The sequence below is a fragment of the Salmo trutta genome, chromosome 13 (assembly GCF_901001165.1).
Source record: "Salmo trutta chromosome 13, fSalTru1.1, whole genome shotgun sequence".
In the NCBI taxonomy this organism is placed as follows: Eukaryota; Metazoa; Chordata; class Actinopteri; order Salmoniformes; family Salmonidae; genus Salmo; species Salmo trutta.
In genome coordinates, this window is record NC_042969.1 from 8,758,482 (window position 1) to 8,902,660 (window position 144,179).

General features: G+C 42.2%; 2 protein-coding genes across 2 annotated transcripts in view; both read right to left on the minus strand.

Annotated features, from left to right (window-relative positions):
- Window positions 1–33,105: 33,105 nt before the first annotated feature.
- Window positions 33,106–93,531, minus strand: LOC115205137 (gamma-aminobutyric acid receptor subunit alpha-2). The gene is made up of 10 exons (XM_029770821.1): window positions 93,235–93,531; window positions 92,643–92,732; window positions 89,694–89,809; window positions 78,686–78,753; window positions 75,460–75,680; window positions 74,490–74,572; window positions 67,526–67,669; window positions 58,853–59,005; window positions 50,227–50,429; window positions 33,106–33,969 (listed from the first exon to the last, which is right to left on the minus strand). Exons 2-10 carry the CDS (start codon window positions 92,711–92,713, stop codon window positions 33,661–33,663), a joined length of 1,368 nt encoding a protein of 455 aa, XP_029626681.1. The 5' UTR covers window positions 92,714–92,732; window positions 93,235–93,531; the 3' UTR covers window positions 33,106–33,660.
- Window positions 93,532–107,000: 13,469 nt separating this feature from the next.
- LOC115205138 (gamma-aminobutyric acid receptor subunit alpha-6-like) overlaps window positions 107,001–144,179 on the minus strand; it is a 39,212-nt gene continuing 2,033 nt past the window's right edge. Inside the window, exons 3-9 of the mRNA XM_029770822.1 lie at window positions 143,228–143,295; window positions 142,873–143,093; window positions 140,686–140,768; window positions 136,782–136,925; window positions 136,247–136,399; window positions 111,837–112,093; window positions 107,001–109,874 (exon numbers count right to left, since the gene is read on the minus strand). Of these exons, the coding sequence (XP_029626682.1) occupies window positions 109,326–109,874; window positions 111,837–112,093; window positions 136,247–136,399; window positions 136,782–136,925; window positions 140,686–140,768; window positions 142,873–143,093; window positions 143,228–143,295 (1,475 nt within the window). The 3' untranslated portion in view covers window positions 107,001–109,325. The remainder of the gene's footprint in view (window positions 109,875–111,836; window positions 112,094–136,246; window positions 136,400–136,781; window positions 136,926–140,685; window positions 140,769–142,872; window positions 143,094–143,227; window positions 143,296–144,179) is intronic.

Below are 144,179 nucleotides of genomic sequence, written 5' to 3' on the forward strand. Positions count from 1 at the left end.
ATTTACCATTAATTCCCTTAATTTGTAATCTACAATGTTTGTTTGGTTACGGTAATTTGTGTTATTGCATTCAATATAGTATTATTACAGTATTTTACTGTTCTCATTGTTGGAGTGGACACGTTGTTTGCAGACTGCACAATCTACGCTACACTTGTGAGGAACCAGTTTTAGTTTATTTCATTCCATTTAGGAGTTGTCAATTTATTCATTGATCAATTAATCAATGAAATGTATTTATAAAAGCCTTTTTACATCAGCAGATGTCACAAAGTGCTATACAGAAACCCAGCCTAAAACCACAAACAGCAAGCAATGCAGATGTCGAAGCACAGTGGCTAGGAAAAACTCCCTAGAAAGGCAGGAACCTAGGAAGAAACCTAGAGAGGAACCAGGCTCTGAGGGGTGGCCAGTCCTCTTCTGGTTGTGCCGAGTGGAGATTATAAGAGTACATGGCCATTTAAGGCCAGATTGTTCTTCAAGATGTTCAAACGTTCATAGATGACCAGCAGGGTCAAATAATAATCACAGTGGTTGTAGAGGGTGCAAAAAGTCAGTACCTCAGGAGTAAATGTCAATTGGCTTTTCACAGCCGAGCATTCAGAGGTTGCGACAACAGGTGCGGTAGAGAGAGAGTCGAAAACAGCAGGTCTGGGACAAGGTAGCATGCCCGGTGAACAGGTCCGGGTTCCCTTGCCGAAGGCAGAACAGTTGAAACTGTCACACCCTGATCTGTTTCACCTGTCCTTGTGCTTGCCTCCACCCCCTCCTGGTGTCACCCATCTTCCCTATTATCTCCTGGGTATTTAAACCTGTGTTTTCTGTCTGTCTGTGCCAGTTCATCTTGTATGTTCCAAGTCAACCAGCGTGTTTTTTCCCGTGCTCCTGCCTTTTCTATTCTCTTCTGCTAGTCCTCCCGGTTTTGACCCTTGCCTGTTTTCTGGACTCTGTACCCGCCTGCCTGACCATTCTGCCTGCCCTGACCTCGAGCCTGCCTGCCACACTGTACTTCCTGGACTCTGAACTGGTTTTGACCTTTTGCCTGTCCACGACCATTACACCAGATATAACCCTTTCCCCCCGACACTGTGGCCCCGTCCGACAATAGCCCCAGACAGGGCCAACCCAGGCAGGATATAACACCACCCACTTTGTCAAAGCACAGCCCCCACACCACTAGAGGGATATCAACAGACCACCATCTTTCTACCCTGAGACAAGGCTGAGTATAGCCCACAAAGATCTCCTCCACCGTACAAGCCTGAGGGGGCGCAAAACCGGACAGGAAGATCATGTCTGTGACTCAACCCACTCAAGTGACGCACCACTCCTAGGGATGGCATGGAAGAGCACTAATAAGCCAGTGACTCAGCCACCGTATTAGGGTCAGAGTCAGAGAATCGCAGTGGAGAGAGGGGAGCTGGCCAGGCAGAGACAGCAAGGGAAGTGCCTTGCCGTTCACCTTCACACCCCTGGGCCAGACTACACTAAATCATAGGACCTGATGAAGAGATGAGTCTTCAGTAAAGACTTAAATGTTGAGACACAGTCTGCATATCTCACATGGATAAGCAGATCATTCCATAAAAATGTAGCTCTATAGGAGAAAGCCCTGCCTCCAGCTGTTTGCTTAGAAATTCTAGTGACAATAAGGAGGGCTGCATCTTGTGACCATAGCGTACGTGTAGGTATGTATGGCAGGACCAAATCAAATAGATAGGTAGGAGCAAGCCGATGTAATGCTTTGTAGGTTGGCAGTAAAACCTTGAAATCAGCCCTACCCTTAACAGGAAGCCAGAGGCTAGCACTGGAGTAATATGATCACATTTTTTGGTTCTAGTCAGTGCTAAACACGGCTGATAGAATCCTAACTGAAGTTTATTTAGTACTATATCCAGGTAGCCATAGAGTAGAGCATTGCAGTAGTCTAATCTAGAAGTGAAAAAAGCATGGATTAGGTTTTCTGCCCCATTTTTGGACAAAAAGTTTCAGATTTTTGGAATGTCCTTGAAATATTCTTGATATGCTCGTCAAAAGAGAGATCAGGGTCCAGAGTAACACAGAGGTCCTTCAGTTTTATTTGAGACGATTGTACAACCATCAAGATGAATTGTCAGATCCAACAGAAGATCTCTTTGTTTCTTGGGATCTAGAACTAGCATCTCTGTTTTGTCCAAGTTTAAAATAAAAAAATGTGCTGCCATGTCTGAAACACAGGCTTCCAGTGTAGGCAATTTTGGGGCCTCACCCTGTTTCATCGAAATGTACAGCTGTGTGTTGTCTGCATAGCAGTGAAAGTTGACATTGTGTTTCCGAATGACATCACCAAGAGGTAGAATATATAGTGAAAACAATAGTAGTCCTAAAACGGAACCTTGAGGAACGCCGAAACATACAATTGATTTGTCAGAGGACAAACCATCCACAGAGACAAACTGATATCTTTCCGACAGATGAGATCTAAACCAGGCAAGAACTTGTCCGTGTAGACCAATTAGGGTTTCTAATCACTCCAAAATAATGTGGTGATTGATGATGTCTAAAGCAGCACTAAGGTCTAGGAACACAAGGACAGATGCAGAGCCTTGGTGTGACGCCATTAAAAGGTCATTATACCGCCTTCCCGAGTGCAGTCTCAGTGCTATGATGGGGTCTAAAACCAGACTGAAGCATTTCATATACATTATTTGTCTCCAGGAAGGCAGTGAGTTGCAGTGCAACATCTTTTTCATTTTTTTGAGAAGAATGGGAGATTCGATATAGGCAATTGTTTTTTTTACATTTTTGAGTCAAGGTTTGTCTTTTTCAATATATGTTTTATTACGGCCACTTTTAGTGAGTTTGGTACACATCCTGTTGATAGGAAGCCATTTATTATGTTCAACATAGGAGGGCCAAGCACAGGAAGTACCACTTTCAGTAGTTTAGTTGGAATAGGGTCCCGTATGAAGCTTGACGGTTTAGAGGCCATGACTATTTTCATGAATGTGTCAAGAGATACAGGATTATAAAACTTGAGTGTCTCCATTGATCCTAGGTCCTGGCAGTTCAGTTCAGTTCAGACTCAGGACAGCTGAGCTTTGGAGAAATTCACAGATTCAATGTGTAGACAAAAATTTGCTTTCTAATGATCATGATCTTTTCCTCAAAGAAGTTCATGAATTTATCACTGCTGAAGTGAAAGCTATCCTCTCTTATTGAAGGCTGCTAGCTTTGCAACAGTATCAAAAATAAATGTTGGCTTGTTATTATTCTCCTCAATTAGGTTGGAAAAATAGGATGACCGAGCAGCAGTGAGGGCTCTTCGAAATTGCACTGTACTGTCTTTCTAAGCTAGTCGGAAGACTTCCAGTTGGTTGGAGCGCCATTTCCGTTCCAATTTTCTGGAAGCTTGCTTCAGGGCTCGGGTATTTTCTGTATACCAGGGAACAAATTTCTTGTGACAAATGTTTTTTTGTTTCCTACACTTATCCTTTCCTACACTTAAATTACTGTTGCCTAACTATTGCATCTGCAGCTGTGCTTGCAACACGGCTATCCTCACCATTCGGTGATAGGTTTCCTGTATATTATGAGTACAGCGATTAGATGGCATAGTGTTAATGATACTACTTAGGTTTTTCGGCTGGTTAGGTCGTGTTGAACCATTAAAAAGTTAAATGAAAACAGTTGAGCGAGGAAAAAACTAAGCCATTGGTAAATGTATTAAAAGTAAAAACCAAAAGGTTTGTCAGATAGCCATTATCTTTCGATAACCACTCCATGTGAAAGTGGGGAAAAATGTCATGCTCTGATCTGGTGGAATCATAAAATAGGCCTACCTGATTACTTCTTATCCCTTGCGCAAATAGCCTACAGCTATGTCTGTCAGGAGCTCACTGGAGCAGGAAAATCTGAGGCCCCAGAATATTTTATAAGTTTGCTAGAGCAAGCTTCAGGCCAGACCCAAGTTAGGAACCAAGTTAATAGTTGATACAATGTTTCAAGTTCCTTGCAGGCAGGCCATGCATAGCCAACGTGATATATAGGATATTTATTTTAAGTCAGAATATTTTCTACCTGCAGGCTGCAATGTTTTTATTTGTTGGCTTTATGTAGGCTATTTTTACATAGTTGGCAATGGAAGTTACTTTTAGAATTGTGATTAACCACATGATTGTGAGATATTAAATGACTATAAATGAAAAGAAACTGTTACACGGAAATGTGCATATAAAAATCATAACTGGCATGCAGATCGGTAGAAATGGTAAGATAAATTGGCACTCCAAATGGAAAAGGTTGCCGACCCCTGGTGTAGCCTATTAGGAGCGTAACAGCAGGAGCATAACAGCAGAATCTGCGAATGCCAGCAGAAGCAGGAGGAAGAGGGTCGGGAATGTTTTTTTTTTTCTGCTTAGGCTCTCTCGATCTCTTTCTCCCTCAGTCGTTTGTGTGTCTTTATTTAATCAGTGTGCTTAAAGCATCAGACAAACTCCGTAGCCTACATATAGTTCATTTTATTCAAACACAGGTTGTGTCTATATAGGGAAAAATACAAGTTAAAAAAAATTAAACCAATCGATTGGTCGAACGAACAGACGACTCTAGGTCGACCAAGATTTTTAGTCGGGGACAGCCCTAAAAAGGTTGTACCCTACCTGGAGGCCATTTGACTGTATATTCTGTGTTTCTATTTCCAATTACTTTAATATGATTCTCTCCAATACTCTGGTATCTGGATGCAAAGTGGCCCATCTGCCATGTTACTGCTCTGATAAGTTGTATGTGATTTCAGCATATGGCTCACATATAAATCTCAAAATCTATGAACCCAAAGTCATATTTTGCATATGTTGCACTACAAACCAACACAACCATGAAGTTGTGTTCTTATATTCGCCTTGGAACAATCTGTTCCTTTTAGCAAAGGCTCCAGTATTGTACAGACTGTGCTAAAAGCCTACTTGTTTATCAGGCAGTTGTACCATCTTTCAAGGCTACATACAGTACATACCTTATTAAATTCAAACATTTCATTCAACAGCATTTCACTACTCGCATTAACATCTGCTAACCATGTGTATGTGACCAATACAATTTGATTTGACATAGGGACAGCCTTTCAGTCGATAAGTAGAGATGAGGGGTGGAACTTTGATTGAAAACGAAACAAGCAAACACTACATCAGACTTCAAAATGTAGTCTGTTGAATGAACAATGCTCGCCCTTTTTTTTATTACGCTGAATGCACTAGACTAGCAGGTTGTGAAGCTTGCTCTTTTAGAACCCTCTCGTATCCTGCAAAACTACTGCTATATTTAAGCAATAAGGCCCGAGGGATGTGGTATATGGCCAATATACCACAGCTAAGGGCTGTTCTTACGCACGACACAACGCCCTTAGACGTGTCACGAACCGGCTTGAAGTCCGTAACAAAAAGGGAGACAACGTGGAGATTAGGAATAACAAAATATATTCATTAACTGAAATAACCTAAATACAATTAACAATGGTGTGTGTGTGTAGTCAGTAATCAGTAGTGTAAGTGAGTGGTTGCGTGCATAGATGTGATAATGAGGGGTGTTGAAAGGTGACCAAAGCAAACAAACAAAACTGCCACAACCAAAATCTAACAGTGTGTCTGCATGGAGAGAGTCTCCTCAATGAATGGAGAAGAGGTGTATTTATCCCGGGACACACCCGGGCCCAGGTGTGTCCCATGTCGCTGACGACCCTCCCAGCTCCGCCCGCCGACATCCTAATAAGGAAAACAAGAGCAAAGAGAAAGAATACGGCAGACAGAGTGGGAGGGTCATCACCACCCCCCATAAAACCGGGGACCAACAAGGACCGCGGAACATCATACCAGTCACACAAACAAATTCGACCCAGCCTGTGTCCCAAATTCGACCCAGTCTGCGTCCCAAATTCATGAGGGGGAACGTGTTCACACTTCCACTTGCCCCAGCCAACCTCGTCCTCCCCAGACCTCAGCAACCTTTGCGCACAGGAAGAGGAAAGAAGAAAATGAGAACAGAAGGGAACAGACAGGAGCGATAGAACAATACCAAACAAAATAAACTATGGTCAGTCATGTAGACATTCAGGAACAGGGAGTCAATTGTCATCATGTCCTGTTTGCGTCAGGGGCGTAGACATGGATGGGCCTGGGTGGACACAGACCCACCCACTGGGGAGCCAGGCCCTGACAGGCCTACCCAATAAGATTGATGTGGTTTATGCATTGTTGTGGACTTAGACCATCACATTTTTTTTTCTGTTTAAAAAAAGTATGCTTCTTGAGTGAAAATCAGAAAAATCTATAGGAAAACTCATTAAAAAAACAGGATTTTTTTCGCACAAGGTGCCTTTCCTTCGCTGGCTGGGCCGTTTGGGAACTTTTTTGGCAAAATTTGAGTATACCTTCTCCAGTCACCACTACACCACTGCATAGGGCCGATGGAAAGACAGCAGTCATGCACAGCATGATGTTAAAGGATAAGCAGTCCATAAACGCAGACATAATAAGCCAGTAGAATAAGTAGAATAAAAAAACACAACCATTAAGCATTTCTCAATCGAAATGTTACTTCCCATTGCAACAAAAGAAAAACACGTTGTTTTTGCTCTGGTCTTGTGGTCTTTAATTTGCTCCAGGAGGCACATACTACTATAGTTGAACATGAAAAACAACTAATTTCACTGCATCTATCCGGTGTATTTGACAATGAAGCATACAGTACCAGTCAAAAGTTTGGACACACCTACCCATAACATGGTTTTCTTTCATTTTACTATTTTTTACATTGTAGAATAATACGTTACATCAAAACTATGAAATAACACATATGGAATCATGTAGTAACCAACAAATCGAAATTTTACTTTTTGAGATTCTTCAATGTAGCCACCCTTTGCCTTTACAGCTTTGCACACTCTTGTCATTCTCTCAACCAGCTTCATGAGGTAGTCACCTGGAATACATTTCAATTAACAGGTGTGCTGTGTTAAAAGTTAATTTGTGGAATTTCTTTCCTTCTTAATGTGTTTGAGCCAATCAGTTGTGTTTTGACAAGATAGGTGTGTGTCGTGTCTCTAGTATGACTAAATGAGATGACATGCTATTTTCAAATTGATTACCTAACGTTTAATTATTTGATTCAATTAATCAGGCACTAACTAACTCATTAGGAATCCAGGGCACCACGGAAGCATTAGCTTATATAGAGCGGTTATCTCCCGAATCCACTCTTAAAGACCTGAAGATCTTTTATATCAAAAGCAGTCAATCATAAAGTATTCTTTACCTTCTATCAGTCTCATCTGAATGTCCTAAAATTCTGCACGAACCCTAGCATAAATTAGAAATCAGTGATATACAAACTGGCTTAATTATTTGTTTACGAACTAATCAAATCACAGAAATACATAGCAAACAAACAGTAGATATTATTCATTGGGTTGCTAACAATGATACAAAGAAAAAGTCCCTAGCGGGCAAAATTGATATGACGGCTTGGTAGACAAAAGAAAAGGGATGTGCAGTTCAATAGCGGGAAACTCATAGAGGATTACTACACTCATAGAAATTGCTAATACTTTACATTCGAAAAGAAATTGCAATTTATATTTATGCCCGAATGTAGTTGTCTTCTCTGTTGGAATCCGGTTCGTCTGCTGGAGAGAGTCGACAGAGTCTCTCTGGTTGCGTTTCCCCGAAAATCAAAGTATTTTGTGGTTGTTAGAATGAATACCTTAGAGTACCATTCAGAAATGTTTCTATAGAATAGTTGCTTCGGCGGTTGTCTGTATTCTCGTCCCAGGTTTACGTAATTTCTAGCTGCAGACTAGTAATTATATGTCTAAGATTTGCTCTCATTCTGTAGGGATCGATAGTCTCAGAGTTGAACCATTTCCAGCCGTGTAGCCAATGCTCCACGTGGTATAGTCTTGTCCTTTGCTGGAGTTGTAGTTTAAACGTCACCCGGCATGTTTTGGTCTTAGAAATTCAACCATTTGCAACCTTAGCTTACACCGGGGTTTGCATGGTCTAGTGTGAATTACATCAGGAGATGGGTTTTATGCGTTTCAGTAGAAAAGGGCGGTCCATGACGCCGATGTAATGTCTATGCTCATGTGGGCGTGACCCTATGTACGAGTTGTCAGCGACCGTGTTGTTATGAGAATGGCTGTAACCTTTCAACCAAATCTCCTGGTGTTTGTGCTTCAGAACGCTCAGTGGCTGTCGAGGCCTGTCAGTCACCACAGATTCTGCGTGTGGAAACGTCTTCACTACCTGCGAACTGTGACGAGGACATCTGTCTGTGATATCGCAAAGTGTTTCACCAGTGGGAGTCGTCGGGTCAGTTGTGGGACTGACGCCATTAGTGTCATTGTAAGGGGTGACAGTCCCCCACAAAGCGGAAGATGTACAGTTGAAGTCGGAAGTTTACGTACACTTAGGTTGGAGTCATTAACCTCTACGGGCTAGGGGGCAGTATTGAGAATTTTGGAAAAAATATGTGCCCATTTTTAACTGCCTCCTACACCAACTCAGAAGCTAGAATATGCATATTATTGTTCAGGTTTGGATAGAAAACACCCTAAAGTTTCTAAAACTGTTTGAATGGTGTCTGTGAGTATAACAGAACTCCTATGGCAGGCAAAAACCTGAGAAGGTTTCATGCAGGAAGTACCCTGTCTGACAAGGTGTTGTTGTTCTTGCTTCTGTTTATTGAAGAGTCAGGATCTTAGCTGTAACGTGACAATTCCTAGGGCTCCAATAGGCTCTCAGAACCCGGGAAAAACCTGAACGATGACGAGGCAGCCTCAGGCTGAAACACAGAATCCCCTTTTCCAAGTGTCCCATCAGAGGACAATAGAATTAGGCGCGTGCGCGATTCTCCCCCGTGCAGTATTTTCCTTCGGCTGTTTAGCTAATTGCAGATTCCCGGTCGGAATATTATCGCTTTTCTACGAGATAAATTGCATAAAAATTGATTTTAAACAGCGGTTGACATGCTTCGAAGTACGGTAATGGAATATTTAGAATTTTTTTGTCACGTTCTGCGCCATGCGCACGACCGTGATTTACAATTCTGATAGTGTCTAGAACGCACGAACAAAACGCCGCTGTTTGGATATAACAATGGATTATTTGGGACCAAACCTACATTTGTTATTGAAGTAGAAGTCCTGGGAGTGGATTCTGACGAAGAACAGGAAAGGTAAGACCATTTTTCTTATAGGAAATGTGATTTTGGTGAAGGCTAAACTGGGTGGGTGTCTAAATAGCTAGCCCGTGATGGCTGGGCTATGTACTTAGAATATTGCAAAATGTGCTTCATCCGAAAAGCTATTTTAAAATCGGACATATCGAGTGCATAGAGGAGTAATGTATCTATAATTCTTAAAATAATTGTTATGCTTTTTGTGAACGTTTATCGTGAGTAATTTAGCAAATTGTTCGTAAATTCCCCGGAAGTTTGCGGGGGGTATGCTTTTTCTGAACGTCACATGCTAATGTAAAAAGCTGGTTTTTGATATAAATATGAACTTGATTGAACAGACATGCATGTATTGTATAACATAATGTCCTAGGTGTGTCATCTGATGAAGATCATAAAAGGTTAGTGCTGCATTTAGCTGTGGTTTGGGTTTTTGTGACATTATATGCTAGCTTGAAAAATGGGTGTCTGATTATTTCTGGCTGGGCACTCTCCTGACATAATCTAATGTTTTGCTTTCGTTGTAAAGCCTTTTTGAAATCGGACAGTGTGGTTAGATTAACGAGAGTCTTGTCTTTAAATAGCTGTAAAATAGTCATATGTTTGAGAAATTGAAGTAATAGTATTTCAAACGTTTTAAAAATCGCGCCACAGGATTCAACTGGCTGTTACGTATGTGGGACGAATTCGTCCCGCCGGTCCCATAGAGGTTAAAACTAGTTTTTCAACCACTCCACAAATTTCTTGTTAACAAATTATAGTTTTGGCAAGTCGGTTAGGACATCTACTTTGTGCATGACACAAGTCATTTTTCCAACAATTGATTACAGACAGATCTCAGATTTCACTTATAATTCACTGTATCACAATTCTAGTGGGTCAGAAGTTTACATACACTAACTTGACTGTGCCTTTAAAAAGCTTGGAAAATTCCAGAAAATGATGTCATGGTTTTAGAAGCTACTGATAGGCTAATTGACATCATTTGAGTCAATTGGAGGTGTACCCGTGGATGTATTTCAAGGCCTACCTTCAAACTCAATGCCTCTTTGGTTGACATCCTGAGAAAATCAAAAGAAATCAGCCAAGACCTGAGAAAACAAATTGTAGATCTCCACAAGTTTGGTTCATACGTGAGAGCAATTTCCAAACACCTGAAGGTACCACGTTCATCTGTACAAACAATAGTACGCAAGTATAAACACCATGGGACCACGCAGCCGTCATACCGCTCAGGAAGGAGATGTGTTTTGTCTCCTAGAGATTAATGTACTTTGGTGCGAAAAGTGCAAATCAATCCCAGAACAACAGCAAAGGACCTTGTGAAGATGCTGGAGGAAACAGGTACAAAAGTATCTATATCCACAGTAAAATGAGTCCTATGTCGACATAACCTAAAAGGCCGCTCAGCAAGGAAGAAGCCACTGCTCCAAAACCGCCATAAAAAAAGCCAGACTACGGTTTGCAACTGCACATGGGGACAAAGATCGTACTTTTTGGAGAAATGTCACTGGTCTGATGAAACAAAAATAGAACTGTTTGGCCATAATTACCATCATTATGTTTGGAGGAAAAAGGGGGACACTTGCAAGCCGAAGAACACCATCCCAACCGTGAAGCATGGGGGTGGCAGCATCATGCTGTGGGGGTGCTTTGCTGCAGGAGGGACTGGTGCACTTCACAAAATAGATGGCATCATGAGGTAGGAAAATGATGTGGATATATTGAAGCAACATCTCAAGACATCAGTCAGGAAGTTAAAGCTTGGTCACAAATGGGTCTTACAAATGGACAATGACCCCAAGCATACTTCCAAAATTGTGGCAAAATGGCTTAACTTTTTAGTGACGGGGCAGTATTCGGAAATTCGGATGAATGTTGTGCCCAAAGTAAACTGCCTGTTACTCAGGCCCAGAAGCTAGGATATGCATATACTTGGTAGCATTGGATAGAAAACACTCTGACGTTTCTATAAATGTTAAAATAATGTCTGTGAGTATAACAGAACTGATATGTCAGGTGAAAACCCGAGGAAAATCCATCCAGGAAGTGGGATTTTTTTGATGTGAGTGGTTTTCCATTGAATGCCTGTTGACTATGTAATGAGTTAGGGCCCAGATTGCAGTTCCTATGGCTTCCACTACATGTCACCAGTCTTTAGACATGGTTTCAGGCTTGTTTTCTGAAAAACGACGAAGAAAAATACCTTTTGGTCAGGGGACTGGGGAATCATGCAGTACTGGTTTGCGCACGTGACTGTGTGCACGCCCTAAGTTCTTTTTCCTTTCTATTGAATACGCTTTTGTCCGGTTGAAATATTATCGATTATTTAGATAATTGACACCCTGAGGATTAGTTATAAACATCGTTTGACATGTTTCGACGAACTTTACCAGTACTATTAGGATGTATTCGTCTGCATGTTTTGACCGCCTTTGAGCCAGTGGATTACTGAACAAAACGCGCCAACAAAACAGAGTTTTTGGGATATAATGAAGGACTTTATAGAACAAAAGGACCATTTGTTATGTAGCTGGGACCCTTGTGATTGCAACCAGATGAAGATCTTCAAAAGGTAAGTGATTTATTTTATTGCTAGTTCTGACTTTCGTGACTCCTCTGCTTAGTTGGAAAATGTTTGTATGCTTTTGTGTGCGGGGCGCTGTCCTCAGATAATCGCATGTTATGCTTTCGCCGTAAAGCCTTTTTGAAAGCTGGTTGAGAGAATGCCAAGAGTGTGCAAGCTGTCATCAAGGCAAAGGGTGGCTACTTTGAAGAATCTCAAATATAAAATAGATTTTAATTTGTTTAACACTTTTTTGGTTAAAACATGATTCCATATGTGTTATTTCATCGTTTTGATGTCTTCACTATTGTTTTACAATGTGGAAAATAGTAAAAATAAAGAAACCCTTGAATGAGTAGCTGTGTCCAAACTTTCGACTGGAACTGTGGATACAAAACAGGAACGTCCCTTTTTCAGGACCCTGTCTTTCAAAGATAATTCGTAAAAATCCAAATAACTTCAGAGGCCTGTACTCTGGAGCGGGATCGATTTGGAGGTGGAGGGTCCGTCATGGTCTGGGGCGGTGTGTCACAGCATCATTGGACTGAGGTTGTTGTCATTGCAGGCAATCTCAACGCTGTGCATTACAGGGAAGGCATCCTCCTCCCTCATGTGGTACCCTTCCTGCAGGCTCATCCATGACCCTCCAGCTTGACAATGCCACCAGCCATACTGCCGATCTCAATCTCATTGAGCACGTCTGGGACCTGTTGGATCGGAGGGTGAGAGCTAGGGCCATTCCCCCCAGAAATGTCCGGGACCTTGCAGGTGCCTTGGTGAAAGAGTGAGGTAACATCTCACAGCAAGAACTGGAATATCTGGTGCAGTCCATGAGGAGGAGATGCACTGCAGTACTTAATGCAGCTGGTGGCCACACCAGATACTGTTACTTTTGATTTTGACGTGCTCTTTGTTCATGGACACATTATTTAATTTGTTAGTCACATGTCTGTGCAACTTGTTCAGTTTATGTCTCAGTTGTTGAATCTTCTTATGTTCATACAAATATTTACACATGTTAAGTGTGCTGAAAATCAACACAGTTGACAGTGAGAGGACGTTTCTTTTTTTGTTGAGTTTATATACTTTTTATTTTTGTATGGCTAAAGTCAGCAACAACTATTTGTATTACCCAAACATTTTATATTTAAAGCCCTCTATGTTTTTGAGAGGTGAATGCTGGTTCAGAGAAGCCACTTTAAAAAAAAAGTAAGTATTCCAACCAGTACAATGCTTCTTTAGAGAGAGAGAGAGAGATGTTTCAGAGAAGTGATTGCAGGGTCCTGAAACTGCCTAATGTTTTGAATAAATACCATTAGTTTCCCAGCCAACAAGTGTTTTCTTCCTTATCCCCTGACATTTGAACCCGGCTGGCCAGTGCCTAAAATCTTAAATTCAATCCCTGGTTCCATCCCTATTTGAGACTTTGATGATTACCTTGTTGAACAGCAGTGTACTACTATTGATCATTTCCAGCAATCAATTGTCTTACATAACTAATATCAAGCCATACTGATATTACTCATACATAGTATTTTACAGTTATGTAACCTAAGCATTAGATCCCACTGTAGCACCTAGTTTCACACGATGTGATGATTCAGTCATCATCTGATCTCATCATATCAGTTTACCACAAGCAGATGTTGATAGTCATAGGTTCATTCTAATTATAGCCAGAAGACAATATTCTATCTAATCTGCATTGCTAGTTGAGCATTGCGTGAAGAATTCATGATGCATACTTCAGTTTTACAACGAGGGTTCTATTTTTAGCTCAGGAGATACAGTAGTTGCCTCATTTGGAAGGATAATCAAAGCCATGATGATATTGGCTAGAAAACATGACATTTTCTTGGATATAAAGTCTTTGCCTTTGAATGGGAGAACTGGAATGTTACAAAAAGATGCAAAATCAATGAAAGACTTGTGTAGTTGCCTGTCTGGCATGAAATGGTAGCAATTATGCCATAGCGGTGTGCTTCTTTCCAAATTTGAGCTTTTTACATCTAACAGAATTTGATGTGTGTCGTGTTGAGGCAAATGCATGTCATTAACACAATGCTGTGGATGGAAAGCTGCGTATCCACAGTAATCATACATTGGCATGGCGAGCTGTGACAGTGCTCTGTAATGACATTTTAATTAAAGCTGTAATGAATACTGATGGTCGCGGCTGACAGTGGATAACCGACACTGCTATCCAGAGACAGATCTTTGTCAAGATTACAGCCCCCCCATTCCATTATATCTCATTTTGAGCTATCCGCCATTTCTAATCCGGACTCTATCTAATAAACTGTGGATAAGAGATCTGCAGAGGAAAGAAAGTAATATAAGGGATGTGAATAGAAGTATAGAAGACAACTGGGAAGTGTTGTATTTCATCAGATGACAGAGTGTGTTTTATCTATCTATAGGTCGACTGTGGTATTCTGAGCACACATGGGATTTAGCCTACAGTTGGTAAAAACTTCAAACTCAGGCTAGAGATCAAGATGTTCATTTCCTCTTCAGCTTACATAAAAGGGCAATGCGCACACAGCTACTATTTGATTTCTGCCAAGTAGACCATGAAGTAATCTCTCTCCTCCAATGTCTGGAATGGATAGGCTCTGTATAATCACATTTATTGGAAGAAAAATAATAGTCTTGATTACAGGTTCCTGTTACCGGTGTCAACACAGCTGTGGATTAAATCTGGCTCTGTTGAGTGTGCAAACCGTCTGCTGTTCATCTCTCAGTAATTGCTCAAGGGGAAACGTGCAGCTACAGACTGTGGTGTGACTGACAAGTTAAGAGGCAGAATGCTTAGTGCTTCATGACCCGTGCTGCTAAACATCTGCCACCATTGCACTATTGAAATATACATTAAAGAGGTTTTTGTCAAATGCTCTAGTTATTCCACACAAGACTGACCCACATAGGGAATTTCAGCTCTTAATAATGGATGGTTTCTTCTAATTATAAACTAAATTCAAGAGATATTCTATATCTAGGTCTACATGTTCTCACTTATCATCCACTGGCAAAAAGAAATCGTGACCACGTAGCTCTGATTGGTGGGTTTCACCTCAGCTTCCTTCCTGAGAGAGTGACTGTAGGATCTTCTGAGTGACTGGAGCTCTTCCAAAGTGAAGTTGCACACTGTACTGTTGGCATGGCAACTGCCAGGCTTGTCAGTGACATGACTAGAATTACCCCTGTGGTTTACTAACATGAGTTTTGGTTTTCTGTTCTAAGGGTTACTAAAACCCAAATAGGATAGGACATAAGATGTTTTGTGTGAGGAACTTCTACAAATCAACATACAATCAACAAATACAGTTGAAGTCGGAAGTTTACATACACCTTAGCCAACTACATTTAAACTACATTTTTCACAATTCCTGACATTTAATCCCAGTAAAAATGCCCTGTCTTAGGTCAGTTAGGATCACCACTTAATTTTTTAGAATGTGAAATGTCAGAATAAAAGTAGAGAGAATCATTTATTTAAGCTTTTATTTCTTTCATTACATTCCCAGTGGGTCAGAAGTTTACATACACTCAATTAATATTTGGTAGCATTGCCTTTAAATTGTTGGGTCAAACGTTTCGGGTAGCCTTTCACAAGCTTCCCACAATAAGGTGGGTGAATTTTGGCCCATTCCTCCTGACAGAGCTGGTGTAACTGAGTCAGGTTTGTAGGCCTCCTTGCTCGCACATGCTTTTTTAGTTCTGCCCACACATTTTCTATAGGATTGAGGTCAGGGCTTTGTGATGGCCACTCTAATACCTTGACTTTGCCACAACTTTGGAAGTATGCTTGGGGTAATTGTCCATTTGGAAGACCCATTTGCGACCCGTTTTACTGTGGATATAGATACTTTTGTACTTGTTTCCTCCAGCATATTCACCAGGTCCTTTGCTGTTGTTCTTGGATTGATTTGCACTTTTCGCACCAAAGTACGTTCACCTCTAGGAGAAAAGAAAGCGTCTCCTTCCTGAGTGGTATGACGGCTGCGTGGTCCCATGGTGTTTATACTTGCGTACTATTGTTTCTACAGATGAACGTGGTACCTTCAGGCGTTTGGAAATTGCTCCCAATGTGATTTTCCCATGATTTCAAGCAAAGAGGCATTGAGTTTGAAGGTAGGCCTTGAAATACATCCACAGGTACACCTCCAATTGACTCAATTATGTCAATTAGCCTATCAGAAGCTTCTAAAGCCATGACATTATATTCTGGAATTTTCCAAGCTGTTTAAAGACTCAGTCAACTTAGTGTATGTAAACTTCTGACCCACTGGAATTGTGATACGATGAATTATAAGTGAAATAATCTGTCCAAACAATTGTTGGAAAAATTACTTGTGTCATGCACAAAGTAGATGTCCTAACCGACTTGCCAAAACTATAGTTCGTTAACAAGAAATTTGTGGAGTGGTTGAAAAACGTGTTTTAATGACTCCAACCTAAGTGTTTATTTAAACTTCCGACTTCAACTGTTCATACGCATATATCTATGTAGGCCTACTGATTATGGTTTAGGGAGAGGGAAAGTGGGATACTTAGTCAGTTTTCCAACTGAATGTATTCAACTGAAATATGTCTTCTGCATTTAACCAAACCCCTCTGAATCAGAGAGGTGCGGTGGGCTTTCTTAATCGACATCCACGTCTTCGGCGCCCGGGGAACAGTAGGTTAACTGAAAGAACTTAAGGTAAGTCTGATCATATTCACTAGAATATGAATTGTAAAGCACTGACCACTTTGAAGTCACCTGTCTCATCAGTCCCTAATCTCAAACTCCATTAAGAACCAGAGTATGATATGGAGTATGTTGGACACCTGGCATCGGCAGGGAAATGGCCTCTGCTAGGATCCTGTTTGGCTCTTGTCAGACAGCTGAGCATAGGCCATCTGGACTGGCGTGGGCTTCAGAGCTAGACCCATATGGACAGATCATGCCATCCATGCAAGATGCCAAGTCCAAAGGCATGTCAGTGATCATAGTCTCTTATGACCTTGGTCTTTCAAATTTGACGAAGATCGGGCCATATTTACTTTTCCCTTTGTGAATGAATAGTTACATTTAAAATTATCCATCATTTTCATACATTAACAGTCGCACTGTCCTGTAATATTGCATTATTGTGCTGGTTAAAAAAATGTCTTCCACTATTACCAAACAACAGCAATACAGTTAACTTTCAACAATAAGTGACTGAATGTGAATGAAATGATACCGTTTTGCACATGAAATGTGACCCATTTCAGTCTTGTCTTACAGCTATTTCAGACAATGAGGGATGCATACAGAGCTCAGAAAGTTTATTTGCCCTTACAGCGACCACTATCAATATCTACTTGCATGATGACAACCAACTGCTTTGGTGTAGCAGACCTCAGTGGTCCTCTGCTCAGAACAACTTATTATGGTCACTGGTCAGTGACACAGTACTAAACTTGGCAAGGTTGCTTTGTTCTGTAATTATAAACGCATCATCTAACATCCATAGTGTAACATCTTAAGTATGGGTCAGAGTATTCATTTTCTACACTCTGCTGCTCCTCAAGGGCACATTTTGTACATTGGAAAGATTGCAGGGTATCATGATGTCGATGTCTTAAAAATGTCAGATGAAATATGAGTGATAAGAGGGCATTCGTTTTTGGTGAGACATGGGGCCATGTTTATTATTTCGTGGCACGGATACTCTTTGTCCAGACAAGGTCTTCTTAATTGTTCATATTCTTAGCCTTTGTACCATCATGGAAAGCTTAGCTGTTAAAAAAGGGAAATCCCTTCTTTCTGTGGTTACCAAGGAAACTGTTTACAGAGGCTATTTTCTCCTCCAACATTTTTTCATAGAAAACACAGATTCAGAGTGCAGTGAATCAGCAAGCACAAACACACTGATTTGATTAATATTCTTACAAATCCATATAATGTTATTTTATAATAACAGTCAATTGAAACGTTGTATGATCTTATTTCCCCTCAACCATACATAGAGTTTACAAAACATTAGGAACTCCAGCTCTTTCCATGACATACCAGGTGAATCCAGGTGAAAGCCATTATCCCTTATTGATGTCACTTGTTAAATCCACTTCAATCAGTGTAGATGAAGGGGAGGATACAGGTTAATTAAGGATTTTTAAGCCTTGAGTCAATTGAGACATGGATTGTGTATGTGTGCCATTCAGAGGGTGAATGGGCATGACAAAAGAAAGTGCCTTTGAACGGGGTATGGTAGTAGGTGCTAGGCTCACCCGTTTGAGTGTGACAAGAACTGCAACGCTGCTGGGTTTTTCATGCTCATCAGTTTCCCCTGTGTATCAAGAATGGTCCACCACTCAAATGACAGTGTATAGTTCAATGAGGTTTATTTTTTGTGCCTTTTTATAATGTTTAGAAAAGGTGAAAATCAGTGATGGCAAGAAATACCTATCCATGTTTACCTTTTTATAGAGTTGGTTCCAGCTAGCATGTCACTGAAAAGTGTAGGTATAACTATGTGTTATTATTGTAAGTTAATTTCTATGGAAGTGCACCACCCAAGGAATGTCACACTGACAGTAAAGGGTCATATTTAAATGAGGAAGTGCCACAGCATGATATATGGGAAGTGTTTACATCATATTTGATCAGAGTCCATGTCCACATTGAGAGATTGAGGACCGCACTATTTTTAGGTATTTTTCAGCCGAGACCTTTGACGTCACCTTTTATGACATCTGTTTAGCCTAGCTAAAGGATTGTAATGGCTAATATGATGCTCCATTAGCCGTTACAGGATAGGTAGGCGAGGCGTTGTACCCATAGGGGGCATAGGTGCATGTGCCCCTCAGATTTTGTCCTGTAAAAAAAGTAACATATATATATATATACTGTATAACTTTTGACTGGTACTATATATATACAGTACGAGTCAAAATTTTGGACACACCTACTCATTCAAGTTTTTTAATTTTTTTTTACTATTTTCTATATTGGAATGCAGTCTTAAAGGAGTTCTCACATATGCTGAGCACTTGTTGGCTGCTTTTCCTTCACACTGCGGTCCAACTCATCCCAAACCATCTCAATTGGGTTGAGGTAGGGTGATTGTGGAGGCCAGTTCATCTGATGCAGCACTCCATCACTCTCCTTCTTGGTCAAATAGCCCTTACACAGCCTGGAGTTGTGTTGGGTCATTGTCCTGTTGAAAAAACAAATGATAGTCTGTAACGCCCTGGTCATAGAGAGGGTTTTTTGTTCTCTATTTTTGGTTAGGCCAGGGTGTGACATGGGTGGGCGTTCTATGTTCCGTTTTCTATGTTGGTGTATTACTTTGTTTCGGCTGTGTATGGCTCTCAATCAGGAACAGCTGTAGATCGTTGTTGCTGATTGAGAGTCATACATAGGCAGCCTGTTTTTCCTTTGGGGTTTGTGGGTGAATATGTTTTCTGTTTAGTTTTGTAACCTGACAGAACTGTTGCTGGTCGTTTTTTGGGTTATTTTGTAAGTGTTCATTCGGTCCATTAAATCTTTCAAGATGAACACATCCTCCGCTGCACCTTGGTCTCATTTTGACGACAGCCGTTACATAGTCCCACTAAGAGCAAACCAGATGGGATGGCGTATCGCTGCAGAATACATTTACATTTTAGTCATTTAGCAGACACTCTTATCCAGAGCGACTTACAGTAGTGAATGCATACATTTCATTTTCATTTCATACATTTTTTTTTTCTTCGTACTTGGCCCCCCGTGGGAATCGAACCCACAACCCTGGTGTTGCAAACACCATGCTCTACCAACTGAGCTACAGGGAAGGCGATAATACTGTGGTAGCCATGTTGGTTAAGTGTGCCTTGAGTTCTAAATAAATCACCAATAGTGTCACCAGCAAAGCACCATCACACCTCCCCCTCCATGCTTCACGGTGGGAACCACACATGCTGAGATCATCCGTTAACCTACTTTGCGTCTCACAAAGACACAGTGGTTGGAACAGATTTCCACTGGTCTAATGTCCATTGCTCGTGTTTCTTGGCCCAAGAAAATCTCTTCTTTTTATTGGTGTCCTTTAGTAGTGGTTTCTTTGCAGCAATTCGACCAGGAAGGCCTGATTCACGCAGTCTCATCTGAACAGTTGATGTTGAGATGTGTTTGTTACTTTAACTCTGTGAAGCATTTATTTGGGCTGCAATCTGAAGTGCCGTTAATTCTAACACAACTGATTGGCTGAACGCAATAAGAAGGAAAGAAATTCCACAAATTAACTTTTAAGAAGGCACACCTGTTAATTGAAATGCATTCTGGGTGACTACTTCATGAAGCTTCTTGAGAGAATGCCAGAAGTGTGCAAAGCTGTCATCAAGGCAAAGGGTGGCTACTTTGAAAAACCTCAAATATAAATTATCTTTTGATTTAACACTTTTTTTTAGTTACAACACGATTCCATATGTGTTTTTTCATAATTGTGATGTATTCACTATTATTCTACAATGTAGAAAATAGTAAAAATAAAGAAAAACCCTTGAATGAGTAGGTGTTCTAAAACTTTTGACCGGTAGTGTATATATATGCATGTCTACATGTGTATGTACTGTATTATTTAATGTTGTTTCGCTGTAATACTACTAGCAATTTTATGAAATTGCCTTTAGCTAGGCCATATAGGTTCCCAATCTCCCAACTTCATAACTAACTACAAAGAAGCCATTTCAGGCTATCAATGAAGTTAGAGTAGCTAGCTTGATTATTTTAGCTGACATGTCTTCTGGCATGTTTTGGTAGACTTTAGAAAAGCAAGTAATATCTAAATGTACTAAATAAGACTCACATTCCTTTAACTCTTAAGGATTAGCCCCCTTTTTTTCAATTTTCGCCTGAAATGACAAACATCTAACTGGCTTTAGCTCAGGCCATGAAGCAAGGATATGCATATTATTGGTACTATTTGAAAGGAAACACTTCAGTTTATGGAAATGTGAAAGGGATGTTGTAGAATATAACACAATAGATCTGGTAAAAGATAATACAAAGAAAAAAACAACCGTTCTTTTGTATTTGTTTTTGTACCATCATCTTTGAAATGCAAGAGAAAGGCCATAATGTATTATTCCAGCCCAGGTGCAATATAGATTTTGGCCACTATATGGCATCAGTGTATGTGCAAAGTTTTAGACTGATCCAATGAATCATTTCATTTCTGTAAAAATTTTATATCAAGACTGCCCAAATGTGCCTAATTTGTTTATTAATAACTTTTCATGTTCAAAATTGTGCACTCTCCTCAAACAATAGCATGGTATTCTTTCACTGTAAAAGCTACTGTAAATTGGACAGTGCAGGTAGATTAACAGGAATTTAAGCTTTCTGCCAATATCAGATATGTCTATGTCCTGGGAAATGTTCTTGTTACTTACAACCTCTTGCTAATTGCATTAGCCTACGTTAGCTCAACCGACCTGTGGAAGGGACACCGATCCCAAAGAAGAATATTTTACCCAGATTTTAACAGAGATGCAGAGAAACAAAATAAACACCATTCAGAAGGATACAGACAGCTCAGGGGGAATCCTTAGACATGCATAAAAATTTAAAATGTTTTATTTACGTAGAATTAAGCATATTGATTATGGCTCTAAATTGCAGGAAAAAGCTGTTTCATGTGTTTGAAAAATGCTAAATTCTCCAACCCCCCTATTCATCCTCATGTACTTTGTGCCTCTCAGATTTTTGGAATGCATGACACCCCTGATAGGTAAGCCTACTGTTTGTCGTAGCACAAATAATTTTAGATCAACCTTAATTTGGCGATGGATTTAATAAAAAAAAATGTATTTTAATAAGAGTCTTTTCTAAATTCAAATGGACCACCTGCAGCTGGACACTGACATTTTAGAAGATCCATCTATGGCCGAATCGAGAATGAAGATAGTATCGCCAAGTTAAGGTTGTGTGGAGCGCATTCTGCCTCAGAAATTCAATGTCTTTTCGGATAGTGATATAAAAATATATATATATTACTTAACTAGGCAAGTAAAGAACACATTTGTATTTTACAATGACGGCCTACCCTGGCAACGCTGGGCCAATTGTGCGCCACCCTATGGGACTCCCGATCACAGCAGGCTGGGATACAGCCCGGTATCGAACCAGGGTCTGTAATGATGTCCCTAGTACTGAGATGCAATGCCTTAGACCACTGCGCCACTCGGGAGCCCGAGATATGAAGTCAGGACTTTCTTTGTCATTTCAGTCAAAGATACTACTGCACCAAGAAATAGGTGAAAATGTCACCCTGAAGTTGCAATGTCATAGCTTTTTTCTCATTATCCAAACTTTGGTAAATCATTCCTTAACGATTTTAGAAATTAAATGTCAAATGTCAAAGAGCAATTCTAGAAATGACATCTATTTGTAATGAATTTCAGGAAAATAAAACATTTCATGAACATTTTTGTAAAACTTTCCCCTACATGGAGGACATCAAATGAACAAACCCAGCGGTGATTTGCATGATGGGAGAAACGGGTACTTCTAGAGAATCCCATCGAGCCACCAGGAGTCACTGAGGGCGGTAGCATGGGAGTATGACAATGAGAACCTGTCACTCATGATGAAGCTTGGGGGCTGTCACGTGCTAGGGGTCAGCTTTGTCTCACCAACGTCTCTAGCAAAGGGGAGACCCAGATGGGTAGGCAGCCACTGAGTGACAGTGTGCATCGGTAATCATATTCATGTCGACAAGAGCATCTTCTGAAAGATGAGGAATCCACCAGTATTCTCCATGGAACACACCTTAGTCACTGTGGTAAGCTTTATCTGGTGCAAAGGACAGCCTTTTCTGAAAGTCTTAAGGGTGCCACTATGCAGCATATAATTGACGAATTCAGGATTGCGCTGGATAAATTACTGGAATTAGTACACTTGATTGGGGAGAGAAGGTTCTTGTTGGGCTAAGTTTGAGTCCATGTGTTATTTCAAAGAGTCCCTCCCTTTTTAAGGTGGTTCAGGGGTGCTATTTAGGAACTTTTGTCTTTAGGCCAGATTGAGGTCGATAGTCAATCAATTTGTAACTCTTCTCCTGACATTGTAGATGTGGAAGTTCATTTTTAGCATATTCTCTTTTTCCTCATGTATACACAATGGTGAAACTGAACTCCCCGAACAGGTTTACACAGAGTGATGTTTATTCTAGATGGCCAACACTTGAAAGCTATCAGCTAAAAGACTTTCCAGTTCCAATCCAATCTCCAACTCTGCCGTCTGTCTCGCTATCACTTGCCATCACCAGTGTTGGGGGAGTAATGAACTACAGTGCATTTGGAAAGTATTTAGACCCCTTGACTTTTTCCACACTTTGTTACATTACAGTCTTATTCTAAAATGACAAAGAAAAAACATTTTTTACATTTTTGCAAATGTATAAAAAAATACTTTTTAAAACCCATTTACATAAGTATTCAGACCCTTTAGTTAGTACTTAGTTGAAGCCTTGAATCTATTCTTGAATCTATTCTTCCGTGCCCAGAAACCTGCTCCTTTTACTCTCTGTTCCGAACGCACTAGATGACCAGTTCTTATAACCTTTAGCCGTACCCTCATCCTACTCCTCCTCTGTTCCTCTGGTGATGTAGAGGTTAATCCAGGCCCTGCAGTGCCTAGCTCCACTCCTATTCCCCAGGCGTACTCATTTGTTGACATCTGTAAATGCAAAAGCCTTGGTTTCATGCATGTAAACATTAGAAGCCTCCTCTCTAAGTTTGTTTTATTCACTGCTTTAGCACACTCTGCCAACCCAGGTGTCCTAGCCGTGTCTGAATCCTGGCTTAGGAAGGCCACCAAAAACCCTTGAAATTTCCATCCCTAACTATAACATTTTCCGACAAGATAGAACTGCCTAAACTGGTACATGCTTAACACTCCGGCCATCCTACAATCTAAGCTAGATGTCCTCAATCTCACACAAATGATCAATGAACCTACCAGGTACAAACCCAAATCCGTAAACATGGGCACCCTCATAGATATCATCCTAACCAACCTGCCCTCCAAATACAACTTTGCTGTCTTCAATCAGGATCTCAGCGATCACTGCCTCATTGCCTGCGTCCGTAATGGGTCTGCGGTCCAACGACCACCCCTCATCACTGTCAAACGCTCCCTAAAACACTTCAGCGAGCAGACCTTTCTAATAGACCTGGCCCGGGTATCCTGGAAGGATATTGACCTCATTCCGTCAGTAGAGGATGCCTGGTTATTCTTTTAAAGTGCTTTCCTCACCATCTTAAATAAGCATGCCCCATTCAAAAAATGTAGAACCAGGAACAGATAAAGCCCTTGGTTCACTCCAGACCTGACTGCCCTTGACCAGCACAAAAACATCCTGTGGTGTACTGCATTAGCATCGAATAGCCCCCGCGATATACAACTTTACAGGGAAGTTAGGAACCAATATACACAGGCAGTTAGGAAAGCAAAGGCTAGCTTTTTCAAACAGAACTTTGCATCCTGTAGCACAAACTCCAAAAAGTTCTGGGACACTGTAAAGTCCATGGAGAATAAGAGCACCTCCTCCTAGCTGCCCACTTCACTGAGGCTAGGAAACACTGTCACCACCGATAAATCCACGATTAATTGAGAATTTCAAAAAGCATTTTTATACAGCCGGCCATGCTTTCCACCTGGCTACCCCTACCTCGGTCTACAGCCCTGCACCCCCCACAGCAACTTGCCCAAGCCTCCCCCATTTCTCCTTCACCGAAATCCAGATAGCCGATGTTCTGAAAGAGCTACAAAGGTCCTGGGCTCTCTAGAGCAGGTTTTCATCAAGGATCTCTCTGTACTTTGCTCCATTCATCTTTAACTCGATCCTAACTAGTCTCCCAGTCCCTGCCACTGAAAATCTTCCCCACAGCATGATGCTGCCACCACCATACTTCACCGTAGGGATGGTGCCAGGTTTTCACCAGACGTGGCGCTTGGCATTCAGGCCAAAGAGTTCAATCTTGGTTTCATCAGACCAGAGAATCTTGTTTTTCATTGTCTAAGAGTCATTAGGTGCCTTTTGGAAAACTCCAAGCGGGATGTCATGTGCCTTTTACTGAGGAGTGGCTCCCGTCTGGCCACTCTACCATAAAGGCCTGATTGGTGGAGTGCTTCAGCGATATTTGTCCTTCTGGAAGGTTCTCCAATCTCCACAGAGGAACTCTGGAGCTCTATCAGAGTGACCATCGGGTTCTTGGTCACCTTCCTGACCAAGGCCCTTCTCCCGTGATCACTCATTTTGGCCAGGTGGATAGCTCTAGGAAGGGTCCAAACTTCTTCCATTTAATAATGATGGAGGGCACTGTAATCTTGTGGACCTTCAATATTGCAGACATTTTTTGGTACCCTTTCCCAGATCTGTGCCTCTACACAATCCTGTCTCGGAGCTCTACAGACAATTATTTCGACCTCATGGCTTGGTTTTTTGCTCTGACATGCACTGTCAACTGTGGGGCCTTATATAGACAGGTGTGTGCCTTTCCAGATCATGTCCAATCAATGTAATTTACCACAGATGAACTCCAATCAAGTTGTAGAAACATCTCAAGGATGATCAATAGAAACAGGATGCATCTGAGCTCAATTTCGAGTCTCATAGCAAAGGGTCTGAATATGTATGTAAATAAGGTATTTCTGTTGTTTATTTGTAATACATTTTCAAAATTGTACAAAAACCTGTTTTCACTTTGTCATTATGGTGTATTGTGTGTAGATTGATGAGGACATTTTTTATTTAATCCATTTTAGAACAAGGCTGTAACAAAATGTGGAAAAAGTCCAGGGGTCTGAATACTTTCCGAATGTACTGTATTGTATGTCATGTGAACTTAAAATATGGTAGCCCTTGTTTGGTAACAGTGTTCACAAAGGTTATAACTCTCCTATTGTGTTGTAGGAGCATGGGAAGGAGAAGATCAGCATAGTGAACCCAGCCTAGTTCTCGGACAGGTCTGTAGTGACAGAGTACCTGGATCCCATGGTGATGGGACTTTCTTCTTACTTACGTAAATAAGGTATTTTATTTTTAGTTATTTATTTATAAATTTGCTACAATTTCTGATAACCTGTTTTTGCTTAGTCATTATGGGTTATTGTGTGTAGATTGATGAGGATCACACAAATGTTCCATTTGCAGAAAAAGCTAATTTTTCAAAAATGTTCTGCACAAATTTGTTTACATCCCTGTTAGTATGTATTTCTCCTTTGCCAAGAAAATCCATCCACCTGACAGGTGTGGTATATCGAGAAGCTGATTAAATGGCATGATCATTACACAGGTGCACCTTTTGCTGGGGAAAATAAAAGGCCACTCTAAAATGTGAAGTTTTGTCACACAACACAATTCCATAGATGTCTCAAGTTTTGAGGGATTATGCAATTGGTATGCTGACTGCAGGAATGTCCACCAGTGCTGTTGCCAGAGAATGTAATGTTCATTTCTCTACCATAAGCCGACGCCAATATTGTTTTCGAGAATTTGGTAGTACGTCCAACCGGCCTCACAACCGCAGACCACGTGTATGGCGTCGTGTGGGCGAGTGGTTTGCTGATGTCATCGTTGTGAACAATGTGCCCCATGGTGGCGGTGGGGTTATGGTATGAGCAGGCATAAGCTAAGGACAACCAACACAATTGCATTTTATTGATGGCAGTTTGAATGCTCAGAGATACCATGACGAGATCCTGAGGTCCATTTTGAGGCCCATTTCTTTTAAGGTATCGGTGACCAACAGATGCATATCTGTATTCCCAGTCATGTGAAATCCATAGATTAGGGCCTAAGGAATTTATTTGAATTGACTGATTTCCTCATATATGAACTGTAACTCAGTCAAATCTTAGAAATTGTTGCATGTTGCTTTTACATTTCTGTTCAGTATAATTCATCCATGACATCCCGATCAATGGAGAAGCAGTGGAGAGAAATCAAAAGACCCAAATGTATAATTCATTAATGGAATACTTTAATCAGATATTCTCTGTCTTTTTAGTTTGCCGCTATGGAAAGAATTACAATTGGAGTTTGTAGAAAATAGAAGCTGTTTGGGTAGGAATGTCAGGTGGATATCTATGGGTATGTATACCGTCCTATTCAAATACGTGAAAAAGATATTGGGGGTCAAAATGATTCCAAATTACCAGACCATTTGGAAAATGAGGGTAAAAAATGTATATATTTTTTTGTTGTTGATTCTACGTCAATGTATAACAATAGCTTATGGACAGTTAAGTACATTGAACACTGACGGCCCCATTGCATCTTTCACATCACTTTTCAAGTCAAACAATCCAGAGACTGTAGAATGGCAGTGTCATACAGACTATGGTGGTGAGACTACTCAAATAAATACATGACTATACAGTCTAAACTACTGTATAGTCACATATATGAATAAACGAATTAACGCTGGTGCTTCTCAGCAGAGTATATTGGCACCCCCCCTACAACACAACGTCAAACACTCGCATGCACCATCTTCCAAAGCACAAATACATTTCATATTTACACAATGTTGTGACAATTTCATCCGTCGTTTTTTTTTTTATTGCTTTGACATTTCATCAGATGAACCATGAGGCGTCCTTATAAAGGCTAATATAATCTGAACAGCATATTACTCATTCTACCCCCATATCCAATCTGATGAGTAAAACTGTTGGTAAACTGCAATGGTGCCAGGATCCCTTCTTTTGGCCATGAAGTCATGTTGCTGTAGCAAACACTGCGCATCGCATCCACACACTCATCCCAACATTTCTCAAGCAATTTGAACCGAGACTGAGGCTTCTTTTCACCTGTCTGCATGAATGACAATTCATTTGACAGATCACAACATGCAAACGAATCAAAAAATAATAACAGTAAACTTGGATTCCCATGAGATATCACAGTGGAACATCTGTAATTAGATCGATATGACTTTCAGACAAAGTTCTCAAATTATATGATATCAGCCTTTTAGATTTGATATTGGATTAGACTAGAGGTGATGACTGAGAGAGGAGTGCCGCATTGTATCACATAACACTCTTTCCCGAATGTGTGTTAAAGGAAGATTTTTATAACACAATTTAGTGGTAATTTGTCAGACAAACTAAATAGCAAAACAATTGAAATTGTTGTCTACGGCATCAATTTTGGCAATAGTAGAAGTATTCATGAAAATGCTCACTTCAATAGTTAATAATACATGCAAAAAATCTCTTGAGACACAGGCGATTTGTTAAGACTTCGTTTTACGTATAATGTCTATGCACAATATCTAACGTTTGAAAAAAATTGTAACTGCAAGGTGAATAACAAACATACAGTATGTTAACATGAAATGTTGCATGTCAACATCTGTAAAGATCTGATGAACGCATTCATAGCTAGTGCCCTAAGTTTTCCCTGACCATGTGACCGTGAAAGACTCCGGGCCCTATACAGTACATAACCATTGAAACAGTTGATGGTGAGCAAATTGGTAGAAGATGTACATTATTTAACACATAAACTTAGGAAAGATATACATGATATAACTTCATATAAATGTAAACAATTGTTTCTGTAGACACTGGTGCAATTTTGTTTTGAAGCATTTGTGGGTGTTTGGTCCATAGGGTCTTTGATCAACACCCAATTAATTACCTGTGAAATATGGCTAAATTGATCTGAGGATTTAGAACAGGCTAGCACCATTGTAGCAATCAAACAACGCATCCTATTGATGCCACTTCATACAAAGCCTGTTCATGACAAAATAAGTTGCATTCATTTCTGGGCGCTCAATAATCTTCATCAACAAGGTCAGTGTGACAGTGTACATAACTAACATAGATGTTGGGCGACATTTCTCTCTCTCGCAAACACGGCTGTATTTTTCTTCTGTTATTTAATTGACACAAGCTGTCTCCAATCAGTCAGTCAATGTCTGGTTGTGCGTGTGTGTTTGGTGGGGGGATCGCCTAAGCCAGGGGAGGCGTAGCTCTGCGAATCTTAATCTCACAAAGCCTATTATTTGCCAGCGAATACTATTTGTAGATCAGTGATTATACGTCTCACTTTGCTCAAGCTGATCCTCTCCAACGGACTCAGAAGTTGTAGCTAAACATTTGTAAATTAGGGACAGTTAAAGGGGAGAGTCAATGAAACCAGACATGGAAGTATACTGTAGCACCGACCGGGACTCAAACCTCAGTGAATGAAAAGCATGTAAATGTACAACACATTTTAATGCTCTGATACATAATATCCGCCTTCTGATATACATGTATATCGTAAAAGAATCTGCAGGAACACCCCCCCTCGAGCTTCCCAATGGTTCCGTCATGGACACCTCTTCATGCTTGTAACTTTTGAATGTGGGCCAAAGGGAAAATGAAAGTATTATCAGAGTTTTTTCGCCCCCGCCTACTGGAGTCCTCCTTGCTAGCAAGCAGGAGCGACACCGGTAGGCAGTGTCCTTCGCTCTCGCCTGCTGAACACCTGCCCTCACCGTTCTTAACAGAACTGCGGGAAAACAGTGCCATTTGGCACAGCAGCAGACGGGAGGCTAGGGCGACACTGTGTGCTAGCTAACCAGCTAGCTTGCTAGTTAGCGACACTATGTGCTAGCTACCACACTGTGTCGCTCGCGCCTGCTGTGTCCTGGAGAAAACCGTGCCCGACAGGCATGGGGTAGGACACTGTCTACTGGTCATCCCCGCCTCCCGCTAGCACAGCAGATGGGAGGCTAGGGTGACACTGTATACTAGCTAGCTTAATATTTAGCGACATCTTGTGCTAGCTAGCACACAGTGTCACCCCCACCTCCCACCTGCTGTGTCCCGGAGTCCTCCTTAGGACTAGCTGGCTAAGCTAGCACACAATGTCCTTCGCTCCGGCCTGCTGAACACCTGACCTCGCCGTCGTTAACAGAACTGCGGGAAAACAGTGCCCTTCTTCTGGGGTTTATCGGCGGCTGGCATCCAACATTATTGTGCATTAACGCCACCTACTGTACTGGAGCTCCTCCGCCTTCCGCCTGTCCTAACTTAAAAATTGATGAATAGAAGTATAAAGGGGAAAAATTGCACCCTTCTTTTTTTGCACAGTTCAGTGCTATTTTGCATGAGGATAACGGCACCTGCCGCCAATGTAGAATGCACAATCATCCAAATATAATTTTATCAACTTGAAACATCCTTACACAGTGATGAGCAGAACAGAGAGAGGACTGCGATGGCTTGTCGAAGTGAAACACCAACTACTTCATACAGAAGTGTGGTGAGCTTTCAGCGCCTTTGTTGAAGCACCTTAGGCCCTGACAACAGCCTTAAGTCTTCTTGGGACATCTGTATTTGGGGAGTTTCTCCCATTCTTCTCTGCAGATCCTCTCAAGCTGTCACGCCCTGACTTTAGAGCCTTTTTATTCTTTTTTTTTTGGTTAGGTCAGGGTGTGACTAGGGTGGGTACTCTAGCCGGGTATGGTTCCCAATCAGTTCCCAATCATATTTAGGCAGCCTTTCCCACCTGTTGTTTGTGGGATCTTGATTTTGTATTGTTGCTTTTTAGCCCTACAAGGCTGTACATTTTGTTGGTTTCTGTCAGGGTGTGACTAGGGTGGGTACTCTAGCCGGGTATGGTTCCCAATCAGTTCCCAATCATATTTAGGCATCCTTTCCCACCTGTTGTTTGTGGGATCTTGATTTTGTATTGTTGCTTTTTAGCCCTACAAGGCTGTACATTTCATTGGTTTCTGTTTTGTTGCTGGTTCACCTTAATAAAAGATGATGAACCCAAACCACGCTGCGCCTTGGTCCAACTATTCTTCTAATGACGTTCGTTACAGAAGATCCCACCACCCACGGACCAAGCAGCGTGCCCAGGAGGAGCAGGGATCCTGGGCCTGGGAGGTTAAGCCAGGAGTGGAGGACATCCTGGACATGTGACGAGATCATGGCAGGAGACAGAAGCCTGCCATGGCAGCAGGCGGAGGCAGCGAGGTACGCCTCCCCAGCCCTGCACGTCCTGTTCCAGATCTCCGCAGTCGCTTTGAGGAGAGTGTTATCGTTCCGGTACAATGTGTGCTGGTTCGACGCACCGTGTCTCCAGTGCGCCTCCACAGCCCGGTACGTCCTGTGCCAGCTCCCCGCACTTGCCGTGCGAAGGTTGTCATCTGTCCAGGACACGTTGTGCCAGCTCTACGCTCCAGACCTCAAGTCCAGACCTCAAGTCGCTGGAGGCCTGGTGCGCCTCCACAGCCCGGTACGTCCTGTGCCAGCTCCACGCACCAGGCCTCCTGTGCGTCTCCCCAGCCCAGTTCGTCCTGTGCCAGCTCCACGCACCAGGCCTCCAGCGACGGTCGGCAGTCCAGAGCCTCCGGCGACGGTCACGATCGGCAGTCCAGAGCCTCCGGCGACAGTTCCCAGTCCAGAGCCTCCGGCGACAGTTCCCAGTCCAGAGCTTCCGGCGACAGTTCCCAGTCCAGAGCTTCCGGCGACAGTTCACAGTCCGGAGCCTCCGGCGACGGTCCACAGTCCGGAGCCTCCGGCGACGGTCCACAGTCCGGAGCCTCCGGCGACGGTCCACAGTCCGGAGCCTCCGGAGACGGTCCACAGTCCGGAACCTCCGGAGACGGTCCAGAACCTCCAGCGGGGGTTCCCAGTCCGGAGCCTCCAGCGGGGGTTCCCAGTCCGGAGCCTCCAGCGGGGGTTCCCAGTCCGGAGCCTCCGGCAACGATCCACGGTCAGGGGTCCCCGGCGACGATCCACGGTCCGGAGACCCCGGCAACGATCTACGGTCCGGTTCCTCCGGCGACGATCCACGGTCTGGAGCCTCCGGCGATGATCCATGGTCCGGTTCCACGGAAGCGGAGTGATCCGCGAGCGGAGCGGGGTCTACGTCCCGAACCGGAGCTGACACCGAGGCTAGATGCCCACCCGGAACCTCCCCCATAGAGTCAGGTTTTGCGGCCGGAGTCCGCACCTTTGGGGGGGATACTGTCACACCCTGACCTTAGAGAGCCTTTTTATTCTCTTTTTTGGTTAGGTCAGTGTGTGACTAGGGTGGGTACTCTAGCCGGGTATGGTTCCCAATCAGAGGCAGCTGTCTATCGTTGTCTCTGATTGGGGATCATATTTAGGCAGCCTTTCCCACCTGTTGTTTGTGGGATCTTGACTTTGTATTGTTGCTTTTAAACCCTACAAGGCTGTACGTTTCGTTGGTTTCTGTTTTCTTGTTTAGTTGCTGGTTCACCTTAATAAAAGATGATGAACCCAAACCACGCTGCGCCTTGGTCCGACCATTCTTCCAACGACGTTCGTTACACAAGCTCTGTCAGGTTGGATGGGGAGCAGCTATTTTCTGGTCTCTCCAGAGATGTTCGATCTGTTTCAAGTCCGGGCTCTGGCTGGGCCACTCAAGGACATTCAGAGACTTGTCCCGAAGCCACTCCTGCTTGTCTTGCCTATGTGCTTAGGGTTGTTGTCCTGTTGGAAGGTGAAACTTCGCCCCAGTCTGAGGTCCTGGGTGCTCTGGAGCAGATTTTCATCAAGGATCTCTCTGTACTTTGCTCCGTTCATCTTTCCCTCGATCCTGACTAGTCTCCCAGTCCCTGCCGCTGAAAAACATCCCCACAGCATGGTGCTGTCACCACCATGGGTCACATGAAGGTTCTACAGTTGACATGTCAACTGTAGGACCTTTTATAGACAGGTGTGTGCCTTTCCAAATCATGTCCAATCAATTGAATTTATCCCAGGTAGACTCCAATCGAGTTGCATAAACATCTCTAGGATGATAAATGGAAACAGGAGGTACCTGAGCTCAATTTCGAATCTCATAGCAAAGGTTATGAATACTTATGTAAATAAGGTATTTTTGTTTTTTATTTTAATAAATGAGCAAAAATGTATAAAAATGTATTTTAGGGTATTGTGTGTAGATTGCTGAGGATGGGGTCTGAATACTTTTCGAAGGCACTGTACTCAGTCTGAGCCAAATGACTACACAGGACATCTGAGATGGTGAGATGTGTGGCTGAGGCTACGGACCTGTCCGTGTCTGACTGACTGTCAGACTTCCCTGTCTGCTACCATGATTCTCCCTCCACTGAGATCATTGACGCTCCCACCCTCCCTCAAACGCTTCAATCAACCCTTTCATCCATTCCATTTTAAGGCTACACAATGGAAATAAGTCAGACCTTTTTGTGTTATCCCTGTCATGTTTTTAAATGTATGTACTGTGGGTAAATGTTTTTTTTTCACTGGCAAATAAAATCAATTAATCAATCATTACACAGTATGGTAAATCAACACACAAAAAACATTGTTTGTTTTGCTTATGTTGATATTTTGTTTAACAAAATAATCTACTACATTGCAATAAAACATAAGCATTTAAATATTTTTCTTTTTTTGTATTGGCTTGTATAGAAAAAGATAACTTTATACATAATTGAGAAATACTGGTCGCTGAGAAATATTACATACTTAGCCCACAAAAAAATAAAAAAAATAAGATGAAATATAAAAAAAATAAGATTTTCTAAAACTTTGACTAAAATAAACATCTCGAGGTTCCTTTTATAAACTTTTCAATGGTCAATAAAACATAAGCACACAAAATAAATGTATTGTTCACTGATTATATCACGAAACACACAAAAGTCATGATTATACATTTATGCTGTATTTACAAAGGCCAGTTCTTTCCAAAAGCACTGCAGAAAGTGGTGTAGAAAAAACAGGAAAGAGAGGGACACAAAGCAATCCAGGGCTTGTCTGTCTTGTACCAACGAACCAAGAGTTAGCAGATACTAGTCGTATTTGCTAAGTCTTTTAGTCCCGTAATTCGGATATATTACAATGCAGGAGGGAGAGGCCTCTAGGTTGAGGGCACCATATCCTTTATATAAGGTTCTCTGTTTAAGTATGTGGCCCAATAGACTAAGTTGAAGCTGCTAAACAGGACCGGGAACATAATCCTCGAAATCCTATCGATTTTGCTCACACTGTTGAAAGTCTTCTTTGGGTCTGCTTTGCCACCCACCTTGCCAACCGCCATGTTGGGGTCAGCAGCGCCGCCCTTGGCGATGGTGGACAACCCAGAGTCTTTGGTGATGTTGGGTGCATAGTTGGCCACCGCCACGGCGTATGCGTTGTTCTTCTTCATGGCGGAGGCCTTCTCTTTTTTCTGTGGAAAGAGCCAAAGTTAGTAGCTAGCAGTCATCAGACGGACCTGTCACTTCCGGCTTGCATGTGTTCCAGACAGTCCTAGATGATGAATACACCCAGGGGAGGTTCTTAATAATAATTAATGGGATCTGGGATAGGGTAATGCATCAATCTAAATGCAGAGACGTGGCAGAATGAATGCCAGCCGGGTCTTGGATGTGCTGTTGAGCATCATACTGTCAACATTTTAGCAGGGAATTACTATGTGACTAGCCTGGTTGCCGTCTCTGTTCAGCTATTACATTCCACTCCTTGCCACTCCTGTCATTTGCCAATAAGACTGGCCTTTCTGCAATCGTCAAATATGAACATTCTATCATTAATGAGCTTGAGGAGATCAGAGGATTTGATCCTGATTCGATAACCCTCACAGCTGTCATCCAATCACAATGTTTATGCAAATTAGACTGATAGGCAAACGCTGTAACTTAATTCATACATTTGATTGGAAACCTTCTTACATTCTGATGTTATACATTTTATTGTAAACATAAACATTGGGCGCGGAGAGAATAGACGATTTGCGTTTGTTGCATTATTACCACCAGCCAATGTGATCACATCATACCAGAAAAGCTCTCGCCATTCAAACTTCTCTGCCAGTTCATTGTAAACACTGTAAAGGTTCTTCTTTCCTCTAATATATATATTATATATATATTTATTTGAATTGCTCAAAATAAGTGCCTGAAACTATATTGCTACTTCTGGGACACTCATTGGGCTAGGCTACTGGTTCAAGAGCTATAAGCTTATGGAAAAAGATGCCAGTGGAGATGCCAGTGGAGATGCCAGTGGAGATGCATAAACTGGCCAAGAAGAGAAGAGTGAAGACCGAGATGTGTAAATTAGAAGTTAATTCATAGGCTGGGCTATTAATCCACCATATGTATGTAAGCTTATATATTGGGTCTAGCCTAAACCTACTACATTGAATGTAGGTGACCACTACCTGTTCTATGCAAGTCAGAGACAAAACAATATTTTTGTCTGACGCACGTTTTGTGCCAATGAATTGAAGTTGAACATCGTCAAATGCGTCAGTTTAATGAAATGTGGAATAAAAAAGGATAGTGCCAAAGCCTATTTAATGAAACCCTGTCTGTTGACGTAGGCAACAGATTGCAAAGCAGGGAATCCCCGATTCCCCACTGAGTTCCTTTTTGGAAATGGCAAGTTCGCTTTCTCATCCATAAACGCATATGAAGTGCAAGTGCGCTGTCCAGCAGCACCACATCAGCAGGATGGAGGGCCTTTTCGTTAGGAGAGACGTCTAACGTGGAATCGCTAAAATAATGATTATGATCACATTTACTCAATTGAAATATGTGGCCTATAGGGACACACACTCGTCTGATGTAGCAGAGCTTGCAAACTTTCACGGATTACAAAGCGAAACCTATAGTTGTGAGCTGCCCAGAGCCTACCAGATGAGCTAAATTCCTGTGAGTAAGACCATTAAATAGGTTAACATTCACAAGGCTGTGGGGCCAGATGGATTACCAGGAAGCGTACTCCGAGTGTACTTTCAACCTCTCCCTGACCCAGTCTGTAATACCTACATGTTTGAAGCAACCACAATAGTCCCTGTGCCCAAGAATGCCAAGGTAACCTGTCTAAAGAACTATCGCCCCGTAGCAGTCATATATATGTAGCCATGAAATGCTTTGAAAGACTGGTCATGGCTCACATCAACACCATCAACACCATCATCCCAGACACCCTGGACCCACTCCAATGCGCATACCACCCCAGCAGATCCACAGATGACGCAATCTTTATTGCACTCCACAATGCCCTCTCCCACCTGGAAAAGAGGAGCACCTACGTGAGAATGCTGTTCATTGACTATAGCTTAGCATTCAACACCATAGTGCCCTCCAAGCTCATCACTAAGCTCAGGACACTGGAACTGAACACCTCCCTCTGCAACTGGATCCTGGACTTCCTGATGGGCCGCCCTCAGGTGGTGAGGGTAGGGAACAACACATCCACCATTCTGACCCACAACACGGGGGCCCTCAGGGGTGCGTGCTTAGTCCCCTACTGTACTCCCTGTTCACCCACGACTGGGTGTTGCGCATGACTCCAGCACCATCATTAAGTTTGCTGATGACACGATGGTGGTTGGCCTGATCACAGACGACGATGAGACAGCCTATAGGGAGGTGGTCAGTGACCTGGCAGTGTGGTGCCAGGACAACAATCTCCCCCTCAACATCAGCATAACAAAGGAGATGATTGCGGACGACAGGAAACAGAGGGCCGAGCCCGCCCCCATCCCCATCGACAGGGCTGTAGTGGAGCGGGTCGAGAACTTCAAGTTCCTCTGTGTCCACATCACTAAGGAATTATCATGGTCAACACATACCAACAGCACCCCACAAACAACACAAAAACAAAACACCCACTATACAACATTCCCTAATGTGATCAACATATGTTTTCCAAATTTTGGCAAACAATTCTGTTTTTTGTTTACATTTATAATATACAAAATCCAACAGTATGCAGCTAGTTAGTTCAGTCCTCCAGTTTGTTATTGAGGGTGAATGATGACTATACATTCTTTCTTACAGCAAAACATTATCGGATATTGATCACCAATATTTACATTTCCCAACAGACATAATCGTGGAAATGTATGGATATAAATTCCTAGACACAATGAAATGATAGCCCATATATCATCCCAAAATCGTGGCAGTTTATCACAGGACCACAGCATACAGAATGTAAAGGGTTCCTTTGTGCCTTATTTCATCTCTAACAGAGATGTGACATTTCTGGGTGCATTATATGCATTCTGGCAGGAGTGTAGTAAATCCTATGAATTATCTTAAATTGCATTAGTTTATGTCTTAGGTTATAGAGGCAGGTATGAACATTTTAACATATCTGTGACCAATGGTTCTCCTCAGTTTCTTCCTTTAGATCTGTTTCCCATTTATTTTCCTTATAGGTTCTGAACCATCAGGTAGAGTTTCAATCAACCCTTGATATAACTTGGCAATCAACTTCTCTGGCATAGCAGCTTCTTTCAGTATTTGTTTTAGGTTAATCCAGATTATGTTGAAGCACTTGAACAAGATTTCTGAGTTGTAAGAATTTAAAGAAATCGTCCGTGGATAATCCAAATCGGTAGAGATCCCTCATAATACACATGCTCAAAATGTATGATGCCACTTTGGAACCACGACTTAAAGGTCACATCTGGAGGTAAGGTGTGGTTATTCCAAATAGGGGTGCCTGGTGATATTTGTGCTTTCCACCTCATGAATTTGTGTACATTTTCCCAAAAATGAATGGGATTGAGAATCATTGGATTGTCTGTTTTTGTCTTCAATGCCTTGGACCTGAAGTAGTGAGTATACAAAAATATACTGCTCAAAAAAATAAAGGGAACACTTAAACAACACATCCTAGATCTGAATGAAAGAAATAATCTTATTAAATACTTTTTTCTTTACATAGTTGAATGTGCTGACAACAAAATCACACAAAAATAATCAATGGAAATCTAATTTATCAACCCATGGAGGTCTGGATTTGGAGTCACACACACATAGCATTTAAAAGTGACCAAAACATCAGCCAGGAAGCATAGGAACTGAGAAGTGGTCTGTGGTCCCCACCTGCAGAACCACTCTTTTTTTGGGGGTGTCTTGCTAATTGCCTATAAGTTGAACCTGTTGTCTATTCCATTTGCACAACAGCATGTGAAATGTATTGTCAATCAGTGTTGCTTCCTAAGTGGACAGTTTGATTTCACAGAAGTGTGATTGAATTGGAGTTACATTGTGTTGTTTAAGTGTTCCCTTTATTTTTTTGAGCAGTGTATAAAGGCAACATGCAACAATTTCAAAGATTTTACTGAGTTACTGTCACGGACTCCCCCGGTACTGCTGCTCATTCCGTGTACCAGCTCCGGAGGTCCAAGTCACCGGCCTCTAGGCGTCACTGAACTGTTTCATTATGCACACCTGGTTCTCATTCCCCCGGATTAGTAATTGTATATACTGTATGTGCCCTCTGTTCACCATTGTTTTGTCGGTTATTGATCCCATGTCCTTTAGTCTGTGAGTACCTGTGATTTGTTATTTCGTGTATTGTGCACTTGTTATTACGGGTCTCGTCCGTGTATGGTTGTGCATTTGTTATTATGGGTCTCACCCCATGCAGTGTATTGCGGGTCTCGTCCCGTGTATTTAATTGAGGTTTTATCTCGCTCTTTTGTTTGGGTTACATCCCTGTGTTTTTGTATACGTGTTTGTTTTGGGCTTCTTCTCTGTGCATTTTCATGGCATGTTGTATATTTTGGGTGGAGTATTTAAACCACCCTATTACGAATTCCTGCGCCTGTCTCCAATCATTTATACAACGTGACAGTTACAGTTCATTTAAGGGAATCAGTCAATTGAAATTAATTCATTAGGCCCTAATCTATGGAATTCACATGACTGGGAATACATATATGCATCTGTTGGTCACAGATACTTTAAAAAAAAGGTAGGGGAGTGAGTATCTGGTGTGACCACCATTTGACTCATGCAGCGCGACAAATCTCCTCTGCATAGAGTTGATCAGGCTGTTGATTGTGGCCTGTGGAATGTTGTCCCACTCTTCAATGGCTGTGCGAAGTTGCTGGAACACACTGTCATATACGTTGATCCAGAGTATTCCAAACATGCTCAATGGGTGACATGTCTGGTGAGTATGCAGGCCATGGAAGAACTGGGACATTTTCAGCTTCCAGGAATTGTGTACAGATCCTTGCGACATGGGGCTGTGCATTATCATGCTGAAACATGAGGTGATGGCGGCGGATGAATGGCATGACAATGGGCCTCAGGATCTCGTCACGGTATCTCTGTGCATTCAAACTGTTATCGCTAAAATGCAATTGTGTTCGTTGTCCGTAGCTTATGGCTGCCCATAGCTTAACTTCACTAGGGTAGGGGGCAGCATTCGGAATTCTGGATGAAAAGCTTGCCCAAATTAAACTGCCTGCTACTCAGGCCCAGACGCTAGGATATGCATATAATAGATTTGGATAGAAAACACTCTAAAGTTCAAAACTGTTAAAATAATGTCTGAGTATAACAGAACTGATATGGCAGGCGAAAACCTGAGGGAAATCCATCCACGAAGTACTATTATTTTGAAAGGCTGTTTTTCCATTGAAAGCCTGTCCACCATACAAAGACCTAGGACCCAGTTCACGATCTCTATGGCTTCTTCTACATGTGGCCAGTCTTTAGGCATTGTTTCAGGCTTTTACTCTGAAAAATGAGGGAGATACAGCACTTTCAATGAGTGGACAGTGGAAATTTCCAGACATGAGTCCAGCGCGTGATCGGGAGCGCGCCTTTCTTGTTTCTCCTTTTCTATTGACAAAGCTTTTGTCCGGTTGAAATATTATTGATTATTTATGACAAAAACAACCTGAGGATTGATTTTAAACATCGTTTGACATGTTTCTGCGAAACTGGATGTTGAGAGCGCGCTTTGTGCCTTTGGATTACTGAACTAAACACACCAACAAAACAGAGGTTTTTGGACATAATGAGGGATATTATCGTACAAAATGAACATTTATTATGTAACATGGAGTCCTGGGAGTGCCACCAGATGAAGATCATCAAAGGTAAGTGATTAATTTAATTGCTATTTCTGACTTTTGTGAGTCCTCTCCTTGGCTGGAAAATGTCTGTATGGTTTCTTGTGGCTAGGCGCTGTCCTAACATAATCGCATGGTGTGTTTTCGCCGTAAAGCCTTTTTGAAATCTGACACAGCGGCTGGATTAACAAGACGTTTATCTTTAATCCTATGTATAACACTTGTATCTTTCATCAATGTTTATGATGAGTGTTTCTGTAATTTGATTTGGCTCTGCAATTTCACCGGATGTTATTTGAGACAATGCATTACTGAACATAACGCAGCAATTTAAACTGAGTTTTTTGGACATAAAGAGGGACTTTATTGAACAAAACAAACATTTATTGTGTAACATGGAGTCCTGGGAGTGCCACCAGATGAAGATCATCAAAAGTTAGTGATTCATTTAATCTCTATTTCTGACTTTTGTGAGTCCTCTCCTTGGCTGGAAAATGTCTGTATGGTTTCTTGTGGCTAGGTGCTGTCCTAACATAATCACATGGTGTGCTTTCGCCGTAAAGCCTTTTTGAAATCGGACACTGTGGTTGGATTAACAAGAAGTTTATCTTTAAAATGGTGTATAATACTTGTAAGTTTGAGGAATTTTAATTATGGGATTTCTGTTGTTTGAATTTGGCGCCCTGCAATTTCACTGGCTGTTGTCGAGGTGGGACGCTAGTGTCCCAATGATACCAGAGAGGTTAACTCACCATTCATCCGTGAAGAGCACACTTCTCCAGAGTTCCAGTGGCCATCACAGGTGAGCATTTGCCCACTGAAGTCGGTTAAAACGCTGAACTGCTGTCAGGTCAAGACCCTGGTGAGCACGACGAGCACGCAGATGAGCGTTCCTGAGACGGTTTCTGACAGTTTGTCCAGACATTTTTCGGTTGGCAAACCCACAGTTTCATCAGCTGTCTGGGTGGCTGGTCTCAGACGATCCCGCAGGTGAAAAAGCCGGATGTGGTGGTCCTGGGCTGGTGTGGTTACACGGGGTCTGCAGTTGTGAGGCCGGTTGGACATACTGCCAAATTCTCTAAAACAACGTTGGAGGCAGCGTATGGTAGAGAAAGTAATATTCAATTCTCTGGCAACCGCACTGGTGGACATTCCTGCAGTCAGCATGCCAATTGCACACTCCCTCAAAACTTGAGACATCTGTGGCATTGTGTTGTGTGATAAAACTGCACATTTTAGAGTGGCCTTTTATTGTCCCCAGCACAAGGTGCACCTGTGCAATGATCATGCTGTTTAATCAGCTTCTTGATATGCCACACCTGTCAGGTGGATGGATTATCTTGGCAAAGGAGAAATGCTCACTAACAGGGCTGTCCCCAATAACAACAAAAATCTTGGTTGAAATGTTTAAACTTATCTTTCCATATATAGACAGACATACATGTGTTTGAATAAAACCTACTACATATGCATTGAGCTTGTTTGATGCTTGAAGCACACTGTTTGATTAAATAATTAAGACACAAATGACTCAAGAAAGAGCCCAATGTCGCAGCCGGCCGTGACCGGTAGACCCATGAGGCGGCGCACAATTGACTCAGCGTCGTCCGGGTTAGGGGAGGGTTTGGCCGGCCGGGATGTCCTTGTCCCATCGCGTTCTAGCAACTCCTGTGGTGCGACATTGTGTCAAGAAGCAATGTGGCTTGGCGTGGTCGTGTTTTGGAGGACGTACGGCTCTTGACTTTCGCCTCTCCCGAGTCCGTACGGGAGTTGCAGTGATGGGACAAGACTGTAACTACCAATTGGATATCCCGAAAATGGGGGAGAACAAGGGGTAAAAAAAGAAAGAGCCCAATGGTCACACTGTGTTAACAAAAATTACAACAAGTGCCTGTGTGGTATGTTGTCTCGATCTCCACCCTACTGCAGCGAAAAGGCACCACAGCACAGCAAGTGTTTTATTGCGCTGTCTGCGCTGAAGCTGCAACATAATTTCATCCATTTAGAATCTTACTTGTTCTGACTGAAAAGTTCTGTTACCAAAATCCCTAATATGTTTAGGAAAAACAGTCCCTATTCCCTTAACCCTTGCTCTCTCTACGTGAAACATGTAAGCATCGTATGCATGTGACCAATAGGGCCTGATCTATAGCGTATCATAATCACATCAATAAATTGGTTATGACAAACTCCGCACCCATTAATGTCGATAGCAAAATGGATGTGGAGGACTTGAAAAAGAAACTTGAAACGGGCGAATGTTACTGGTTGCTCAGGAGGGAAAGGGGAAGTCAGATCTGTGGAAGACATTGGAAACTACTGGAGATCAAGAAACAATAGGGTATTGGAGCAAGCATTGAGTGATTGAGTATTATGTGTGTCAAACAGTTGCTGTTAGATTACAATATTTTAAAAAAATCTGACCATTTGGAACAGCATAAACAACACTAAATAAATAAGTGTACCAGACAGTCTGTTCTATAGAAGAAGAAAAAAATATATAAAGCCTTTATTACAGCAGACTAAAAACAGTAGCATGCTTTCGTGATTTGCGTTTTATTGTTTAGGCTAATTATTCAAAGCTCCATTTGTTATTTCATTTTAAAACGAAAATGCTTGATTGCATTCCAATGCATCAATGTCTCCTATACTGTGTGATGGCATGAACGAATGAATGATTGATTGATACAGTAGCCTATATATTGAAATATAGGACAAAGTAAGGCGCTCTTAGGCCTACAGCTCAATGGTGGTTATACAAGATTACCATACAAAGCCTACTCATGATAACGACATGACTTATTGTTATAATGATGATCATAATAATAATTGTAATAATAACAAACTAAGGAGATCAAGAAAAAGGAGGGTATAGGAGTGAGCGTTGCGTGCATATGCATAATAAACAGGTGCTGTTAGATTACAATATTATTTTTTCTGCCTGTTTATAACAGTGTAAACAACACTAAATGCATTATAAATTATTCCAGTCTGTTCTAATGGAAAACTATTCTAAAGCCTTTATTACAGCATAGCAATGATTAAAAACAGCCAAATCTGTGAAATTACTTTATCTGATATTTTTCAGTTGCTTGAGGGTTGGTGCTCACGGAATCAGCAGGCTATTAAACACTCAAACAGGCAACATAAGCAAGATCTGTCTTATTTCTGTAGATATATATGGATGATTTATAAAGCCAGGCACATTTAACAGTTAGGCTATTGATTACAGACCTAATTAAGTTGGGGTTTGCTCTCTCCTCAATTTTCTTAGACAGTTAGGCTAAGCCCTATTCGCATGGGACTACTATTACTTGAGAACGTTGGTTATGTATTTATTACCCCAGACGTCCGTTATTCCAGAGGACGATTCGGACGGGATTCGTTTTTTTACAGCCTCGTATAATTCTTTCTTTTTTTCCAATAAATTGACAGTTATGACGGAAACCTGGAGGTTTTTTTCTAGCCGTGAAAATATTTTAACACGTCCAGGCGATAGCAGGGCTACACTGATAACTTGAACTTGGTTCCCAAATTTCTAAACCATACCATCCATCTTTGGTATAGTGTAGCCATAATATTTGAATTGAGGAAGTGTGATCATAATCATTAGGATATTTTAGCAATCCGTAGTATACGTCCCAAATGCCTCCCAACCTTCAGATGTGAGCTAAACAATGCACTTGCATTTGAGATGCGTTGTAAGGCTATTGATGCGCAAGTAAGTGTATACTGTTTGCAATCTATTAACAGCAAGGGGTTACATTAAATAGGCGCAAAAAAATGTACTGATGCGTTTGGCAATATTCAATTCACACCCACAAAATATATGAACAAAAACATTCACTGTGAAAGTTGATACATGTAGGCCCTTCATAGGCTATGCGCAGCACTTCGTTCAATTTATCGAATCAGTTATTGTTTTCTTGCTCAAACCATGAGCATCACCTGTCAAACTCCAATATTTCTCTCAAAACACAGGGATGTCGATTCGCACGGTACTAGTATTATCAGAGGACCTTGGAGTTCACCCCCAAAAAACTGTAGGTTATTCTGTCTGGAATTGTTACTCTCCTACCATCTCCTGACATGGCAGATTCGGACGTGACTAAAATGACAGATGTGGTGTTTTGCGCTTGTGCACATAATTGCATTACCTGACCACCCCCAGTAAATCGAATCCCGCCGAATAGGGGTTAAAGCAAGGGCTGTTCCCTCGTCTCTACTGCTGTTGCCTCTGCCGCATTGTTGCCTCAATCCCAATGTACTGGTTCATTTTGCTATTATGAACATAGCAACATAGGGAAAGGCGCCAATTCTACGGCGCACTGAAGATTATGTTTCAGAACCGCGGACAGCGACCATATCCAACGCCAGATAAAGCGCATTTGTTATAAAATAATATTACATTTATTAGTGTTGCACCATTATTTTGACATAATACAACCATATACAATTTCAGTATCACATGTTTTAGAGTGATGACAATGCCATCCCCGTGGCCTCCGCAATGGACTAGTCCACTGAGACGGGTGCGAATCAGACAGGTGTCTTGTGCACCATTAAAAAAATAATAATTGCGACTGCTCAACTAAAGAAATCTCGGTCGACCAACAGCCTATCGACCGGTGGACTAAATGGGGTCAACCCTAATTTGTTTACATCCCTGTTAGTGAGCAATGCTCCTTTGCCAAGATAACCCATCCATCTGAAAGGTGTGGCATATCAAGAATCTGATTAAACCGCATTATCATTACACAGGTGCACCTTGTGTTTGGGACAATAAAAGGCCAATCTAAAATGTGCAGTTTTGTCACACAACACAATGCCACATATGTCTCAAGTTTAGAGGAAGCGTCCAATTGGCATGCTGACTTGCAGGAATGTACACCAGAGCTGTTGCCAGAGAATTTAACATTCATTTTTCTACCATAAGTCCAACCCTGAGTGGCACAGCGGTCTAAGGCACTGCATCTCAGTACGAGAGGCATCCCTACAGACCATGGTTTGATTCCAGGCTGTATCTCAACCGGCCGTGATTGGGAGTCCCATAGGGCGGCGCACAATTGGCCCAGCATCGACCGGGTTAGGGTTTGGCCGGGGTAGGCAGTCATTGTCAATAACAATTTGTTCTTAACTGACTTGCCTAGTTAAATAAAGCTTAAATAAAAAAACTCACAACTACAGACCACATGTACAGTTGAAGTTGGAAGTTTACATACACCTTAGCCAAATACATTTAAACTCAGTTTTTGACAATCCCTGACATTTAATCACAGTAAAGATTCCCTGTTTTAGGTCAGTTAGAATCACCACTTTATTTTAAGAATGTGAAATGTCAGAATAATAGTGGAGAGAATGATTTATTTCAGCTTTTATTTCTTTCATCACATTCCCAGTGGGTTAGAAGTTTATATACACTCAATTAGTATTTCATAGCATTGCCTTTAAATTGTCTAATTTGGGTCAAATGTTTCGGGTAGCCTTCCACTACCTTCCCACAATAAGTTGGATGAATTTTGGCCCATTCTTCCTGACAGAGCTGGTGTAACTGAATCAGGGTTGTAGGCCTCCTTATTCGCACATGCTTCTTCAGTTCTGCCCACAAATTTTCTATGGGATTGAGGTCAGGGCTTTGTGATGGCCACTCCAATACCTTGACTTATTGTCCTTAAGCCATTTTTCCACAACTTTTGAAGTATGCTTCGGGTCATTGTCCATTTGGAAGACCCATTTGCGACCAAGCTTTAACTTCCTGACTGATGTCTTGAGATATTACGTAAATATATCCACATAATTTTCCTTGCTCATGATGCCATCTATTTTGTGAAGTGCACCAGTCCCTCCTGCAGCAAAGCACCCCCACAACATGATGCTGCCACCCCCGTGCTTCATGGTTAGGATGGTGTTCTTCAGCTTGCAAGCCCCCCCCATTTTTCCTCCAAACATAATGATGGTCTTTATGGTCAAACAGTTCTATTTTTGTTTCATCAGACCAGAGGACATTTCTCCAAAAAGTACAATCTTTGTCCCCATGTGCAGTTGCAAACCGTAGTCTGGCTTTTTTTATGGTGATTTTGGAGCAGTGGCTTCTTCCTTGCTGAGTGGCCTTTCAGGTTATGTCGACATAGGACTCGTTTTACTGTGGATATAGATACTTTTGTACCTGTTTCCTCCAGCATCTTCACAAGGTCCTTTGCTATTCTGGGATTGATTTGCACTTTTTCACAAAAGTACGTTCATCTCTAGGAGACAGAACCCATCTCCTTCCTGAGCAGTATGACGGCTGCATGTGTTTATACTTGCGTACTATTGTTTGTACAGATGAATGTGGTACCTTCAGGCGTTTGGAAATTGCTCCCAAGGATGAACCAGACGTGTGGAGGTCTACAATTTGTTTTCTGAGGTCTTGGCTGATTTCTTTTGATTTTCCCATAATGTCAAGCAAAGAGGCACTGAGTTTGAAGGTAGGCCTTGAAATACATCCACAGTGATACAGTGAATTATAAGTGAAATAATCTCTCCGTAAACAATTGTTGGAAAAATGACTTGTGTCATGCACAAAGTAGATGTCCTAACCGAATTGCCAAAACCATAGTTTGTTAACAAGAAATTTGTGGAGTGGTTGAAAAACAAGTTTTAATGTCTCCAACCTAAGTGTCTGTAAACTTCCAACTTTAACTGTATGGTGTTGTGTGGGCGAGCGGTTTGTTGATGTCAACGTTGTGAACAGAGTGCCCCATGGTGGCGTTGGGGTTATAGTATGGGCAGGCATAAGCTACGGAGAACAAACACAATTGCATTTTATCGATGGCAATTTGAATGTACAAAAATACCGTGATGAGATCCTGAGGCCCATTTTTTGTTGTTATCTGTGACCAACAGATGCATATCTGTATTCCCAATCGTGAAATCCATAGATTAGGGCCTAATGAATTCATTTCAATTGACTGATTTCCTCATATGAACTGTAACTCAGTAAAATCAATGAAATTGTTTAGTGCTGACCCCAATTAGTCGACTGGTCGATTGTTTGGTCATTAGGCTGTTGGTCGACAAAGATTGTTTTAGTCGAGCAGTAACAAATAAATATATATTTGCGCCCATCTCAGTAAACTAATTCATTGCTGAGGCGTAGACTAAAAGCCAATTTATGCCTGATTCTAAAATGTGGTCGCAGGCTCCATATGGAGTGTGTGGCGCAATTGCCAAATCAACCTCTGTACCTCATCGCCATGTGCCTCCCAAATGTTGTAACAATGCGGAGGGCTCTGTATAGCTCCGCATTGACATGATTGTTTGACGGTAGGTGGAGGCGGTACATCCTGTATAAACACAAACTCACTTCCTTGACAACAGCCCTGCACTGCTCCGCGAAGCCAAAGAAGTATGAACGCCCTGACCTCTGCTGAGGCCATATCACCATAAATGCTGCATGGCCAATGCAAATGTCGGATTGACCGTGCGCCCAGATGCACAATGCACTTCTCTCTCCAGAATGCACTGTCTCCTGCCAATTTGTGCACATTCACCGTTTCATAACTTAATTGTGTGAATTGTTTGTGTTTGATTGTTAGTGTATATCAATTTCCCATGACATGAGTAGTACATTTACCATTAATTCCTATAATTTCTAATGTACAATGTTTGTTACCTTGGTTACGGTTATTTATTTTAATACATTCAATATTATTATTCCAGTCTTCCTGTTCTTATTGTCTGAGTGCACACATTGTTTGCAGAGTGCACAACCTATACTACAGTTGTGAAAAACAAGTTTTGGTTTATTTAATTCCATTTACGAGTTCTGTCAATTTAGTCATTGTCTTTAGTTTGGAGTGCTCCTGTCAATGTTGAGTAAGGACGCGCATGCATAGAAGTAGACTTATAGGCTACCTGGCCTGCGCGCAAATGTAGGCATATAAATGTGTTCATTTGGGGATCTGATAGTGTGTCTGATTGGCTTAACGCACCACCACTCATGACCTGTGGAGCTTCTCAAAGTAATGTTTTCTTCACCTCAAACAGCAAGCAAACAACGTCTGTTTTTACATCCATTGAGAATTATAATAGTTCCTCAATGTATTTGAAAAATCGTTCCAGCTCTCTCCCTTTCGATAACCACAGCATGAAAGGGAAAAATGTCATGCTCTGATCCAGTGGACACGTCATAAAATAGGCTTCTTATCAGTGCAAGACTTAGATTGAAATAGGTTTCGGTACTCATTTTGGGTGCTAGTACTGTTTATATGTAGGTGCAGGAGCTCCACAATATTTTTGAACTAATATTCTATAAGAGGAACAGGAGCTCAAGCAGTAGAACATGAGGTGCCGGTACTCAGCTCTGGTGAGCTCCTGCCCAAGCCAAGCACTGCTTCTTATCCCTTGCGCAAATAGCCTACAGCTGTGTCTGTCCCGAGCTCACTGGTGCAGGAAACTCTGAAGGTCCAGAATATTTCAAACAATGTTGCATGTTTTGATTAACCACATGACAATGATTTTGAGATATGAAGAGTTATTATGAATTAAATTAAACTGTTTCACGAAAATGTGCATATGAAAACCATAACTGGCACGCAGATCGGTAGAAATGGTGAGATAATGGGCCTCCCGAGTGGCACAGTGGTGTTCTATCCCAGGCTGTGTCACAGCTGGCTGTGACCGGGTGACCCATGAGGCGGCGCACAATTGGCCCAGTGTCGTTCGGGTTAGGGGAGGGTTTGGCCGCCGTGATTTCCTTGTCCCATCGCGCTCTAGCGACTCCTTGTGGTGAGCCGGTCGCCTGCAAGCTGACTGCGGTCGCTAGCTGGACGGTGTTTCCTTCGGATTAAGCAAGCAGTGTGTCGAGAAGCAGTGTGGCTTGGCAGGGTCGTGTTTCGGAGGACGCATGGCTCTCGACCTCGCCTCTCCCGAGTACGTATGGGAAATTTCAGTGATGGGACAAGACTAACTACCAATTAGGGGAAAAAAGGGGTAAAAGTACAATACATTTAAAAAAATAAATGGTAAGATAAATTGCCATTCCACATGAGAAAGGCTGCGAACTCCTCAGGTAGCCTATTACCGGCAACTTCAGGGGATTAATGACAGAATCTGCGAAAGCCAGCACGAGAGGGAGAAGAGTTGGGTCAGGTTAAGGTTCTTTTTTAAATACATTTTTTTATGGTTATCTAGATCTCTAGCGCCCTCTTGAGGCATCAAACTGTAAGCTTAAAGCATCAGACAAGCTCAATGCATTTAGTTCATTTTATTAAAACACAGGGTGTGTCTATATATGGAAACATGCACGTTTAAAAATGTAGAGCAATAGATTGCTCGAAACAACTTTTGGTCACCAAGATTTTTTTTTTGTTGGGACAGAAACAATTGCCAAATCAACATTTGTATATTTTCAAAATTCATGTTTATCTTTTTCAATATTCCTACATGAATATAAAACAAAAGTTATTGAAATCAAAATACTACACATATTATGCATAATATGCTTTGTAGCACCTATGGAGTTTTAAAGCAGGCCTGGGTAAATATGCCAACTTTGATAATCATTTTTCAATTATGCTTTTAGATACAAATGTCCAATATATGTAAACAATACTTCCTCTGAAGGACTCTTCTATTGATTATATTTCGTGAAAATCTCAAAATCATGTTCTTTTTTTTGTTTAGGTTTCGTGAGGTCCCACTGGGCACACACTGGTTGAATCAACGTTGTTTCCACAACATTTCAGTGAAATGACGTTGAACCAACGTGGAATAGAAGTTGAATTGACGTCTGTGCCCAGTTGGGAATCACTTACGAACTGCTGCTTTCCATTCTACTGACCAAGCCACTGTAATTTCCCAATCAATTCAGCTGTCATACTGTAGGTTAGCGGTAAATGGTTAGTGAGTCTCTGATCAAAAGTATTATATGATATGTATTTTAATTTACTTTTATTACTGAAATATCCAGTATATTTAAATATGCTTTTTTAAAGATGAATATGGACATTCTGAGGGATGTATTCAAACTAAACCCCAACCGTTCCACATCACTTTTTAGATTTTTTTTGTGGTGTCTAACTAATGAACTGACGCAAAGTGTGTCACAGCAAATGTTTATTACCCCCACAAAGTCTGATTCACTTCAAACTGATCTTCCCACACAGATAGTATTTCTCACTGTATGACTCTTTCACAGTTTCCCTCTCCATATGTTATTTTCTCTAATCTCAACCCATTTATCTTGGCTATGCTTCATGGGGTCCCAATTTACTCTCCCTCCCTGAACATAAAGTAAAAAAAAGCCTGTGACCTTCTGTGTTTGTATCGCCATATTGTTTTCTCTGACCTGTACGGTTGTAGGCAACTATACGTGTGTTTATACATTCATTACGTAAATCCGTTCATATGCACATGGTCTTCGATCTCCAGTATTGCCTATGGCTGTCGCACAGGGAACAATCTGAATTCGGATGCAAACACAACACATTCTGAGGCCCTCTGGTTGGAAATCATATGGAAATGGGTTGCCGCCATCAAAACAAAAAGATCACTATGGATTCTCTCTGAAAATGCTGCATGTCATGCAATCGGAGGGGGATATGCTTCCATTACCTTGTCATTCACAATGCTCTTCCCATCCCAGGCCCAGCCGCGCTTTGTGAAGTAGTTGACTGTGGCAAACTCAATGAGGGCGGAGAAGACAAAGGCGTAGCAGACAGCGATGAACCAGTCCATGGCCGTGGCGTAGGCCACCTTGGGGAGGGAGTTACGAGCACTTATACTCAGGGTGGTCATTGTCAGCACAGTGGTTACACCTAGGGGAACAGCAAACAGTTTCAGTTTGGTCAGTTTCCTTAGGTTATAATTCAATCATTTTAAGTACCTTTATCTACAGATACCATGTACAGCCAAGTAATTACATTCTTGTTAGCAAAGAAGTGTAGGTGTATAGTAATAACATGGTCTAATGGCGACTTAATATACAGTGTTACTATTTTATGTAACATATTGTACAAAAGGCTGTGGAGAAATAGTAGTTATCATAGTGCTGTAGAATAGATCGAAGTTCATCATATCAGAGCTGTAGCTCCGCACACCTGTGAAGTGGAGCAGAGCATGCTGGGCGATCTCAAGCTCCTGTGTTTTCCTCACTAGTTAGCCAGTGTGCGTCCTGGCTGATATGTAAATGTAGGTACATATTCGAGTCACAACAAAATTGAATATAATGTTGCAGATATGGTTCCGAATGACACAATTTGTGACCTGTTTCAGGAAACTAGGCGCATGTCGTGGGTCACTGCTTCACAGGAGAGCTGTTTGAACGTAAACCTTTCTTTTTTATCAAAATGTGTTTTTTGGCAGAAATGCCTTTTCGAACATGTCAACTTTCATGTGCCTTAATAACAAACTTGTATGCCATCTGTAAATAGGAATACACATTTTTAATTACGAGCCTCGTTGGTTTAGCCAAAGAAAAAGTCAACAACCTTCCCGCTAGCCATGATTGGCTTAGATAATGAGTGGGCTGCACATGCCTAGAGATGAGTTTGTATTGGTCTGCCATATAGCACGCTTCTGTCTATTTGAGCTGGTCAGTATGTCTAGGTAATTTTGTCTAACGTATATTAAATCTGCATAAGTGTTGATCTCCAATTTAAGGACTGAGTTTTATCGAGAAGGAGATGGAGAAACCACCTGTCTCCGGATTACATCTTCAAACTAAGGCCAATGATGTCATCCGACAGGATACACGTCCAACCATGAATGATGCATGTATGTTTATGATATTACATGTTTCTTATTTTGACAGAAACAGCCATTTGCTTGGCTTGGCCATTTGCTTGGCTAGCTATAGCCTAATGTTAGCAAGCTAACATTGAACCTGGTTGGTTAGCTACCTGCAGATTCATGCAGGGTAGTAATGTCATGAGTTGTCATTATGGTTCATTGTTTACCTAGTTAGCTAGCTAACGTTAGCTGGCTGGCTCGCTAGCTAACATTACGTGTATGACCTTATTATTCATATCTCAGAGCCATTTGCTTAGCTAACATTGAACCTGGTTGGATAGCTACCTGCAGATTCATTTAAATTTTTTATTTCACCTTTATTTAACCAGGTAGGCTAGTTGAGAACAAGTTCTCATTTACAACTGCAACCTGGCCAAGATAAAGCAAAGCAGTGCGACACAAACAACACAGAGTTACACATGGAATAAACAAACATACAGTCAATAATTCAATAGAAAGAAAAGTCTATATACAGTGTGTGCAAATGAGGTAAGATAAGGCAATAAATAGGCTATAGTGGTGAAATAATTACAATTTAGCAATTAAACACTGGAGTGATAGATGTGCAGAAGATGAATGTGCATGTAGAGATACTGGGGTGCAAAGGAGCAAAAAAGTTTTATGAGGGTATGTTTGGCAGAATGAGGATGCTTTGTTGCGAAACAGGAAGTCGATTCTAGATTTCATGCAGGGTAGTAACGTCATGAGTTGGGATTATGCTTCATTGTTAACATAGCTAGCTAGTTAGCTAGATTTCTTAACAAAAGCATAATTAAATTGTTGCCAGTTGTCACGACTTCCGCCGAAGTTGGTCCCTCTCCTTGTTCGGGTGGCGTTCAGCGGTCGGGGGGTTCCAGCTCGTGCACCATCTGTGGCCGCAGAGGTCACACTGCCGGTCGGTGCCGGGTTGGTTCCTCTGGGGATCGAAGCAGCAGGCAGGGCGCTATGGCGTCACCCCAGGTGAGCCGGCACCATTCTCACCCAGAGCCCTCTGTTGCCCATATGTTTGTCTATGTCACTTTTTCTGAGTTTTCCCCGCATTCCCAGCATAAGGTGCTCGTCGATTCAGGCGCAGCTGGGAATTTTATTGATAGAGCGTTGGCCCATAGTTTAGGGATCCCCATTGTTCCCGTGGTTGTGCCCTTCCCCGTTCACGCCTTAGATAGTTTACCATTAGGGTCAAGTTTGATCAGGGAGGCCACCGCTCCTCTGGGTATGGTGACGCAGGGGGGGCACAAGGAGAGTTAGTCTCTTCCTTATTGACTCTCCTGCTTTTCCCGTGGTGCTAGGCCTACCCTGGTTAGTTTGTCATGACCCCACTGTTTCTTGGCCACAGAGGGCTTTCATGGGGTGGTCACGGGAGTGCTCGGGGAGGTGTTTAGAGGTTTCCGTTGGTGCTACTATGGTGGAAAGTCCAGACCAGGCCTCCACCGTGCACATTCCCCCTGAATATGCCGATTTGGCTCTCGCCTTCTCTAAAAAGAAGGCGACTCAGCTACCAAACCATCGACGGGGCAATTGTGCGATAAATCTCCTGGTAGACGCTGCACTTCCCAGTAGTCATGTGTATCCCCTCTCACAGGCGGAGACAGAGGCTATGGAAACATATGTCTCCGAATCCCTGCGTCAGCGGTACATTCGGTCCTCCACTTCACCTGTCTCCTCGAGTTTCTTTTTTGTGAAGAAGAAGGAGGGAGGTCTGTGGTATAGTTACCCGCTACCACTCATAGCCACAGCGATTGAGTCAATGCACGGGGCGCGCTTCTTCACTAAACTAGATCTCAGGAGCGCTTACAACCTGGTGCGTATCCGAGAGGGAGACGAGTGGAAGACGGCTTTCAGTACCACCTCAGAGCACTATGAGTACGTCATCATGCCGTACGAGTTGATGAATGCGCCATCAGTCTTCCAAGCCTTTGTAGACGAGATTTTCAGGGACCTGCATGGGCAGGGTGTAGTGGTGTATATTGATGACATTCTGATATACTCCGCTACACGCGCCGAGTATGTGTCCCTGGTGCGCAGGGTGCTTGGTCGCCTGTTGGAGCATGACCTGTACGTCAAGGCTGAGAAATGCTTGGGTATCGCATTTCCACCTCAGGGGTGGAGATGGAGAGTGACCGCGTTTCAGCCGTGCGTAATTGGCCGACTCCCACCACGGTAAAGGAGGTGCAGCGGTTCTTAGGGTTTGCCAACTACTACCGGAGGTTTATCCGAGGTTTTGGTCAGGTTGCGGCTCCCATTACCTCACTGCTGAAGGGGGCCCCGGTGCGTTTGCTCTGGTCGGCTGAGGCGGACAGGGCTTTTAGTCACCTGAGGGCTCTGTTTACCTCGGCTCCCGTGCTGACCCATCCGGATCCCTCTTTGGCGTTCATAGTGGAGGTGGACGCGTCCGAGGTTGGGATAGGAGCTGTGCTCTCTCAGCACTCGGGTACGCCACCGAAGCTCCGCCCCTGCGCCTTCTCGAAAAAGCTCAGCCCGGCGGAGCGAAACTATGACGTGGGGGACCGGTAGCTGTTGGCTGTCGTCAAGGCATTGGAGACATTGGCTTGAGGGGGCTAGACACCCTTTTCTCATCTGGACTGACCACCGCAATCTGGAGTACATCCGGGCATTGAGAAGACTGAACCCTCGCCAGGCAAGGTGGGCCATGTGTTTCACCCATTTTGTGTTTACCCTTTCCTTCCATCACACCTGGTTCCTATTCCATCAATTACATGTTGTGTATTTAACCCTCTGTTCCCCCCCATGTCCTTGTCTGTAATTGTTTCTTGTAGTGCTTGTGCACGGTATGCTGGTTATTACCGGGTTTTGTTTGACCGATTTCATGTATTGTTCTGTTGACGGTTGTTTATGTTTTATTAAACGACACCGTTGTAAATCAGTTTTTGCTCTCCTGCGCTTGACTTCTTTGCCGCCAGTACGCACCTCATTACACCAGCAGCACAGTTAGTCACCAACGCTCTGGATAACATGAAAACAGCCTAACCAGCTCTGCTAGGGCGAGTAAAATGGTCAGAGTTGGGTGTTCTCTCAGTATGTGTCTGGAAGTAGCTAGCAAGCTAGCCAATGTTAGCCAGTTAGCTTGGGTGCTTGACTGCCGGATCAACGTTCGGATTAACACTACTCATCGGCCAGAGCATCCGGTGTGCGCTCTGAATGCGAAACACTCTGAATTTACGAACGGTCAATCTGACAGCACAGTTGCAGTCACCATTGCTCTGGATAACATAACAGCCTAACCAGCTCTGCTAGGGAGAGTAACATTCAGTGAGCTGTTCTCTCTTACTTAGATGTCTGGAAGTAACTAGCAAGTTAACCTGCGTGCTTAACTGCTGTTAAGAGATGGGTGGGGCTAAAGCTTAAGAGGGTGTGAACAATGCTGAATGGGTGTAGACAAAGAATAGTTATTCAATAGTAGTACCAAAATGTTCAAAGGCCATTTTCTCAAAAGTGAGTTTACAAGTTTATCAACTTTCGAAGCAAAATTCCTTTCACATTGTTCATCAACTGTAGAGTATGATATTCCATTTTGTAGCTCTAAAAGTCTCCACTTTTATCCAATTAAAAAAACACAATTTTAAATGTTTCTACATAAGATGGTCGGTCACATTTCATGCGTACAACATCTAAAGACCTGCATCACTATACTGAGAGCTTTTCCATTTCTAAAAATATGTATTTGGGCGTTTTTGGAGCATTTGTTCAGGCTTTTTCACAGCCCTCTTACTGCACAACGAGTATGAAAAAGTGAATCGGTGGTTTCTCAAAAACAAGTGAAATCATAAAAAAAGTGTCTGGATGCCATTTACATCAAACATGAAGTAAAAACATTGTCTCTGCAAATAAGAGATGACACTGTATTTACTCAAATTGTATTTTTAGAACTAAGGTTGAGAATAAATGCTTGAATTTCTTTAACCAATTTTCTTTCTTATCTGCAGAAAAAACATGAATTTGCTACCCACTTCGCCGATGGTATACTATCTGTGGCACTGAAATATGAGGAGACTTAAAGGGACACAGAGAGTAATAAACCAACCAACTCCCCCTTTTCAGAGCAAACCCAATCCTATCTAGAAATGTCCTGATCCTTTAAAGCTGGTTACACAACTACGTCCAATTCTACCGTGAACACATCGGGATGGTTGTTGGCGGTGCTGCATACACACTAACATACAGTACTAACACCCTCAAAAGTGTATGCCAGGCTAGCACAGCCTCCATTCAGTATTACCAAACCAATCTACCAGTAAAGCCTGGAACAGACATTCCACCATAAACGTGATAAAAAAAGGTAACTTTTAAAAGGTCGTTATCACAAAACCTAAATTATTTGTATGTATAATTTGTATTAAGCAGAAAACATGATACTTATCATACAGTAACTGCTAAAATAAACCTATTTTTTCACTAGTTGGAGTTATGTGGCCTTTAGAGTCATACAGCTCCAGGGTACATTTTTAACTGCCATCTTCAGTCAAAAGTTGCTTGCTTTGTTTACATGATTCATTCAGAAAGGTTATTCACACCAGAAGTTGCTGACTTTATTGTGTAATGTGCTTATTCTTTATATAATATATTGTGTTTATCATGTGTGAATGGTAATCATCTCTGCAGTGATATGACTGTGCTGTACATGTTTTCAAATGACCAAATAAAATCTGTCAATCAATGTCTGCCCATGTGTATAGAGCATATTTCTGCAGTCTATGTAGTCCGTGGGGGAATATTAACCCAATGAGCCCCACCGTTGTGCCAGCGTGATTTAGGACTTCTAACCCCTTTTAAACTTTGTATTTGAGCTACATTCTGGGTTGCACCATTGGATTTGTCTATTTCTTCTGATTAACGTGGAGCTGAACTCGAGCGGTGTTTGTGAGACGAGGGCGGATCCCGAAGGGGCTGGGTCTTTTTCACAAAATCGTCTGTAGCATCAGAATGGTTTGAGCTTCTAACTATTAAAAGCTAAGACTCTCACGAACACCCACTTGTAACATGTTTTGCTCTATGAAGCTCACAAGCTACACAGGAGTCATTAGAAGGTCAGGTGTTTTTCTACATAGAAGATCATAGGAAATCCCGGGATAAAGTGTTTATAATACTGTAATAAGGTCACATAGTTGCTGTCACAAACTCCACACAGTTGTCACTGACAGGTTGAATATTAATTTCCCACTGATCAAACAATTTCTGTACTTAGAGAATTCATATAAATTAATTTTAATCAGGATTTGTTAACTTCATCGGGGTAGGGGGCAGTATTTTGACGTCCGGATGAAAAGCGTGCCCGTAGTAAACTGCCTGCTACTCAGGCCCAGAAGGTAGAATATGCATATTATTAGTAGATTTGGATAGAAAACACTCTGAAGTTTCTAAAACTGTTTGAATGATGTCTGTGAGTATAACAGAACTCATATGGCAGGCAAAAACCTGAGAAGAAATCCAACCAGGAAGTGTGGAAATCTGAGGTTTGTAGTTTTTCAAGTGATTCCCTATCCAGTATACAGTGTCAATGGGGTCATTTTGCACTTCCTAAGGCTTCCACTAGATGTCAACAGTCTTTAGAACGTTGTTTCATGCTTCTAATGTGAATGGGGGGAGAATAAGAGCCATTGGAATCAGATGACTGAGAAAATGACATGAGCTCAATCGCACGCACTCACGTGAGAGTTCGCTTTGTTCCTTTTCATTTCTGAAGACAAAGGAATCGTCTGGTTGGAATATTATGGAAGATTTATGATAAAAACATCCTAATGATTGATTCTATACATCGTTTGACATGTTTCTACGAACTGTAATATTACTTTTTTGACTTTTTGTCTGAAATCACTGCGCGAGCACAGTGGATTTGGATTACTCGACTGAACGCACGAACAAAATGGAGGTATTTGGACAAAAATGTGAACTTTATCGAACAAAACAAACATTTATTCTGGAACTGGGATTCCTGGGAGTGCATTCCGATGAAGATCATCAAAGGTAAGTGAATATTTATAATGTAATTTTTGTCATTTCTGTTGACCCCAAAATGGCGGGTATCTGTATGGCTTGTTTTGATATCCGAGCGCTGTACTCAGATTATTGCAAAGTTTGCTTTCGCCGTAAAGCTTTTTTGAAAGAGGAGAAGTGTATCTATAATTCTTTGAATAACAGTTGAATATTTTATCAACGTTTATGATGAGTATTACTGTAAATTGATGTGCTCATTCACCGGAAGTTTTGGGAGGCAAAACATTTCTGAACATTACACGCCGATGTAAAATGGGTTTTGTGGATATAAATATGAACTTTATCGAGCAAAACATACATGTATTGTGTAACATGAAGTCCTATGAGTGCCATCTGATGAAGATCATCAAAGGTTAGTGATTAATTTTAGCTGTATTTCTGGTTTTTGTGACGCCTCTCCTTGCTTGGAAAATGGCTGTGTGGTTTTTCTTGTCTAGGCGCTGTCCTAACATAATCTAATGTTATGTTTCGCCGTAAAGCCTTTTTGAAATCGGACAATGTGGTTAGATTAACGAGAAGTGTATCTTTAAAATGGGATATAATAGTTGTATGTTTGAGAAATTTGAATTATGAGATTTTTGTTGTTTTGAATTTGCCGCCCTGCTATTTCACTGGCTGTTGAATAGTGTGTCCCGCAGGTGGGACGCTAGCGTCCCACATACCCCAGAGAGGTTTTAAGGCAGGCCTTATTTCTTTTGACATTTGTCAACAAAACTCATGAATGCAACTGTTTATGTCTAATTGTTTTGTGTTCTACCTGTAGCCCTGGTTGTCCTGAAAAGAAAATGGTAAAACACTTCATTGTGAGGCTAAATATAAGGGCTGGACATGTAGATAAATGAAAGTCAGATAAATGAAAACGCCTATTTTCGCTGGGGTCTGGCATTGGCAACCAAACAACCCCCTGCTTTTCGTAAACAGGCTAAGTTCTAATCACACTATTAAGCTAGCCCTCCTCTTGGCCCCTAGCACTAAATTCAATTACCTTGCTATGGCAGAACAAACACTCACTTGGCTTTTCAGGCTGTCGCACAGGATCACATTGGAACAAATGTTGCTCATTCATTACACAGTAATACAAACAGCTATACTGCAGAGTGGGTCGGAAAACAGGCAAACGGATACACAGGGCACATCTTCAAGGCTCCTGGCACCACAGAGCAACACTGAACTGCAATTAGGCGGTCTGCATGACATGATAACTTGCCACTACTATGTCACCAATGCAGGACCAAGCCAAAATAAGACCGGGAGGGAGAGAGAAAGAGATATAGTGAGACAGGGTAAGAAGAGGACCAATGCTTGGGTAAGTAAAAAAAAAAATGGTGGGAGAAAGCAGGAGAGATATGGATAGAGCAAAAGGGTTACACAAATCCTCTCAAACTTTTGTGCATATCTCCCTTTGACATCAAAGCAGGATAGGTGGCCCTATACTCACCAAACACAGTCCTAGCTGGCACGGACTCTCTGTTCAGCCAGAAGGACACTTGGGAGAGGATGACAGTCATGATGCATGGTAGATAGGTCTGGATCACAAAGTAGCCAATCTTCCGCTTCAAATGGAAATGTGCCGTCATGACAGTGTATTCGCCTGCAGAGAGAAAGAGTGCTTTATTAACTTATACTGCCCAAACTAGAGTACCACTCTTTAAAGGGTAGCCATATTCATTCACGTACAATTATATTTGTTTTTTCACCAGTTCACATTTATCACTAGGCGAATTCATAATAATATGGATGTGGACACCTTGGGTTTGATATGCAATGTTAGAAAAATGGTGTACTTTTCAGATTTCAAACAAGGCCAATTGAATTAAGCATTGCACAGGGCAACTGTATAACCACATCTGAAAACTAAAGCGCATCCGAGGACATTAAATAATGCCAATGACGCAACAGCATACACGACTTGTAATGGGAGAATATCTAAAAAAGAACCCAAGATTAGAGATGAGTAGAGAAAGATGTGTGTTACCCATGGCAACAGAACAGAGAAATATATCTCATTTGTTGTGATTCTGCAATAAAGGCCTTGATACTGCCACTTGGCAGAAGGAAAGCGTGATTTTTTTTCGGGCTAATCGCAAAATATTTTGTATCCCTGTTATTCAAGAGCACTTACAGTATTGCCTGCTTAAGACCCATTTAGAGGGAGTCTTAATGCTTTCCACAACAGGTGGAAAATGTGGGATCATATGGACCCTTGACTAAGTGCTTGAGGATCTGGCCTATGCAGGTGATCTCGCTATTCTTGCAAGTTGACATCGGGACGTGCAGGAAAAAACTCAGAAGTTGGCAGACTGCACAAATGGCAGGACTCAACATTCAAAAGACAAAAACCATTATGGTGATCACCAAAACCAACATCAACAACCCTGCTGTGGAAGAGGTGGATGAGTTCATTTGTCTTGGGAGAAAGATGACCAAGGATGGCAATTCCATGAGCAACGTGATCACCATATTAAGACCAGTATGGAGAGCCAAGAACATCAGACTATCACTCAAAATCTGCATCTTCTAAAGCAATGTCCTCAGAGGTGGATGGAGGTATGTACGTAACCCTCCTGCCACAGCCAGGGTTGGCAGTGCCAGAGAAATGGATCTCACCCTTCACCCCTGGCTGAAGATGAAGACCACAGATTGGGTTGTTGCTCTTCTGTCCAACGGGGGCGGGTGGAGGTGTGTGGACTTCACTACTTGGCCTCAGCTTGGGGAGGATATAAAGAAGCACAGCCGGATACTGATCCTGGGCCACCAAGGATGGGAAATACTGAAGATACAAATCTCACCCTCCAACCCCGGTGGTGGCCTGGAGACGGTGGTGGTGAGGGACTTGCAATGTTCTAATGCGGCAGATGGGAGGTGGCTAGCCTGCCTTCCCCTATAGCTTGTTAAGTCAGCCACATTTGATGGGGAATGGAGTAGACCAGGGGAAGGATGCCTTCCCAGCAGATGAGCAATACACTCTCATTACAGAATGAGGCAGGAGACATAGGGCAGCGCTGATATAGCCCTCTGTTGGTGTAAATGAAGATGGAGAGCCTGGTTCTAGATCGCTTCAGCCTCCTGTCGGCACTGATGATGCCAGCACGCCTCCACTTGAGATGCACATTTTCATGAATTCATTAAAATGTACAAATATGAACTTTGAGTTATTTTGTCATTTCCGGTCCACTCATTTGCTTTGGAAAACACCCCCGTCCTCTCTGTGACTCAATGTAAAAATAAAATAAAATAATTTTCTAAAACAATTTAGCAGTTATGTTTGTGGCCCGATGCAAGATGTCCCTCACACTCAAGCCTCAGAATACAGTTAGTCGTGCCAAACGACTAAACACTACACACTGACACGGTACTAATGAATGATTAATTTAAACACAATCAGCAAATATGTAGGGGATAGTAAAACGAAGGGATTCAGTGACGGGGGCTCCTCCGTATTTCACTTGGACAACGCTCTTAGTGGCACTTAAGCCCAGGAATTCAATCTTTTAAGCACTGCACTTTCAGACCAGTGGCATATGACTGAATCATTTAGTTGAGATCGTAGGGCTTTCTCCTCAATGAGAACAGATTACAAATTCCCATTGGATGTTAAAACACCCAACAGTAATTTTCTCTACATCGTTGGAATGTTGACTTATGGGTAGTAATGGATAGTGGCACTAAACCCGGGAGTGTGTGATGTCTAAGTGTCACGCCCTGACCATAGAGAGCCCTTGGTTCTCTATGGTGTAGTAGGTCAGGGCGTGACTAGGGGGTGTTCTAGTTTATATTTTCTATGTTGGTGTTTTTGTATGGTTCCAATTAGAGGCAGCTGGTAATCGTTGCCTCTAATTGGGGATCATATTTAGGTAGCCATTTCTCCCACTTGTGTTTGTAGGATATTGTGTGTTTGTGTTAGTGTGTTTGGGCACCACGTCTTCACGTTCTCTGTAAGTTTTGTGGTTTTGTTTCTAGTTTCACTTTGTATAAAAAAGATGTGGAACTCAATGCACGCTGCCCCTTGGTCTGCTCATTTTGAAGTGCGTGACAGAATATTCCACCACGCAAGGACCAAGCAGCGTGCCATGGAGGAGAAGGTGTTTTGGACATGGGAGGAAATCATGGGAGGACACGAGACCCTTCCTTGGTGGGAGTCGCCATGGAGCAGCGACGACGCCGGGGACCACAGCCACAGAAACCCCAAGATTTCTTTTGGGGGGGGGGGCACATGGAACTGGTGGCCGAGCAGCGGAGAGTGCCAGAACCTGTTTGGGAGTCGGAGGAGGAATTCGATGAAAGATTCCGGAGAGAGGTGGTAGCGATGAGAGTGCTGCAGCACAGTGCACCTCCCCAGTCCGGTACCTCCTGTGCCTGCTCCCCACACTCGCCCTGAAGTGCGTGTCACCAGTCCGGTGCCACCTGTGCCGGCGCCTCCCCAGTCCGGTACGTCCTGTGCCAGCTCCCCGCACTCGCCCTGAAGTGCGTGTCACCAGTCCGGTACCACCTGTGCCGGCTCCACGCACCAGGCCTCCGGTGCGCCTCCCCAGTCCGGTACGTCCTGTGCCAGCTCCCCGCACTCGCCCTGAAGTGCGTGTCACCAGTCCGGTACCACCTGTGCCGGCTCCACGCACCAGGCCTCCGGTGCGCCTCCCCAGTCCGGTACGTCCTGTGCCAGCTCCCCGCACTCACCCTGAAGTGCATGTCACCAGTCCGGTGCCACCTGTGCCGGCTCCACACACCAGGCCTCCGGTGCACCTCCCCAGTCCAGTACGTCCTGTGCCAGCTCCCCGCACTCGCCCTGAAGTGCGTGTCACCAGTCCGGTACCACCTGTGCCGGCTCCACGCACCAGGCCTCCAGTGCGCCTCCACAGCCCGGTACGTCCTGTGCCTGCTCCCCGCACTCGCCCTGAAATGCGTGTCATTAGTCTGGTGAAACCTGTGCCGGCTCCACGCACTAGGCCTCCAGTGCGCCTCCCCAGTCCAGAACCTCCGGCGACGGTCCACGGTCCGGAACCTCCAGCGACGGTCCACGGTCCAGAACCTCCAGCGACGGTCCACGGTCCGGAACCTCCAGCGACGGTCCACGGTCCGGAACCTCCAGCGACGGTCAACGGTCCGGAGCCTTCTGTGACGGTCAACGGCCCGGAGCTCCCTGTGGCGGTGTCCAGTCCCGCTCCATGTCGGGAGCCTTCTTCTGCGCCGATGCCCAGTCCAGGCACGGCATCCAGTCCCGCTCCAGGGCAGGAGCCTTCCTCTGCGCCGGTGGCCAGTCCAGGCACGGCATCCAGTCCCGCTCCATGGCAGGAGCCTTCCATTGCGCCGGTGCCCAGTCCAGGCACGGCGTCCAACCCAGCTCCATGACCGGAGCCCTCCTTTGCGCCGTGCCTGCTTCAGCACGGCGCAATGGCTGGATCCGGGGTCTGGGCGGGGGCTATGACCTGCACTGGAGCCGCCACCGACACTAATCACCCACCCTACCCTCCCCATTTGGTTTTAGGTTTTGCGGCCGGAGTCCGCACCTTTGGGGGGGGGGGGGTTACTGTCATGCCCTGACCATAGAGAGCTTTTGGTTCTCTATGGTGTAGTAGGTCAGGGCGTGACTAGGGGGTGTTCTAGTTTATATTTTCTATGTTGGTGTTTTTGTATGGTTCCCAATTAGAGGCAGCTGGTAATCGTTGCCTCTAATTGGGGATCATATTTAGGTAGCCATTTCTCCCACTTGTGTTTGTGGGATATTGTGTGTTTGTGTTAGTGTGTTTGGGCACTACGTCTTCACGTTCTTTGTAAGTTTTGTGGTTTTGTTTTTAGTTTCACTTTGTATTAAAAAGATGTGGAACTCAATGCACGCTGCCCCTTGGTCTGCTCATTTTGAAGTATGTGACACTAAGTGAAGGGGAAGAAGAAGAAGGGAAGGAAGGAGGGGGAAAAGGAGGGATGACAGAGGAGGGATGACAGAGGAGGAGAATAGATCCACGCTGCATAGAACCAGACTGACCTGGTCATGAAGATCCTCGAGAGTGTTTCAAACATGTAATGACTTGTGTGACGAGAGTGCTCCCCAGAGACGCATGCAGAGACATGCAGAGGGAGGGCAGATACTAATCATTGAAGACCACTACATTGGCCACCGTATTGATCCGTTTTGCTGCCAAAGGTCATGGTGACAAGACAATACATGCCATGCCACATAGCTGGAGCGTATCCCGCATTTCTCTGAGGTTTCTCTATGGCTTCTCTGTGGCTATAAATAACTATTATTCTGTATTTTCCTAGGAGCTTTTGGCATTAGTATATTTTGCTTTTATTTCAATGGTGGAGCTCAGTCAAGAAATGTAATGTAATAAAAAATAAATAATTCCACGGTGCCTTCTGCTTTCCCTTTAGGGGTGTTACACATATTTTGTAACACCCCTAAAATCAGATGAAAAACTGCATTTCGAAAGGTCAAAATGCTCAATATTGACAAACAACCTGTTCGCCATACAGCTAAAACGAGCCTGTCTGTCTCTTGGTGGAGTGTATGTGTCACTGTTGGATGGCTCTCCTTACGCTAAGGACTCCCCTCCAAACCCTTTGTTGACAGCTTTTTTTTCTCCATCTGTTCCTATACACAGACTTTTCCTTCCCTTTTTTACTGTGTGTTTGTTTCACAGCCCAGAACACAGCATTTCTTCCCCGTTTATCGCTCTGGTGCACTTCTGTGAGACAAGGCTCCTCTTGTGACTTACGATGGCTCCAAAATAAGACCAGCAGCAGCAGTACAGCTCAGGAATAAGGAGGCGGCCCTCCTTTCAGAACGGAGCTCCCCTGTGTGTCTGAGTGAATGGCAGCTCCTACAGCTGTGCTTCTGCTTCCTCTCCAACCGACAGAGTAGAACAGGAGTGTTCCCCTCTTGCCTCCCGTAGGAGGCTGCGCACCTGTGTCTCCGAAGCCTTTATAGTCCGATTGGTCCAAAGTAAAGTGGAGAGTCTCTTATTTCAACAGTCAAAGCAGAATCGGTTGTTGTTTTGTGCAGTTGGTTCCCTAGTCAGACTAGTCGCAGCTCTTACAAATAAGCTCATCAGACATGCAGTTACTGTATCTCCAGCTGAGAGGACTGTGTCAGTATGATAGGACAGGGACTGAACATTCTTTCAGCCTCTGTTATCCACAGGCTGGGTCAACTAATAGTGTTTAGAAACCTGGGTTTCTAGTACTCTTGGGGAGACTTGGCCTATCCACAGTGGGGTCTTTGGAGGATTTCACAAGAATCTAGGCCTAGTTCTTGGTTGCAAAAGAGGGGGTTCTTTGGGATGAGTGAGATGTAATTGGGGGATTTAGTAACCAAAACGGGTTGAGAACCACTGAACAAACATATGCAGCCAGCAGTGACAAGCACTAAACGTTGGCCAACTACAAAGTGATGTTGAATAAATTCCTATACTGTCCTTCACGGGTACTCTGATTTAGTTTATTTTCACTTTGTTGCATTTGGTGGCAGCGATGGGATCCAGGCCTGCAGGGGGAGCATGTGCTTATCTAATTGAGTGGATAACCAAGTGAAATACCGTTTTTTTTTTCTTCTTTTTTTCGCTTTGGTAGTCTTTTCACAAGTATGTGGGAAAATTTCACAACTCAGTACAAAACTCAAAACAGATTATCAAAAAGGCAATTTAAAAAAAAACGTTAAGCACATTTCAAATCACTAAGTACAACACACAAAATCACACAGTAACTTTTTCAGCAAACCTAATCAGTGTTACATCTAGAAATACCTTTCATATAAAGTAATTGCCTTTCACAATGCAATGCTCACAATACTTTTTATATGATTCTCTTGTCATTTGTTTAAATACATTTGACCATCCCTTAATCCATCTGCGCTTAATGGTTAATCACTTAACCGTTTGGTAAACCTATAGATTTTAAACTGGTTTGTCTACTATATATGGATTTTGAGAACTACAGACATAAAATATGTGTTTGTAAAGTATAAACATCTAAATGACATGTATGATACATAATAACCATACCTGATTACTACTCGTTATTGCTAATTGATTTCACATAGTGGTAACCACAATTGGTGACCATATAAAACGGTGTGTGTACACTTGCACTTTCTTTCAACATGGAGCAGGATAGACAGCAAGGGAGAGGAAGAAATCAAAGAGCTTATGGACAAGCGGCCCGTCAGAGCGGTGGGCATAGGTACCATCAAAGAGGTCAAAGAGGTGGGCATGGGCCCCATCAAAGGGGTCAAAGACGTAGACATCAGAGAGAGCGAGGCAGAGAACAGGGAACTGTTGTGTCTAATGAAGTCCGGGCCATCATCGCTGACCATGTTGTAAACAGAGGCCTTACCACGGCAAAGGCTGCCAGATTAGTTCACCCCAATCTGAAAAGATCGACCGTCAATTTGATTATGAGAACACGTCGCCAAGAAAACTGTTAAGTCTGCAGGATATGTACTATGCTTTACCATTACATTTACAGTAAATTACATATTGTAATGCATGTAAATTCACAAAACATATTACAGTATTCTTACAGTGTGATCTACTTACTGACAGTATACTCTGTTCTACCATCAGAATTGACAGAAAACCCCATAGTGGTGGCCGTGGCCGTGTGCTGACCGACCAGCAGGAGTGGGCAGTGGTGGAAATAGTGAGGGCCAGGAATGAAATAAGACTGTCTGAAATAAAGCAGGCCATTGAGGAGAACGATGACACCTTTGCCAATGTGGCGTCCATCAGCCTACCAACAATCGCCCGCCTTTTGAAGAGGCACCAGGTATCTCTGAAATACATTTACTTGGTGCCTTTTGAGAGAAGCAACGACTGGGTGAAACATCTGCGGGCCGAGTATGTTCAGGTACAACACTATATACTACTGTATTACTGTTACTATTAATGCACATGCTACTTCACAATATCATATTGGAACTATACTGTAAAAATATCTAACCAAAATATATTTTTAGAGGGTGATGGTGCTTGATGCTGCTGTGAACCATTACAAGTATATCTTTGTTGATGAAGCGGGCTTCAACCTGGCCAAAATTCGACCCTGTGAGTGGAACCTCATCGTCCAACGAGCGATCGTCCAAGTGCCTGGACAACGTGGGGGAAACATCTCCATGAGCGACACAATCTCTGAAGATGGTGTGGTTGGACGTAGGCCATTACTTGGATTCTACAACGCTGCACAACTCATTGTGTTTCTCAATTGAATTGGTCTGTCATGTCACAGTGAAGGGGTCACCTATGTCATTGTCTGGGACAATGTCTGGTTCCATCATGCAGAGGTGGTTCAGGCATGGTTTCGGGCCCAACCCCAATTCCCCGATTCGTGACCCTATACCTGCCCCCATACTCTCATTTGTTTTCAGCATGGTGGAAGGTGTACGAAAGCCATCCCCATGAGCGCGCCACCCTCCTTCTGGCCATGGATGAGGCATGCAACGACATCAATGCAAGCTTGGTGCATGAACAATGAGGACATTCATTGTGATGTGGATGAGATTTTATGGCCAAATGTTTAAGACGGGCTTGATGCAAATTAATGAGTGCTAAACATTGTTTTATTTTGATTCATTACATTTTTAAAATGTAATTTCTTATTCATTTTTTGTTGTAGCATGAACGATTGTAGAGGATGTCTTCATTGATCACACCTTTGATTACACATCGGATAGATATTATGGGAAATATAGATTATCTGTACATTTTGTTGGGTAATTTAAGTGTATGTGAAAACCGTAATCTACTGTAATTTACAGTACTGTAGCATATTACTTTCAACACTTCTAAGGATGTTTTCAAACACGTACTATCTTCCATTGTTTGCTTTTGGATTAACTTGTCGTTAAAACGACTAAATCGAAAATATATCATTATGTTGTGTTTTGGGATTAAACCAATATTCTTATTGCATTTCACAAATTTATATTTTGAATCAATGGTTGTGTGGTGATGTTTACAATCCAAATGAATGCACACTGACAGGTTTAGAATGAAAGACTGGCTGCGTTACAAGTGTGACCAGTTTGGAGTTTTGTACTAAGAGTTGTGAAAATGTACCACATACGTGTGGAAATAGTACCAAAGCGATTTTAAAAAAAACGGTAATATCCTGAGTTTACCTGTGCTGGACTTGATGGTTTCTTGGCCTACTGTTTGGCCGAGCAGGTCGTACTGGTTCAAACGGGAGCTCTCTCCTTCCACCACCACAGAATCGGCAGGCTTACTGGTCCAAACGTAAGTAACCTCTGACATTGTATAGGCATCTAAGATCACAAAAAGAGTAAGGGTAACACCACATCAGTGTGGCATTTGAAAATAGGGCAGTGATTCATTGTCATTTCTGATCATTTAAGAGAAACGTGTATATTACGTCACTGAACTGTTTAAGGGTTGTATAATTTCCGACAAAAAATCTACTCCAGATGCTTATCTCAATGACTGTTGTACATTTTGTTCTCGTTACATTTTGTTAGGCAACTGAACGAAAATGACTATTGACTTAAGAAATGAACACCTAGTATAAATTATATAGGATCCAAATCACACCATATTAGTGTGTATATAATATACAGTACCAGTCAAAAGTTTAGACACCTGCTCATTCAAGAGTGTGCAAAGCTGTCATCAAGGCAAAGGGTGGCTACTTTGAATAATCTAAAATCTAAAATATATTTTGATTTGTTTAACACTTTTTTGGTTACAACATGATTCCATACGTGTTAATTCACAGTTTTGATATCTCCACTATTATTATACAATGTAGAAAATAGTAAATATAAAGAAAAACCCCTGAATAGGTAGGCGTGTCCAAACTTTAGATAGGTACTGTATATACTGAGTATACAAAACATTAAGAACACCTGCTCTTTCCATGACATTGACTGACCAGGTGAATCCAGGTGAAAGCTATGATCCCTTATTGATGTCACTTGTTCAATCCACTTCAGTCAGTGTAGGTGAAGGGGAGGAGACAGGTTAAAAAAGGACTTGAGACAATTGAGACATGGATCGTGTATGTGTGCCATTCAGAGGGTGAATAGGCAAGACAAAATATTTAAGTGCTTTTGAACGGGGTATGGTAGTAGGTGTCGAGGTTCTGGTTTGTGTCAAGAACTGCAACGCTGCTTGACAGTTTCCCGTGTGTGTCAAGAATGGTCCACCACCCAAAGGACACCCAGCCAACTTGACACAACTGTGGGAAGCATTGGAGTCAACATGAGCCAGCATCCCTGTGGAATGCCTTCGACACCTTGAAGAGTCCATGCCCTGACAAATTGAGGTTGTTCTGAGGGCAAAAGGGGTTGCAACTCAATGTTAGGAAGGTGTACCTAATGTTTGGTATATATACTCAGTGTGTATAGAAATGTCTTATCCTCTTGATATCTGTGTCTCTGTATAAAACACCCACGATAAGGAAGATGTGATGGTTTTGGCAGAAAGCCCCTTCTGCCAAAGCCATCGCATCTTCCTAATCGTGGGTGTTTTATACAGAGACACAGATATCAAGAGGATAACACATTTCATATAGTAAACATTGACAAACAGTGAGTCATCAATGCCATTAGGGAATCATATTCTCTCCCTGCGAGTCTTGCTGCACCATGAAAACACTTAACATATTAATTCATCTTGACATTTAAAGTAAGGCTTGTATTATTAATTGGTTATTGGCAATGGATGAGTTTCCCCCTATAGTCGATTGACGCAGCCATGCGTCAATCAATAAACATAATACAAAAATCCCCATCAAAATCCGTCTGTTTAAGTTAGAGATAGGCGGATGTGCAGGATTGAACCTATGTCGGCCTTCCACATCTGCAGTGGAAAGTGGCAGAGCTACAGTGCTGTTTGGCAGACTAAGAGGCATCCTGAAAATCGGTCTTCTCACAAACAAACGTCTGCAGCGTCTGAACGGTTTGGCCCACAAGCCCCACGGGACTCGTCTTAAGTCGGTACCGCCGATTTGACAACTTCTGTCTATAGCATCCATTATGGAAAGGGAAGACACTCACGAACACAATGGTGTTCTACGAAACCCACAAGTGTCTCAATGTAACTCAGTACTGGTTTCTAAAATGAATGGAAGTATGGACATACACTAAAAAACCTTTATGATTTATTTTTTGACTGTCTGTTTTGCCATTTATGAATGTGTTATTCAATGCGTTTCTATGGGCTACAGCAGTAAAAGACAAATTCAATATTGTATCAAATTGTATATTTTTTTTAAACCTGCATGGGGCCTAAAATAAAAAATCTAATAGCTAAATGATCCATGGTATGACCATCTTAAAACTATTTCATATGTTAGCTTAGTAGAACCCCCCCCCCCTCCCACAGGCTTAGGCTTTTAGATTTTAGGGGTTAATAGGTCAAACATTTTACAGCCAGTGGATGGCTTGCAGTGTACTTCACAATATGCAATGTCACATACTGAATCACTAAGCTTTTTTTTTGTTGCTTTTAAGGGCTGAAGCATTTGGCCCCATTTCTTTGTTATGTTTATCGAAACAATTCAACACCCTTAGCGGTTATGCAATGATTATTGCTGTAACTGGCGGAAGTTTGTAGCAGCAGAAACCAAATCTATTCTTATCCTTGTGTCTTTCCTGGTCTTGATTCTCCTGTTTGTTTGTTATGGTGTGGGATTTTATAAAGGGTTTAGGCTCAAATCAAATGAAGTAAAGAAATGATATTCTGCCTCTTGGAAATGACAAAATGTGATGGTGTTGTTGACATGGAGGAGAGCGAGGAGCAGCGCTGAATGACACCAAAAACAAAGGTCACAGTGGTGATTCATTCAAAGCTGGTGGCCGCAACTACAGTACCAGTCAAAAGTTTGGACACACCTACAGTACTCATTGCAAGGATTTTCTTTATTTTGACTATTTTCTACATTGTACAATAATAGTGAAGACATCAAAACTATGAAATAGCACATATGGAATCATGTAGTAACCAAAAAAGTGTTAAACAAATCAAAATATATTTTCTATTCGAGATTCTTCAAAGTAGCCACCCTTTGCCTTGATGACAGCATTGCACACGCTTAGCATTCTCTCAACCAGCTTCATGAGGTAGTCACCTGGAATGCATTCCAGGTAACAGGTTTGCCTTGTTAAAAGTTAATTTGTGGAATTTCTTTCCTTCTTAATGTGTTTGAGCCAATCAGTTGTGTTGTGACAAGGTATGGATGGTATACAGAAGATAGCCCTATTTGACAAAAGACCAAGTCCATATTATGGCAAGAACAGCTCAAATAAGCAAAGAGAAACAACAGTCCATTACTACCTTAAGACATGAAGGTCAGTCAATACAAAAAATGTCAAGAACTTTGAAAGTTTCTTCAAGTGCAGTCGCAAAAACCATCAAGCGCTATGATGAAACTGGCTCACAAGGACCGCCACAGAAAAGGAAGACCCAGAGTTACCACTACTGCAGCGGATACGTTCATTAGAGTTAACTGCACCTCAGATTGCAGCCAAAATAAATGCTTCACAGAGATCAAGTAACAGACACATCTCAACATCAACTGTTCAGAGGAGACTGTGTGAATCACGCCTTCATGGTCTAATTGCTGCAAAGAAACCACTACTAAAGGACACCAATAATAAGAAGAGACTTGCTTGGGCCAAGAAACACAAGCACTGGACATTAGAACGGTAAAAATCTGTCCTTTGGTCTGATGAGTCCAATTTTAGATTTTTGGTTCCAACCGCCGTGTCTTTGTAGGTGAACGGATGATCTCCGCATGCTGGTGATCATCCATTCTGGTGACACTGTCAGTGATTTATTTAGAATTCAAGGCAGACTTAACCAGCATGGCTACCACAGCATTCTGCAGCCATACGCCATCCCATCTGGTTTGCGCTAGGTGGGACTGTCATTTGTTTTTCTACAGGACAATGACCCAACACACCTTCAGGCTGTGTAAGGGATATTTGACCAAGAAGGAGAGTGATGGAGTCCTGCGTCAGATGACCTGGCCTCCACATTCACCCAACCTCAACCCAACTGAGATGGTTTGGGATGAGTTGGACCGCAGAGTGAAGAAATAGCAGCCAACAAGTGCTCAGCATATGTGGGAACTCCTTCAAGACTGTTGGAAAAGCATTCCAGGTGAAGCTAGTTGAGATAATGCCAAGATTGTGCAAAGTTGCTACTTTGAAGAATCTCAAATATAAAATATATTTTGATTTGTTTAACATTTTTGGTTACTACATGATTCCATATGTGTTATTTCATAGTTTTGATGTCTTCACTATTATTCTACAATGTAGACAATAGTATAAAGAAAGAAAACCCTGCAATGAGTAGGTGTGTCCAAACTTTTGACTGGTACTGTACATTTATGCTATTGATTTGAAATTCTGCAGGATCAAATCTCTTGAGATGCATCATCTCGTTTTCAAGTGTCCAAATGAAAAACACTAAACAAAAAAAACTATACTTAGTAACAAGAATAATATGGCAACTACTGTCTAATAATTATACAAATGAAATAATCATAATAAAAAAACTACAAATAGGCCTACAACTAATAAAAATACTGCTACAACTACTGATACAACTAATAAAATTAACTACTTATATACTGTATACATACATATATTCATACAACCTTGACTTATTCCACATTTTGTTGTGTCTCACCCATCGGCATACAATACCCCACTTATTGAAATTGAAATCTCATTTACAGAAGTATTCACAACCCTGAGTCAACACATGTTCGAATCACCTTTGGCAGCGATTACAGCTGTGAGTCTTTCTGGGTAAGCCTCTAAGAGCTTTGCACGTCTGAATTGTACAATATTTGCACATTATCCTTTTTAAAATTCTTCAAGCTCTGTCAAGTTGGTTGTTGATCATTGCTAGTCAGCCACTTTCAAGTCTTGCCATAGATTTTCAAGCCAATTTAAGTCAAAACTGTAACTCGGACACTCGGGGAACATTCAAAGTCATCTTGGTAATATAACGAGCGCGTTGAGAGTCGGGAAGCAAGTACAGGGAGTGAGTGTTTTAATAAATAAACAAAACAATAAACACGAAACACAACGCAACGACATGAAACAGAGTCAATAACACCTGAGGAAAGAACCAAGGGGAGTGACAGATATGTGTAAGGTTCTGCTTTTCTTTTCTTAGTCAACCTTGTGTTCTTTTTCTTTGTGTTCTTGAACGTAGCCCTGTTTCTTTGTGTTCTGGAACATAGCCCTGTCTTTCATTTTTGTTCATTGATTTCACCTGTGTTCGTTTCACACCTGGTCTCATCGCTCCCTATTTAGTTCAGTTCTTTCTGTTTGTATGGTTGTGGGGTATTGTTTTCTGTAATGAATGCTCAGGGAGAAAAAGGTGTAGATTTATGCGCAGAGCGTGGCAGATGTTAATTAAGCCTTTGCAGAAGGCAGGAATCGTGGTCACAGGCAGGCAATAGTCAAACACAGGTAGTCAGTCAAAAACAAACATACCTCACAACCATAAAAAAAACTGAAAGAACTAAATAAGGAGCTGATGAGACCAGGTGAGTAACTAACACAGGTGAAATCAATGAACAAAAATGAAAGACAGGGCTACGTTCAAGAACGCAAAGAAAAAGAACACAAGGTTGACTAAGAAAAGAAAAGCTGAACCTTACAATAGGGAAGATAATCAAGGAGGTGATGGAGTCCAGGTGAGTGTCATGAGGCGCTGGGGCGCTTGACGATGGTGACAGGTGTGCGGGATAATCAGCAGCCTGATGACCTAGAGGCTGGAGAGGGAGTATACATGACAGGTAAGCTACTCCAGTCTATATTTGGCCATGTGTTTTAAGTTATTGTCCTGCTGAAAGGTGAATTTGTCTCCTAGTGTCTATTGGAAAGTAGACTGAACCAGGTTTTCCTTTAGGATTTTGCCTGTGCTTAGCTCTATTCCATTTGTTTTTATCCTAAAAAACAAATTAGTCTTTGCCGATGACAAGCATATCCTTAACATGATGCAGCCACAAAAATATGGAGTGGGACATAAAGTTATTTTCTTTATCACATTTTTTTGCAGTTTTACTTTAGTGTCTGATTGCAAACATTTTGAATATTTTTGTATTCTGTACAGGCTTCCTTCTTTTCACTTGGTCATTGAGATTAGTATTGTGAAGTAACTACAATGTTGTTGACCCATCCTCGGCTTTCTCCTATCACGGCCATTAAACTCTGTTTTAACTGTTTTAATGTCACCATTGGCGGTGAAATCCTTGAGCGATTTCATTTCTCTCCAGCAACTGAGTTAGGAAGGACGCCTGTATCTTTGTAGTGACTAGGTGTATTGATACACCATCTAAAGTGTAATGAATAACTTCACCATGCTCGAAGGAACATTCAATGTTTTCTTTTTTTCTACCATCTACCAATAGGTGACCTTTATTAGTCATTGCAATTGTTTGAAATTCACTGCTCGACTGAGGGACCTTACAATTATTTGTATGTGTGGAGTACAGAGATGAGGTAGCCATTCAAACACTATTTTTGAACACAGAATGAGTACAACTTATTATTTAACTTAAGCAATTGTTTACTCCTGAACTTATTTAGGTGTTCCATAACAAAGGGGTTGAATACTTATTGACTCAAGATATTTCAGCTTTACATTTTTTATTAATTTGTAAACATTTCTAAAAACACAATTCCACTTTGACATTATTGAGGTATTGTGTGTAGGCCAGTGACACAAAATCTAAATTGAATCCATTTTAAATTTAGGCTGTTACACAACAAAGTGTGGAAAAGTTAAGGGGTGTGAATAAATTCGGAAGGATGCTTTTGGATTTCTAGTTTTAGTTTTACTGGTGTTTCTTAATTTTCTGTAGGACTCCCAATCAATTGGATCTTTAGTTCTATGGTACTCAGCACAGGCTTTATCCCTTTCTCTCAACAGATCTATTAAATCAGACCCGGCAACATATGACACATGACCTATTGAGCAACTCCAACTAGACATTTGATTCCCGCATGCATTTCAAATCACACTTCCTTTTCATGAGAGTCATACCCTGCCGCCCTCAGTGACCCTGTGTGTCTCTGCACTTGTCCATCATGCATTACTCACAGCTGCCAAACTTCAGGGGACATGAGTGGAAGTCCATGGGGAAATCTTCCAGATGCATAGGACACTCCGCGTGAACCGTCAACCTAGATACAACACACGCGGGGCACAATGCGTCACTGTAACATCCAAAAACACACGCACCCTCGTGCCGACCAAACTGTGCAGGCATACACCCTTTTCACTTTGTTATTTTCTGCACTGTTCCATCAAATATGGTTGATGTGAACCAGTATGCAATAGTTACGGCTATTACATCCTGTAGCTATATGTTGTGTTTGGTAGTGTCAGAATGAACAACCAATGGAGTTGTACCAAACAAGCATGAGAGCCTTTTTTTAATCTAAACTAAGGTGCAATCAGTAATAAACCAGAGTTGATGGAAACCAAAGCTATAGAGATAGAGAATTCTTATAGGGCACACATACTATGAGCATCCCCCAGATTTATAGTGGGCTATTTCTGAAATATATTGCACTGTGTGCAGTGGAGATGCTCTCTATCTATATCAATTCCAGCCTAAAGGACCTGACAATGCTCTTTTCCTAAGTGATTCCATTCAAATGGCCTCTGACTGGGCAATGCTTTCATCTGTATTCTACAGGGACTCACTTGTCAAAATAATGTCCCCCGTCATTGGCACTGAGTGAGTCAAATATCGCAATAAATAACATAATTATTGATTTAGGGGGGTTACTGCGGCAAAGGGAGGCCTACACTGAGACTGGTTCGATGAGGAGAAACAAGGGGATATGTGCTACATGCAATGTGTGTCATGCATTCAAATGAAATTTGTTTGGGTTGAGGGTGACATTGGGGGAGACTGGGTACGGTGGTCATACTTTTGACTGTGTGTTTCGGTTCCACATAAATTGAAAGAACAAGCTAAACCTGCTACAGTAATAATATTTCATTCAACTTCATTAATAATTTCTAACACTAATTCAAATAGTTTGGTTTGAGCTGTACTTGCCTCATGGTGTAAAGTAAGGTGCCGTCGTCTTGAATCCTCAGTAGTTTATTGGGCATGGTCATGTTGTGAGCCACCGACTTCTTCCCGTTATGGAAGAACGTGTCCGGAGTCCATATTTTACTGGCCATCAAGTTGTTCAGCCGCAGTATGTCCATGGGCCCGTCGAATTTCAACCTCTCGTCTTTCCAGCTTTGCCGGAAGAACACGTCTATCGTGTATTCCTGTGGGCAGAAGTAACGTTGTTGTCAACAATTGGCAATCATCCACAGGTGACGATTACAGACAATAAAACCCTGAACCGTAAGTTCACTTAAAAAAAGATATATATAAAAATGTTTTATTGCAAATTATTTCTGCACTGTGAATATGAACCCTGCACCTTCACCTAAAAATGGCACAATATCTTCTGTTGTACCACCTGCCTTTCTGAACCTTCCTTAGCTGTCAGTCCCTACTATATTACAATTGCCCTGAAAGTTTGCCTAGTCGTTTAAGTGTTGGGCAAGTAACCTTAATATCACTGGTTCAAATCCCCGAGCCGACGAGGTGAAAAATCTGTCGATGTGCCCTTGAGCAAGGCGTCTGTTAAATTATTCAAATGTAAACGGATAAATCACAAGCAGCACCTAGTGAGAGGCTGTGAAAACAGCCTGTAATGAAGCTTAGGTGGATGGCACCCTTTCTCTCTGTCTTATCCCCTCCAGACAATGCAGCCCCTATAACATCCATTACTGACTCACTGCTCCTCCTGCATACACTTGGGCCTGCCATTAATCCACACCGAATGGGAGTTTTATGTTTTTTCTTTAGAGCGGAGCAGCCTATACAAGGTGAGGTCCCTGATGTTAGTGTGCCATGTACCTATCCTGCTTATCCAACCCCACTACTTGATCTAGCAGCCCTGGAGAAGTGGCGACATGAGATACAGTGCTGATGTAGAACAATCTCTCTCTCTCCTCCTGCTTCTCCCTTCATTCTCCAAAGGATGCCTGGCTTGTTACAGCCTCCAGGGCAAAGGGTATTGAAAGAGGTGTGCATGTGTGCTTACTAGCTGTGTTCAAAATCATATGAGCTGGAATGAAAAACATGCCTTAGGTGTGAGCACATCACAGCTTATGAGACCGCATGGGCAATGAAAACAGTCAATTCATCATTTTACCTTCAGCCACTAGCGATTTGATGGCAACAACAGATAACAATATTCTGTGCTTTATCAAAGTAGATTTGCACCTCATGTAGTCCACTGGACTCAGTAAGGAAATCACAAAGATTGCTATGTGGCGTTATCAATCATGTCTACAAGCTACCATCAACCATGCACACATTAATAAACGATAATACTGATTGTCTCCCTAGGTGTTTAAGGCATGGCTTTGCATCAAGACGATCGTACACATCTTAAGTTAACGCTCCTTACCACGACATGGGACACACTCGCCTAGTGAATACTTAATGTAACTTAAGCCTAATGTATATGTTGCTTTTAGGGGTGATAGGTTTTGAATTCTGCATTGCTCTTCAAATATCATAAATGTTTCATAGATAACAGTTGATTCGTAGTTGTTGGAGCCAATTTGGGTGCATCTTATATTACGGTAATATTCAGGCAATTACACTCCCGGCCACACAGACAACATATACAGAACAAACACACAGGCCAAAACGGCTCCTACAATGATGTTCATTTAAAGAATGGCTCATGTGGGATATTGCCATTTTTAAAATGGGACTGTGAGTGTGGAATGAAAAATCGGTGTGTGTATTTTCTTGAATACAAGCCCAAGATAAATGAAGAAGTGACTTGAATAACGAGTCTATTTTTTTATTTTTTTATAATTCATAAGACAAAACTGTCGAAGGAATAGGCACGGCTCCGAGTGGAAAAAGAGAACACATCTCTCTCTATAGTAAGACTGCTAAAGGTGTTGCCGTGAAGAGAAAACGATGTATAGGGATGAGCTCCAGGGAAGAAGAAAGGACAATTCTGCCTTTGAAAAGAAACTAAGAAAACAACATCAAAAGAAGAGAATGAAAGGTGTCCAGACAGTGAAATAGCACTCAGGATGAAGAAGGGTAGAACAATGTAGCAAAGGTAGCAACACAATGGGAATAAATCACATGTGCGCCTTATCGCTCCTTTTCTCTCTCCCTCATTCTTCCAGAACCTGACTTAAACATGTCCCTTGAACAGTGAAATTGAATAGGGGATGCAAGCTGGAGCATTGGCTACAGAGATCTTAAGTCTGCTGTGGAGGAAAGCGAAGGGGAAAGATTTTGAGGTTTTGAAAGGTAACAAGGTGTGATGCCTAGCCAGAGAAGAGAAAGAGAGGAGCGGATGGATTGTCCGGGGGAAGAGAGAGGGAGAGAGGGGTCTCTTGGCTATGTTTGAAGCCAGGGCCCTTTGAAGACGATCAGGGGAGCCCTAATCTTAAGGCGTCAGTGTTAGGGGGGGCTTTGGTGCTCCACTAGAGCCAGGCAAAGCTGCTTGGAACAAACACCAGTGTCCTATTCATTTGGCACCAAACTGAAGAAAACGGACGGAAACAGAAAGGGGCAAATGGAATCCGTCCAATGAGAAATGCTTGTTTTCATTTTCAGTTGCAAAATGTTTTGATATGGTGTGCCCTAATGAATACGACCAGGACTAAGAGGTCCACATAAGCGACAGAAAGGAAAATGGCGCAGAATGGTGTCATGGTTTTGCAACAAAACAGTAAACAAAATACCTGAAATGGCAAAATCAGAATTGGGTTTTTCTACGTTCTTGTGTAGTAATTAAGAGCTCTGTTGTGTGGTACCATGGCTTCGGTGGTGTTCTACAATAAAGAAAAGTAAGTGTTTACCTCAAACCATTCTTACAACAGTATAATATTATAGTAAAACACCACAGAAACAATTTATAAGAACCAATTTGGTCCATTCCTGTCATATTGTTTATCATAATGGTGTTGTCATGGTAATAAATTGCAGTGATTTCTGCATAGTGGTACATTTAATGTGGTTAGGTTAAACTAATTTCCCTACATGCTTGCTTCACACTATAGGGTAGACCAAAACTGTACTGTGCTGGCCTGCATACTTTTCCATTCACATTGCCCATTCCAGCACAGTTACAGCAACTATGGTGAATGCATAACCAGCCCAGCCTAGTACAGCTTGGCTTGGTTCAGCCTAGTTTGGCTCAGTGTGGTAACAGGGTACTTGTAAGATTAGAATGTGGTCTCACCATGTCTGTATCTGAAACTGGGCCAAAGCTGGTGACGTAGACATTGGTATTCACCTCTGTTACACGATCTGAAAAACATAATAACAAGGAGGATTAAAATAGAACAAACGAAGGCGGATCACGAGACCATTTCTTCCTCGCTGAACATGAATAAACAGATGTATTACTAGACACTTCAGTATGAATTACTGAAGCTCATATTTTGAGTGGCACTTCCCTGCGTTGCAGTAAAACAACACTTCAATTTTTACTCCTAACGACACCATCCTATCAGGCCTACCTCTGTTCAGAGCTAGAGAAAACAGCACACACATTTTTGGTTTCTCTCCTGGGCACCTCTTTCATTAAGTTAATCTCTTATACGCTTGGGTAATTTCTTAAAAAAGCTTTCAGGCTTTTCAAGTATCCTCTGCTGCACACACACAGCAACTCACACACAGTAACTCACACAGACACTAACTCATGTGTATTCTAAAGAGGTTCTCATTAGCCTAAAATAAAGTGCTCTCATGCAGGGCGACTCGGCGAGCGAGAGCAGGCCCAGTACGCTCACCGCGCTCTGTTCACTGCGTTTGCTGACAAATGACACAGAGACGTGTAATGGATATGCTTATTATTTATGAACTAGTACATATCGAGAGGAACAGACGGCTCGTTGGGTAATGTGTGCAATACATTTAGCAATACATACACTGGATTGCACTATAAAATAGGTGTTTAAAAGGTCCAATTCAGCCATTTTGATCTCAATATCAAATTATTTCTGGGTAACAATTAAGTACCTTACTATGATAGTTTTCAATTAAAATGGCCAAAAAGAAAGAAAAACTGCTTAGCAAAGAGCAATTTCGCCAGGAATAGTTTAGCTAGGACTGTCTAAGCGGGGAGGGGAAAATGTGAAATGAGCTGTTATTGGCAGAGAGGTTGGAAACTCTCTTCTTTTTGGTCAATCAACACATTTACAGCATGGTGATGTCACCATGGAAGGCCAAAACTCCATTCCACAAATTGTTTGGTCAATAGGCTGTTGGTCAACCGAGATTTCTTTAGTCGAGCAGTAGCAAAAAAATATATAATAATCATGGTGTACAAGACAGCTGTCTGATTCGCACCTGTCTGAGAGGACTGATTGGTGTTGAGAAAAATGCAGCTGAGGCAGCAGCGGAGTTAGGAGACGAAAACAGCACTTGCTTCAATTGTCTAAAAAGTGAGAAGAGAGAGAAACTCCAACTTCACTAGGTCTATAATCAATAGCCTAACTGTTAAATGTGCCTGGCTTTATAAATCATCCATGTACTGTACACAGTTGAAGTCGGAAGTTTACATACACCTTAGCCAAATACATATAAACTCAGTTTTTCACAATTCCTGACATTTAATCTGAGTAAAAATTCCCTGTTTTAGGTCAGTTAGGATCACCACTTTATTTAAGATTTTGAAATGTCAGAATAATAGTAGAGAGAATGATTGATTTATTTCAGCTTTTATTTCTTTCATCACATTCCCAGTGGGTCAGAAGTTTACATACACTCAATTAGTATTTGGTAGCATTGCCTTTAAATTGTTTAACTTGGGTCAAATGTTTCAGGTAGCCTTCCACAAGCTTCCCACAATAAGTTGGGTGAATTTTGGCCCATTCCTCCTGACAGAGCTGGTGTAACTGAATCAGGTTTGTAGGCCTCCTTGCTCGCACACACTTTTTCAGTTCTGCCCACACGTTTTCTATAGGATTGAGGTCAGGGCTTTGTGATGGCCACTCCAATACCTTGACTTTGTTGTCCTTCAGCCATTTTGCCACAACTTTGGAAGTATGCTTGGGGTCATTGTCCATTTGGAAGACCCATTTGCGACCAAGCTTTAACTTCCTGACTGATGTCTTGAGATGTTGCTTCAATATATCCACATAATTTTCCTACCTCATGATGCCATCTATTTTGTGAAGTGCACCAGTCCCTCCTGCAGCAAAGCACCCCCACAACATGATGCTACCACCCCCGTGCTTCATGGTTGGGATGGTGTTCTTCGGCTTGCAAGCCTCCCACTTTTTCCTCCAAATATATCAATGGTCATTATGGCCAAACAGTTCTATTTTTGTTTCATCAGACCAGAGGACATTTCTGCAAAAAGTACGATCGTTGTCCCCATGTGCAGTTGCAAACCGTAGTCTGGATTTTTTATGGCGGTTTTGGAACAGTGGCTTCTTCCTTGCGGAGCGGCCTTTCAGGTTATGTCGATATAGGACTCATTTTACTGTGGATATAGATACTTTTGCAGCTGTTTCCTCCAACATCTTCACAAGGTCCTTTGCTGTTGTTCTGGGATTAATTTGCACTTTTCACACCAAAGTACGTTCACCTCTAGGAGACAGAACACATCTCCTTCCTGAGCAGTATGACGGCTGCATGGTCCCATGGTGTTTATACTTGTGTACTATTGTTTGTACAGATGAACGTGGTACCTTCAGGCATTTGGAAATTGCTCCCAGGGATGAACCAGACTTGTGGAGGTCTACAATTTGTTTTCTGAGGTCTTGGCTGATTTCTTTAGATTTTCCCATGATGTCAAGCAAAGAGGCACTGAGTTTGAAGGTAGGCCTTGAAATACATCCAAAGGAACACCTCCAATTGACTCAAATGATGTCAAGTAGCCTATCAGAAGCTTCTAAAGCCATGACATCATTTTCTGGAATTTTCCAAGCTGTTTAAAGGCACAGTCAACTTAGTGTCAACTTAATGTAAACTTCTGACCCACTGGAATTGTGATACAGTGAATTACAAGTGAAATAATCTGTCGGTATACAATTGGTGGAAAAATGACTTATATCATGCACAAAGTAGATGTCCTAACCGACTTGCCAAAACTATAGTTTCTTAACAAGAAATTTGTGTAGTGGTTGAAAAACAAGTTTTAATGAATCCAACCTAAGTGTATGTAAACTTCCGACTTCAACTGTATCTCCAGAAATAAGACAGATCCTGCTTCTGTTTCCTTTTGAGTGTTTGTTTTAATAGCCTACTGATTCTGTGAGCACCAAGCCTCATGCAACCACATGTTGGATAAACAACTTCACAAATTCGTCTGTTTCTAATCTAATCTTTGCTATGCTGTAATAACAGCTTTACATTTTTTTGTGTTAGACCAGCCTCTCTGGTATTATTTATTTTAATTTATTGTTGTTTACACTATTCCAAATTGTCAATTTTTTTATATATTTTTTTAATAATAATAATCCTCCCTTTTCCTTGATCTCCTTATTATTATTATAATGATCATCATTATAACAATAAGTAATGTCGTTATCATTAGTATGCTCTGTATGGTATCCTTGTATAACCACCATTGCGCTGTAGGCCTAAGAGCGCATCCTGTTTAGTCTTAATACCGTAACTTACTATATTTCAATACTTACAGTATATAGGCTACTGTATCAATCAATCATTTATTAGTTCATGTCATCACACAGTATACGAGTCATTCATTATTTTAAATGCAATCAAGCGTTTTTGTTTTAAAATAAAATAACAAAGCGACCATTGAATAATTAGCGTAAACAATAAATAGGCCTAAACCATTCCATTTCGGAAATTGCATTCACAAATGAATGCAACTTTATTTGTTTTTTGCTGTAATAAAGGCTTTACAAAAATACGTTACAACAGACACTCTGGTACGCTTATAATATATTTATTGTTATTTACATTGTTTCAAACAGTTATATTGTAATCTAAGAGCAACTGTTTGGCACACATAATATGCACACAGCACTTGCTTCTTACCTTCTTTTTGTTGATCTCCAGCATTTTCCACAACTAATCAAATTTATTCCACACATCTGACTTCCCCTTTACCTCCTGAGCAACCAGTAAGCATTCCCCCGTTTCAAGTTTATTTGTCACGTCCTCTGCATCCATTTTGCTGTCACGTGTAAGTGTTCAGAGTTTGTTATTACCAATTTATTGATGCGATTACGGGAATGTTTTTTAGAGAAAAAAATGGTGGATTTCGGGAACATAACTTTTCAGTCAGAAATGGCTGTAATTATGTTGCAGCTTCAGCACCACGGAATGCGTGATACACCCTGTTGATGTTCTGTGGTGTTCTCTGAAGCAGGGATGAGAGAGAGACCGAGTGCTAGTCACACAGTCACTCGCTGTCTTTTTTTTAACACAGCGCAGCAAGTCTGAGCCAGGCTCGGCACAATCAAATCAATTGCGGTCATCAGTCCAGGCTCTGGCTGGGCCACTCAAGGACATTCAGAGATTTGTCCCGAAGCCACTACTGCGTTGTCTTGGCTGTGTACTTAGGGTCGTTGTCCTGTTGGAAGGTGAACCTTCACCCCAGTCTGAGGTCATGAGAGCTCTGGAGCAGGTTTTCTTCAAGGAGCTCTCTGTACTTTGCTCCGTTCATCTTTGTCTCGATCCTGACTAGTCTTCCAGTCCCTGCCGATGATAAACATCCCCACAGCATGATTTTGCCACCACCATGCTTCACCATAGGTATTTGTTTTTTTACTTAACCTTTATTTAACAAGGCAAGTCTTAAGAACAACTTCGTATTTTACAATGACGGCCTGCCCACCCCTAACCCGGATGACACTGGGGCAATTGTGCGCCGCCCTATGGGACCCCCGAAGCACGGCCGGTTGTGATACAGCCCGGGATCTAACCAGGGTCTGTAGTGATGCTTCTAGCACACAGAGATGCAATGCCTTAGAACGCTACGCCACTCGGGTGCCAGGTTTCCTCCAGATGTGACGCTTGGCATTCAGGCCAAAGAGTTCAATATTGGTTTCATCAGACCAGAGAATCTTGTTTCTAATGGTCTGAGAGTCTTTAGGTGCCTTTTGGTAAACTCCAAGCGGGCTGTCATGTGCCTTTTAATGAGGAGTGGCTTCCGTCTGGCCACTCTACCACAAAGGCCTGATTGGTGGAGTTCTGCAGAGATGGTTTTCCTGGAAGGTTCTCCCATCTCCACAGAGGAACTCTAGAGCTCTATCAGAGTGACCATGGGTTCTTGGTCACCTCCCTGACCAAGGCCCTTCTCCCCCGATTGCTCAGTTTGGCTGGCCGGCCAGCTCTAGGAAGTGTCTTGGTGGTTCCAAACTTCTTCCATTTAAGAATGATGGAGGCCACTGTGTTCTTGGGGACCTTAAATGCTGCAGAAATGTTTTGGTACCCTTCCCCAGAACAGTGCCTCTACACAATCCTGTCTCGGAGCTCTACGGACAATTAATTCGACCTCATGGCTTGGTTTTTGCTCTGACATGCACTGTCAACTGTGGAACCTTATATGGACAGGTGTGCCTTTCCAAATCATGTCCAATCAATTGAATTTACCACAGGTGGACTCCAATCAAGTTGTAGAAACACAAAGGATGATCAATGAAAAAAGGAGCTCAATATCGAGTCTCATAGCAAAGGGTCTGAATACTTATGTAAATAAGGTATATCTGTTTTACATTTTTTATAAATTTGCAAAAATTCAAAAAAATGTGTTCACTTTGTCATTATGGGGTATTGTGTTTAAATTGCTGAGGAGTTTTTTTTTTATGTAATCAAGTTTAGAATACGCCTGAAACGTAATAAAATGTGGAAAAAGTCAAAGGGTCTGAATACTTTCTGAATGCATATGTGTGGATGAAAACACCTTGTTGTGTGCAGACTCACACTAGATGAATAAATACACTAGATATGTAGAAATTTGAAATATGACTCCACTGACAGTGACCCTGATGTAGCCCATTCTAATGCACTGTTTTAATGCGAGACCTTTACAATACAATAATACCATGTTTTAACCTGTGGATAGAGATCCTATAATACACTGCTCTATGATTCTGTGGTCAAGCCTACAGTCAATAACACCATAGAACTAAATCATCCAAAAAAATATCAGCAGCCTGTTCATAGTCAATGGAAAAGTAAACCAAATCATGAGAAAAAAAAAATTACTGTTACGTACAAATAATGTATACTTCATACAAAGGAGCGGAGGCCCTTGAGGACAAATCACTTATTTATTATTTAGAAAAGAATCCAGAAAAAAATGTACTGAGTTACGTACAAAATGATGCATACTTAGTACAAAGAAGTGGCTCTTGGGGATAAATCACTTCTTTTATTATTTAGAAAAGAAACCAGAGTGCATTTGAAGCCTGAGGATGTCAGGCCACTTTTATTTATAGCATCAAGTAATGTAGGTTCACTTCTTCAGCTCAGACGGACCAAAGCGAGTGGTCTAGTCGAGTTCCCTTAGCTTGTCATTTATATGCGTTTAGACTTCCGACCGAGCTATCAAATGTCTAACTAAACAAGCAAACTGAATATATGAGTGCACTATTTATAGTTCAATACAAAAACCGTATATATAAAGTGAGATATTGTTCCTTCAATTAACGTGGAACAGGGCTATGTGAGACAGAGCGGTCAAGAAATACAGCACAGATAAAGGGGGTGACAATCACACCTGGTCTCCTCTTTTTTATATGAAGCACAACAACATTTACAAGAAAGCATGTATATGACCTGCCCGCAAGGCAAACTTACATATCCTCCAATACCTAATATACTGTAGCTGCTCTAAATGACATGAATAGTCTCTCAACACTGTACTGAAAAGGAAGAAAAACGCGCATTAGTTAGGAGCGTCAGGAAATCAAGAGTTTCCCTAGGTGCACATGTGTTGGGGTTGGTGCGTTTCTGACCCTCGTATAGACCAGTCAACAGCTACGCCTGGTTAAACAATCAGACTGGAAACCCAGAGGATTAAAGGTGCAGGTTTGCAGGTTATTCTGCCGCTGCTGCTTCTGCTGCTGGGTTGTGTAGTTCTCAAATAAAGACAACAACAGAACACACATGCAGTTTCTGTTTAAACGATTGGTGATGAAGTTGTTTTGGCTAGGGGGTATGGTACATTTGAAAGAGAACCTGGACACAAAGCAAAGAGAACTCTTGGGGGGGAAACTCTAGGGGGAAAATGCAATGCACTTTCTAAAAACAAAAGTGAAGACCGACACTATTAATATGCAACACAAAAATATTCTGTTATTCATCGGAAGTCAAATGCGTCTCTGGCATCTAACATTTGTCGAACAGATGGCAAAACAAATGCAGCATAGGCATCAAATAGTACTTTCTTCATAAGCCACTCAATTTTGGGTTGCAGAAGTCTGCGGATGATTCAGTACCTCTAGGCATGGAGAATAGTTTTTTTTTCCATAGAGAAAGTATGTCAGTGCTTCTATACCATACTGCCATCCAGGCATCCCTTCCCAGCCTTTCCCCAAGCCAAAAACAAAGACTATCACCCATATGGCAGATACTAGTTTTGAGCTGATGGCCCCCTGAATCTCAACTTAAATGTAAAATGGCACCAGATTCTGTGGGAGGCCCGGGCTCTGGGGCCACCTGGAAATGAGACAGGATGGATAGAGGATGGAGCAATGGAGGGAGAGGTGGGTGGATGGTGGAGGGAGGAAGAGGCATCTTCTCATGATGGAAGGAGATTCTTTCATAGCCATACAATGAAGACGCTTCGACAAATAATTGTATGAATCGTAGTGGTACGATCTCACAAAGACACTACACTTCAAGCGAGGACTATTCGGCACTATCATACCACTTCTTCTCAGTGCTTCTAAATATCACATTTGATTGTAAAAAAAAAGAAAAGATTTTCTTTCTCCGGGTCAGTTGCTACTAATCCATCCCATAATCCTCCATCATTGATTCATGGGCTGTGCTGTTTATCATCATCACACCATTATGTCAGTAATACCTTCTTTTACTGGACCTAGACGAGCCAATTAAACTAAACTCCAGGAATTTACAATGGATTTGAGCGGCACCTAGTGTGGGCGAACTGGAGCTCCGATGTCACATAATATAAACATCAGTGCCAACAGAATAGCCCATAACTACACACATTGTTCTATGTAATTGCGGGCTATTCTTGGGTGCTGAAATCAGCCGTTTTTGATAAAAAAACGTCATTTTATGAGACGTCGGGAGCTCAAGTCCGCCCACACTAGTCGCCAATCAGCTATATCGTAAATCGTGGAGTCGAGTTTAGTCGGCTAGACCTAGGCACACATTCACCTTCAGCTCGATCAATACTTTCCTCTAGAGGGCAACATAATCATTAGGCGGAGGTTTATGCTGACCAAGTGTTTATCCTTTTATGAGCTTGTTAAAGGCTAGAACACACACGCACATACTCAGACGCGTGCAGGCGCACACACACATTGACCCACACGTACGCATGCACACACACAGGGTAAAGTGTCAAGGCGGTGAAAGATCACTCCAGTGTCTAGCTAGCCACTAGCCCTATACGGAGTTCTTTGCTGGTACATGGAAATAACCTGTGGGGGTGGTGGTCAGCAATGAGATGTCTGATACTGTACATCAACCAATATCCATGATGATGCCTGAGGGCCGGTGTTCCATCACATAACGCCTACCCGTCAGAACGCGCGCCCCCCCCCCCCACAGATCTCAGATTGGCAGAGTGAGATTTTGGCACTAAACTGTGAGAATACACCTCAATCGATTTCAAAAACGGAAGGAGCAGCATGTTCAACCAATTTAGTTACTGTGGTTAGATGGATAAATAGCTATGAAACATGAACCATTTGTGATTTCATGCACAAATTATACAAAACATGGATGTAGCAGCATCACCGCAAGTATTCAGGAGCATGGTAGCAGGTTACTGGTATCTCAGTTGACATTAGCAATGTCGAAATGTGGACATTACATGTTGTCGTACCTCTAAAGAGAGAGCCGTCAAACGTCTGGTGAGTCTGAGTGTCCTAAATGCATTACTGAAACCACCTCAATCAAACAAGTATGTCATAAATGTTTGTTGAAATTCATGTACGTCAGAGTTTGTGTTTTGTGTCTTTTTATTCATCTTTTTTTATTTATGTCGGGCATTATGTCCCAGCCATTGTCATGTCTAGTTTAGTGGATCCATGTCTGTGAAATGTTAAGTTGTCTATTTTCGATTGTCTAAAGAAACTACAATCACCATTCAGATATCATTGCTAAAATTGCAGTGAAAGCTAACGAGACCAAGAGAATAATGAGGTAAACACATCCCCAGTCCAGGCCAGAGCAGACGATGACGTCTGATATTGATGATGGATGTGTGCTGAGTCGGGGTCCAATGTCAAAGTGCACAGGTCAAAGTTTACTGAGGAGGAGGACTGAAAGCAACCAAGGTTATTCCAACCGATACAACTATAAATCAAGGGTTAAGACATAATGGGCCAAAACGACGGGCAGGTGATTTGCCCTATTTGCGCAGGAGAACAGAATTGACAAACAAATAATGAGAATGCTATACTGTACAGACTGTATGTCCACCTCAGACAGACAGAAATATATATGTTAAGGACCCAAGGGCAGATTATATATCATAAATCAAAATACTCTCCTCAATTCTCATCAGCTTTTAATTGTTATTACAGCTAATGGTCAAACCAAAGTATATTCGATGATAGCACATTCTGTGTAGGTTTACTGTACAACCCATTTACAAATTTGGCTTGCTACACCAACGCAAAACTACTTGTCATTCTGTGCAATACAATTTCCTCACCATTTTAAAATGCCCCAGTGATTCCCATTTAGTTTATTGGATAATATCCTTGATCTACACCTAGTACTAAAATATAGTTTATGATTTGTTGTCACATTTACAGAATTGAGTTGATGGTTGCTGGGTGTGTAGATGAATATAGAATGTCTTAATGGGTTTGAGCATGGTGCCGACGTCAAGGGTTGAGGGTTTGATTCTGAATTCAGGAGCTTTGGATGCCTACCAATACGAGTTTGGAGGATAAGGAGCATATCTACCATCATAAAATCAACGCCCATTCATTTCTGATTGGATATATTCTCCTATTTCCAGGCATAAGGGTAATCACAGATTGATGGAGTGGACTGCGCTGATCTCTCCTTTTTTAAAGCGTGTCTTTGTGTCTACTGAAGGTTCCTAAATAGACCGTCCTGCCACACCACGGAGCGTCACTTGTTTTCCCAGGTGGACTATGTGCTAGTGCAGCAAATAGCCCACTTGATAAGGCGCCAGCCAATATCTTGATACTGTGGATTGAAAACAGCTGTAATATAACAGGGCAGTTTCCTAATAAAGTGTTAAGGGAACCTTTTTCTCTGTATGGTAGTGGTCTGTAGCTGAACTACCTTGTGTTATTGTGTACTGCAACAATTACAGTATTCACATGCTGTTGCCTCTGGGGAAAAGCTATTGAAACGTTGTCTCCTGCTGACTAGACGACACTACCTTTACTAAACAGGACTGCATCCCAAATGACACCCTATTCAATTTATTGTACACTACTTTTGACCAGGGCCTATAGGGCTCTGGTCAAAAGTAGTGCACTGTGCAGAGAATAGGATGCCATTTGGGACACAGCTTTACACTGAGGATTTGGAATAACAAGCTCACTGATGACCGATATGTTCATGTGGTTTCATGTGCAGCACCATTAAATGTCATGAGAAAATATTGCCTGAACTGCGTTTCGCTGCTCCACACAAATTTAAGCTGCACTCTACACGATTTATGGTTGCACTATCTTTCACATTACAAGACACAAGTAGAAGCATTGCTGGCAGTATTTGTTCTGCATGCTGACTGTGAGGAATATGAAATACTGTGAGGAATACTTCCACTAAGATTCACTGAACCTGACAGGAAAATGAATCAAATGAAGCCAACAAAGTTAGTCATCACAATCTGTGATGTGAATTTATACCATGTGTTTCTAAAATGTTTGTCCACAAACTGGAATCGTATTCATAAAGTGTTTCAGAGGAGGAGTGCTGATCTATGATCAGGTCACCCCTGTCCATATAATCTGTTCTTTATTATGTCAAATATAAAACTAATCCTAGATCAGCACTCATACTCTGAGACCCTTTATGAATACAGGCCTAAGCTTGTTTTGTCATGGAAAATGAAGCCAAGAGAGATTCCTTACCCCCAAGGCCGGGTCGAAGGCGATTATCATAGCCATCTAGAAGTCTGTCGAGGATCCGTGTGAAGAGAGTGATGTTGTTCTTGAAGGCATCTGTTGTAGGATCAGCAATGACTGGCCTTGGAGACAGACAAGAGTGTCAGATTGACAAGGCCTTTGCACAGTTATTCCAGAGGGAATGAAAGAGAGAAGATCAAGAAAAAAGGTAATAGAACACACACACACACATCTCCCCCTTTCTCAAGCATTCTCCCAGATGACCCATTTCAATGCTGAACATTTGTGTGCCATCTGATCTTGGAGCAAAAACACAATTTAATATACAAATGTGACCCATTTCCGGGAAGCCAGGCATATGACGGACGTCAGTACTTTACAGGAGAGGCTTCTGTAGGTACTACTTCGCCAAAAAAATGCATTTCGATTTGTATTTTATTTTAAACGACTTCTGGAACATGTGAACTTTCATGTACGTTAAAACAAACTTGTACACCATCTGTAAATATGAATAAAATTGTACAATTACGAGCCTAAAGAAAAGTCAGGAACCTTCCCGCTAGCCATGATTGGCTGAGATAATGGATGGGCTGGACATGCCCAGAGATGAGTTTGGATTGGTCTGCCATGTAGCCGACTTCTGTTTATAACATGAGTTGCTCAGTGTGTGTAGATAATCCTCGCTACCAAGGCTTTAAAAAAAATAATATATATAACGTTAACCATGGAAAGCTGCGAAAGTGTTACTACTGCTCTCAACAACATTGCTGCCCTAAATTTTGCAGGCACCATTGACAAAGATCAGTGGGAAAAAGTTCTGACTTCATGCACACGGTGTGAACCGGAGTAACTTGACATAACGTGCCAAACAAGCGCTCATACGTGTGTACAGGTAAGAGTCTAGCTACATTTTCAGACATTACAAGTTTCACATTTTTTTCTGAAAGTTGTTTTCATTGCAAGTTAAAGTATACCGTTAGCTAGCTATAGAATGTTTGCTTGCTGGCTCGCTAGCTAATGTTACGTGTATGATCAGTGTAGTAATATTTTTTTAATCTCAGATATTGATTTGCATTTCTAGTTATAGCCTAATGTTAGCTAGCTAGCTAACATTGAACCTAGTTGGTTAGCTTTAGCTACCTGCAGATTCATACTACAGCGTTTCATGCATGGTGGCTAGCTATGGCAATATGTTTGTACTGTAGCTATGGGTTGAGATTATGGCTAATTGATTAGCTACCTAGCTACATGTCTAAAAATAATACTCCACGTCGCCAGATGGTTAGTCGCCACCAAGTTAGCCACGTGTACAGGGATGATTACGGCCATCTATTGTATTTCATGAACATGTCTAGACAATAGTCACCCATCCACTTAGCTAGATGTGGCTGGTGGGGGTTATAGAGTTTCTTTCACATGACCCATCAATTTAGACAAGTGTGTCTGGGTAAGCATCATCTAACAATTATACAATATTTTTATCTGCACACGTTCTATTTTTTAAATATTTTTACTATGCAAATATGCACGTAACCATTTCACTGTACTGTTTCACCTTCTGTATCATGTGCATGTGACAAATAAACATACTTTTATTTGATATACTTTGTGTTTACCTGAGACCCTAATGTGGAAAAACAACATGACCTGCAAAGTCAGATTAGGATATAGGCCAAGGACTAGTTAAAGGGTATTTTTACAACTACTTTTTGCTACTACTTTCACCACTAGTAGTCTTGAGATCTTTGGCTGTTTAATACACTACCTTACTCACTTTGTTTAGCACATGGCCTCACTAAGTCTTAAGAGGGTCTGAACGATGCTGAATAGATGTAGACAAACAAGAGCTCTCCATTAGATGTACCAAAACATTCAAGGCACATTTTCTCAAGTGAGTTTACAAGTTTATCAGCTTTCAAAGCAGAATTAGTTTCCCATTGTTCCTCAACTGTAGTGTATGATATACCATTTTGTAGTTCGGAGTCTCTACTTTTATCCAATGTAAAAAAATAAAAATAAAAACATTTAAAATGTTGCTACTGTACATAAAACCGAATTGAGGTGGTGGGTCACACATGTCATCGGATTCATGAATCCAATAAGCAGGAGAGGCGTGTTTGAATGAAAATTCACGTGTTTGATATTGATCATTTATTGGTTAATCAATTGACTGACATTGGTTTCTTGATTTGATTTGTGTGCTAATATCAGACCACAAGCTATATTCGTGAACGCTGTTGGCACAGTGAGTCAAGCGCAACGTGCCAAACCACGAGACTTCCTAGTCCATTTGAGAATTACACTACGTGACTACGATATGCTGTCACAAAATAAAGCGCATGCCCCAATATGTGTAGATTACAAGCATGTTTATTTGTGGAGAAACTGTATAGGCTGTAGGCTACTGATACGGTACAATGGTCATACATTACAAGGTCCCACTTTACAAAGTGTCCCAACATGTAGTTCCATCGGTAAAATGGAGAACTGAGTGATCACACGGAATGTCATTCCTTGAGCATTGAATTGAAGTGCTATTTGCGTGTTCGTGACCCACGCTCTGATGATAAACATATCTTACAGAGTGTGGCTATAGCGATGAGCACTTCTCCATGGCATCATGAAAATAGTGGCTATACTCCATCGCCACCCATAGGAACCTAATCCGATAATTACCCCCCACTTCATTGATTTCAAAAAGACCCCCGTGTAGACAAAAGCCTGATGTTCACTATCCTAAATACATAGGCTATACCTATAAAGTAGGCTACTAAAGCACGTCGAATCCCAACATTGTGTTATTGTAGTCTACAAAACTAAAGGAATACGATTAGGAGAAAATATGAATTCAATTACAAACTCTAGATCTAAGTGGTACGCTATACGTTCAGTTTTACTTTGTAATGTGACAAAATAATAACTGATACATTTTTATTATTCAAGGTAACGACTTACCTCGTTTGCCAGACGACCGTCAACGAGAGGCAGATGAACAGACAGTGAAAAATGTAGTCTCTATTCCTCATAGCTGCATGTAGCCTACACCTACACAGCAGGGAAGACAATAATGAATGGAGGTCTATTTCTAGGTCTATTTGTACGGGAATTAATTCAAATAGCCAACTCAGAATGAACTCAGAGAATAAATACCCAGAAAGGCCTACAGTACTACTGGAAATACATCATTTGGACCCGCAGAGGAAAAACGTACATTACATTAATATTTACATCATGTTTTCTAGGGGGACTGCAATTAGTATTGATTGACACATAACATGCCCGTGTTGAATGATAATTCATTTCCACTGCCTAACAGAACATTTAGCGTGTAGTGGTGAACGAGTTCAAAAGCGCAGTGAACGAGTTCAACCACAGATCTGAAATCCCTTGCTTCTGTGCAGAAATGTTTGAGGGATATCCCCACTGAGATAAACTCTACATGATATCTAGGCTAGGCTACTCCTGGCTACTTATCGGCGGAGACAGACAGGAACTGTATCAAATCATTCTCATCACAAAACGACTTTTCATCAGCGAGGAGACTCACCTGGAATGCAGGGTGTAGCCTAATTGAAGCAATTATCAGCACAGAAATGGAGCCAGATGTGAAAGTTGTACCCAGTGGAGCCACTACGGTGTACTGTCAAGATGGAATAAGCGCGCACGCGTATAACAAGAGCGAGCCTTATAAATTCAAAACACCAATAATTACAGTTGTGGCTACTTATGCACTTAATGTCTTTATCCTTTCCTTGATATCACTGACGTTCCGCGTCTAACATTTTCCCATTCTGTTTCCATTTCAGTTTAGCTGCTGAAAGGGAAGAACACACGCTCCGAGCCACGACAATCTCCCTCTCTCTCTCTCTCTCTCTCGCACACACACACACACACACACACACACACACACACACACACACACACACACACACACACACACACACACACACACACTAAACTACATGGTTAAAGACGGAAATAACGGGTCCTAAAGATAGTGGTTTTGTATCCACTCAATGTTTTTAAACAGTTGTAACAATTTTGCAATGAACACATGTAATTAGTCGGCCAAAGTTGAGGAATATTTGCTTATACATTTAAAATGAACATTACCGTAATCTTCATCTAATGGCATAATACTGTGTTATCTGTAATAATACCGGCTTATTGTATACACTGCATGGCATTTTGTTCATTCTTTAGAGCTCTAAGAAAGATTACAGCACAGTTGTCGGCCAGCTGTAACCACTCCAAGAGCAAAACACATAGGAGGAGAAATACCTTATTTCTGAAAGAAAAATGGCACTCTAGTGAAGGCAAGGAGTTGCAATTTTGATCTTACTCTAATTGCATTTTCCACATAGCAGATCCATTTTTTAAAGTAGACAGGAATGTTGATACTTCCAAGAAGAAGAAGAAAAATGTACATGTTTTAGAGACCACTTCCATCTGTAGGCTTACTCTACATATTTGCTAATGGAAACGCATAAACTGCCTCATTCTGTCTATATGGGCCTAGTCTACAGTATAATACTATTTTTTTGCACATCCTAACTATCAGATACATTGATTATGTCTCCAGTTTCTTATTGAAAAACGAAATCATGTGTGGCACAGTGATGTAGGTGGCTTGTGAGGGGATGGGGTGAAATCATTTGAATGGCGAGGAAGGAATACTGTACGCATGAAGACCAACATAAACACGGTTACAGTGACAAGATGAGAGCAAGATTTAACCGTTCATAACTCCTTAGCTGAGAGACGGCCCCAAAACGTCTTGTTTTAACAGGGAAATAAATGGTTGCCTAAAATTGTAAGGAATAAACACACCACCTCTCAATCAATAACCTACATGTAAATACACAATAACAACACCGTCACTACATTTACATTAATATTAACCAGCACATGCAATGACTTTAGATTTTTCAGATGTTCACATGTTCAGATGTATCTGTATGGCCATACTGCTACCCGGATGTCACCACCCAACGCAATCTGTGCACACACTCTCCCACCTCTTTCCCCTCCTCCGTCATTTCTCCCTCCCATCTGCTGAATCTTTCTCCACTCTTTTTTCCCCCCTTGATGCCGCTAAGTCCACCCTTCTTTTTGCCCTCTCCTTGTTCTCTGTGTCCTCTCACGTCCAGGCCAGCATGGTGTCAGACACCTTGGTAGCTGACAGACCAAGGTTGCGGGCAGCCGAGGGAAAAAAAATGTAGGGAAACAAACCAGCCGTCAAGGGGACCATCCTTCAGACCTAATATTGATTATTTGGAGAAATGTATTTACAAATTATTAAAGCTATAGGTTGGTTCCAGCTAGTTTGATGGACTGTTAAATGATCGAGGAGCATGTGAAATTTGGTTCTTAGTTCCAAGACTAGGTTAAAGCACATTCTTGTAGTACTGGTACTGCGTAAGACCACGATATTACAATAACTGATTTAGAACCTTCAAAATTACAACTCCGACCCACCCTTTCATTACAACACAATTTCCCACCAGCATTGAGCTATTACTGCAGCTAATCAGCCTGAGGAGGCTGTCATTCCATGCCAGGGGACATTTACATTGATCCCATTAGTGGATATACCTGGGAGTTTGTGACCGGTCATCAATGGCACTTTCACTCTCATTACCGTGTCCTTTAAGGGGTCTATACCCACTGCCAAGTCAAACCTGCAATGAACAGGGTACACTGAACTCCATGGCTGAAAGGGAGAGCAGTCTGGAAGGAAGAATACAGTTCAACGAGGTCAAGCAAATCTTAGAATTCACAGGAATTTGCCGCACAAAACATATTTGATCTAAATTTCTGTGCCGTTGGCAAAGAACACTTTATAGCAGCCAGAAAAAGATCATGAGGAAACCACAAGTTATTATGGCGCATCATTTGTATTGCTAGGTGTTGCATCACATTAAGCTTACAGGACTCATGGGTTCATCTTTGGAAATGATGACTGAGTGACACGGCAAGATGATTAATGTAGCAGAAGGAATCTGGATAGGAATTGAAGGTGTGATTTGCAGGGTTGAGGAATACTTGCCAAAATGTGCACTCCCGCCCCTGAATGATGTTTCACTTGCCGCCAATACCAACAACAACCAGTAATGGGGATGACAGCATCCTCTGTTGGAGAGAAATATTACTGTTACTCTCAACATATCACTTCCCATATTTTTTTTATTTTTTTTTACCTCTTTATAAAGAAGCAACTCATTTTACCATCTAAAACTCATAAAATGATCTTTACTCATATTTATCATCTATTGTTCCTCACAGTATAGCTATATCTGTGAGGGGAAGATTGCAATATTAACAGTCAAGACATTGACACTATTTCAATGTGTATCCAAAATAGACATGTTATTACATATTCTAATCTGCTTACTGAGGTGGTATAGGGCATTCATGTGTTTTACGTTATTATAAAATGGCAAGATAAGATACTACTGTAATTGTGTATTTAAACTAGATATGCTGGAATTATTTGAGCAAAACGTATAACAAGGGCAATTAACAGCAAGCAGTGATTTGTGAGAACACACAAATCACACACTTAAATCAGCCGCACATTACCATAATTTTGGTCAGCTGATCCTACACATGTTGATGGAACTGCCAGATCCGTCTCTCGCCAGTTGCCTCGGCAACAAGCTGTGCAGAATACAGATGAAGAGGCTGTCGAGGGTCTGTGACACTGATAAAGATCCCACCGCTTCATGAGAAAAGACAAGCCGTGTTACATCTTCACAGGTAGCAAGGACTCAGGAGGCAAAATTGTGTGTGTGTGAAAGACAGTGTGCGTTTGAGTATGTGTGAAAGAGAGAGTGTGTTTGTGAGACAGAGAGTGTTTGTGTGTGTGTGTATGTGTGTGTGTGTGTGTAAGAGAGAGAGTGTGTGAGTGAGAGAGAAATAGAGATATGAAGACGTTGCAAGTCTAATAGGTTCAATGAAGTATGTATAATTATTTAATTTGTAACAGAATTGGCTTATTAAGTCAATGTACTTTGTATATTATTATGATAATGTTACAGGATGCTCTCTAATGTCATACATTAGTTTCTCGCCTTTTCTTTTCTCCTTGTCAGACTCTACACTAGTCTTAAAATATCTAAAAATAAGAGAAAAAGTATTTGCCGTTGTAACGACTGTCGTAGAGAGGGGACCAAAACGCAGCGTGTTGAGTGCTCATGATGAACTGTATTTTAACACAGAAAACTAAAGAAAATAACAAAAGCGAAAGCGATCAGCTCACAGTTCTGTCAGGTACACAGACTAACTACACAGAAAATAACTACCCACAAAAACAGGTGGAAAAAACCCCAACTTAAGTATGATCTCCAATTAGAGACAACGAGGACCAGCTGCCTCTAATTGGAGATCCTCCCCCCCAAAAACAACATAGAAATAGAAAACTAGAACTAAACATAGATATAGACAACACAAAACACCCCCTGTCACACCCTGACCTACTCTACCATAGAAAATAACATCTTACTATGGTCAGGACGTGACAGTACCCTCCATGGTCCGGTGGTACTAAAGCTGATCCCTCTGCTTTAGTACCACCGGACCGTGGATCGTCGTCGAAGGAACCGGACTGTAGATCGTCGCTGGAGGTTCTGGGCTGCAGGCCGCCGCTGGAGGCGCCGGACTGGGGAGCGTCGCTGGAGGCTCCGGACTGGGGAGCGTCGCTGGAGGCTTGTCATCTGGCTTGTCACCGTAGAACCCTTTCCATGTAGAACCTGTTCACCCAACATGTTTTCCGGTATTTTACAAATGTTCCCTCCTGAGAATAAATCACTTTTCTACCGGGTATCCTGGTATTTCCCGCCAAAACCGGAAGTGTCATTCCAGAGCATAAAGCACGTACCGTAAATATGTCTGAACTCGATTAGAGCTTTGTACGGCATAATAATTCAAACCTGATGCTACAGTACCTGAGCCTGATGAGCCATACATTAAAGACATTTTATGAGTCCAAGCCCAAAAAAATCCCCAAATGATCGTGCTGTTATCCAATACATAGCCCATGATATATAGGCCAATGCTACCGCACGTTATGCACGACAGGAAAATATAAAAGCCCGTAGATGTAAATGGAAACAAGCTCCATGGGGCTGCATCGTTTGTGGGGGATGACATGTTTACTGTTGCCTTGTTTTGAAATATAATAGGCCCCATTTTACATTTTTATAATTAGTAGGCTGATGCATATGTAGCCTTATATAACCTGAGTTTACAAAACTTTAAGAACACCGTCTTTTTCCATGACTGCAATTCGGTATTCGGAAGGTGTCTGATGTTTTGTACACTCAATGTATACAGTGCCTTCAGAAAGTATTCATACCCCTTGACTTAATCCACATTCTGTGTTACAGCCCGAATTCAAAATGGATTAAATATTTTTCCGCACCCATCTACAGACAATAGTCCACAATGAAAAAGTGAAAACATATTCTTGCAAATTTATTGAAAATGAAATACAGAAACATCTAATTTACATAAGTATTCCCACCCCTGAGTCAATACTTTGCGATTACAGCTTTCGTTCATCTTTAGGTAGGTCTGTATCAGCTTTGCACATCTGGATTCAGGGATTTTCTCCCATTCTTCTTTGCAGATTGTCTCAAGCTCTGTTAAGTTAGATGGGACATTTTTTTTCAATTTCTCAATGATGGAGACCACTGTGCTCTTGGAAACTTTCAACAATCTAGAAATTGTTTTACACCCATCCCCAGATATACTATGCCTCATCACAAATCTCAGAGATCTACGGACAGTTCCTTGGACTTCATGATATAGTTTCTGCTCTGACATGAACTGTCAACTGTGGGACCTTACTGTGTATAGACGGGCGTGTTTTTTTCTAAATTATGTCCAAACAATTGAATTGGCCTCAGGTGGACTCCAATCAATTGTAGCGACATCACAAGGATGATCAAATGAAATTGGATGTACCTGAGCCTAATTTGGAGTGTCATAGCCAAGGGGTGTGAATACTTATGTAAATGAGATATTTCTGTATTTCAATACATTTGCTAAAGTATCTAATAACATGTTTTCACTTTGTCATTATAGGGCATTGTGTGTTGATGGGTAAGACAAAATGTGGATAAGTCAAGGGGTATGAATGCTTTCTGTAGGCACTGTATAGCTTACCTTTCCTAACATTTCCCCTAATGCTTTGCAAGATGTCTATTAGCCTACCTCTTTCTCTCTCTATTGTTGTTTCATTCCTTCCTTTCTTTCAGCAGTTAAATGAAGTGTTTCGTTGAGCTGATCTTCAGCATTGTAATGACATGCTGAATAATATAGGACTAGAATAAGAAACAGATACCTTCTCTTCACGAAGAATCAGTCTACACTACCGGTCAAAAGTTTTAGGACACCTACTCATTCAAGGATTTTTCTTTATTTTTACTATTTTCTACATTGTAGAATAACCATGCTGGTTAAGTGTGCCTTGAATTCTAAATAAATCAGTGTCACCAGCAAAGCACCCCCACACCATAACACCTCCTCCTCCATGCTTTACGGTGGGAACTACACATGCAGAGATCATCCATTCACCCACACAGCATCTCACAAACACACGGCGGTTGAAACCAAAAATCTCCAATTTAGACTCCAGACCAAAGGACACATTTCCACAGGTCTAATGTCCATTGTTCGTGTTTCTTGGCCCAAGCAAGTCTCTTCTTCTTATTGGTGTCCTTAGTAGTGGTTTCTATGCAGCAATTCATCCATGGTTGCCTGATTCACACAGGCTCCTCTGAACAGTTGATGTTGAGATGTGTCTGTTACTTGAACTCTTAGAAGCATTTATTTGAGCTGCAATTTCTGAGGCTGGTAACTCTAATGAACTTATCCTCTGCAGCAGAGGTAACTCTGGGTCTTCCTTTCCTGTGGCGGTCCTCATGAGAGCCAGTTTCATCATAGCGCTTGATGGTTTTTTGCGACTGCACTAAGAAACTTTAAAAGTTCATGAAATGTTCTATATTGACTGACCTTCATGTCTTAAAGTAATGATGGACTGTCATTTCTCCTTGCTTATTTGAGCTGTTCTCGCCATAATATGGACTTGGTCTTTTACCAAATAGGGCTATCTTCTGTATACCACCCCTACCTTGTCACAACACAATTTTTTGGCTCAAAGGCATTAAGAAGGAAATAAATGCCAAAAATGTACTTTTAACAAGGCACACCTGTTAATTGAAATGCATTCCAGGTGACTACCTCATGAGGCTGGTTGAGAGAATGCCAAGAGTGTGTAAAGCTGTCATGAAGGCAAAGGGTGGCTATTTGAAGAATCTCAAATATACAATATTTTGATTTGTTTAGAACTTTGAGTTACTACATGATTCCTTATGTGTTATTTCATAGTTTTGATGTCTTCACTGTTATTGTACAATGTAGAAAATAGTAAAAATAAAGACAAACCCTTGAATGAGTAGGTGTTCTAAAACTTTTGACTGGTAGTCTATCTATCTATCTATCCATCCATCCATCCATCCATCCATCCATCCATCCATACATACATACTACATGACCAGAAGTATATGGACACCTGTTCATCGAACATCTCATTCCAAAATTATGGCCATTAATATGGAGTTGGTCCCCCCTGTGCTGCTATAACAGCCCCCACTCTTCTGGGAAGGCTTTCCACTAGATGTTGGAACATTGCTGCGGGGACTTGCTTCCATTCAGTCACAAGACCATTAGTGAGGTCTGGCACTGATGTTGGGTGGTTAGGCCTGGCTCACAGTCGGCGTGCCAATTCATCCCAAAGGTGTTCAATGGGGTTGAGGTCAGGGCTCTGTGCAGGCCAGTCAAGTTCTTCCACACCAATCTCGATTAACCATTTCTATATGAACCTCGCTTTGTGCATGGGGGCTTGTCATGTTGAAACAGGAAACTGTTGCCACAAAGTTGGAAGCACAGAATCGTCTAGAATGTTATTGTATGCTGTAGCGTTAATATTTCCCTTCACTGGAACTAAGGGGCCTAGTTCGAACCATGAAAAACAGCCCCCGACCAAACTTTACAGTTGGCACTATACATTGGGGCAGCTAGCGTTCTCCTGGCATCCGCCAAAACCAGATTTGTCAGTCAGAGTGCCAGATGTTGAAGCATGATTCATCACTCCAGAGAACGCGTTTCCACTGCTCCAAAGTCCAATGGCGGCGAGTTTTACACAACTCCAGCTGACGATTGGCATTACACATTGTAATTTTAGGCTTGCTCGGCCATGGAAACCCGAACAGTTCTTATGCTGACGTTCGTTCCAGAGGCCGCTTGGAACTCGGTAGTGAGTTTTGCCACTGAGGACAGATGATTTTTACACGCTTCAACACTCGGCAGTCCCGTTCTGCGAGTTTCTGTGGCCTACCACTTCATGGCTGAGCCGTTGTTGCACCTAGACGTTTCCACTTCACAATAACAACACTTACAGTTGACCGGGGCAGCTCTAGCAAGACAGAAATTTGCCTAACTGACTTGTTGGAAAGGTGACATCCTATGACGGTGCCATGTTGAAAGTCACTGAGCTCTTCTGTAAGGCCATTCTACTGCCAATGTTTGTCTATGGAGATTGCATGGCTGTGTGCTCGATTTTATACACCTGTCAGCAATGGGTGTGGCTGAAATAGCTGAATCCACTAACTTAAAGGGTGTCCACATACTTTTGTATACATAGTGTATATATGGTATTGATGGAAAGAGAAAGACAGAGCTTGCGTGCACTGATTTGAAGCAATGATATTCGAGTGGTACGTTTTAAAACTGCAGTTGCAAAAAAAATATCTTTACAATAAATGATTTGAACCCCAAAAGCCAGATGGAGATGTGTAAATTAGAAGCGCATTCAGTCCTTATTTTACTGTAGCATATTATGCTGCAGCAAATGTAGGCCTACCTGTCACAATTAAAAATGTTACCATGATGAGATGATACATGCATTGTGAACTTCACTACATGATGAGATGCACCGTCTCCCCCCCCCCCTTAAGCATTGATCATGTCGATAGAAGAGAGAAGGCCATAGAGAGAAGTCCGATTTAGGAATTGCATATCATTTAACAGCTCCATTTCACATTCATATAAATCGTTTATTAGAATTTACCGGTTTCTTGCAGTTAGTTATCCCGGGAAAAGGGAGCGGGTTTGGGCTGGAAATATTGGTAAATCTCGGTTCCCGCTATTCAAACCTAATGTAGAACCCTCGTCTCTCTAGAATGCCAGGTGACAAAAATGTGAAATAGTATGACACTTGACATACCTTGATATTCTGGTGTTGTTCATGAATCTGTAAAGCATTTATGCATTTCAAAACATTGCACATGATTAATGTGATTAACAAAAACTCAGTCATGCTTCACAAATACTTAGCTTTTCCTCTGTTACAAGTGTTGGTTATTGACTCTAAGTATGGATTAATAAAAGCATTAATTAATACATACATTAATGAAATTGGTTACACACATACATGGGTCTCGCTGAAATGATTGTTTAAATTGGGAAACATGTCATGCATATAATGGAGATTTAGCTTCTGTGTTGCTTTGCTTTTCCTTTACTCAAATGTAATGGTAACCCGAAATGCTTCCCTGTTGTTATGAAACAATAGAAACAACTGAATTATGAAGTATGTACAAAATAAAGAAAATGTATGCCTTTTCATTTCTAGATGCAATTAGGGAACATGGGCAACTGAAAATGGCAGCTACCGCCGTCTTTTTTTTTTGCAGTTCGTTGTGACCTATTCTCTTCAGTACATTTCTCTGAGAATAACATTAACGAGACAAACATGAATATGCTCAAGGAGAAGAACATCCAGCAATGGAAGGGAATTCTTACAGTGGGAGATACTGTTTTTTATTTAACCATAAGAAACAAGAAATGCACAAAAAGGTGCAAAACAAACGGTTAAGTATAGGCTGTAGGCCTACTTTTAAAGTAGTACTTGAATAGTTTGAGAGGGGGTATCTGTACTTTACTATTTATATTTTTGGCAACTTTTACTTCACTACGTTCCTAATGAAAATAATGTACTTTTTACTCCATACATTTTCCCTGACACTCCAAAAGTACTTGGATGCTTAACAGGACAGGAAAATGGTCCAATTCACCCAATTATCAAGAGAACATTGCTGGTCATCCCTACTGCCTCTGATCTGACGAACTTACTAAACACATACTTTGTTTGTAAATTATGTCTTGGAGTGTTGGACTACCCATAAATAAATAAAAAACAAGAAAATGGTGCTTTCTAGTTTGCTTAATAGAAGGATTTTTTATACTTAAGTATATTTAAAACCAAATACTTTGACTTTTACTCAAGTAGTATTTTACTGGGTGAATTTCACTTTTACTAGAGTCATTTTCTATTAAGTTATCTTTGCCGTTATGACAATTGGGTACTTTTTCCACCACCACTGAGTATAGATGAATGTGTGTACATTTGTATGTGAATGCATTTCTGAACTTATTAGAGGTCCAAGCACCACAGATGCTGGAGCACTCTTGTTCTTGGTAGGGTACAAGATACTAGGAAAACTAAATATTATGTAAGAAAATGTAATACACCCACAACTTTCATTATCACACCACACAAAGTCAGGACCTGTCATCTTGAAAAGCGTAGTTGAGGGCAGTACAAAAAATAATCCAACAAAACACAACCTTGTAACACATGACTAAATCTGTAAATATGCCCTAATCACTACCAAAATATCACAATTGAAATATCTCTGGGTTAATATTGTCTATTTCAGTAAAAGGTTGGTAGCTTAGACGTTTACATTTGTATAGTTCTGTCCCCTTAGATTAGGCTGCAAGACTCATTATCAGTAGGCAAATTCTGACAATGTACACAAAAAAACAGTAAGACTTTATAGTTATTGCTGCTACAGTATTTTCAGTTTGTAATATCATAACATGTCAGCAGGGGGCATTATAGTAAACATATTTAAAGTAGGACAGACTAGTGTGTTGACCTTTTATGGACGTGAAGATGATGTGAGTTGATTTTGGCAAAGGTAAGAAGCAAGGTAGGATTCCAATCATTTTGAATAATGAAATATAACCCCTGATTATGAAAATGAGATTAGTACAACTGTCTTTCCTTACTATAATCAAAGAAGCAATTGGCTACATGAACAGACAAAACTGTTGTGGGTAAAGAGGAAAAACCCACACAGTACAGTACATGCATATATTATGTCACCACCAATACTGTACTCGGACACAATACTCTACTAATTGAGACATTTCCTCCTTATTTCAATACAGTTTGGGGTTGTTGTCGAGTTGCTAACACCATTGACTGCTGTGACATGCAGATGCTAACCAGTGAGATGTCCCTGTGTAAAATTGGGATAGCAGCAGCAGGACACAACAAGCACGAGTCACAGCCCTCAGCCCTTTGCCTAGCACTTGTCAGTGACATGCGCTCAGCCAACCGTCTGTGAAGTAATATTTCTTAATTATGCTTTAATTGCTTTGTGAAATTGCCCAGTCAAGCACCGACAAATTGTCAATGTTATTTACAGCCAAGCTATTATTATTTTTCACGCGGGGGCTGTCACTGCAGTTACTTTGCACTCTGCAGTTTGTAACACTTTAGCCCTAAGGGTTAGGATGTCTAAAAAAAGAGAACTGGACAAAACTGGAGGGTTTATGTTTGACCTGTGATAGGGATGTCCTAATATGGATGTAAACATTTTGTTATACAAAACAGATTCACCTAGTTATTTATTTTTTAGTTTGTTAAAACGCATCACAATACAAGCCTTTTACCAGATAGGGGGCTGAAGAAGACACATGGCTGGAACATTAACTATATAGCCTAATGGCTGACCACATAACATATAGTAACACAAAACCTGCTGAATTCTTCAGGAAGAGAAGATGAAGAAAACAGAACTACCAAATGCTGTAACATATGCACTCTGTTTATTTGGCTGATGGTGATGTCACTTCCTCACCAAGGAACCCAGCATGGGCAACTATGTAAGAATTCTATAGTGTTATTCTTGCATAGGGCAATGATAAATATTCTCGTGACTACAAAAACGTCAGTATTTTGTACAAAGACATTCGGTTATTGTTGTATGTACAGTCAGGAGGAGTCCACAATTTGTTGTAAGGGTTGACCTTTTTGGAAATAAGTCAAAATATATACTTAAAATAAATTTCACCCATGTGTATGCCATCCCAATTCTTATTGTAGTTATATTTCTCTCCTGGGCTTGGTTCTGGTCTCTGGAGGTATTCCAAAGACAATTATGGATATCTGCGCACATAATTAATTGCACAATAAATCATTTTCAATCTCCATTGTTTCTCAGAGACAAAGACTTCCATTGCTAAGTCATTTACCAAATATCATTATCTTCCAATGGCAGTAGATCGAGGAATAAGCTTTATCCCGAAAACAGAAAACAAAGACAAAGCTCTGTACCTGAGTCCAATATGACAGTAATCGTTAAAACCATACAAACGGGTGGAGGAAAGCTTAACGTGATCTCCAAGCTGAAATTATAGTTACCGCATAAGAACACAAACCTCACAAGACTTTTGTGTAATACACAATTACACTGAAATGTAACCCCACATATTATTGAACCAAAAATACATATGATAAAAAGGACCTTTGAAAGAGTTGTGTTTCTTGTTTCTGATGAATATGCGACAATGAACAGGGCGTTATGAAAACCAACGTATGTCCCATAAATTGAACTATTGACCTTCAGGACCATATCTGAGAACATCTTTAGCGGGCAATAAAAAAAATAATAAAAAAAACTCCAACACTTGGGCCTAACCAGTGGTGGAATGTTTATGTCCGGGTTTGCGGTGTTTTAACACATTATTTCCCAGATCTGCTTCTTCTAAGCAGCCTCATTTAGATATTCAGGACATAAAAAAAAAAATTAAAAAAACTGGGATGTTGACGTGTTTCCTCATTGGACCTGGGCAATACCTCTATATCTCCCTCTGCTATGGTGATGCTAACCACCCAGGGAGATGCTTAAGTATCAGATGTAACCAGTCAACCACATCCTCTGCAAGAGCACTCTGGCTATTTCCACTAGACTCACTACACTTCTCCTCTGTTCTGCCGCTCCCAAACAGCATCCAGGAGCTCCTTGCGTAAGACCTAACTTTCATTAGCCGGCCGCCGTCTAGCCTAGGATTGTTTTAAACAAGCAAGGCGACCAACCGATGACACCCACATCAATCCCTAGGCAAGGTGTTATTGAGACAGAGAAAACAATGGGGACAGCTGGGAAAATAGAACACAGAGAAATGCATCAAACCACCATCTCACCTGCTGCTAACAAGGTCCTTAAAGAGTGTTGTTGTACGTGGATGTGTGTTTTGTTAAGGGGAAGATGAGTGTGTGCGTGACGTTGGGGGGGTGGGGGGGAAGAATCAATTTCACACGAGTGCATCGAGGAGACATGAAGCTGAGGCAGACATCTTGATCTGTCCATCAGCCTCTGTTTTGAGCCCCACCTTCAGGAAATGGAAGAAATGCACTATTACGTCAAGAGTGACTGAGGGGCCATCGATGTGTGACCTGTCTGGGTGATAATAGCCATTAGCACTGCAGGAAACCAAGCTTCAGCATGATCACCGACCATGCCTCTGCAGGTGACATCACCTCAGCTGACAACGCGAGAGGAGAGTTGCCATCAGGGAAAGATTGGACAGAAGTACACTTTCACCGTAAGAGGATGCTATGGACATAGCACAAGTGTAAGAATTGACCATGTAGACTTCTGTAACTTATCAGTGGAAATCTGTCCAAAGTTGGCATAGAGACCCTATAAAGACCCTCGATACCTAACGACCAGAGAGAATTACATAGCACACTTTCCCACTTCCTCACCAAGTCCCTACCCACTGGGCACAAAGTGGTTGAACCAACGTTGTTTCAATTTAAATTTGTCAATGTACGGTGATGTGGAATCAATGTGGAAAATACAATGGATTTGAAAAAAGAACGTAACCTGTTTTTTTGAGGGTGATATTTAAAACCACAGGATTATGTCATCAGGGAAACCAACTTTCAACATAGACGAACCTTGTATAAAAGATGTTGAATTTGTACCAATGTCAGATCTTCAACGTTAAACTCACTATCAGGAAAAAAAACTATAGGCTGGGCAGCACCTCCTACTGGAGAATTGATGTATCCCTTTGGTCTCACATCCAGGGTTTTAACCAAGCCCAGCTTCGATATGTCACTGACTACTACCAATGTGCTATGGTGAGAATGACTATTAAAAAAGCAAATGAAATGTAACCATACTTTATAAGTACACAATATCATCAATGATACTATTCAGGTCTATATAACGTGTGCGAAGTCCTCAACAGCTACTGTTTCAATTTAACCCAGGGTTCAACTAAAAATATATATAGGTCTAGGGTTTCAAGCTTTGGTTGATTTAAAGGTTTAAAGTTATTAATTATTATGTTGGATACACGTCTTCATCTCAACCAAAAATCTAAGTTGAAGAATAGTACTAAATCAAACTTTGAATAAAGTACATTTCCCTTTTGATTTTATTTAGTCCTATTCTTTAACTTTAACTTTTTGGTTGAGATGGAGACGCGAATCCAACATCAGTTATTCATTTTTAGACAAGCTGGATATGGAGTTGTGTTTTGTTATTCAACGCAACCAAATATTAACATTTGAAGGAGATGTATTTTCTGTTTGGGTAGTTCTTTGCCACTGACAGACTGGCTTTGATTCCAGTTTGTCTACAAATTAATCATTTATATACCTCCATCTCAACCAAAACTCAACATTTTAAAGAATCGGATTAAGCCAGTGGCACAGATGAAACTTTCCAATCATTAGATACAGAACATCTCCTTTAAACGTTGATATTTGGTGACAAACAATTCAAAGGCTCTTACAAACTAATGTAACAGTACTTAATTAACCTAATATGAGTAACACGTCCATGGCCACACCGAGGTTACTGTTACTAAATGTCGTCTTATGTAATCATAGAAAGCGTGCATGTTCAAGACGGCATGCAAAGGTCGCAGGTCTGCGGAGATCTTCACAATTGCTATAATAATCTGCGCAGAATCGCAACAGCGCCACCTGCACCATGTACTTTAAATGTCAGCTCAACTGCAACCCAGCTCATTTGGTTCTGCTATTAGATGAAGCACAGTGATAACACACGAAGTTCTTGTATAAATACAACATCTAACATTGTATTTCCATTTGAACTTTGTTCTGCTTTTTAAAACGGCTGAAAGCGCACTAATAACACATTTAGATGACAACCAAACCAAAAATCCGACATTGTTTTTCCCATTGGAATTTGGTTGTGCTGTTAGGTGGTTAAAAGCACAGTGATAACACATTGGGAATTTAACAAACTCATGGCTTTCTTTTTAAGTGGGTGAATAAAAGGTTGAAATCTTTTTGATCAACGTCTCAACCAAATATTACCAACATTTCCATGTTGAAATGACAGTGCGCCCAGTGGGTAACCAACAGAACTTCTGGGCATGTCCCGATGGACTCATGGTAGTGCATGGCTTTCTACATTTAATAGTGGGAATTTGGTTATGGGGAATGACCCTTCCTCAGGTAGCGCACAAAACCGTATGAATCAGGCCCCACATTTGCTAACAAATAAACACTCCCGAACTCAGAGGAAACGTTCCCAAACCAAAGGGTTCCTACAATATGTTCCTTTGTAAGTTAACATGAAAGAAGAATATTGATTGAATACATTAGTACACAATAATCCAGAAACGGACAATGTTAAAGAAAAACACATCGTTTCATAGTTGAACATTCAAACGAAGACTTCCTAGAATGTTTTTGGAGGGAACTAATGGGGCTTAGAAGAACATTACCCCCCTGCAAATGTTGTTTGTAGGGTACTGAGTGAAGTCAATAGGCCAGCATCTATGGTATTTGGTATCCTCATTCTATGCTATTTAACCAAGTTTGGTCGAGGTTTGCTGTATAGACTTGGGAGCACAAATTAGACTTGAGTGGACAAAAATGTATCTACTTTTGATACAAGAACAAAATGACAACATACCCAGTCATTTACTTCTGGTCATCAGTAAGGGAGAAAATACACCCAAAATCTTCTTGTTCATATGCTCGACACCTTGCGACTTGTGTGTCCAGCTCATCTTCAGTGATATTGTCCTTATCCTTTGTCATTGGAGCAATGCCTGCTAAGACTAGAGGGACCTATTAGCCGTTTTCGCTAAAATCAGGTGTTACTCTACTCAATAACATTAAAACAACTAACCAATCCATCAAACCCTTACTGTATTGCATATTGGATATGGCCACCCAGGGGATAGTTGTGATATTTGTTCGAATCAGACATTTTTAAAATGGTTTTGTTACCATGCTCATTCTCAGAAGACTTCTCGGAAATGAAACAAACAGATGTGCTGAGATTAGTATTCCTGGGTGTAATCTTTTGAGGCTCTTGTCCAGCATATTTGGTTTCCTTGTTAGTTGAAAAATGATTTAATCTCCCATGTCTCCAAAGCTCTTTTTCTCCTGTCATTTTACATTTTGTAGAAAATTATTCCCAAAATGACCCCAAGAGGAGTTAGAAACTAGATTTGGCCTCTAAATTTGGCCTCCATGGTATCTTTGGACAAGTAAACCACCCAGTAGACCATGTTGAATGCGCCAAAGGACACCGGGAACAGGATGCGGGCATACTTGTCGATTTTACTGGTCCCGCCCATATTGGCGGTGGTCGGCTGGGAGCATGGCGACTGCTTGGGCTCATTTTTGCCCATGAGGTGAATGTGCTCCAGTCTGGGTCCTAGAAGGTCCTGGAGCGAGGAGTCAGCAGTGGGCTGGCTCTGGTTGGCTGGTATTGTCATTGCTCTCTCAGTTGTGGGTGGAGCCAGGGGCATGTTCATGGCAGACAGGGTCAAGGAGGAAGTGTTGGGTTGGCTGGAGGGGCCGGGGCTGGAGTGTGGTAGGATGATGGCACCGCCAGTTGCCCCCTTGGATGAAGATGATTGGACAGACTGGGGTTGTTTCCTGGTTACCCCTCTTGCCGCTGCTGTGCTGTTGGATTCAGCTTTCTGGCCATCTTGCTGGGACATATAGTTCATCCGTTTCCGCAGGTTACCATTGGTGTCAGGGTTATGCTGTGGAGAGGGAAAAATAACCATCAACCCAAAACTGCAGTGATGTGAATGAATTGTGCACATAGTTCACTCATGTGCAACAACAAGCAAATCCCTTGAAGTGGAGCAATTTGCATTAAATGTGACTATTTTACTTGATTCTTTGTGAGAAGGTACAATATGACAATTGTACTGAGCTGATAAATATCAACTATGCAGAGCTATACCATGTTAACAGTCAAGAACCTCTCATTCTACACCTTGCCTATGGGCCTGAATATGACTGGCCTACTTTATACCGCCGACACTCTTTAGTCTGCATACATACTGCACTGTGTGGTAGAATAGCCCAGCTCCCAGACGTTATTTGTGTAGGTTTTCACTCATTTCACACAAGCTTATGTCACAAAGTACTGTTCCATGGGGCGGCATGGCAGTACAGTAAAACATCAAAAGAGCTTATCTCCTGAGAGCTAGCATAGGTTTCAGCCCCAGAAGAGGGAGGTGCTGCACTATAGCCTCACCGGTGATAATTCCCCCACTGGAATGTGCTAACTGGCTAAGCGTATTGCTTACTGTCCGAGAGATGTGAGGCGCAGTGCTGTGGACACTAGGCTAGGTTTGACATCACTATGGCTGGGAGGTAAAAGGTTTTAGATAAATCTGAGCCACATCAATACACACCGCGGGCCCTAATGCCAAGCAGATTTGCCCACTGTTAGCCGTGCGGGGCTGGAGCCACAGCTCTGTAGGAACAGAGTTATCTCCCGGCGCCAGGGCTTCTGAAACTTGTACAGATGTGCCCCAGCAGTGTTGCTGTGGCAACCTGCTAATCCATTGATGTGCTGTTGTCACTAAAACTGCATTCAGGCACGATTACTCCGCACAAAGATTTGAGATCCACAGGGCACACTTTAAGCAGTCATCGGGCCATACAGGGGGAATGTATGGCTGTTTTCCGGTCAGTATCAGCCATCAATCAACAGTTGGACTGTGACATGTGATAGTTAGCATGCAATTTCCCCTTAAATGAAGGATTGTGCTCTTACTACAGTAGAGTGCAAATGCATGGCGTAATGAATTCAATATGAACATGTTTGGTCAACCCTCATTACACGCGATTCAGCACGAATACCCTTTCATGAGAACATGCTGTACTCAGTATGACGAGCAAAACCAAAATCTTTGTAGGAGCCGAATTTTTTTTTGTAATACCAAAATGGCTCTTGCAAACATGCTTGCATCACATTGTAAATGTAGGTAAGAAATGAAAATGTTAAGAATATTCTATAACACAGGTCTTCAAAACAATTTATCTTCATGCTGAAGAATGTTTTTGAAATTATGAGAAAGCAAGCAAATGTAGGACATTCAGAGCATATTTAGAATTTTTAGAGATAATATTGCTAAGCCTCTGCGCTGGATTACAAATGGCGTGCATTGATCTAAGCAGACAGCTGTGCAGCTGTACTCTAAATGGGACAAACTTAACATGTATTCACCATTTACTATTCCTATTTGGCCTTCAGGAAGTGAATGTTTCTAGCTCATGATATCATGTAGAGAGTGCTGGCAGAAAGAGGTACAAAGAGAAAAAAAGAGGTACAAAGAGAAAAAAAGAGGTACAAAGAGAAAAAGAGGTACAAAGAGAAAAAAAGAGGTACAAAGAGAAAAAAAGAGGTACAAAGAGAAAAAGAGGTACAAAGAGAAAAATAGGTACAAAGAGAAAAAGAGTCAAAGAGAAAAAAAGAGGTACAAAGAGAGGGAGAGACAGCCAGGAAAATAGAGAGACCCTCCATACTTAATAAATTATCAATGCTAAAGTAACCTTCGGTCTATAAGTCTATTTCGCCGATTTTTAGACTTGCAATGAATCTCCATTTGATGATCAGCATACAAATTAACGAAGGGGAACGAACAAGTGCACACTTCAGTCTCTGAAGTGGAAAAGGGTATAGGGAATGAGGATAGGTCTTAACACACCTGCAGAACTTCCTCCATATCCTTCACTTTCACTGGGGTTGTTTGGGGTGCCGGCGGGCATTTTGGTGGCTTCCTTTTCAGTCTCTCCATCTCTGCGTTGGTGAAGTAGTTGACGGCAGCGAACTCGATGAGAGCGGAGAAGACAAAGGCGAAACACACGGCAATGAACCAGTCCATGGCGGTGGCGTAGGAGACTTTGGGGAGGGAGTGACGTGCGCTGATGCTTAACGTGGTCATGGTCAGGACCGTGGTGATGCCTGAAAATTTGAAAAAGTTTGTAACCTTGGCTGTAAATTGTAACCAAAATAATAGTTACGTCAACACACTCAAATAATACATACAGTACTAAAACAGTCGGTATAAGCCTAACCATCCTTCTATAGCATGACTCAAACAATTCCGAGGGGACCCCCCCTGGCTGTCCATTGTATTTCATCTATTCCAGTGCTAGCACACCTGATTCAACTTCTCAACTAATCATCAGTCCCTTGACTAATTGAATCAGGTGTGCTAGTTCAGGGATACAACTACATAGAAAAATCACTGAAAATAATTTGTGAAAATCCAACACACTAATCAATGAATGCCAGCTTTAATATTTAATATGAAAAACAGGAAACGGAACGTTTCTGACACTAGAATGACTTGTAAACATCCAGTCAATGACCTCTTGACCTTTGCTTCCTGTGTTTTCCATCCTAATGAGGTTGCCCAAGCGACCACCTCACATAGCATACCTACTTTCCCTCGCCTCCAATTCCTTTTAAAACAACAACCAAATCGGCTCCACGCTGAGGATTATACCTTTACAATAACTGGGGAGTTATAGTAAGCTTTCCGGTTCACTTGTCCTTGCGATTATTAGCAAATAGCTGTAATGTGATTCAGAGAAAATCCCCTTTATGTTAGAGATACAGAAACACAACTTCATCTCCAAAACTCTGCCTACCACAGCATGAATATGTAAGTGTATGAGGCAGAGGACTTCCAAAGGTACAGTAGATATTAGCTTTAATAAAATGTGTCTTTCATTGGATTAATTGGCAAGATCAGATGCACAATCGTTCCTGGTACAGATTAATAAAGTGTGACTGATTTAATCAGATGAGCTATAATAATCAAATTAAGGAGTAATAGCAATGATTGCTTCTGTTGGAGTACAGTCTTCATTCCTCATCTTGTGACAGATTGTTTAGATTAGAACGCATTGCTTTGGAGATGCTTGGATTAGGACAAAATGGGGCTTGCTTATATTATATTGGGAGTAGAAAAGAAGTTCTATTCTACAAGTGTTGTGTATTGATGTTCTTTAGGGCACCTGTAACGCCCCCCTGCTTACGTACATTGGAATGCTTGGAATGTATTGTTCTGCGAAGTGCATTAAACAATGCCCACGTTAGTTTCTACTCCCATCTCATGTCCTGTCCTTATATTAGTTGGAGAAGTAATACAGTGTACTATAGAACACCGCTACTCTGTTCTGTAACTTCAATTAAAAATCAAATCAAATTGTATTAGTCACATGCGCCGAATACAACAGGTGTAAACCTTACAGTGAAATGCTTACTTACGAGCCCTTAACCAACAATGCAGTTTAAAAAAATACAGATAAGAATAAGAAATAAAAGTAACAAGTAATTAAAGAGCAGCAGTAAAATAACAATAGCAAGACTATATACAGGGGGGTACCGGTGAAGAGTCAATGTGCGGGGCACCAGTTGAGGTAATATGTACATGTAGGTAGAGTTTATTAAAGTGACTATGCATCGATGATAACAACAGAGAACAGCAGCAGTGTAGGGGGAGGGGTGAGGGGGGGCAATGCAAATATTATGGGTAGCCATTTGATTAGGTGTTCAGGAGTCTTATGGCTTGGGGGTAGAAGCTGTTTAGAAGCCTCTTGGACCTAGACTTGGCACTTCGGTACCGCTTGCCATGCAGTTGCAGAGAGAACAGTCTATGACTAGGTTGGCTGGAGGCTTTGACAATTTTTAGGGCCTTCCTCTGACTGCCTGGTATAGAGGTCCTGGGTGGCAGGAAGCTTGGCCCCAATGATGTACTGGACCGTTCGCACAACCCTCTGTAGTGCCTTGCGGTCAGAGGCCGAGCAGATGCCATACCAGGCAGTGATGCAACCAGTCAGGATGCTCTCGATGGTGCAGCTGTAGAACCCTTTAAGGATCGGAGGACCCATGCCAAATCTATTCAGTCTCCTGAGGGGGAATAGGTTTTGTCGTGCCCTCTTCACGACTGTCTTGGTGTGCTTGGACCATGTTAGTTTGTTGGTGATGTGGACACCAAGGACACTTGAAGCTCTCAACCTGCTCCACTACAGCCCCATCGATGAGAATGGGGGTGTGCTCAGTCTGTCTTTTCCTCTAGTCCACAATCATCTCCTTTGTCTTGATCACGCTGAGAGAGAGGTTGTTGTCCTGGCACCACACAGCCAGGTCTCTGACCTCCTCCCTATAGGCTGTCTCGTTGTTGTCGTTAATCAGGCCTACCACTGTTGTGTCATCGGCAAACTTAATGATGGAGTTGGAGTCGTGCCTGGCCGTGCAGTCATGACTGAACAGGGAGTATAGGAGGGGACTGAGCACGCACAAGGAACAAGGAGACCGAACGTGGTAGGGAGATGTCCATTTCCTGTGTTCACGGGGACAAAGCGGTATCCAACCGTATGGGCCAACATCGTGAGGCCACAAGGGAGCTGCCAGATGAAGGTTGGGTGCAGTGCCAGAGTTGCCGGTACCTCTCCTAGTGGGACGAGATTGTCCACTGTTTGCGGCCCTGTGGGGGCACGAGCTGAGGAAGAAGATACGAGCCGGCCGAAGACGAGAGCGAGGACGACCCATCGCCTTTGCGGCCCGGAAGCAAACGGTTGACCAACCTGCATCTACGGGTCTGGAGTCGGAGGGGGTGCCAGAACCCCCCCCGGGTAACCACGGGAGGAAGAACCCAGCCTCCCCCTCCTCAATTTCGAGGGGCAAGTCGAGACACCCGCTGGGGGCCAACTGAGGGGACAATTCGGGATGGCCCAGTGGGAGGATCCCAACTTGAAAGCCACCGCAGCCCAAGTGATAGCGGTGGATGGACAGCTACTTCCGGGGGTAAGTGACTGGCGACACCCCCATTTCCAAATCAAGAATAACCTTTTGTATCAGGTGTCGCGCCAACAGTGGGAACTTCGAGAGGTATTGTTGCTGCCCCGAAGGTAAGTGGGAACCTTTCTTCATCTGGCCCACACCCACCTGTTGGGGGCACACCTGGGAATGGAGAAGACCCGGGAACGGATCGCCGCCCGGTTCCACTGGCCCGGGATGAGGAGGGCCGTGGAAGACTACTGTTGCAGCTGCCCGGAGTGCCAAATAACTGCCCCAAAGGCCCACTTCCGAAACCCACTGGTCCCCCTACCGATCATTGGGGTGCCCTTTGAACGCATCACCATGGACATAGTGGGACCCCTGGTAAAAACAGCACGAGGACACCAGTACATCCTGGTGATAGTAGACTATGCCACCCGTTATCACGAGGCCATTCCCCTACGGGCGGCGGTATCCAAGGGAATTGCCCGGGAGCTGTTCCACCTCTTTAGCCGGGTGGGCATCCCGAACGAGATCCTGACAAACCAAGGTACTGAGTTTGTCCAGCCTAATGAAAGAGTTGTGTGCTCTCCTGCAGATCAAGCAGATCTGGACCTCCGACTTTCACCCGCAGATGGATGGGCTTGTCGAGCGCTTCAATAAATGCTCAAACAAATGCTGCGGAAGGTCATCAAGCAGGACGGGAAGAACTGGGACCAGCTACTACCCCACCTAATGTTCTCAATCCGTTTTCCCCTTTCGAACTCCTCAACGGGAGGAGGGCACGCGGTCTACTGTACCTCGCCAAGGAGGTGTGGGAAGCCCAACCGACCCCCTTACGCAGCATGGTAGAGCATGTGGAGACGATGAGGGAGCGGATGACAGCCATATGGCCAGTCGTGAGAGAACATATGGAGAAGGCCCAACGCGCCCAAGCCCAGGTCTACAATCGGGGAGCTCAGTCCCGAGAATTCCAGGTGGGAGGCAGGGTGTTGGTCTTAATCCCCACGGCCGAAAGTAAGTTCCTGGCAACATGGCACGGGTCATACGAGGTGATCGAGAAGCTAGGACCTGTCAATTACCGCGTACGGCAACCGGGGAGATGGAAACCCCAACAGATTTACCACGTGAACCTGTTGAAGAAGTGGCACAAGAGGACAGCCTTGGCTGTGTTATGGTCGGGACCCAGGACGCCAACGGTACCAGTGGTGGTCCCGAGAAATGAGGACCTCGACACGGCCCAGAAGCAAGAGCTCAGGGAGCTCATTGATCGGAACACGGCGGTGAAACGGTACGAAAGAGGCCATATTGGATTCCGGAGGCCCGAAGGAAGGCCGTGAAACAGGAAGTGGAGGCTATGCTGAGGATGGGGTCATTGAAGAGTCCCACAGTGCATGGTGCAGCCCCATTGTGTTGGTGCCCAAACCGGACAGTAGCCTCCGCTTCTGTAATGATTTCTGGGGTGTGAACAACATAAGCTTGTTCGACGCCTACCCCATGCCGAGGGTGGACGAGCTCATCAACTGATTGGGAAAGGCCCGGTACATCAGCACCCTTGACCTGACCAAAGGATATTGGCAGCTACCGTTGGCAGCCTCATTCCGGGAGAAGACAGTGTTTTCGACACCAGATGGATTGTATCAGTACTGGGTGCTCCTGTTCGGTCTCCACGGAGCCCCTCCCACATTCCAGCGACTGATGAACAAAGTACTTCGACCCCACCAGCAGTACGCAGCGGCCTATTTGGATGATATCATCATTCACAGCCAAGGTTGGGAAGAGCACCTGACGCGCCTCCAGGCGGTGCTGGATGCGCTCAGACAAGCCGGTTGACCGCGACCCCCAAGAAATGCAAACTAGATTTCGAGGAGGTGGAGTACCTGGGGTATTTGATCGGGCAGGGAATGTCAAGCCCCTGGAGAGGAAGGTTCACACGGTACGTGACTGGCCCGTTCCACGCACCAAGACACAGGTCAAGTCCTTCCTGGGACTGGCAGGATACTATGGCCGGTTTATCCCCAACTTTGTGGCTATAGCTTCCTCCCTAACCGATCTAACCAGGGCCCGCCTCCCGAAAACAGTGAAATGGACGGACAAGACAGAAGCAGCGTTCAGGCGCCTGAAGGAAGCGCAGTGCTCCCATCCGATTCTCGTAACGCCCGATTTCCAAGTGCCGATGTTGGTCCAGACGGATGCATGTGACACGGGACTAGGGGCCATTCTGTCCCAGGTACATGATGGGGAGGAGCACCCCATCATGTACATCAGCCGAAAGCTGATACCCAGAGAGAAAAAATACTCTATTGTTGAGAAAGAGTGTCTAGCGGTGAAGTGGGCACTAGACACTCAAGTATTACCTGTTAGGTACCCACTTCACCCTGGTCATGGACCAGGCTCTCCTGGTCTGGATGGCCAGGGGAAGGGACACAAACAATCGGGTCACCAGGTGGTTCTTGTCCCTTCAACGCTTCTCTTTTTCTGTTGTGCACGGGGTCAGGGGCGAAGCATGGAAACGCGGATGCCCTATCGAGAAGGGAGACATACGTCGCACTGATGACAGTCCCCTCCCCGACAGAGCTAAGGGGGTGTGGGGCGTACAGCAGGTCAGCCACCAGGGGGAGACTCGTCGAGGCCTGGTGACAGACGGAGTATACATCAAGAGGCGATGGCTTCATCTGCTGGATGTGCCAGGCCTCGACGGACTCTCCGGCCAGGACTAATTGGGGCTGATTTGGAGTTTATGAGTAATCAAGGGCTGATTGCTCACCAGCTGTACAAGTCTCATAAAGCTGCCAGAAGGGCAGCATACAGGGGAGAAAGCGGGGGAAGAAAGGACTCCTGTATAGTTGGGGATGGTTGCAGAGGTAACAGGAGTGAGTTCAGTTTTTGATCCCCACAGGATACAGCAAGACCCGGAGCCCAGAAGACGGTATCCCGGAGACGGTCTCATGGGGGAGACCTATTCTTTTCTTTTGAACTATTATTTTAATAAACACCTTTGAAACTGAGCTAATCCTACTCTGTCCGTGTCTGATCTGTGTCAACGTTTTGACCCAACCCCCTCGTCTGCCGCAATATTTTTATATATATACTGCTCAAAAAAATAAAGGAAACACTTAAACAACACATCCTAGATCTGAATGAAATAAATAATCTTATTAAATACTTTTTTCTTTACATAGTTGAATGAGCTGACAACAAAATCACACAAAAATAATCAATGGAAATCCAATTTATCAACCCATGGAGGTCTGGATTTGGAGTCACACTCAAAATTAATGTGGAAAACCACACTACAGGCTGATCCAACTTTGATGTAATGTCCTTAAAACAAGTCAAAATGAGGCTCAGTAGTGTGTGTGGCCTCCACGTGCCTGTATGACCTCCCTACAACGCCTGGGCATGCTCCTGATGAGGTGGCGGATGGTCTCCTGAGGGATCTCCCCCCAGACCTGGACTAAAGCATCCGCCAACTCCTGGACAGTCTGTGGTGCAACGTGGCGTTGGTGGATGGAGCGAGACATGATGTCCCAGATGTGCTCAATTGGATTCAGGTCTGGGGAACGGGCGGGCCAGTCCATAGCATCAATGCCTTCCTCTTGCAGGAACTGCTGACACACTCCAGCCACATGAGGTCTAGCATTGTCTTGCATTAGGAGGAACCCAGGGCCAACTGCACCAGCATATGGTCTCACAAGGGGTCTGAGGATCTAATGGCAGTCAGGCTACCTCTGTCGAGCACATGGAGGGCTGTGCGGCCCCCCAAAGAAATGCCACCCCACACCATGACTGACCCACCGCCAAACCGGTCATGCTGGAAGATGTTGCAGGCAGCAGAACGTTCTCCACGTCATCTCCAGAGTCTGTCACGTCTGTCACGTGCTCAGTGTGAACCTGCTTTCATCTGTGAAGAGCACAGGGTGCCAGTGGCGAATTTGCCAATCTTGGTGTTCTCTGGGAAATGCCAAACGTCCTGCACGGTGTTGGGCTGTAAGCACAACCCCCACCTGTGGACGTCGGGCCCTCATACCACCCTCATGGAGTCTGTTTCTGACCGTTTGAGCAGACACATGCACATTTGTGGCCTGCTGGAGGTCATTTTGCAGGGCTCTGGCAGTGCTTCTCCTGCTCCTCCTTGCACAAAGGCGGAGGTAGCGGTCCTGCTGCTGGGTTGTTGCCCTCCTACGGCCTCCATTTCTCCTGATGTACTGGCCTGTCTCCTGGTAGCGCCTCCATGCTCTGGACACTACGCTGACAGACACAGCAAGCCTTCTTGCCACAGCTCGCATTGATGTGCCGTCCTGGATGAGCTGCACTACCTGAGCCACTTGTGTGGGTTGTAGACTCCGTCTCATGCTACCACTAGAGTGAAAGCACCGCCAGCATTCAAAAGTGACCAAAACATCAGCCAGGAAGCATAGGAACTGAGAAGTGGTCTGTGGTCCCCACCTGCAGAACCACTCCTTTATTGGGGGTGTCTTGCTAATTGCCTATAATTTCCACCTGTTGTCTATTCCATTTGCACAACAGCATGTGAAATTTATTGTCAATCAGTGTTGCTTCCTAAGTGGACAGTTTGATTTCACAGAAGTGTGATTGACTTGGAGTTACATTGTGTTGTTTAAGTGTTACCTTTATTTTTTTGAGCAGTGTATAAACAGTAGGGTATTCATAATGTATATATGAACCCTAAGCCACTCTGGGGATATTCATTGTGACTCACAATCCTCACAGTAGCCTACCGGATGTTGTAAGCCATGTTGGTACATGTTCCCCTGGGGAGGCACTTGTATGGCTGTGTTGGTCTTTCTGACTTCATAATATATAAGTGTTCAAACATTGCATCTACTTACAACATCTGGTAGGCTACTGTGAGGATTGTGAGTCACAATGAATGTCCCCAGAGTGGCTCAGGGTCCACATGTTAGTGCATTCAGTGTCTCCTCCCCGTCTCTACTGTTTCAATGAGTGCGTATAGGATGCATTGAGGACAACAGAGATTGAAAAATATTCCAGTAAGCACTCAGGTGGTAGAGAATTATTCATACTAAAAAACAATGGGTCATTGAGAATTGATACTGAGAAAAAGGTGAATGGGGGACATGAAACTCTCCCAACACATGCACTCACACACGAACACATCCCACACAGAGCTCACACCATATTCAGTCAAATTGAGGATGGACACAGACGTACCATCGGTCAGTGTATAGATTAAAAGGTTAGATAGAGATGAAAGAATATACAAAAACAAGCTGCTATGCCACCTATGAAATGCTAGATGCATATCAGTCCCTCAAATGTATTGAAACATGACCAGTGCATGTCCAAGAGGCAGAACCAGTTTAACATTATCCTAGTCCCAGATCTGTTTGTGCTGTCTTGCCAACCCCTTTGGCCTTCATCATGCCAAACATTGATTGGACAAACAGATCTGAGACAAGGCAAGTTTTAGGCTGCAGTTGAAGTCAGAAGTTTACATACACTTAGTTTGGAGCCATTAAAACTTGTTTTTCAACCACGCCACAAATTTCTTGCTAACAAACTATAGTTTTGGCAAGTCGGTTAGGACATCTACTTTGTGCATGACACAAGTACATTTCCAACAATTGTTTAGAGACAGATTATTTCACTTATAATTCACTGTATCACAATTCCAGTGGGTCAGAAGTTTACATACACTAAGTTGACTGTGCCTTTAAACAGCTTGGAAAATTCCAGAAAATGATGTCATGGCTTTAGAAGCTTCTGATAGTCTAATTGACATAATTTGAGTCAATTGGAGGTATACCTGTAGATGTATTTCAAGGCCTACCTTCAAACTCAGTGCCTCTTTGCTTGACATCATGGGAAAATCAAAAAGAAATCAGCCAAGACCTCAGAAAACAAATTGTAGACCTCCACAAGTCTGGTTCATCCTTGGGAGCAATTTCCAAATGCCTGAAGGTACCACGTTCATCAGTACAAACAATAGTACGCAAGTATAAACACCATGGGACCACGCAGCCGTCATACCGCTCAGGAAGGAGATGCATTCTGTCTTCTAGAGATGAATGTACTTTACTTCGAAAAGTGCAGATCAATCCCAGAACAACAGCAAAGGACCTTGTGAAGATGCTGGAGGAAACAGGTACAAAAGTATCTATATCCACAGTAAAACGAGTCCTATATCGACATAACCTGAAAGGCCGCTCAGCAAGGAAGAAGCCACTGCTCCAAAACCGCCATAAAAAAGCCAGACTACGGTTTGCAACTGCACATGGGGACAAAGATCGTACTTTTTGGAGAAATGTCCTCTGTTCTGATGAAACAAAAATAGAACTGTTTGGCCATAATGACCATTGTTATGTTTGGAGGAAAAAGGGGGAGGCTTGCAAGCTGAAGAACACCATCCCAACCGTGATACACGGGGGTGGCAGCATCATGTTGTGGGGGTGCTTTGCTGCAGTCAGGACTGGTGCACTTCACAAAATAGATGGCATCATGAGGTAGGAAAATTATGTGGATATATTGAAGCAACATCTCAAGACATCAGTCAGGAAGTTAAAGCTTGGTCGCACATGGGTCTTCCAAATGGACAATGACCCCAAGCATACTTCCAAAGTTGTGACAAAATGGCTTAAGGACAACAAAGTCAAGGTATTGGAGTGGCCATCACAAAGCCCTGACCTCAATCCCATAGAACATTTATGGGCAGAACTGAAAACGCGTGTGCAAGCAAGGAGGCCTACAAACCTGACTCAGTTACACCAGCTCTGTCAGGAGGAATGGGCCAAAATTCACCCAACTTATTGTGGGAAGCTTGTGGAAGGCTACACGAAATGTTTGACCCAAGTTAAACAATTAAAAGGCAATTCTATCAAGTACTAATTGAGTGTATGTAAACTTCTGACCCACTGGGAATGTGATGAAAGAAATAAAAGCTGAAATAAATCACTCTACACTATTATTCTGACATTTCACATTCTTCAAATAAAGTGGTGATCTTAACTGACCTACACAGGGATTTTTACTAGGATTAAATGTTTAAATGTGTTTGGCTAAGGTGTATGTAAACTTCCGACTTCAACTGTATATGCCATATATTTCACGAGACAATAACATATTGAGCCACCAGGGGGAGCTTGTTAATCATCCCTCAAGTCAATTCCTTTCTTTCCCTCCTTTCACAGACACACACACACACAAACACACACACACACACACACACACACACACACACACACACACACACACACACACACACACGAGAGAGTACTGTAACAGCCCCACAGCCTGGGGGTTTGGCCAATGCAACAATATTTATGTTCCCACAACACCCTCCTGTCACATATTGGACAGTTTCATTAGCTCGCCGCTGAGACAGGAAGTGGGAACGCACTGGGGCGTTGTGTGAATCAGTGTGGCTGTGAAATAACACGCACTAACTTCTACAGCTGCTAGAATATGAGTAGAACCCATTGACTCAGCAATCATATGTTTGTCTTTGTAAGAAAGTCAGCGGGCAAAACAAATAGGCTCATAGATGCAACAGATGCAGATACACACATGTGGGGAATCATGCAAAACAGTGCCAAAAGTGGGTGCTCATTTATCTTTTCATTAACACATGAAAGGGCAAAACGCATTGGAAAACAGTAAATGCACTGAAGCATACAAATTCCCCTTCTTCGCTGCCTAAGCAAGTTCTGTCTGACTCTGGCATCCTAACTGAGAAGAATGGGATAAGTGATTATTTTATTCATAATTTTATCATCTCGGCTTTATATTTGAGAGTAAAGTGGTTTAAATTATCAATCGACTGTTCTTACCTCTGCCAGCCTCTAGCTTTTTGTTTTCATTTCAACAATTTACTACCTGTGACGTGCTAGATGCCTTGCTTAAGATTGATGAAAGAAAATCGCCAGGGTGATATGCTTGATACATTTTTGTTGCAGCTCTCTGCCCCCTTTATTCCTCTGGACAGGTTTCATTTAAGCCTTCACTTGGATCTAGATTAATTCTAATCGTCCTTCTGGAAATCAGACTTTTTAAATCCAGACTTGGGCAAATCAGACTATTTTAAACCATGTCTGAGAAATGCCATTTCAGTTAGTCCAGTTTAAAAGTGCAATTTAGTCTAGGATTAGGCATATTCTGTGTCATTAAAACTGACACAATGTGTATCTACAGTGTTAAATCGGGTAACCTGCACTTGTATGTCGATGATAGTGTTGTGTATTCTATTGCCCCCACCGTTGACCATTCTCTATCTGAACTACAGTCTGCCTTCATTGTGTTACAGAAAAACTTTATTGACCTGAAATTAGTACTGAATGATGGTAAAACAAAGTATATGTTGTTCTCTAGCTTGCATCAAAATAAGTCTGAAAATTTAAACATATGTACTTTGGATGGTGTCCATACTGATCGTGCCCCTGCTTACAAATATCTGGGCATCTGGATAGATGAAAAGCTGTCTTTTTAAAAACCATATTGATGAGTTCATTAAGAAGCTGAGAATAAAAATGGGGTTCTTCTATAGAAATAGGTCCTGCCTCTCGCTAAACAGTAGAAAGCAGATGTTTCAGTAGACGTTCATATCTATATGCACGCCACTGCCACTTCATTAAAGCCGTTAGATGCAGTTTATCATAGCGCACTGCGCTTTTATTACGGGTAACAGTTTTAGTACTCATCACTGCATTCTTTACCAGAAAGTTGGTTGGTACCTAACATCTTTCCTAAACTTTAGACGTATGAGTTACCACACCCAGTCTCAGGGATGGCTAACTTTAGAAATTCCTTTGGTCTCAGTTAGGTAAATCAGGTTTTAGTTTTCTTGCACCTTATTTGTGGAACAATCTTCAAAATGTTCTTAAAATGTTATGTTTTGGTGCCTCTAGGGCAATTTAGAAAGCTGATTGAAGACCTTATTACTGTTTGTTTTTTCTGAGTTTTTCTTGTGTGGCTAGCCGCTGGATAGCCACTGAATTTACTGTTAGCATGCAGCCAAGTTACTAGCTAACCACTAACTAGTGCTCTCAAATCGTATCCTGAGGTCGACATAACATGGCTAACTTAGCTAGCTAACATACATCCCTAGCTGTGTCCTCAGAGCATGTGCAGACCAGGTGGCTGGAGTGTTGACGGACATATTCAACCTCCCCTTATCCCAGTCTGTTGTCTTCACTTGCTTCAAGATGTCCACCATTGTTCCTGTACCCAAGAAAGCGAAGGTAACTGAACTGAATAACTATCGCCCCATAACACTCACTTCTGTCGACTCAGTGGGTTTTGTCCAACATGTCTCTGGACCTACTCACTGTCCCATGGAATAAATGTTGTGGATTTTAATGTTTTTCCTCATAATCCTGGACTATCGGACCACCATTTTATTACGTTTGCAATCGCAACAAATAATCTGCTCAGACCCCAACCAAGGAGCATCAAAAGTCATGCTATAAATTCTCAGACAAGCCAAAGATTCCTTAAAGCCCTTCCAGACTCCCTCTGCCTACCCAAGGACGTCAGAGGACAAAAATCAGTTAACCACCTAACTGAGGAACTCAATTTAACCTTGCGCAATACCCTAGATGCAGTTGCACCCCTAAAAACTAAAAACATTTGTCATAAGAAACTAGCTCGTTGGTATACAGAAAATACACGAGCTCTGAAGCAAGCTTCCAGAAAATTGGAATGGAAATGGCGCCACAGCAAACTGGAAGTCTTCCGACTAGCTTGGAAAGACAGTACCATGCAGTATCGAAGAGCCCTCACAGCTGCTCGATCATCCTATTTTTCCAACTTAATTGAGGAAAATAAGAACAATCCGAAATGTCTTTTTGATACTGTCGCAAAGCTAACTGAAAAGCATCATTCCCCAAGAGAGGATGGCTTTCACTTCAGCAGTAATAAATTCATGAACAACTTTGAGGAAAAGATCATGATCATTAGAAAGCAAATTACGGATTCCTCTTTAAATTTGCGTATTCCTCCAAAGCTCCGTTGTCCTGAGTCTGCACAACTCTGTCAGGACCTAGGATCAAGGGAAACCCTAAAGTGTTTTAGTACTATATCTCTTGACACAATGATGAAAATAATCATGGCCTCTAAACCTTCAAGCTGCATACTGAACCCTATTCCAACTAAACTACTGAAAGAGCTGCTTCCTGTGCTTGGCCCTCCTATGTTGAACATAATAAACGGCTCTCTATCCACCGGATGTGTACCAAACTCACTAAAAGTGGCAGTAATAAAGCCTCTCTTGAAAAACCCAAACCTTGACCCAGAAAATATAAAAAACTATCGGCCTATATCGAATTCCATTCCTCTCAAAATGTTTTCAAAAAGCTGTTGCGCAGCAACTCACTGCCTTCCTGAAGACAAACAATATATACGAAATGCTTCAGTCTGGTTTTAGACCCCATCATTGTCAAGGGTGGCTCAAGGAAGCAGGAGAGGCAGAGTCAAGCGCAGGAGACAGAAAATCCGTGAACACACTTTTAATGGGTATCCACAAAGTCCAAACACGGTAGGGCAGGGCGCATAACAAACGCTCAAAAACCCCAGCGGGCAGGGACGCAGCCCACAAAACCTCTACCACAGTCCTGACATAGAACAATCACGCACAAAACACAAACCTACCTAGCTAGACTAAATACCCCCCACTAACAACTAAAACAAAACAGGTGCGTGCCTAACCAAGACCTAACCAACAGAAAGTGAAACAGAGGATCGATGGCAGCTAGTAGGCCGGCGACGACGACCGCCGAGCGCCGCCCGGGCGAGGAGGGGCGCCACCATCCGTCGGTGTCGTGACAATCATAGCACTGAGACTGCACTTGTGAAGGTGGTAAATTACCTTTTAATGACGTCAGACCGAGGCTCTGCATCGGTCCTTGTGCTCCTAGACCTTAGTGCTGATTTTGATACCATCGATCACCACATTCTTTTGGAGAGATTGGAAACCCAAATTGGTCTAAACGGACAAGTTTTGGCCTGGTTTAGATCTTATCTGTTGGAAAGATATCAGTTTGTCTCTGTGAATGGTTTGTCCTCTGACAAATCAACTGTAAATGTCGGTGTTCCTCAAGGTTCCGTTTTAGGACTACTATTGTTTCACTATATATTTTACCTCTTGGATGTAATTCAAAAACATAATGTTAAATTTCACTGCTATGCGGATGACACACAGCTGTACATTTCAATGAAACATGGTGAAGCTGTCACGCCCTGACCTGAGAGAGACGGTTGATTTCTCTAGGTTGTTAGGTCAGGGTGTGGGGTGGGCATTCTATGGTTTATATTTCTATGTTTTGGTCAGGTATGGTTTCCAATCAGAGGCAACTGCCTATCGTTGTCTCTGATTGGGAACCATACTTAGGCAGCCCTTTCCCTCCTTGAGTTGTGGGATCTTATTTTTGTACTGCTTTGTAAAGCCTGCAAGACGTGACGGTCGTTTTCCATTGTTTATTATTTTGTTTAAGTGTTCAGAGTTAAAATAAATATCAAGATGAACACATACCACGCTGCACCTTGGTCTACTCCTTTGGACAACCGTTACAGAAGCCCCAAAATTGCCCTCGCTAGAAGCATGTGTTTCAGACATAAGGAAGTGGATGGCTGCAAACTTTCTACTTTTAAACTCGGACAGCTTTTTTCCATCTACATAACATTGCAAAAATCTGAAACTTTCTGTCAAAAAACTATGCAGAAAAATTAATCCATGCTTTTGTTACTTCTAGGTTGGGCTACTGCAATGCTCTACTTTCCGGCTACCCGGATAAAGCACTAAATAAACTTCAGTTAGTGCTAAATACGGCTGCTAGAATCCTGACTAGAACCAAAAAATGTGATCATATTACTCCAGTGCTAGCCTCCCTACACTGGCTTCCTGTTAAGGCAAGGGCTGATTTCAAGGTTTTACTGCTAACCTACAAAACATTACATGGGCTTACTCCTACCTATCTTTCCGATTTGGTCCTGCCGTACATGCCTACATGTACGCTACGGTCACAAGACGCAGGCCTCCTAATTGTCCCAAAAATTTCTAAGCAAACAGCTGGAAGCAGTAGAGCTCCATTTTTATGGAATGGTCTGCCTACCCATGTAAGAGACGCAGACTCGGTCTCAACCTTTAAGTCTTTACTGAAGACTCATCTCTTCAGTAGGTCCTATGATTGAGTGTAGTCTGGCCCAGGAGTGTGAAGGTGAACGGAAAGGCTCTGGAGCAACGAACCGCCCTTGCTGTCTCTGCCTGGCCGGTTCTCTGCCTGGCCTCTAGTGGTGTGGGGGCTGTGCTTTGGCAAAGTGGGTGGGGTTATATCCTGACTGTTTGGCCCTGTCCAAGGGTATCATCGGATGGGGCCACAGTGTCTCCTGACCCCTCCTCTCTCAGCCTCCAGTATTTATGCTGCAGTAGTTTATGTGTCGGGGGGCTAGGGTCAGTCTGTTATATCTGGAGTATTTCTTATCCGGTGTCCTGTGTGAATTTAAGTATGCTCTCTCTAATTCTCTCTCTCTTTCTCTTTTTCTTTCTTTCTCTCTCTGAGGACCTGAGCCCTAGGACCATGTCTCAGGACTACCTGGCATGATGACTCCTTGCTGTCCCCAGTCCACCTGGCTGTGCTGCTGCTCCAGTTTCAACTGTTCTGCCTGCGGCTATGGAACCCTGACCTATTCACCGGACGTGCTACCTGTCCCAGGCCTGCTGTTTTCAACTCTCTAGAGACAGCAGGAGCGGTAGAGATACTCTCAATGATCAGCTATGAAACGCCAACTAACATTTACTCTTGAGGTGCTGACTCTTTGCACCCTCGACAACTACTGTGATTATTATTATTTGACCATGCTGGTCATTTATGAACATTTGAACATCTTGGCCATGTTCTGTTAAAATCTCCACCCGGCACAGCCAGAAGAGGACTGGCCACCCCTCATAGCCTGGTTCCTCTAGGTTTCTTCCTAGGTTTTGGCCTTTCTAGGGAGTTTTTCCTAGCCACTGTGCTTCTATACCTGCATTGCTTGCTGTTTGGGGTTTTAGGCTGGGTTTCTGTACAGCATTTTGAGATATCAGCTGATGAAGGGCTATATAAAGAAGAAGAAGGGCTATATAAATAAATTTGATTTAGATTTATTTTTGTCAACATGAAGTGCATTGAGAGGCTAATTAAGGATCATATCACCTCCACCTTACCCTAGACCCACTACAATTTGCATACAGCCCCAACAGATCCACAGATGACACAATCTCCACTGCACACTGCCCTATCCCATCAGGACAAGAGGAATACCTATGTAAGAATGTTGTACCCCCTCCTCGGCTCCCGAGTGGCGCAGCTGTCCAAGGCACTGCATGTCAGTGCTAGAAGCGTCACTACAGACACTGGTTCGATCCCGGGCTGAATCACAACCGGCCGTGATTGGGAGTCCCATAGGGCGGCACACAATTGGCCAGTTAGGGTTTGGCCGGTGTAGGCCATCATTGTAAAAAAAGAATTTGTTCTTAGCCGACTTGCCTAGTTAAAGAAAAAAAAGAATGCTCTTCATCGACTACAGCACAGTCTTCAACACCATAGTACCCTCCAAGCTCAATTCTAAGCTAGGGACGCTGGGTCTGAAATCCCCCCTCTGCAACTGGGTCCTGGACTTCCTGACGGGACTTCCTGCTGATCCTCAACACTGGGGGCCGACAAGGGTGCCACGCATGTCTCCAACTCAATCATCAAGTATGCAGAGGACACAACAGTAGTAGGTCTGATTACCAACAACGACGACACAGCCTACAGGGAGGGGGAGAGGGCCCTGGCGAAGTGGTGCCAGGACAATAACCTCTCCCTCAATGTCAACAAAACGGAGCTGATCGTGGACTTCAGGAGACAGCAGAGGGATCACGCTCCCTATCCACAATGGGGCCACAGTGGACATCACTAACAACCTGAAATGGTCCATTCACACAGAGTGTGGTGAAGAAGGAGCAACAGTACCTCTAAAACTTCCATTCGGGCTTTATCACCACCTGGTACGGCAACTGCAGGGCTGTTCAACCCCTACCATCTAGAAGGCGAAGACAGTACAGGTGCATCAAAGCTGTGACCGTCAGACTGATCAACAGCTTTTATCTCCAGACTGTCAGAATGATCAACAGCTTCTATCTCCAGACCGTCAGACTGATCAACAGCTTCTATCTCCGGACCGTCAGACTGATCAACAGCTTCTATCTCCAGACCGTCAGACTGATCAACAGCTTCTATCTCCAGACCGTCAGACTGATCAACAGCTTCTATCTCCAGACCGTCAGACTGATCAACAGCTTCTATCTCCAGACCATCAGACTGTTAAAGAGTCACTACTAGACGGCCTCCGCCCAGTAACCTGTCCTGAAGTTTAGTTACTGTTACTAGCCGGCTACAACCCGGTACTCAACCCTACACCTTAGAGATTGCTGTCATTGAAAACTGGTCACTTTAATAATGTTTACATACTGTTTTACCCACTTCATATGTACAGTGTATATACACTGTAATCTAGTCAAAGCTCATCCTGTATATCTACTGCTGTACACACCTTTTCTATTCATATACTCTCCATAATGTCTATAAACACCATCATATATACAGTACCAGTCAAAAGTTTGGACACACCTACACATTCCAGTGTTTTTCTTTGTTTTACTATTTTCTACATTGTAGAATAACAGTGAAGACATCAACACTATTAAATAACACATATGGAATCATGTAGCAAGCAAAAAAGTTTTAAACAAATCAAAATATATTTTAGATTTGAGATTCTTCAAAGTAGCCACCCTTTGCCTTAATGACAGCTTTACACACTCTTGGCATTTTCTCAACCAGCCACATGAGGTAGTCACCTGGAATGCAATTCAATGAACAGGTGTGCCTTGTTAAAAGTTAATTTGTGGAATTTCTTTCTTAATGCATTTGAGCGAATCAGTTGTGTTGTGCCAAGGTAGGGGTGGTATACAGAAGATAGCCTTATTTGGTAAAATACCAGTCCATATTATGACAAGAAAAGCTCAAATAAGCAAAGAGAAACGACAGTCCATCAGTTATTTAAGACATGAAGGTCAGTCAATCCGGAAAATGTCAAGAACTTTGAAAGTTTCAAGTGCAGTCGCAAAAACCATCAAGCTCTATGATGAAACTAGCTCTCATGAGGACCGCCACAGGAAAGGAAGACCCAGAGTTACCACTGCTGCAGAGGATACGTTCATAAGAATTACCAGCCCAAATAAATGCTTCACAGAGTTCATGTAACAGACATCTCAACATCAACTGTTCACAGAAGACTGTGTGAATCAGTCCTTCATGGCTGATTTGCTGCAAAGAAACCACCACTAAAGAACACCAATAATAATATGAGACTTGCTTGGGCAAAGAAACACGAGCAATGGATATTAAACCGGTGGATATCTGTCCTTTGGCCTGATGAGTCCAAATTTTAGATTTTTGGTTCCAACCAACGTGTCTTTGTGAGATGCAGAGTAGGTGAACGAATGATCTCTGCATGTGTGGTTCCCACTGTGAAGCATGGAGGAGGAGGTGGGATGGTGCTTTGCTGGTGACAGCATTTATTTATTTAGATTAAGGCAGACTTAACCAGCCTGGCTACCACAGCATTTTGCAGCGTTACGCCATCCCATCTGGTTTGCTCTTAGTGGTACTATCATTTGTTTTTCAACAGGACAATGACGCTATTTAAACAAGGAGAGTTATGGAGTGCTGCATCAGATGACCTGGCGTCCACAATCACCCGCAATTGAGATGGTTTGGGATGAGTTGGACCACAGAGTGAAGGAAAAGCAGCCAACAAGTGCTCAGCATATGTGGAAACTCCTTCAAGACTGTTGGAAAAGCATTCAAGGTGAAGCTGGTTGAGAGAATGCCAAGAGTGTGCAAAGCTGATTTGTTTAACACTTTTTTTGTTACTGTATTATTTCATAGTTTTGATGTCTTCACTATTATTCTTCAATGTAGAAAATAGTAAAAAAAACAACAACAAAAAAAACATTGAATGAGTCGGTGTGTCCAAACTTTCTGTTACGTTACAGCCTTATTCTAAAATGGATTAAAGTAATAATTTCTCAATCTACACACAATAGACAATAATGACAAAGTGAAAACAGGTTTTTAGAAATGTTAGCAAATTTATTAGAAATAAAAAACAGAACTAATTTATGTAAGTATTCAGACTCTTTGCTATGAGACTTGAAATTGAGCTCAGGTGCTTCCTGTTTCCATTGATCATCCTTGAGATGTTTTTACAACTTGATTGGAGTCCACCTATGGTAAATTCAATTGATTGGACATACAGCTGTCCATATAAGTTCCCACAGTTGACAGTGAAATGTCAGAGCAAAAACCAAGCCATGAGGTCAAAGGAATTGTCCGTAGAGCTACGAGACAGGATTGTGTCGGGGCAAAGACCTGGGAAAGGTGACCAAAACATGTCTGCAGCATTGAATGTCCCCAAGAACACAGTGGCCTCCATCATTCTTAAAAGGAAGAAGTTTGGATCCATCAAGACTCTTCCTAGAGCTGGCCACCTGGTCAAACTGAGCAAGCAGGGGAGAAGGGCTTTGTTCAGAGTGGTGACCAAGAACCCGATGGTCACTCTGACAGAGCTACAGAGTTCCTTTGTGGAGATGGGAGAACCTTCCAGAAGGACACCATCTCTGCAGCACTCCACCAATCAGGCATTTATGGTAAAGTGGCCAGACGAAAGCCACTCCTCATTAAAAGGCACATGACAGCCCGCTTGGAGTTTGCCAAAAGGCACCTAATGGACTCAGACCATGAGAAACAAGATTCTCTGGCCTGATGAAACCAAGATTGAATGAACTCTTTGGCCTGAATGCCAAGCGTCACGTCTGAAACCTGGCTCCATCCCTACGGTGAAGCACGGTGATGGCAGCATCATGCTGTGGGAATGTTTATCAGCGGCAAAAACTGGAGACTAGTCAGGATCGAGGGAAAGATGAACGGAGCAGTACAGAAAGATCTGCTCTTGAGAGCTCAGAACCTCAGACTGGGGCGAAGGTTCACCTTCCAATAGGACAACTACCCAAAGCACACAGCCAAGACAAGGCAGGAGAGGCTTCGGGACAAGTCTCTGAATGTCCTTGAATGACCCAGCCAGAGCCCGGACTTGAACCCGATCAAACATCTCTGAAGAGACCTGAAAATAGCTGTGCAGCGTTGCTCCCCATCCAACCTGACAGAGCTTGATAGGATCTGCAGAGAAGAATGGGAGAAACTCCCCATGTGTGCCAAGTTTGTAGCGTCATACCCAAGAAGACCTGAGGCTGTAATCATTGCCAAAGGTGCTTCAACAAAGTACTGACTAAAGGATCTGAAAACTTATGTAAATGTAACATTTCAGTTTTTAATGTTTAATAAATGTTTTTTGCTTTGTCATTACGGGGTATTGTGTGTAGATGAAGAAAAAAAAACAATTTAATAAAAAGTCAAGAGTCTGAATACTTTCCAAATGCACTGTATACACACACAGTATATATATACATACACACACACACACACACACACACACACACACACACACACACACACACACACACACACACACACACACACACAGCTCTTGAAAAAATTAAGAGACCACTGCAAAATGATCAGTTACTCTGGTTTTACTATGTGTTTGGGTAAAATTAACATTTTTGTTTTATACTATAAACTACTGACAACATTTATCCCTAATCCCCCCCCCCCCCAAATATTGTCATTTAGAGCATTTATTTGCGGAAAATGATAACTGGTCAAAATAACAAAAAAAGATGCAGTGTTGTCAGACCTTGAATAATGCAAAGAAAATAAGTTAATATTCATTTTTAAACAACACAATACTAACGTTTTAACTTAGGAAAGTTCAGAAATCAATATTTGGTGGAATAACCCTGATTTAAAATCACAGCTTTCATGTGTCTTGGCATGCTCTCCACCAGTCTTTCACATTGATGTTGGGTGACTTTATCAATCTTCCTCTTGATCACATTCCAGAGGTTTTCAATGGGGTTCAGGTCTGGAGATTGGGCTGGCCATGACAGGGACTTGATCTGGTGATTCTCCATTCACACCTTGATTGACCTGGCTGTGTGCCATGGAGCATTGTCCTGCTAGAAAAACCAATCCTCAGAGTAGGGGAACATTGTCAGAGCAGAAGGAAGCAAGATTTCCTCCAGGACAACCTTGTACGTGGCTTGATTCATGCGTCCTTTACAAAGACAAATCTGCGTGATTCCAGCCTTGCTGAAGCACCCCCAGATCATCACTGATCCTCCACCAAATTTCACATTGGGTGCAAGACTGTGGCTTGTAGGCCTCTCCAGGTCTAGCACCCACTGTGAAATTTGGAATTTGGCAGAAATGTTGTCACTAGTTTATAGAATAAAACAAAAATGTTAATTTTACCCAAACACATACCTATAAATAGTAAAACCAGAGAAACGGATAATTTTGTAGTGGTCTCTTAATTTTTTCCATACATACATACATACATACATACATACATACATACATACATACAGTTGAAGTCGGAAGTTTACATAAACCTTAGCCAAATACATTTAAACTCAGTTTTTCACAATTCCTGACATTTAATCCCAGTAAACATTCCCTGTTTTAGGTCAGTTAGGATCACCACTTTATTTTAAGAATGTGAAATGTCGGAATAATAGTAGAGAGAAGGACTTATTTCAGCTTTTATTTCTTTCATCACATTCCCAGTGGGTCAGAAGTTTACATACACTCAATTAGTATTTGGTAGCATTGCCTTTAAATGGTTTAACTTGGGTCAAACGTTTCGGGTAACCTTCCACAAGCTTCCCACAATAAGTTGGGTGAATTTTGGCCCATTCCTCCTGACAGAGCTGGTGTAACTGAGTCAGGTTTGTAGGCCTCCTTGCTCGCACACACTTTTTCTGTTCTGCCCACAAATTGTCTATGGGATTGAGGTCAGGGCTTTGTGATGGCCACTCCAATACCTTTACATTGTTGTCGTTAAGCCATTTTGCCACAACTTTGGAAGTATGCTTGGGGTCATTGTCCATTTGGAAGACCCATGTGCGACCAAGCTTTAACTTCCTGACTGATGTCTTGAGATGTTGCTTCAATATATCCACATAATTTTCCTTCTTCAAGATGCCATCAATTTTGTGAAGTGCACCAGTCCCTCCTGCAGCAAAGCACCCCCACAACATGATGCTGCCAGCCCCATGCTTCACGGTTGGGATGGTGTTCTTCAGCTTGCAAGCCTCCCCCTTTTTCCTCCAAACATAACGATGGTCATTATGGCCAAACAGTTCTATTTTTTTTCATCAGACCAGAGGACATTTCTCCAAAAAGTACGATCTTTGTCCCCATGTGCAGTTGCAAACCGTAGTCTGGCTTTTTTATGGCGGTTTTGGAGCAGTGGCTTCTTCCTTGCGGAGTGGCCTTTCAGGTTATGTCGATATAGGACTCGTTTTACTGTGGATATAGATACTTTTGTACCTGTTTCCTCCAGCATCTTCACAAGGTCCTTTGCTGTTGTTCTGGGATTGATCTGCACTTTTCGCACCAAAGTACGTTCATCTCTAGGAGACAGAACGCGTCTCCTTCCTGAGCGGTATGACGGCTGCGTGGTCCCATGCTTGTTTATACTTGTGTACTATTGTTTGTACAGATGAGCGTGGTACCTTCAGGCGTTTGGAAATTGCTCCCAAGGATGAACCAGACTTGTGGAGGTCTACAATTTGTTGTCTTGGCTGTTTTCTTTTTGATTTTCCCATGATGCCAAGCAAAGAGGCACTGAGTTTGAAGGTAGACCTTGAAATACATCCACAGGTACACCTCCAATTGACATCATTTTCTGGAATTTTCCAAGCTGTTTAAAGGCACAGTCAACTTAGTGTATGTAAACTTCTGACCCACTGGAATTTTGATGCAGGGAATTATAAGTGAAATAATCTGTCTGTAAACAATTGTTGGAAAAATTACTTGTGTCATGCACAAAGTAGATGGCCTAACCGACTTGCCAAAACTATAGTTTGTTAACAAGATATTTGTGGAGTGGTTGAAAAACAAGTTTTAATGACTCCAACCTAAGTGTATGTAAACTTCCAATTTCAACTGTGTGTGTGTATATATATATATATATATACACATAGTGCCTTCGGAAAGTATTCAGTACCATGCATTCAACCGAAATGTGTCTTCCGAATTTAACCCAAACCAATCAATTGCTATATATTCGAACGCTGCAATTGGTTGCCAAAAATTCTGGGGTGGGGCTTAGCGAAGGGTGAATTATGTAATACAGTATGAGATGTCCCAAGCTCAGGGGTAACACATAAGAAAGGCTGATTTACATGGAGTACTTGTAAAACACAGGTTAATGAAAGTAATGGAAATGTGCTGGCGGATTGAGAAGTTCTAGAGCAGGGGTTCTCAAACCTTTTCACTCAGGCCCCCTTTCCAGCATTGGGGAACATCGTTATGGGTGAGCACGCACCACATCTATTTCTATGGGCATAAGCACTGTTCATGACACAAACTTTTCACACCCCTCTTATTGGCGGAGATAACATTTTGCAGGTTTAAAGCTAATTTTCTTGCAGTTCTGTACATTTTGCCATGTCTAATGTGTATTCATTAAAAAAAACAATCTATGGGCTAAAAAACCTGGAAGAAAAAAACGTTAGCTGACATGGGCTAGTTGAACAGGACATTTCTGACAAGTTATAAAAAACTCTAAGGTATGCAATGACTGACATGACAAGAGGAAAACTGATGATGCACTACCCAATTTAGAAATTGCACCTTGTGCATTTTACTATGACAACTTTCAAGAGTAAGATGGACGCCCATTTGTTAACAAACAGAAGTCGTAGGGCCCCACTGTGGGTGGAGTCAGAGATTGAGGAGTGCACCTTTAAGCCGGGAACCTTGTGCACCTTGCATGGAATTAGAGTACCTTTAAGGCTACCTTACCTGATGTTAAGTAAATATCCTCTGTTTGCTTGGTCTCCTATGGACTTCTGTTTGTAAACAAATGGGCAGGTATTGGCGAATGCAACTGCCACTTGATGGATACAACAATGGAAGTATAACACACATTTAATAAATCGTAGCCCTTAATTATTATGTAAGAGGCTAAAGACAGCGAAGTCCATTGTTCATCCGCACGTAGTCACAAAATGAAAATGGAGACAGAGACACACAGTTGAGGCACTTCACTCTTCACACACTTCACTCTTCACATGTGGATCTTCTCTGCCTCTCAAAATAAGTACTTTACAGAATGGCGGGATTTGTGTGCAATACGTACCGAAGACTGTTCGAGCTGGGACCGATTCTTTATTTATCCAGAAGGACACTTGGGAGAGGATTACTGTCATGATGCAGGGGATATACGTCTGAATCATGAAGTAGCCCATTTTCCGCTTCAAGTGGAAGTGTACTGTCATCACCACGTATTCACCTGGAGGATAGCCATAGATGTGACGGTTGATTCGTTCCATAAAAAAACAGACTGACATGAGACAATGAGCACAAGCACAGAAAATGATGTACTCCTGCTAGTTTGTATTGTGTCTTCACTGTTCTCTGAGGGATACAGCGTCAAACAAAATCAATCATTTTTTACTGACACCATAGAGTGCCTTTGGAGACAGCGTAAAAGTGAATCATGATCAAATAAAAATATAACTAGACTAGTTATTTTGGACAAAGCTACTGTACAGAAAACATTCCAAACTTAACTAAGAAGTGAAGAAGAAATTACAATGTTTATTAACAAAGAATGGCATCACTATCATCAGAGTTGGGGATATCTACTGTATCTTACCAATGGCCTACCATACCTGTGATTGACTTGACCTCCTCACTGCTGACAGTGTGGCCAATGAGATCATACTGTACTAGGCTGGAGGATTCTGGGGGAACCTCCACTGAATACTGTGGTCCTTTGGTCCAGGTATAAATCATCTCTGTTTTAGGGTATGCATCTGAGGGGAGAGAAGGAAAATATATGTATTAAACTCTCAAGTGGGGGGTTAAGGCAAATTAAAAATTGTAGCTGAAATGAAAAAACATGTACAATGGAGGTACTGAGCTGAGAGAGAGAGAGAGATAATAGGGCCTTTATTGTGAGAGAGAGAGCGTCATTAAGTGGAAATGTTAAAATGGTAGTCTATGAGAGTATGACTACTGTATGCAAGTGATATCCTCTTCATAACTCTAAGCTTTGTGAACATGAGAAATGTTTCTATCTCCCTCATCTAGTCAGTTGATCACAATGCATTTGAAAGACACAATGATGTGTGATGGTGTGCAGTCCAGTTACGCATCGTTTCCACACTTTATCTGTACATCCCTCACTGGCTTAATACATACAGACGTTGAAGATTACCTGAAATAGTGCACTCTGGATTTTTAGAGACCTTTTCCTCATCATTTGATTGAAAATGAGTAGTACAGTAGCATGGTAATAAAGCGTGTGGGTGTCTACTGTGTGCTCAAAGTGCAGACCTCTGTGTGCTCAATGAGTCTGCTTTTCAACAAACTGCCAGGTCTCACAAGCTCTTTGTTACATGTAAAAGTCTTTGCATATCCAACGTTGCAAAAATAGTGCAAAAACTTTGAAATGTGACATGAGGGTTCATACAAGAGGGCTGAAAGAAGAAAAAAACAACACATGCTTGGGTTCATGTCGGGGTCTGTTGTTCCCGTTTGTCGTTTCCCACAGGGGACTCAAAGTCGGCATGACACCAACTGCGCAGGGAAAAATGGGCCGGCTGGGGCGTTGTGGAGTGGACTGCTGCCGGGGCGCCGACTCACACTAGCTCTGGAGAGATCCAGAATAGGTCTGAGCTAACCTGGGGCGGGAAGAGTGATTCTGACCTTTCCCGAGCTACAGGCCCCATCAGATGCAGCGTCTGCTTCCCTGACTCCGGGCCAGGATGGGAGGATGGGATTTGGGGAAGGTACTATGTTAAACCAAGAATAATGTAACTGAATGATAAGTGAGGAATCTATTTTGTCCTCTGCCTCTACAATGTCACAATTGCTGATAATAGATTGGGGGAGGGTTGGGAAGTGCATGGGAAACCATCCTCCGATCCTCCTCCTTTCTTTTGCTTTTCCCTCAGTAGATGCTATCTTTAAATCGCTACTGTTTTCTGATAAGACAGAACCCTCATTTGAAAACTTCTTCCATTGGAGATAAGTCACTGTTTTGCTGACCGTTACGCTCATTATGAACAATAGTGCTGAATTTGGGTTTCTTTGTTCTGTTTTTGGTACAAAATGAATGTCTCATGTATTACTAGCGTCAATGTGAGAAAAAAGCAAATGACTTCTTACTTGAGGAATATGTATGAAATTCCAAAATATGACAAAACGGGAAGAATACCACAAGCTTGACACTGCATATGGTGACGGTAATGGTAGTATTTTTCTCAAAGCAAACTAGTTAAAAAAAATTTAAAAAACTGACAAACTGGGATATATTGAGTACATCTACACATTTCAGACAGAAGATGTGGTATATTATCTGTAACAAATACAAGGCAGTGTTTATAGGACCACCTTTAAAACAGACCCTTACAGTGGGGGAAAAAAATATTTGATCCCCTGCTGATTTTGTACGTTTGCCCACTGATAGAGAAAGGATCAGTCTATAATTTTAATGGTAGGTTTATTTGAACAGTGAGAGACAGAATAACAACAAAAATATCCAGAAAAACGCATGTCAAAAATGTTAGAAATTGATTTGCATTTTAATGAGGGAAATAAGTATTTGACCCCCTCTCAATCAGAAAGATTTCTGGCTCCCAGGTGTCTTTTATACAGGTAACGAGCTGAGATTAGGAGCACACTCTTAAAGGGAGTGCTCCTAACTGCAGCTTGTAACCTGTAAAAAAGACACATGTCCACAGAAGCAATCAATCAATCAGATTCCAAACTCTCCACCATGGCCAAGACCAAAGAGCTCTCCAAGGATGTCAGGGACAAGATTGTAGACCTACACAAGGCTGGAATGGGCTACAAGACCATCGCCAAGCAGCTTGGTGAGAAGGTGACAACATTTGGTGCGATTATTCGCAAATGGAAGAAACACAAAAGAACTGTCAATATCCCTCAGCCTGGGGCTCCATGCAAGATCTCACCTCGTGGGGTTGCAATGATCATGAGAACGGTGAGGAATCAGCCCAGAACTACATGGGAGGATCTTGTCAATGATCTCAAGACAGCTGGGACCATTATCACCGAGAAAAAAATTGGTAACACACTACGCCGTGAAGGACTGAAATCCTGCAGCGCCCGCAAGGTCCCCCTGCTCAAGAATACATATACATGCCCGTCTGAAGTTTGCCAATGAACATCTGAATGATTCAGAGGACAACTGGTGAAAGTGTTGTGGTTAGATGAGACCAAAATGGAGCTCTTTGGCATCAACTCAACTCGCCGTGTTTGGAGGAGGAGGAATGCTGCCTATGACCCCAAGAACACCATCTCCACCGTCAAACATGGAGGTGGAAACATTATGCTTTGGGGGTGTTTTTCTGCTAAGGGGACAGGACAACTTCACCGCATCATTTGACGGGGCCATGTACTGTCAAATCTTGAGTGAGAACCTCCTTCCCTCAGCCAGGGCATTGAAAAGGGGTCGTGGATGGGTATTCCAGCATGACAATGACCCAAAACACACGGCCAAGGCAACAAAGGAGTGGCTCAAGAAGAAGCACATTAAGGTCCTGGAGTGGCCTAGCCAGTCTCCAGACCTTAATCCCATAGAAAATCTGTGGAGGGAGCTGAAGGTTCGAGTTGCCAAACGTCAGCCTCGAGACCTTAATGACTTGGAGAAGATCTGCAAAGAGGAGTGGGACAAAATCCCTCCTGAGATGTGTGCAAACCTGGTGGCCAACGTAATTGCCAACAAGGGTTTTGCCACCAAGTACTAAGTAATGTTTTGCAGAGGGGTCAAATACTTATTTCCCTCATTAAAATGGAAATCATTTTATAACATTTTTGACATGCGTTTTTCTGGATATTTTTGTTGTTATTCTGTCTCTCACTGTTCATATAAACCTACCATTAAAATTATAGACTGATAATTTCTTTGTAAGTGGGCAAACGTACAAAATCAGCAGGGGATCAAATTATTTTTCCGCCCACTGTATTTATCACTTTCTTTTGCTGGTATACCCCTTTTAAACATATCACTGGGTGACTGGTGAAATGGGGGTTTGGGGGTGTTGTTAAAATTGGGGGTTTGGGGGCTTTTTGCATTTAACATTATGGAGGTGTTAAGCAACATATAGAAAAGTCTGCAAAACATTGGCGAGATGCTGAAGTTGGCGGAAAAACGTCTTGTGTGAAAGGTGTATAGGTGGGTTTAAATTTGTCATGTTTTTTAAAACCCTACCCCTTTCAGATATACCAAAAAGCAGGGGAAAAGAAGCCGGCTGGTAAATTGGTGTGATCTGTGTATGAAATTATGAATTTTTTTAAACATTGCAAACTAAATCAATCAGGACAAAGAACTGTTAGAGCATGTAAACACAAACAGTGTCAGGTTTAATATCTGCTAAGAAACGGTATAGTCAGATTTGCATTGGGGTGTATTTCAATACATAGTGTTCAAGAAGTATGCATGTCATACAATTTATTAGTCTCATGAGAAGAATGAAGAACCGCTTTTTTAAGTCACTTCTCAAGCCAGTTCTATTAGAATAGACTTAAAGTATATCATATCATACTTACAGCTTCCAAACTTGAGAGGGCATGCATGTCCATCCATGGGGAAGTCCACAAGCTTCATGGGACACTCTGCACTGATAGTCAACCTATGGGGACACATACATCTAAACATATTGAAACTAATGGGAGTTGGAGAGAGTAGGGACCCCTCCAAACAGAAGACAAACATGTATCATATCCATAAAGTGGAGAACTACCTTTAGGATGGATACTGTAGGTAGGCTGAGTAGCACATGCTGACCAAACTAGCTCCATCATGCGCATGTTGATTTTGCCTTTCCCCGCCAGACGTGTTCATGACACGCAGGTTAAAATACCAAAACCAACTGTGAACCAACTATATTGTTTTGGGGACAGATCGAAACCCCTTAAACATTCATGGACATTTAGCTAGCTTGTTGTTGCTAGCTAATTTGTCTTTGGAGATAAACACTGGGTTGTTATTTTTACCTGAAATGCATGTGACCCATTTCAAGAAGGTAGGCGTATGTCGAACGTCACTACTTCACAGGAGAGGCATTTGAATGTTATTTTTTTTAATATTTTTTTTTTATCAAAATGCTTTTTGGGCAGAAATGCCTTCTGGAACATGTGAACTTTCATGTGCCTTAATAACAAACTTGTATGCCATCTGCAAATACGAATAAAATGGTTAAATTACGAGCCTAGTTGGTTTATCCCATGGAAAAAGCCAAGAAACTTCCCGCTAGCCATGATTGGCTGAGATAATGGATGAGCTGGACATGCTGGCTCGCTAGCTAATGCTACCGTTATGATCTGTGTAATAATATTATTCGCATCTCAGAAATCCATTTGCATTGCTTGTTATAGCCTAATTTTAGCTCGGTAGCTAACATTGAACCTAGTTGGTTAACTTTGGCGACCTGCAGAGCCATACTCCAGCATTTCATGCATAGTGGCTAGATAATGACAATCCATTTGTACTGTAGCTATGGGTTTGGATTATGATTCATTGTTTAGCTAGCTAGCTAAACAGTGAACCATAACCTGAACCCATAGGTACAGTACAAAGGATTGTCATAGCTAGCAACATGTCTAAACGAAAGACTCCACTTCGTAAGAGAATGATTACATCACCCATTAAATTAGCCAGGTGTGTCTGGGGGGGGGGATTATTTCATGAACATGTCTAGACGATAATAACCCATCATCCACTTAGCTAGATGTGGCTGGGGGGTGGTTATAGCATTTCTTTCACATGACTTATCAATGTCTGGGTAAGCATCATCTAATAATGATAAAATATGTATACAATAGGTTTATCTAGATACTTTCAAAGTTAGATTAGGATATAGGCCAAAGACTAGATAAAGTGTATGTTTACCTGGAGTTTTTCCTTATTGTAAAGAGATGGGTGGGGCTAAGGCTTAAGAGGGTGTGAACAATGCTGAATAGATGTCGACAAAGAGCAGCTCTTCAGTGGGTGTACCAAAACATTCTAGGGCCATTTTCTCAAAAGTGGGGTTACAAGTTGATCAACTTTGAAAGCAGAATTACTTTCCCATTATTCCTCAACATCAGTGTATGATATAGCATTTTGTAGCTCTGCATCTCTACTTTTATCCAATGTAAAAACACAATGTTTCTCATTTTTCTACATAAGACTGAATCGAGGCGGTGGATCACATATGTTCCTTTTTCTTGCTGGATCTTTTTAGAATTTTGGGTCACACAAAATTGTATGTTCTCTACTCTGACAATTGATCCACAGACAAAAGGGGAAACTTAGTTTTTAGTTAGTTTTTCTTTGATTCATTTATCCTTGTTCATTCTCCTTTTGCTCCCCCTCCTTCTTTTGCTTCTGCTTCTTCTTCTGTGGATTTTATATAGCGGTTGGCAACCAACTTTAAGGTGCATTTCCGCCACCAACTGGACTGGACTGGAGTGTGGCTTAAACTCTCAATCACCCAGGTGGGTTAGTATGTGTCTAAAAACCAATGAGTAGATGGGAGAGGCAGGACTTGCAGTGCGTCAAGCATCTAAAATATAATATATTTTAGCACCTGGCTTTGCAGACGCCCGCGAACAGTTTGGATAAATGTGTACATTTATTTTGCAACGCTCACACACCCAACGCTGATTGTTTGGACAGGATGTTAGCATGGTGAAAACCTGGCATGCTGGGTAATGTACGCATCATGGTGTAAAGCATTTTGGTATATGTAGTACCTCATGGTGTAAAGAATCGTGCCGTTCTTCATGATGCGGAACAACCTGTTGGGGGCAGTCATGTTGTGTGCCACAGACTTCTTGCCATTCCTGAAGAAGGTGTCAGGAGTCCACACATTGGCGACCATCATGTTGTTGAGTCGGAGGATCTCAATAGGACCCTCATACCTCAGCCTCCTGTCGACCCATGTCTGTCTGAAGAACACATCCATGGTGTACTCCTGAGGAAGCAGAAACCAAAATCGAAACAGTTAAGGTTGTCTTTTTTCTTCTATGAAACGTTAAATGTATTTCTACACGAATCAAACTTTTTTTAGGCCATTCATCTGTTTCAAGTTGTTGATTCGGTACATACCATTTCAACATCAGAGACAGGCCCAAAACTTGTCACATAAATGTCTGTTTTCACCTCTGTCACCAGACCTATTGAGAGAAAAATTCAATCAGTTTCACAATATCTAGAATATCCTAAGCATATCACATCATAGCCCTAGAAGCATTGCTTCTGCATTGATTGCTCTTTGGGGTTTTATGCTGGGTATCTGAAATGCGCTTTGTGACAACTGCTGATGTAAAAAGGACTTTATAAAATGAACGTGATTAATTGAAGTGACCTTAGACAAGTACAGTGCCTTGAACTTTTTTTCACATTTCGTTGCATTACAAAGTGGGATTAAAATAGATGATGTTATTTACACAAAATACTATAATGTCAAAGTAAAAAAGAAAAAGCAACATGGCACTAAAGTAATGCAAAAACAATAATAAAAATAACAGCAAAGGAATAGACTTTTTGGCCTAAATGTAAAGCCTTATGTGTCATAACCGTCGTCGTCTGAGGAGGAAGAAGCAGCGGATAAATTGCTCATCTTCGTATTTATTGAAGGTACACCCTTAAACAAAATGACGACGAAAAACCAGTCCCATCAGGTGCACTGACTATACAAGGAAACAACCACCCACAAACACAAGAGAAAATAAACCCACTTAAATATGGCCTCCAATTAGAAGCAACAACAACCAGCTGCCTCTAATTGGAGGTTGTTCCCAAAACTAACGTAGATATAGAAAAACTAGAAAACCCACATAGAAATAGAAAACATAGAACATAAACCAAAACCCCGAAACACACTAATAAATACTTATCTAATACTTATCTAATCAAGATATATTAGTGTTTTTTTTTCATTAATGTTTATTGTTCTTGCACTTTGATATTTTGTGAAGATTGTTGACAAAAAAATGACACATCCACTTTAGTCCCACTTTGAAAACAATAAAATGTGAAGAAATCCAAGGGGTCTGTA

What these genes read in the sequence shown, in the direction of transcription:
- LOC115205137 (XM_029770821.1), bottom strand. Translation starts at nt 92,713, where the DNA reads ATGAGGAATAGAGACTACATTTTTCACTGTCTGTTCATCTGCCTCTCG. An exon ending in CCTTCGACCCGGCCTTGGGG is followed by an intron (nt 78,754 to 89,693) that starts GTAAGGAATCTC and finishes TATGTTTTTCAG; the next exon opens with ATCGTGTAACAGAGGTGAAT. An exon ending in ACCTTACTTTACACCATGAG is followed by an intron (nt 74,573 to 75,459) that starts GCAAGTACAGCT and finishes TGTTGTATCTAG; the next exon opens with GTTGACGGTTCACGCGGAGT.